This window comes from Oncorhynchus gorbuscha, linkage group LG02 (genome assembly GCF_021184085.1).
Source record: "Oncorhynchus gorbuscha isolate QuinsamMale2020 ecotype Even-year linkage group LG02, OgorEven_v1.0, whole genome shotgun sequence".
NCBI classification, from domain to species: domain Eukaryota; kingdom Metazoa; phylum Chordata; class Actinopteri; order Salmoniformes; family Salmonidae; genus Oncorhynchus; species Oncorhynchus gorbuscha.
The window spans coordinates 18013599-18127850 of NC_060174.1; the positions used below are offsets into that span (position 1 = coordinate 18013599).

A 114252-nucleotide genomic window follows, 5' to 3' on the forward strand; every position below is an offset into this window, starting at 1 on the left:
AAGCTGGTCGACCTGTGCAGTGGGAGTTACCTCTTCCATAGGTTCCTCACGTAGACCACTTTCCTGATCCAAAGTAGTTTCCGGTCCTTGGCTCAGAGGGGATGGTTGATGGCTGAAACATATAGTTGATCCATCAACTCTTTGAGCTCTGGTGGGCTTGCCCTTTGATGTCGGAACCTCGACCACATAGTCCTTAAGATAACCAGGTGCTTGCCTGGTTCTTCTGGTGCTGCTGGTGGTTGAGGATGAAGCCTTTGTTACTTTAGGCTTAGCTCCTGGATATTTCCTTTGTTCCAAGACCTTTCTCTCAGCTGCTCTCTCCTCCTCTCTTCCTCCTTCCAGTGGAGACAATTCTTCCCTCTCCGCCTCCATTTCCTTTTCACCTGTCTTTGGTTCAGTCATCATCCGGCTCAAAGGACCATTGAAAGATTAGTGGAATCTGTGTGGGTTGCTGGACAGGTAGGATGACTGACAGTGAAGGTGAACAGGTGGTCACGTGTCAGGTGACAGAGGAATGTATGAGACTGAGGCAGGAATTCCTTTAACCATAAAGTGGTATATTTACTGGTAGTCTGTGCTGCATCACAAAGGAAACAAATAACATGTATACAATCAAATTCATAATCAAAGATCAAATCATAGCAGTCATTATTAACAATTCACATTACACAATATGTTTGAAGCGTGCGCTCCAAGCCGCGCTCCGCGGTGATAACTATAAACAATAACTGAATGGCCCACTCTCCCGATCACCACAGATCATTCAGATGAAAGGTAAGAGTCGGTGGACTTACGTGGATTCATGGACGCACAGAACTTCTGGATCAGATGGATTTAGGGAAGAGAAAGCAGCGAGATCAGGCGATGGCAATTTCGTCCTTTTATAGAGTTGTGATCTGTAGGACATTTCCACCTGACCTAATTAAAGCGCCCCTGGCCCAGCTGAGTAAATGGCAATTAATTAAAGGAGTATTCCACCAACTCCATGGGCCTTTTCTACAATACCCCATAATGATCAAGTAAAAAAAGGTTTTAGAATTTTTTGCTAATTTATTAAAAATAAAAACAGATACCTTATTTACATAAGTCCTTCCAGAAGGACAACCATCTCTGCAGCACTCCACCAAATCAGGTCTTTATGGTAGTGGCCAGACGGAAGCCACTTCTCAGTAAAAGGCACTACAGCACACTTGGAATTTTCCAAAAGGTGCCTAAAGTCTCTGAAACCATGATTCTCTGGTCTGATGAAACCAAGATTGAACTATTTGGCCGGAAGAAACCTGGAACCATCCCTATGGTGAAGCATGGTAGTGGCAGCATCATGCTGTGGGGATGTTTTCCAGCAGCAGGGCCTGGGAGACTAGTCAGGATCAAGTGAAAGATTAACAAAGCATAGTACAGAGAGAACCTTGATGAAAACCTGTTCCAGAGTGCTCAGGACCTCAGACTAGTGTGAACGTTCACCTTCCAACAGGACAACGACCCTAAGCACACAGCCAAGCACACAGCCGCTGGAGTGGCTTCGGGACAAGTCTCTGAATGTCCTTGAGTGGCCCAGCCAGAGCCCGGATTTGAACCTGATCGAACATCTCTGGAGAGACCTGAAAATAGCTGTGCAGCGACACTTCCCATACAACCTGACAGAGCACCAGGCTCTGTATTTATCATCATTAGTCATTTAGGTCAACATTGGATCATTCAGAGATCCTCACTGAACTTCTGGAGAGAGTTTGCTGCACTGAAAGTAAAGGGGCTGAATAATTTTGCACGCCCAATTTTTCAGTTTTTGATTTGTTAAAAAAGTTTTAAATATCCAATAAATGTCGTTCCACTTCATGATTGTGTCCCACTTGTTGTTGATTATTCACAAAAAAATACAGTTTTATATCTTTATGTTTGAAGCCTGAAATGTGGCAAAAGGTCGCAAAGTTCAAGGGGGCCGAAAACTTTCGCAAGGCACTGTACATTTCACTAGAAAAAGGACTCTCGCTCTCTCCCTCAACAGCGGGTGTGTTTTGTTTTGTCATGAAGCAACAGAATTACTGTAAAATGTTTAGGGATTTTGGGAGCTAAGTAGGTGTCGGGAGGACTGATTCCATACTTTCTTGGCCTTGGTGGATGGAGAAAGATTTTAGCATTTTTTTGTAATGCTTTAGCATCATAATTGTCATTTCATATACCCATCCTGTTAAAAACACCAGTCAGCCATAGCCACTGTCAGTAGCTCAAACATAGTGTTTGCTTTGGACTTTCTTACTCCAGTAGGAACATCTGCTTCTCTCCCCTCTGGGCCTATCAACCTCCAGTAGGAGCATCTGCTTCTCTCCCCTCTGGGCCTATCAAACTCCAATAGGAACATCTGCTTCTCTCCCCTCTGGGCCTATTCAACGCCAGAATGAACATCTGCTTCTGTCCCCTCTGGGCCTATCCAATGCCACAATGAACATCTGCTTCTGTCCCCCCTGGGCCTCTCCAACTCCAGTAGGAACATCTGCTTCTCTCCCCTCTGGGCCTATCCAACGACAGAATGAACATCTGTTTCTCTCCCCTTTGGGCCTATCCAACTCCAGAAGGAACATCTTCTCTGTGCCCCCTGGGCCTATCCAATGCCAGAATGAACATCTGCTTCTGTCCCCCCTGGGCCTATCCAACTCCAGTAGGAACATCTGCTTCTCTCCCCTTTGGGCCTATCCAACTCCAGAAGGAACATCTTCTCTGTGCCCCCTGGGCCTATCCAATGCCAGAATGAACATCTGCTTCTGTCCCCCCTGGGCCTATCCAACTCCAGTAGGAACATCTGCTTCTCTCCCCTTTGGGCCTATCCAACTCCAGTAGGAACATCTGCTTCTCTAGCAGTAGTTCAGCTCTTGCCATGGCCCATCTGGGTGCCAAAGGAAGAAAACTCTGCTGCTCAGATGGAACACGTGTACACACACACACACACACACACACACACACACACACACACACACACACACACACACACACACACACACACACACACACACACACACACACACACACACACACACACACACACACACACACACACACACACACACACACACACACACACACACACACAGGTGATCTGACGAAACACCCCATTCGCTCTCATTGTTTATTATGGCCCATGGACTGATTTCAAGCTAAGGAATCATCTAACTAATGTTGTAATTTAGGTTAACTATTTAGAACTATTCAGTATCTAGCATGAATGCATTCAGTTCAAACAAGGTATTACTGTCTTCTCCAATTACTGTCTCCTGTATTTCATCAAGATCAAATATGTGCACAGTGATTCTAAAACACTCAATGGAGAGATCAACCAACGCTCTGCCTATTACCTCCTGAAACTTGCTAACCGTCTGTATGGGGAGAAGACTTTCAACTTACTCCCTGTGAGTATTTCTGAACTGTCTGTCATTTCAGATGGACTGAAAAAGTTCAACTAATTTGAAGGGAATCACGATTGTTACCGAATTGCCTGATGACAGCCCTGAGCTTGTTATAATCAAATACATCTACTTCTGTGATGTTATGGAGAGTGAGTTAGATTAACTTGGCTGTAACCTCTACTGTGGGAGTTCTAAGCTTCTACTCTGAAGTTCTACTATGCAGACCTGATGGCGGTGGACTTCTTGGGAGCTGCAGAGCAATGCCGGAAACAGATATCGCCTGGGTGGAGCAGCAGAAGGTAAGACCACACAGGGAAACCTGTGTAATGTATTTCTAAATGCTTTTCAGTAACTGTTATGAATGTTTATACTCTAACATTCACTGTGAAGCCACATTGGGAAATATGCAAGTAAGGTACCAGTGTAATATACTCCAACACTGGTAGAGTAAGTGTTAACAGAAACTAACATTGGATGTTAAAGGAAAGCAAAGAGTTAAACAGGATCAACACGAGTTCAAGTTGAATCAACTCGGGAATTTTGCACTCTGGAGTGAGACCATGTTATTTGAGGTAGTGTTACCATATGCAACTCTGTCGGAGTTGATTTTACACTGGTGTTTTTGCAGTGTAGAAACAATTAAAGGAATATTTTAAAATACATTATCATCAGTATTTAGAGGTGAAATTAAGAAGTGTTCATCTTTTTTTCCCCATTTTGGAGTGGTTCCACATTTGTTTTGTTTTTCCACAGATGAAAAGAAAGAGATTGTGAAACCAGAAGCTGTCCACAAAATGACCAGACTGGTTCTTGTGAATGCTCTCAACTTTAAACCAACTTTGTTACATGAAATCGAAAATGCTTGCACGTCACAACAGCTATTTAAAATCAATCATGTGAGTGAGTGTTTTCCCTTTGAGCAGCATTTGAAAAGAGAATTAAACATCTGAAATCATGCATATTAGCATTTTACATTTAAGACATTTAAGTCATTTAGCAGACGCTCTTATCCAGAGCGACTTACAAATTGGTGCATTCACCTTATGACATCCAGTGGAACAGTCACTTTACAATAGTGCATCTAAATCTTAAAGGGGGGGGGTGAGAGGGATTACTTATCCTATCCTAGGTATTCCTTAAAGAGGTGGGGTTTCAGGTGTCTCCGGAAGGTGGTGATTGACTCCGCTGTCCTGGCGTCGTGAGGGAGTTTGTTCCACCATTGGGGGGCCAGCTCAGCGAACAGTTTTGACTGGGCTGAGCGGGAGCTGTACTTCCTCAGTGGTAGGGAGGCGAGCAGGCCAGAGGTGGATGAACGCAGTGCCCTTGTTTGGGTGTAGGGCCTGATCAGAGCCTGGAGGTACTGAGGTGCCGTTCCCCTCACAGCTCCGTAGGCAAGCACCATGGTCTTGTAGCGGATGCGAGCTTCAACTGGAAGCCAGTGGAGAGAACGGAGGAGCGGGGTGACGTGAGAGAACTTGGGAAGGTTGAACACCAGACGGGCTGCGGCGTTCTGGATGAGTTGAAGGGGTTTAATGGCACAGGCAGGGAGCCCAGCCAACAGCGAGTTGCAGTAATCCAGACGGGAGATGACAAGTGCCTGGATTAGGACCTGCGCCGCTTCCTGTGTGAGGCAGGGTCGTACTCTGCGGATGTTGTAGAGCATGAACCTACAGGAACGGGCCACCGCCTTGATGTTGGTTGAGAACGACAGGGTGTTGTCCAGGATCACGCCAAGGTTCTTGGCGCTCTGGGAGGAGGACACAATGGAGTTGTCAACCGTGATGGCGAGATCATGGAACGGGCAGTCCTTCCCCGGGAGGAAGAGCAGCTCCGTCTTGCCGAGGTTCAGCTTGAGGTGGTGATCCGTCATCCACACTGATATGTCTGCCAGACATGCAGAGATGCGATTCGCCACCTGGTTGTCAGAAGGGGGAAAGGAGAAGATTAATTGTGTGTCGTCTGCATAGCAATGATAGGAGAGACCATGTGAGGTTATGACAGAGCCAAGTGACTTGGTGTATAGCGAGAATAGGAGAGGGCCAAGAACAGAGCCCTGGGGGACACCAGTGGTGAGAGCGCGTGGTGAGGAGACAGATTCTCGCCACGCCACCTGGTAGGAGCGGCCTGTCAGGTAGGACGCAATCCAAGCGTGGGCCGCGCCGGAAATGCCCAACTCGGAGAGGGTGGAGAGGAGGATCTGATGGTTCACAGTATCGAAGGCAGCCGATAGATCTAGAAGGATGAGAGCAGAGGAGAGAGAGTTAGCTTTAGCAGTGCGGAGCGCCTCCGTGATACAGAGGAGAGCAGTCTCAGTTGAATGACTAGTCTTGAAACCTGACTGATTTGGATCAAGAAGGTCATTCAGAGAGAGATAGCGGGAGAGCTTTGCAAGGACGGCACGTTCAAGAGTTTTGGAGAGAAAAGAAAGAAGGGATACTGGTCTGTAATTGTTGACATCGGAGGGATCGAGTGTAGGTTTTTTCAGAAGGGGTGCAACTCTCGCTCTCTTGAAGACGGAAGGGACGTAGCCAGCGGTCAGGGATGAGTTGATGAGCGAGGTGAGGTAAGGGAGAAGGTCTCCGGAAATGGTCTGGAGAAGGGAGGAGGGGATAGGGTCAAGCGGGCAGGTTGTTGGGCGGCCGGCCGTCACAAGACGCGAGATTTCATCTGGAGAGAGAGGGGAGAAAGAGGTCAGAGCACAGGGTAGGGCAGTGTGAGCAGAACCAGCGGTGTCGTTTGACTTAGCAAACGAGGATCGGATGTCGTCGACCTTCTTTTCAAAATGGTTGACGAAGTCATCTGCAGAGAGGGAGGAGGGGGGGGGGGAGGATGATTCAGGAGGGAGGAGAAGGTGGCAAAGAGCTTCCTAGGGTTAGAGGCAGATGCTTGGAATTTAGCGTGGTAGAAAGTGGCTTTAGCAGCAGAGACAGAGGAGGAAAATGTAGAGAGGAGGGAGTGAAAGGATGCCAGGTCCGCAGGGAGGCGAGTTTTCCTCCATTTCCGCTCGGCTGCCCGGAGCCCTGTTCTGTGAGCTCGCAATGAGTCATCGAGCCACGGAGCGGGAGGGGAGGACCGAGCCGGCCTGGAGGATAGGGGACATAGAGAGTCAAAGGATGCAGAGAGGGAGGAGAGGAGGGTTGAGGAGGCAGAATCAGGAGATAGGTTGGAGAAGGTTTGAGCGGAGGGAAGAGATGATAGGATGGAAGAGGAGAGAGTAGCGGGGGAGAGAGAGCGAAGGTTGGGACGGCGCGATACCATCCGAGTAGGGGCAGTGTGGGAGGTGTTGGATGAGAGTGAGAGGGAAAAGGATACAAGGTAGTGGTCGGAGACTTGGAGGGGAGTTGCAATGAGATTAGTGGAAGAACAGCATCTAGTAAAGATGAGGTTTCAAATTTACTGTATCATAACTGGTAACCCAACGAATTTCATCTCTCCTGTGGATTCAGAATGAAAGAAGACCAGTTGAGATGATGTGCGAGGTGTTAAATATATTTCCCTACAGCTATAACCCTGAGTATCAGCTAAAGATTTTAGCGCTCCCCTACTTGGGAGACGAGCATGTTTGTCCTACTGTCTGACAAGGCCACTGACCCCTCCTAAATGTACAGCACTTTCCAGTGAGCCTATATATACTGCCATAAACTTCCATCTAGAGTCCGGCTCATAACTGAACCACTACTGAACCTCCAAGTACAACCAAGTTACAGACTTTACACTGAAGGTATAGAGCCTTACAACATCTATAGCAGTCCCTCCGGATTTTGTTTTCTCCGGACAAAAATGCTTGATTTTGGGGGAGAATTTCTGAAATTCTGCAATACATTTTACAATGTTTTTTTAACATTAATTTCATATAAAGCAATACAAAGTAATCAAATCACATGTTATGTCACAAACACATGGTTATCAGATGTTAATGCGAGTGTAGTGAAATGCTTGTGCTTCTAGTTCTGACAGTGCAGTAATATCTAACAAGAAATCTAAAAATTCCCCAACGAGAATATGTACATGTAAGTATATGGATGAGCGATGGCTGAGAGGCATAGGCAAGGTGCAATAGATGGTATAAAATACAGTATATACATGTGATGAGTAATGTACGATGTGTAAACATTATTAAAGTGGCATTATTTAGAGTGCATTGTATAAAGTGACTAGTGATCAATTTATTAAAGTGGATTTGATTGGGTCTCAATGTAGGGATTGCTGTTTAGCAGTCTGATGGCCTTGAGATAGAAGCTGTTTTTCAGTCTCTCGGTCCCAGCTTTGATGCACCTGTACTGAACTCGCCTTCTGGATGGTAGCTGGGTGAACAGACGTTGGCTCGGGTGTTTGATGTTCTTGATGATCTTTTTGGCCTTCCTGTGATTTCGGGTGCTGTAGGTGTCATGGAGTGCAGGTAGTTTGCCCCCGGTGATGCGTTGTGCAGACAGCACCACCCTCTGGAGAGCCTTGCGGTTGAGGGCGGTGCAGTTGCCGTACCAGGCTGTGATACAGCCCGACAGGATGCTCTCGATTGTGCATTTGTAAAAATGTTTCAGGGTTTTGGGTGACAAGACACATTTCTTCAGCCTTCTGAGGTTGAAGAGGCGCTGTTGCGCTTTCTTCACCACACGGTCTGTGTGAGTGGACCATTTCAGTTTGTCTGTGGTGTGTACGCAGAGGAAATTAAAACTTTATACATTCTCCACTGCTGTCCCTTCAATGTGGATAGGGGGGTGCTCCCTCTGCTGTTTTCTGAAGTCATCTCCTTTGTTTTGCTGATGTTGAGTGAGATGTTGTTTTCCTGACACCACACTCAGAGTGCCCTCACCTCCTCCCTGAAGGCTGTCTCGTCGTTGTTGGTAATCAAGCCCACTACTGTTGTGTCATCTGCAAACTTGATGATTGAGTTGGAGTCGTGGGGAGGGGGGGGGCTGAGCACGCACCCTTGTGGGGCCTCAGTGTTGAGGGTTGGCGAAGTGGAGATGTTGTTTCCTACCTTCACCACCTGGGCGTGGCCCCTCAGAAAGTCCAGGACCCAATTGCACAGGGCGGGGTTGAGACCCAGGGCCTCCAGCTTGATGATGGACGCTCCCTAAAACACTTCTGTGAGCAGGCCTTTCTAATCGACCTGGCCCGGGTATCCTGGAAGGACATTGACCTCATCCCGTCAGTTGAGGATGCCTGGTCATTCTTTAAGATTAACTTCCTCACCATTTTAGATAAGCATGCTCCGTTCAAAAAATGCAGAACTAAGAACAGATACAGCCCTTGGTTCACTCCAGACCTGACTGCCCTCGACCAGCACAAAAACATCCTGTGGCGGACTGCAATAGCATCGAACAGTCCCCGCGATATGCAACTGTTCAGGGAAGTCAGGAACCAATACACGCAGTCAGTCAGGAAAGCTAAGGCCAGCTTCTTCAGGCAGAAGTTTACATCCTGTAGCTCCAACTCCAAAAGGTTCTGGGACACTGTGAAGTCCATGGAGAACAAGAGCACCTCCTCCCAGCTGGCCACTGCACTGAGGCTAGGGAACACGGTCACCACCGACAAATCCATGATTATCGAAAACTTCAACAAGCATTTCTCAACGGCTGGCCATGCCTTCCGCCTGGCTACTCCTACCTCGGCCAACAGCTCCGCCCCCCCCCCCCCCCCCCGCCCCCCCCCCCGCAGCTCCTCGCCCAAGCCTCTCCAGGTTCTCCTTTACCCAAATCCAGATAGCAGATGTTCTGAAAGAGCTGCAAAACCTGGACCCGTATAAATCAGCTGGGCTTGACAATCTGGACCCTCTATTTCTGAAACTATCCGCCGCCATTGTCGCAACCCCTAGTATACCAGCCTGTTCAACCTCTCTTTCATATCGTCTGAGATCCCCAAGGATTGGAAAGCTGCCGCAGTCATCCCCCTCTTCAAAGGGGGGAGACACCCTGGACCCAAACTGTTACAGACCTATATCCATTCTGCCCTGCCTATCTAAGGTCTTCGAAAGCCAAGTCAACAAACAGGTCACTGACCATCTCGAATCCCACCGTACCTTCTCCGCTATGCAATCTGGTTTCCGAGACGGTCACGGGTGCACCTCAGCCACACTCAAGGTACTAAACGACATCATAACCGCTATCGATAAAAGACAGTACTGTGCAGCCGTCTTCATCGACCTTGCCAAGGCTTTCGACTTTGTCAATCACCATATTCTTATCGGCAGACTCAGTAGCCTCGGTTTTTCGGATGACTGCCTTGCCTGGTTCACCAATTACTTTGCAGACAGAGTTCAGTGTGTCAAATCGGAGGGCATGCTGTCCCGTCCTCTGGCAGTCGCTATGGGGGTGCCACAGGGTTCAATTCTCGGGCAGACTCTTTTCTCTGTATATATCAATGATGTTGCTCTTGCTGCGGGCGATTCCCTGATCCACCTCTACGCAGACAACACCATTCTATATACTTTCGGCCCGTCATTGGACACTGTGCTGTCTAACCTCCAAACGAGCTTCAATGCCATACAACACTCCTTCCGTGGCCTCCAACTGCTCTTAAACGCTAGTAAAACCAAATGCATGCTTTTCAACCGATCGCTGCCTGCACCCGCATGCCCGACTAGCATCACCACACTGGATGGTTCCGACCTTGAATATGTGGACACCTATAAGTACCTAGGTGTCTGGCTAGACTGCAAACTCTCCTTCCAGTCCCATATCAAACATCTCCAATCTAAAATCAAATCAAGAGTCGGCTTTCTATTCCACAACAAAGCCTCCTTCACTCACGCTGCCAAGCTTACCCTAGTAAAACTGACTATCCTACCGATCCTCGACTTCGGCGATGTCATCTACAAAATTGCTTCCAACACTCTACTCAGCAAATTGGATGCAGTTTGTCACAGTGCCATCCGTTTTGTCACTAAAGCACCTTATACTACCCACCACTGCGACTTGTATGCTCTAGTCGGCTGGCCCTCGCTACATATTCGTCGCCAGACCCACTGGCTCCAGGTCATCTACAAGGCTATGCTAGGTAAAAGCTCCGCCTTATCCCAGTTCACTGGTCACGATGGCAACACCCATCCGTAGCACGCGCTCCAGCAGGTGTATCTCACTGATCATCCCTAAAGCCAACACCTCATTCGGCCGCCTTTCGTTCCAGTACTCTGCTGCCTGTGACTGGAACGAATTGCAAAAATCGCTGAAGTTGAAGACTTTATCTCCCTCACCAACTTCAAACATCAGCTATCTGAGCAGCTAACCGATCGCAGCAGCTGTACATAATCTATTGGTAAATAGCCCACCCATTTTCACCTACCTCATCCCCACAGTTTTTATTTATTTACTTTTCTGCTCTTTTGCACACCAACATCTCTACCTGTACATGATCATCTGATCATTTATCACTCCAGTGTTAATCTCCAATATTGTAATTATTCGCTACCTCCTCATGCCTTTTGCACACATTGTATATAGACTCCCCTTTTTTCTACTGTGTTATTGACTTGTTAATTGTTTACTCCATGTGTAACTCTGTGTTGTCTGTTCACACTGCTATGCTTTATCTTGGCCAGGTCGCAGTTGCAAATGAGAACTTGTTCTCAACTAGCCTACCTGGTTAAATAAAGGTGAAATAAAAAATAAAATAAAAATGATGAGCTTGGAGGGCACTATGGTGAGACTGAAAAACAGCTTCTATCTCAAGGCCATCAGACTGTTAAACAGCCACCACTAACACTGAGTGGCTGCTGCCAACACACTCTCATTGACACTGACCCAACTCCAGCCATTTTAATAATGGGAATTGATGGGAAATGATGTAAATATATCACTAGCCACTTTAAACAATGCTACCTTATATAATGTTACTTACCCTACATTATTCATCTCATATGCATATGTATATACTGTACTCTACATCATCGACTGCATCCTTATGTAACACATGTATCACTAGCCACTTTAACTATGCCACTTTGTTTACTTTGTCTACACACTCATCTCATATGTATATACTGTACTCGATACCATCTACTGTATGCTGCTCTGTACCATCACTCACTCATATATCCTTATGTACATGTTCCTTATCCCCTTACACTGTGTATAAGACAGTAGTTTTGGAATTGTTAGTTAGATTACTTGTTGGTTATCACTGCATTGTCGGAACTAGAAGCACAAGCATTTCGCTACACTCGCATTAACATCTGCTAACCATGTGTATGTGACAAATAAAATTTGATTTGATTTGATTTGATTTATGGTGTTGAATGCTGAGCTGTAGTCAAAGAACAGCATTCTTACATAGGTATTCCTTTTGTCCAGATGGGATAGGGTAGTGTGCAGTGTGATGGCGATTGCGTCGTATGTGGACTTGTTGGGGTGGTATGCAAACTGAAGTGGGTCTAGGGTGGCTGGTAAGATGGAGGTGATATGATCCTTGACTAGTCTCTCAAAGCACTTAATGATAACAGAAGTGAGTGCTACGGGGTGGTAGTCATTTAGTTTAGTTATATTTTCCTTCTTGGGTATAGGATCAATGGTAGCCATCTTGACGCATGTGGGGACAACAGACTGGGAAAGGGATTGATTGAATATTGTCCGTAAACACACCAGCCAACTGATCTACGCATGCTTTGAGGATGCGGTTAGGGATGCCGTCTGGGCCAGCAGCCTTGCGGGGGTTAACACGTTTAAACGTTAACACGTTTAAATGTTTTACTCATGTCAGCCACGAAGAAGGAGGGGGGTGGCCCAGTCCTTGTCTGTGGGCCGCAACTGTGGCACTGTGTTATCCTCAAAGCGGGGCAAAGAAGGTGTTTAGTTCGTCTGGAAGCGTGACGTCGGTGTCCGTGACGTGGCTGGATTTATTTTTGTAGTCCGGGATTTCCTGTAGACCCTGCCACAAACGTCTCGTGTCTGAGCCGTTGAATTGCGACTCCACCTTGTCCCTGTACTGGCTTCTTTGATTGCCTTGCGGAGGGAATAGCTACACTGTTTATATTCAGACATATTCCCAGACCTCTTTCATTGTTAAATGGGGTGGATCGCGCTTTCAATTTTGTGCGAATGCCGCCATCCATCCACGGTTTTTGGTTCGGGAAGGTTTTAATAGTCTCATTAGTTACAACATCTCCAATGCACTCCTTTATAAATGCACTCACCGAGTCAGCGTATAGGTCGATGTTGTTCTCTGAGGCTGACCAGAACATACTCCAGGTCGTGTGATCAAAACAATCTGGAAGCTTGGCTTCCGATTGTTCGGACCAGCGTTGAATGGTTCTCGTCACTGGTACATCCTGTTTGAGTTTCTGCCTAGAAGACGGAAGGAGCAAGATGGCTTCTTGGTCGGATTTGCTGATGGGAGGGCAGGGAAGAGCTTTGTAAGCATAGCGGAAGTTAGAGTAGCAGTGGTTGAGGGTATTGTGCAAGGGCGTAAAGCAAATCAATATGCTGGAAGAATTTAGGTAGACTTGTTCTCAAATTTGCTTTGTTAAAATCCCCAGCTACAATAAATGCAGCCTCAGGATGTATGGTTTCCAGTTTTCATATAGTCCAGTGAAGTTCCTTGATAGCAGTTGTCGTAGAAATATTGGTCCAATAATATCTCTCAGATACCAGAATTTGTGAAATCAAATAGACTTTATTACAAAGTAAAAGCCGAGCTGGTCCATGGATCAACTGTTTTTCCCAGCCTCTGCACACTCTTTTTATACAGTTCCATCCTTACATCACATACAGTCACTCCTCTCTATGTAAACTCTTTTTGGCTTCACGCCACTAATGTTTCCCACCTTCAGTTCTTTCTTTGAGGCCGACTTTTTCCCACCTCTACAAATCACTGAACCGATTATATTGGTGGCGCAACTGTTAATGTTTGATTAAAACAAGAATAGGGGCCCCTTCCAGGCTGTGTTAAGGTTTTCTTGTGTAGAAGGAGAGGAGGACCAAAATGCAGCACGGTAGTTGTCCATGGTTTTTTAATTAGAAAACTGAACATGAACACATAACCAAAACAACAAAGTGAAAACTCGAAAACAGTCCCGTGTGGCACAAACACTAACACAGGAAACAATCACCCACAAACCCCAACACCAAACAGGCTACCTAAATATGGTTCACAATCAGAGACAATGATTAACACCTGCCTCTGATTGAGAACCATATCAGGCCAAACACAGAAACAGACAAACTAGACACACAACATAGAATGCCCACTCAGATCACACCCTGACCAAACAAAACATAGAAACATACAAATCAAACTATGGTCAGGGTGTGACAGGCTGCAGTCACAAGTACATTCATTATATTGATTCTGACACTTCTTATCCAGGCATGCATCTGGATTAGAATGTGTGTCTATTCATTTTGTTTATTGGCTTTTCTTATGCTATACAGGTGTGGTTACAGGTTCCTTTAAAGTTTTTATTGATTCTGTTTTATTACATTAATATTTAACAATATGCTACTGAAAAATCACCATACCGTCTTGGTGTCTGCTTGAAGGGGAACGTACACAGCTGTGACTATAACTGACGAGAATTCTTTTGGTAGGTAAAATGGCCTGCACTTGATTGTAAGGAATTCTAGATCGGGTGAGCAGAAGGACTTGAGTTCCTGTATGTTGTTATGATTACACCATGTGTCGTTAATCATGAAGAATACACCACCGCCCTTCCTTTTCCCAGAGAGGTGTTTATCTCTATCAGCGTGATGCATGGAGAAGCCCGGTGGCTGAACCGATTCTGATAACATATCCCGAGAGAGCCATGTTTCCGTGAAACAGAATGTTACAATCTCTGATGTCTCTCTGGAAGGCAACCCTTGCTCGAATTTTGTATACCTTGTTGTCAAGAGACTGGACATTGGCTAGTAGTATACTCGGGAGTGGTGTGCGATGTGCATGTCTACGGAGCCTGGCCAGGTGGCCGGCTTAGTCTTCCCCTCCTGCGACGTCGTTGTTTTAGATCGCCTACTGGAATTAGCTCCATTGTACGGGGTGGTGGTCCACACAGAGAGTCCACTTCGGGAAAGTCGTATTCTTGGTCATAATGTTGGTATGTTGACATTGCTCTTATATCCAATAGTTCTTCCCGGGCTGTATGTAATAAGACTTAAGATTTCCTGGGGTAACAATGTAAGAAATAATTCATAAACTAAATACTGCATAATGTATTAATAACTTGAAGTGAGGCAACCATCTCTGTCAGTGACATGCTGATTTTTAGGACGATTTTAAGCAGAATACATGATACAAAAACAATTAGAAACATCTAAAGTGCTCAATATTGTTATTTTCCTGAACAAACAGCTCTGTCATAATCCACTCACACCTCTCCATCGGGCTTGGGGCTTGCTATCAACACGAGATGCACCTCCCATTCCCACTCACACTGATCAATCGCTTTCAATTTGAGGATAGATATTTATTTAGAATAAATTGACTTCAAAATACTTGCGATTGTGATATACTGAAAACGTAAAAATTGTCACGCCTTGGTCATTGTTTCTTGCGTTGTGTTTCGTGGGTGATTGTACCTGTCTTAGTGTTAGTCACCAGATAGGCTGTATTTTGTTTCACTTGTTTGTTGTTTTTGTATTTTCATTATTTCATGTACCGCTTTATCTTTATTAAAGGTCATGAGTAACCTACACGCTGCATTTCGGTCTGCCTCTCTTCTATCAGCAGACGAAGAACATTACTGTCATGTTTTGTCATATATTGTCTTGTCATTATGCTTTCCCTTCTGTTCGTTTCCCCCTGCTGGTCTTATTAGGTTCGTTCCCTCTTTCTATCCCTCTCTCTCCCCCTCCCTCTCTCACTCTCTCGCTCTCTCTTCTCTCTATCGTTCCGTTCCTGCTCCCAGCTGTTCCTATTCCCCTAATCATCATTTAGTCTTCCCACACCTGTTCCCGATCCTTTTCCCTGATTAGAGTCCCTATTTCTCTCCTTGTTTTCCGTTCCTGCCCTGTCGGATCCTCATCTATAATTCACCGTGCTGTGTCTATGTTTTGCCCTGTCGTGTCGTGTTTCCCTCAGATGCTGCGTGGTGAGCAGGTGTCTGAGTCTGCTAGGTTCAAGTGCCTTCCCGAGGCAACCTGCAGTTCTCGATCAAGTCTCCAGTCTGTTCTCGTCTTTACGAGTAGTATTATGCTTTTTGTTTTGTAAAGTTTCTTACTGGATTAAAAACTCTGTTTTCGCCAAGTCGCTTTTGGGTCCTCATTCACCTGCATGACAGAAGGATCCGACCAAGGAATGGACCCAGCGACTACAGACGCTCGTAACACTGCCGTCGAGATCCAAGGAGCCATGCTCGGCAGACACGAGCAGGAATTGTCTGCTGCTCGCCATGCCGTGGAGAACCTGGCCGCTCAGGTTTCCGACCTCTCTGGACAGTTCCAGAGTCTTTGTCTCGTGCCACCTGTTACTTCCTGGCCTGCCGAGCCTCCAGAACCTAGGGTTAATAACCCACCTTGCTACTCCGGGCAGCCCACTGAGTGCCGCTCCTTTCTCACCCAGTGTGAGATTGTGTTCTCTCTCAACCCAACACATACTCTAGAGAGAGAGCTCGGGTTGCTTACGTCATTTCACTCCTTACTGGCCGGGCCCGAGAGTGGGGCACAGCTATCTGGGAGGCAAGGGCTGATTGTTCTAACAATTACCAGAACTTTAAAGAGGAGATGATTCGGGTTTTTGACCGTTCAGTTTTTGGTGGGGAGGCTTCTAGGGCCCTGGCTTCCCTATGCCAAGGTGATCGATCCATAACGGATTACTCTATAGAGTTTCGTACTCTTGCTGCCTCTAGTGACTGGAACGAGCCGGCGCTGCTCGCTCGTTTTCTGGAGGGACTCCACACAGTGGTCAAAGATGAGATTCTCTCTCGGGAGGTTCCTTCCAGTGTGGACTCTTTGATTGCTCTCGCCATCCGCATAGAACGACGGGTAGATCTTCGTCACCAGGCTCGTGGAAGAGAGCTCGCATCAACGGTGTTTCCCTGCTCCGCATCGCAACCATCTCCCTCCTCTGGCTCTGAGACTGAGCCCATGCAGCTGGGAGGGATTCGCATCTCGACTAAGGAGAGGGAACGGAGAATCACCAACCGCCTCTGTCTCTATTGCGGTTCCGCTGGTCATTTTGTCATTTCATGTCCAGTTAAAGGCCAGAGCTCATCAGTAAGCGGAGGGCGACTGATAAGCGCTACTAGACGGTCCTCTCCGTCAAGTACCTGTACTACCTTGCCGGTCCATCTACGCTGGACCGGATCGGCAGCATCCTGCAGTGCATTAATAGACTCTGGGGCAGAGGGCTGTTTTATGGACGAAGCCTGGGCGCGGGAACATGACATTCCTCTCAGACAGTTAGGGGAGCCCACGGTCATGTTTGCCTTGGATGGTAGTCCTCTCCCCAGTATATTATATGAAACACTACCTTTAACCCTCACTGTATCTGGTAACCATAGTGAGACCATTTCTTTTTTTATTTTTTGTTCACCTTTTACACCTGTTGTTTTGGGTCATCCCTGGCTAGTGTGTCATAATCCTTCTTTTGATTGGTCTAGTGGTTCTGTCCTTTCCTGGAGCGTTTCTTGTCATGTGAAGTGTTTAATGTCTGCTATTTCTCCTGTTTGTTCTGTCCCCTCTTCTCAGGAGGAACCTGGTGATTTGACAGGAGTGCCGGAGGAATATCATGGTCTGCGCACGGTCTTCAGTCGGTCCAGAACCAACTCCCTTCCTCCTCACCGGTCGTATGATTGTTGTTCTGATCTCTTTAAGAAGCGTTTTGCATCCGCTCCTATCCTTGTTGCACCTGACGTCACTAAACAGTTTTTTGTTGAGGTTGATGCGTCGGGGGTGGGCGTGGGAGCCATTCTGTCCCAGCGCTCCGATACTGACGATGGGGTCCACCCTTGTGCGTATTTTTCTGCTTCTGCTCCTGGTCTTGCTGGGTCTCAGTCTGTTCCCTGCCATCGCATCTCTCCTGTTCTTGTTCCTGCCCTTGCTGTGTCTCAGTCTGTCCCTAGTTGTTACTCTCCTGGCCTGTTTGGTCCTGTTTGCTCTAAAGTTTTCAGTTCTCTACCCGTGTCTCATTTTTTTTTTAGAGTAGTACCCTAGTTTCCCTTTTTTTTTTTCGTTTTTTCGTTACGGTCCTGAGGAGAGGAGTTGGGTTCTTTCTCGGGACGTGCTGGACCGTTTGATCTATGATTTCCTCCGTTGCCGCCAGTGTTCCTCCTCGAGAGCGCCAGGAGGCGCTCGGTGAGTGGGGGGGTACTGTCATGTTTTGTCATATATTGTCTTGTCATTATGCTTTCCCTTCTGTTCGTTTCCCCCTGCTGGTCTTATTAGGTTCGTTCCCTCTTTCTATCCCTCTCTCTCCCCCTCCCTCTCTCACTCTCTCGCTCTCTCTTCTCTCTATCGTTCCGTTCCTGCTCCCAGCTGTTCCTATTCCCCTAATCATCATTTAGTCTTCCCACACCTGTTCCCGATCCTTTTCCCTGATTAGAGTCCCTATTTCTCTCCTTGTTTTCCGTTCCTGCCCTGTCGGATCCTCATCTATAATTCACCGTGCTGTGTCTATGTTTTGCCCTGTCGTGTCGTGTTTCCCTCAGATGCTGCGTGGTGAGCAGGTGTCTGAGTCTGCTAGGTTCAAGTGCCTTCCCGAGGCAACCTGCAGTTCTCGATCAAGTCTCCAGTCTGTTCTCGTCTTTACGAGTAGTATTATGCTTTTTGTTTTGTAAAGTTTCTTACTGGATTAAAAACTCTGTTTTCGCCAAGTCGCTTTTGGGTCCTCATTCACCTGCATGACAATTACAGAATCACCCACCACGATTCACAGACCGAGCAGCGTGTGAACTGGCAGGAGCTAAAGGAGGACGATATGGACGGCAGAAGCAGGGATTATACGACGTGGGAAGAAATCGACAGGTGGGCAGCCGACCCAGAGCGAGTTCAAGAGCCCGCCTGGGATTCCCTACAGCAATGCGAAGAGGGCTATACACGTATGGAATCGAGATGGAAAGCATTGCTATACAGAGCGAAAACTGAAGGTAACAGGGGAAAGCGCAGAGAGAGAGTGGCTGAGTCAGGAAACAGACCTGAGCCTACTCTCCCTGTTAATCGTGAAGAGCAGTTGCAATGGGAGAGAATGCATCATTTGGAGATTTGGACATGGGAGGAGGAATTAGACGGTCAAGGACCCTGGGAGCAGCCGGGAGAATATCGCCGTCCCAAGGAGGAAATAGAGGCAGCTAAAGCGGAGAGGCGTATGTATGAGGAGGCAGCATGGCGACGCGGTTGGAAACTGGAAAAACAGCCCAAAAAAAATATTGGGGGGGAGCTAGAAGGGAGAATAGTTATGCCAGGTAGGAAACCTGCGCATACTCCCTGTGCTCACCGTTGGGCTAGAGAGACCGGGCAGGCACCGTGTTAAGCTATGGAGCGCACGGTGTTTCCAGTGCGGGTGCAGAGCCAGCTGCGACTCATACCAGCCCTTCCTATTGGCCGGGCTAGAGTGGGCATCGAGCCAGGTAAGCTTGGGCAGGCTCGGTGCTCAAGAGCTCCAGTGCGCCTGCACGGTCCGGTCTATCCAGAGCCACCTCTACACACCAGTCCTCCGGTAGCAGCTCCCCGCACCAGGCTTCCTGTGCGTGTCCTCGCGCCAGTACCACCAGTTCCAGCACCACGCACCAGGCCTCCAGTGCGCCTCGCCTGTTCAGCGCAGCCAGTGCTTTTCTCCCCTCCTGCGCTGCCGGAGTCGCCCGCTTGTTTAGCGCAACCAGAGCTGTTCTCTTCTCCTGCGCTATCGGAGTCTCCCGCCTGTTCAGCTCAGCCAGAGCCTTTCTCCTCTCCTGCGCTGCCGGAGTCTCCTGTCTGTTCAGCGCCACCAGTGCTCCCAGTCTGCCCAGCGCCGCCAGTCAGCCCAGCGTCACCAGTCTGCCAGGATCCGCCAGAAGTGCCAGTCTACCAAGATCTTCTAGATCGGCCAGACAACCTTAATCATCCTGGTCCACCAGCCAGCCAGGATTTACCGGAGCCTACTACCTGCCTGAGCTTCCTCTCAGTACTGAGCTTCCTCTCAGTACTAGGCTCCCTCTCTGTACTGGGCTCCCTCTCAGTACCGAGCTTCCTCTCAGTACCGAGCTTCCTCTCAGTACCGAGCTTCCTCTCAGTACCGGGCTTCCCCTCAGTACCGGGCTTCCCCTCAGTACCGGGCTTCCCCTCAGTACCGGGCTTCCCCTCAGTACCGGGCTGCTTCAGTCCCGGGCTGCCCCTCTGTCCCGCGCTGCCCCTCTGTCCCGGGCTGCCCCGCTGTCCTGAGTTGCCCCTCTATCCTGAGTTGCCCCTCTATCCTGAGTTGCCCCTCTATCCTGAGTTGCCCCTCTGTCCCGAGCTGCCCCTCTGTCCCGAGCTGCCCCTCTGTCCCGAGCTGCCCCTCTGTCCCGAGCTGCCCCTCAGTTATGTGGGGATCAGGGTGAGGACTATTAGGCCATGGTCGGCAGAGAAGGTGGATTATCCTAGGACGCGAAGGGGAGGAACTAGGATATTTATGGAGTGGGGTCCACGTCCCGAGCCAGAACCGCCACCATGGACAGACGCCCACCCGGACCCTCCCTATGCTCTTGAGGTGCGTCCCGGAGTCCGCACCTTAGGGGGGGGGGGGGTTCTGTCACGCCTTGGTCATTGTATCTTGCATTGTGTTTCGTGGGTGATTGTACCTGTCTTAGTGTTAGTCACCAGATAGGCTGTATTTTGTTTCACTTGTTTGTTGTTTTTGTATTTTCATTATTTCATGTACCGCTTTATCTTTATTAAAGGTCATGAGTAACCTACACGCTGCATTTCGGTCTGCCTCTCTTCTAACAGCAGACGAAGAACATTACAAAAATAGAATATTGTGGTTGATATGTACATTTAAAACACTATTACAATTTCAAAAATATCCAGAAAGAGTGTGCTTTTGTGATCTGTATTAAGTTTTACAGAGCTTAAAATGGCAATGCTGACCAATTGCACTCAGTGCTTTGAGCAGCGTTCTCCATAGACAGACCGGGGAGAGAAGAGTGCCGACCACCCTACTAAAGCCAAGGTTAGCGGAGTAAAAGTTTGAGTAAAATGCCATACACCTTGATTCTTTCAGTGCTTGCTACAGTCTTTCCTGCTACCAATTCAGTCATGGTGATCTGCCGCTGTGTGGGAACTGTTCTGACATTGACCGCTGATTGGAAATTGTTTCGGACGGTCTTTAGCTGTTATTTTTGTTGGCAAATGAGATTGATTTCTGTTCATTGTACTGCCTGTCAGCCATCAACTTTGTTGACACATGGTTGGATTGGGCCATTTTTCAGTGCAGTAATTGGTCAACATTACGAACCTGCTTTTGATTGGACCCATTTATGCACTAAAAGTGTGGGGATTGGTCAAAATTGCAAGCTCTCGCATGATACTCTCTGATTGGTTGATTTTGCATTGACTTATGAGGTTGCAGAATCACAGAAGCCTGGAGGGACTGCTATAGAGTTTAACGGAAGTTTAAATGAAGTGTGTCAATATAATTGTAGCAGTTACAGCAATTAAACCTGTTCTGTTCTATTCTAAGTGGTCTCTTCCATCTTTGTGTCAAAGCTGGAAAGAGAGCTGACGCCAGAGAAAATCAAATCAGTGGACGGACAGGAGAAATATGGCCGACACCAAGGTCATCGTCAAACTTCTTAAGTTTAAAGTTGAGGAGGACTACCAACTGAGGAAGCATCTGACTCAACTGTGCATGACAGACGTGTTTGACCGGGACAAGGCAGACCTGTCTGGGATGAATGGAGACAAAAATCACTCTCTGTCCACTGTGATCCACAAGGTAGTTGTGGAGGTGAACGAGAAGGGAACTGAAGCTGCCGCATGTACAGTAGTATGGCCTCGATAAGGTGCGGAAGTTCTCATGAAGTAGTACACCTTTTTAGGATAACATCAGATACAACAAGACCAAGTCCACCCTCTTCGTAGGCAGGTTTGCCTCTCCTCAGTGAGGAGAACTAACTAACTAAGCACTTGCTGTATACTGCTTAATTTGGGATCACGCCATTTATTTCAAATTTCGCCTAAAATGACATACCCATATCTAACTGCCTGTAGCTCAGTTCCTGAAGCAAGGATATGGTATCATTTGAAAGAAAACACTTTGAAGTTTGTGGAAATGTGAGTTGAATGTAGGAGAATATAACACAATAGATCTGGTAGAAGAAAATACACTGAAAAAACCCACTTTTTTCTACGATCATCTTCGAAATGCAACAGAAAGGTCCCAGTTCTAGCCATCACTCTGGTTCTAATTCCGATGGTGTCCACAAGATGGCAGCAGTGTAAGTGCAACATTTCAGATGGATAACTTGATGAAACGGTTTTCTTGACTTGAAGGAGAGGCGGACCAAAATGCAGCGTGGTTTCTATTCATGGTTCTTTAATGAAGAAAACTATACATGAACAAGAAACGTGAAAACCTAAAACAGCTCTATCTGGTGCAAACACAGAAACAGGAACAATCACCCACAAACACACAGTGAAACCCAGGCAACCTAAGTATGATTCTCAATCAGAGACAGCTAATGACACCTGCCTCTGATTGAGAACCATACTAGGCTGAAACATAGAAATACCCAAATCATAGAACAACAAACAGTCTGCCCACCCCAACTCATGCCCTGACAATACTAAATAATGACAAAACAAAGGAAATAAAGGTCAGAACGTGACACTTGAAGTATAAGCAAACTACATTTAGTGTGAAGTCACCCAGGTACATTTGGGCAAGGAGACATTTGCATCCGTATCAAATTTTTCTGCAAGAATATCATCAAATCTGAATACTTGGACTTTGATTTAGCTTTTTCAGTATTAGTAGTCATATTATAAGTTCAACATTTGCAAAACAACCAGTTTTCATAACTTCATAACTCTCCATATTCTTGTAATATTTGTCCAAAAGGAAAAGGCATGCTGTCACACAAGGTTAGCAGCTGCATTATGCGACAGATACAGGGTTTCCGGATACTCCCGTAAAGCCTAGCTCATTGGCTATCTAGCTAGCTTTGCTCGACCCCGATTGGTGCTTATTTGACAAAGTTAGAGTTGATCAAGTGAAGAACGCCTGTGGCATCGGCGTGCCATGAAGGCGTTGCTCTCTGACCAAATTTGGTGTCCTATAAAATATACTACACCCCTAATGATATAGTGAAGTCTGGTTACGGATACATATGAATGTGATTTGACTGGTTGAAACAATGTTTAGGGTTGGATTTTCACAGATTCCTTTCTATGCAAATTGAACGAGTGGAAATACAAAATAGATTGTGCATGCTATATGGACCTTTTTTAGGATATGAAAAAAGGATTTTATCTAACAAAACGACACTGGAACCCTTTGGATGATAAATCAGAGTAATATTTAATAATGTAAGTTCACATTTCATCTTCAGAGGTGAATTGATCAAACCTATCGTGGTGAAAACAGTGTTGTTGTTAGGAGCTCTCCTCAAACAGTAGCATGGCATTTTTCGGCAGTAATAGCTATTGTAAATTGGACAGTGCAGTTACATTAACAATAATTTAAGCTTTCAGCCGATATAAGACACTTATATGTACCAACATTTGTTGTTTCTCTAAAATCTGTGATCGTGATAAGGAGCTGCATGATTTACAACTGTCCCGTTGACGGGACACCGATCCCTAAGAAGTTTTAAAGAACTTTTACATTAATAAATTCAGCATATTTCACAAACTTCAGTAAATGTCCTTACTAACAGGCTGAAATACCGTAATGTCAGACAGGTTAAACTCTAGTTGAAATAACGACGTCAATATAGACAACTTGAAATAACATACAAACAATGTACTCTAACACATTTACAAGCCATGGTTCTCAAAGTTTATGGAACCATAGTGTATCAAAGACACAGCAACATCCAACAATCACATTACACTGGCTTTACATCCATTCAAGAATCAACCCCGCTAGCTCCTAATAAGTAGAAGGATGGGAATGAATCTCTGTAACATCTTACATATGTGTGAATTGTCATTTTTTATTGTGTTGGCTAAAGCATTGTACAGCAAATAAAATGCACAAAATAAATAATACTTCTGGTGAGGAGCACCATAGCTTACGACAGACCTGGAGTGGAGTTCCTCTTTAAGGGCAATCTGCGTATGGAAATATAACACACATTTAATAGGTACATTTTTTAGGTATGGTGTGAATAAGGCAATGGTAAAGAAATGCATTCATTTCAGGGAAACTGAAAATGGGAATCCAATTTGAGGATATAAGAGAGGATAAGTTTCAATCTTTAGCCTCAAAATTGACCCCACCTTCAGCTGATTCCCAGAAGGACCTCCCAAAGTGGCTTCATTCAGATTGGTTGAGCAAACCATTGTAAAGAAATGCTTGTTAACCTCTGTGATGAGTGATGCTTTTGATATGAAAGTGTCCATCAAAGCCTGAGCTGGTTGTTTCAGGAACAGTGTGAAAATAGATGATGCTACTGTGTGGGAAGGTATGTTATTTTCGGTCACCCCAGGAGATCGCAGTGGCCAACATCCTCTCTGTAACAATAAGCCAATGTGGCACATTAATCCCCCAACAGTCAGAACAGTCCCCTCCCCCAACACTGTGGTTTATGGTTGAGAGGCTGCTTGCTCTGCCTTTCTACCTGACAAAAAACAAGAGTATGCTGACATTTCTCTCCCCACAGTTTCATTTACAAGAAGAGTAACTGAAACAGGTTTGAGGACATCTGCATGGAACAGTGTTAACAGTACAGCAAACCCACGTCTCCTTGGCTATACGCAGACGGATCAACCCTGGATAACCACCTGTTTGGACACTTTACACACTAACTCTCTCAGGGGGTTGTTGAGGTGATGGAGGCAAAGGAACACTGGTTCCTGCCAGGGTTTCTGGTTCTTGCTATGGTAATAGCTCAAGGTACTATTATATTTCTCTCTACTCAGCGGATTTCAGTGGCTCTTGGCTCAGCATCAGTTCTTTTCAGCTTATCTCTGTAGTGATACCCTTGTCATACTGCCAAAACCATAAGAGAACGCTAAAATGCATTTACTGTGATCAATGTGTGACATTGCGGAAGCTTTTGGTTAGCTTGTGACAGCGCTGCTACTGTAAATGATCTGTACAGAACTACAGATGAAATATGTGTAGAATTTATTTCACACTGATAGTTACAATTATATTTCTATCTCATTTTTGAAATACTCATTTGGGGATGCTTATGCAAAGTAACATCTAATGTGATATAATGATTAATAGCATATTCCACTCATAATATACAGTGCCCTCCATCATTTTTGGACAGTGAAGCATTTTTTCTTCTTTTGGGTCTTTACTTCAAAAGTTTGGATTTGAAATCAAACAATGACTGAGGTTAAAGTGCAGTCAGCCAGCTTTAATTTGAGGGTATTTTCATCCATATCGTGTGAACCGTTAAGAAATGACAGAACTTTTTGTACATAGTCTGACTCTACAAACCTGTTGGATGCATTTGCTGTTTGTTTTGGTTGTGTTTCAGATCATTTTTACCATTCATTTCTATTGAGGGTCTATGTCCAAAAAGTTCTGTAATTTCTAAACGGTTCACACAATATCAATCAAAATACCCTCAAATTAAAGCTGACAATCTGCACTTTAACCTCAGTCATTGTATAATTTCAAATACAAAGTGCTGAAATACAGACCCCAAAATAACAAAACATGCTTGACTGTCCCAATAATTACGGAAGGGATATTCAGTTTAACTCGACCCTCTTTGGATGAGAGCAAATAAGTTGAAGACATACTACTGAAAAGGACAGCAACTCATAATTTCTCTCTTCATTTAAACAGTATTTTTACATTTCTTAATAAAGGGACAACTAGTAAATATCGTTCTAGTCATCAATGCTACAAGAAAACTGAAAAAGCTACCACCTATACATGTGAATGGACGAAGTCTGGGTCTATGCAAAATGCCACCTATGAGCTTTTTTACAAGTAAGTTAGCTATGCATGTTTGTACACTTTCCATAAGTCACACAGACAGAGACCTCAAACTCAGCGTGTTATTAGTATGCCTCCATGAACCTGGCAGGATCCAGTTTGCTATTACAGTGCATTCGGAAATATTCAGACCCCTTGACTTTTTCCACATTTTGTTACGTTACAGCCTTATTCGAAAATGTATTAAATCATGTTTGTCCACACCAATCTACACACAATACCCTATGATGACAAAGTGATCTAAAAAAAAAAAAATGTTATCAAATTTATAAACATTTAAAACAGAAACCTTATTTACATAAGTAATTATGTCCTCCTCCCAGAGCGCTAAGAACCTTGGCGTGATCCTGGACAACACCCTGTCGTTCTCAACTAACATCAAGGCGGTGGCCCGTTCCTGTAGGTTCATGCTCTACAACATCCGCAGAGTACGACCCTGCCTCACACAGGAAGCGGCGCAGGTCCTAATCCAGGCACTTGTCATCTCCCGTCTGGATTACTGCAACTCGCTGTTGGCTGGGCTCCCTGCCTGTGCCATTAAACCCCTACAACTCATCCAGAACGCCGCAGCCCGTCTAGTGTTCAACCTTCCCAAGTTCTCTCACGTCACCCCGCTCCTCCGCTCTCTCCACTGGCTTCCAGTTGAAGCTCGCATCCGCTACAAGACCATGGTGCTTGCCTACGGAGCTGTGAGGGGAACGGCACCTCAGTACCTCCAGGCTCTGATCAGGCCCTACACCCAAATAAGGGCACTGCGTTCATCCACCTCTGGCCTGCTCGCCTCCCTACCACTGAGGAAGTACAGTTCCCGCTCAGCCCAGTCAAAACTGTTCGCTGCTCTGGCTCCCCAATGGTGGAACAAACTCCCTCACGACGCCAGGACAGCGGAGTCAATCACCACCTTCCGGAGACACCTGAAACCCCACCTCTTTAAGGAATACCTAGGATAGGATAAAGTAATCCTTCTCACCCCCCCCTTAAAATATTTAGATGCACTATTGTAAAGTGGCTGTTCCACTGGATGTCATAAGGTGAATGCACCAATTTGTAAGTCGCTCTGGATAAGAGCGTCTGCTAAATGACTTAAATGTAATGTAATGTAATTAAGACCCTTTGCTATGAGACTTGAAATTGAGCTCAGGTGCATCCTGTTTTCATTGATCATCCTTGAGATGTTTCTACAACTTGGAGTCCACCTATGGTAAACCTGTCTATATAAAGGTCCCACAGTTGATAGTGCATGTCAGAGCAAAAACCAAGCCATGAGGTCGAAGGAATTCTCCATACAGGATTTTGTGGCCTCCATCATTATTAAATGGAAGAAGTTTGGAACCACCAAGAATCTTCCTAGAGCTGGCCGCCCGGCAAAACTGAATATTTGGGGAGAAGAGTCTTAGTCAGGGAGTTGACCAAGAACCCAATGGTCAATCGAACAGAGCTCCAGAGTTCCTCTGTGGAGATGGGAACCTTCCAGAAGAACAACTCTGCAGCACTCTACTAATCAGGCCTTTATGGTAGAGTGGCCAGGCTGAAGCCACTTCTCAGTAAAAGGCACATGACTGCTTACTTGGAGTATGCCAAAAGGCACCTAAAGGTCTCTCAGACCATGAGAAACAAGATTCTCTGGTCTGATGAAACCAAGAATGAACTCTTTGACCTGAATGCAAAGTGTCAAGTCTGGAGGAAACATAGCACCATCCCCATGGTGAAGCATGTTGGTGGCAGCATCATGCTGTGGGGATGTTTTTCAGCGGCAGGGACTGGGAGACTAGTTAGGATTGAGGAAAAGATTAACGGAGAGATCCTTGATGAAAACCTGCTCATGACCTCAGACTAGGGTGAAGGTTCACCTTCCAACAGGACAACAACCCTAAGCATACAGCTAAGACAACGTAGGAGTGGCTTTGGGACAAGTCTCTGAATGTCCTTGAGTGGCCCAGCCAGAGCCAGGACTTGAACATCTCTAGAGATACCTGAACATAGCTGTGAAGCGACACTCTCCATCCAACCTGACAGAGTTTGAGAGTATCTGCAGTGAAGAATGGGATAAACTCCCTAAATACAGTTGTGCCAAGCTTGTAGCATCATACCCAAGAAGATTTGATGCTGTAATCGCTGCCAAAGGTGCTCCAACAAAGTAGTGATATTTTTGTTTTTTATTTATACATTTCTAAAAACCTGTTTTTGCTTTGTCATTATGGGGTGTTGTGCATAGATTGATGAAATATAACAATTTAATCCATTTTAGAATAAGGCTGAAGTGTAACAACGTGGAAAAGGTCTAGGGGTCTGAATACTTTCCGAATGCACTGTATGTCAGAGACCTCTGACTTAGTTACTTCATGCTATAACAAGTGTTGTGAAATGTGAGTGTGTGTGCACGTTATGTGGACTGGTAGATAAAGCAAGGCTGACAGTGTGAAGACAGTTAATCCTCAAGCACAAAGCACAATAAACTGTAGTATATCCCCAATCAATAAACTATTCATCCTTTTCTGTTTCTGAAATGCATATATTCTTATTTGACCCTGCTGGTCATCTATGAATGTTTGAACATCTTGGCCATGTACTGTTATAATCTCCACCCAGCACAGCCAGAAGAGGACTGGCCACTCCTCAGAGCCTGGTTTCTTCCTAGGTTCCTGCCATTCTAGGGATTTTTTCCTACCTACCGTGCTTCTACATCTGCATTGCTTGCTGTTTGGGGTTTTAGGCCAGGTTTCTGTATAGCACTTTGAAATCGGCTAATGTAAAAAAAGGCTTTATTAATATATTTGATTGATTTGATATCTGTTTAGTGTGTGTGTACCAAATGTTGCTGTCATCCTTAATGTTTTCAGGCGCTCCAATTCTACGGAAAATAAAAAATCATTGGGCAAAAATCAGCAGAGCTATATCTTTGTGAATGACGATAAAGTGCTCGAAAAAGTGCCCGTGGATCTATGGGTGGTTGCTTATATGGGCAACTGGAGCTGCCAGTCACTCAGTATCTCTGTTCGACTGAATGAAAGTGGTAAAAAAAAACTTTTTTTATTCACAAGATTCTGTTTTTCTATGTAAAATACAGGCTAAGTAATACAAAATGCAGACAGTCAAAACATTAAACTCAAAACACATCTTCCAGATAGCCTTGGGTGCCTGATTGACTTTCCTACCCGCCATGTCTTTCCAGTAGGCCTATGTGATCTGTCCTGTTTCATCTGGTCCTTTTAATTGCACTATTGATTGATGCCCTTGATTTTATGATTTGATGTACTGCACTAGATTCTATGTAGGCCCACTTTTAATGTAAGATGTCATTAAGTGTCCTGAAAGGCATCTTCCAAATAAAAAGTACTATTATTATTAAGAATCCACAAAGGACTTCACATGAATAACCATGGTATGATTTTCATCCCAAGAGTCATATTGTAATCCTTGTTAAGATATATAACGTTTTGTTATTTCCCTGCAGTTAAGTATGAAGCGCCCCAAAATATGTCTATGTCAAGATCCTCAAGTAATCTTACCCTCAGCTGGGTTAACAAGGAAGGTAATAAAGGCCATGCACCAAAGTGAACATTTTCCAAGATTCAAGAGTTTATAAGATATCAGATGAGATGTGTTACATTTCAAGTAACACCAGAGAAAAGAGGCTGTGAGTCAAATAAAAATGTAGTTGTAAAAAATAAATAATAATTCTTAAAGGACACGTTTGTCACAGAAGTGAAAAATCACATGCCAGAAGATGTTGTATTAGAGGTCAAGTTCAGAAGATTAGAGAAAACCTCCGGGATATGGGTAAGATCTCTTCTTTTCCTTGCAACAATGCTTCCATTCATTGTTTTCTTATTTTCTGATGATTAGTATTTTTGCCTTAATTCATTTTACATTTTCTCTGTTGGTCTAGAACACAACTGAAACAGAAGTCAAACAAGGTGAACTACTTTAAGTTTCACTAAGCTCTTTTGAGAAATAAGCAGCCCTTTCTGGCATATCCGAAATGCAGTAGAGCGACAACGCATTGTAATGTTCGTTTGGGTCTGAATCAAATTCAGCCTGAGTGTTCGAAACAGTGCAAAACTATCACTAGAGTGAGACTGTAAACCTGTGTTTGTCTGTACAGCCATGGTCACTATGGAGAATCTCCAGAACCAATACATGTACCAACTGCAGGTCAGACAAAAGTCCAAGCATGTCAAACGTCCCCTGTGGAGCGACTGGACTCCAATCTTGGACGTTCCCACTGGTGAGCAATGGATATTTCACTGTAACACTCGCTGCAGCCGCCTACAGTCCAACTCATCAGGTTTAAGTGCAATACTATTTGAAATCAGTCAATTCTGTTCTTACATATATAGATAGGCCTACTATAGTAGATGATGATTAGAAATAATGTCCGGTTCTTCAATTCATGAATTTCATTTTAATCTTCTATATTGTCTGAATTTTGAATTGACTGACTCTGCCCCAAGATAGAGACATTTTCCTGGCTTACCATTTCTGGTTGTAACTGTAATTTTGTTGCAGAAATCCAAAATCCCACAGAGGTTAAGTGGACAGTGGAGGATTTTAACAATGGTACCCGACTCCTCAATCTGACTTGGGGTGTAAGTTACAGAAAGTTACACAGCGTTGAAAATTAAACAACATTCTAGAACCTGCTGATTACGATTAGGCTCAAATTGTGTTTTAAACAGCTGCATAACTTAATTTGTACCCGTGTCTTCCAGACACCACCTTATCCAGTCTCTGTGGGACAGGTGAATTACAACCTCTCTCTCCATATTTGGCCTTGCCAACTAAAGCGAAAGAACCACACCAATATCACTACCACTGAGTTGAGTGTTTATGTGACTTACTCTGCTGTCAGTGGTTACATTTTTGCCTTTAATAAGGTGGGAAAGTCATCGCAGACACATATCCTTGTCCCAGCAAAACATCTTACATATCCCAGGAAGTGTAAGTATGTGTGTGTGTGTGTGTGTGTGTGTGTGTGTGTGTGTGTGTGTGTGTGTGTGTGTGTGTGTGTGTGTGTGTGTGTGTGTGTGTGTGTGTGTGTGTGTGTGTGTGTGTGTGTGTGTGTGTGTGTGTGTGTGTGTGTGTGTGTGTGTGTGTGTGTGTGTGTGTGTGTGTGTGTGTGTGTGTTCTTTGCTTAATTTATTTCTACACAATGATGTTCATTCCTTAAATCAACATTTTGTTATTTCATTTCCAATCAGCTTGGCCTGATGACAAACTCATCCCACACAATTATACCCCTCGCCTTAAAAATTCCTGTCTGGAATGGTACAAGCTAACAGACGGAGAAACACAACCAGCCAAAGTGAATATATCAAAAATTATGAATGGAACAGTGGAGGAAACACTCAAATCTATCAGACAAAGTAAGGGGGAACATCACGAAAAGTCTATATTTCTTAAGAATAAGAAATGTCTGTGTTCGTCTTACTGTGATAGACCAAGATATACAGTATCTCTCTTGAACTGAAGATAATGTCTGGTTTTGATTTTTAGAGATGGACGACTATGTACGTTACTTTTACCTCATTCACAAACAAACTGATGGAAAGCCACAAACAACAGAAATGCGTCTCATGTACAAAAAAGAGGGTGGTAAGCAAAGTTCATATAAAAAAAAATCTGACTGTCACAGCAATGCTAGATGATGTAGATCTTTACTACAAAATACTGTATACAGTATTTAACAGGAATATCTTTTTTCAGCAGCTAGTAAGGCACCTGAGAATTTCACTGTTAATGTAGTAACCAACTCTGCAGTGCTGCATTGGAAACCTATACCTGTGCAAGACCAGCAAGGCTTCCTTACACACTACGAAGTCTGCTACACAAGAAGCCAAAATAATGGGGCCCACATTGAAATAAAAAGTAAAGTTATCCTCCTAACTAGATGAGTTAATGCTCTGTGGTGAACATGTGTAATTGTGTAATTAATTAATTAAAATAGTATTTACAGCACCAGTCAAAAGTTTGGACATATCTACTCATTCAAGGTTCTCTTTATTTTTACTATTTTCTACATTGTAGAATAATAGTGAAAGACATCAAAACTATGAAATAACACACATGGAATCATGTAGTAAACAAAAGTTAAACAATTAAAAATATATGTTGTATTTTAGATTATGTAAATTAGCCACCCTGTGTCTTGACAGTTTTGCACTCTCTTGGCATTCTCTCAACCAGCTTCACTTGGAATGCTTTTCCAACGCTCTTGAAGGAGTTCCCACATATACTGAGCAATTGTTGACTGCTTTTCCTTCACTCTGTGGTCCAACTCATCCCAAACCATCTCAATTGGGTTGAGGTTTGGTGATTGTGGAGGCCAGGTCATCTGATGCAGAACTCCATCACTCTCCTTCTTTGTCAAACAACTCTTACACAGCTTGTAGGTGTGTTGGGTCATTGTCCTGTTGAAAAATAAATGATAGTCCCACTAAGTGTAAATCAGATGGGATGGCGTATCGCTGCAGACTGCTGTGGTAGCCATGCTGGTTAAGTGTGCCTTGAATTATAAATACATCACTGACAGTGTCACCAGCAAAGCACCCCCACACCATCACACCTCCTCCTCCATGCTTCACGGTGGGAACCACACATGCGGAGGTCCGTTCACCTACTCTGCGTCTCACAAAGACACGACGGTTGGAAGCAAAAATCTCAAATTTAGATTCATCAGACCAAAGGACAGATTTCCACCGGTCTAATGTCTATGGCTCGTGTTCCTTGGCCCAAGCAAGTCCCTTCTTCTTCTTATTGGTGTCCTTTAAAAGTGGTTTATTTGCAACAATTCAACCATGAAGGCCTGATTCACACAGTCTCCTCTGAACAGTTGATGTTGAGATGTGTCTGCTACTTGAACTCTGTGAAACATTTATTTGGGCTGCAATCTGAGGTGCAGTTAACTCTAATGAACTTATCCTCTGCAGCAGAGGTAACTCTGGGTCTTCCTTTCCTGTGACGGTCCTCATGAGAGCCAGTTTCATCATAGCGCATGTTGGTTTTTGCGACTGCACTTGAAGAAACGTTCAAACTTCTTGACATTTTCCTAATTGACTCACCTTCATGTCTTAAAATAATGATGGACTGTCATGTATCTTTTCTTATTTGACCTGTTCTTGTCATAATATAGATTTGGTCTTTTACTAAATAGGGCTATCTTCTGTATACCAACACTACTTTGTCACAACACAACTGATTGTCTCAAACGCATAAAGAAAGAAAGAAAGTCCACAAATTAACTTTTAACAAGGCACACCTGTTAATTGAAATGCATTTGTGCGGACTACCTCATGAAGCTGGTTGAAAGAATGCCAAGAGTGTGCAAAGCTGTCATCAAAGCAAAGGGTGGCTCCTTTGAATAATCTCAAATATAAAATATATTTTGATTTGTATAACACTTTTGGTTACTACATGATTCCATATGTGTTATTTCATAGTTGATGTCTTCACTATTATTCTACAATGTAGAAAATAGTAAAAAAAATAAAAACCCTTGAATGTGTAGGTGTGTCCAAACTTTTGACTTATAAATATTAATATCACATTTCTGTCTCTTATCAGAGTGTCACAACATTTCAGCATCAAAAACAGAGTACCTTATTCAAAACCTGACACCTGAGTCCGAATACAATATCTATCTTGCTGGAGCAACAGCTGCAGGCTCAGGACGAAATATATCTATCCATATCTTGACAAAGCCTCAACACAAGTCCATTACTGGTATGAATCAAGAAGATAGGAATTATTTTTAATGGCACAGACTATACTAGACCAGAGAACAATCAAACCATTCAAACTATTTTGAAATAGAGAGTACATACATTCCTGTTATGATTATATTTTATTTCAGTCGTGATTTTTACTATTCAAATGATTGACATGTGGATGCTGCCTGAATTATGTGTTCATACAGATTCAAGATGCTTAACACTAACAACTCACCAACATAAAATAATAAAATGATCTTCTTTATCTTCTCCAATAAGGCTGGAAGATAACTGGCAAAATTGTTTTAATTGCAATATTAATAACAATATGCTTATTTATCATCAAGAGGTGAGCTGATATATATATATTTTTACAACACATCTTCAGGACTAGCAAGAAAACCTGGTCTACCCGGGATGAATATTTTTCATTTTATAAAAACATCAACAAGATTTCACACATAATACTAAACAGCATCTTTACCTTTATTCTAATTCTCAGACATAAAAGCAAGATCTTCCCACCAATACCACGTCCTATGGTCGCAGAGTCCAAGAACTATCGAGCGACTACTCAGGTAAGATCCAATTAACAATTTACATATGTAGGATTGTGTTCTTACTTTTCTGTGCAGAACTCCACATTTTCCATAAATATAAAAAAGGTTGGACTGTGCTAGTGTCAGAATATATGCATCACATTATTGATACAAAACATCATTTAAAGTAGACACTTATCACATGACATGCTCTGTTCTTTTACATAAAATCTAAAATGATAGAGTAATGCTATAGCCACGATTGATGCAAAAGGTAGTGCAATGACTCGAGCCCTGTCAGACTGTAACCATAAAAGGTAGGGTTAGTGACTACAGCCATAGAGGTGCTTATGTCTATGTGAATTGGTGGGAGGAAAGCACCTGCTGAGCAAACAAAACACAATCTGAGGAGAAACTGCCTTCTGCACTCAGTCGCCACAAACTTTCCATGCATTCAACAAACAATATTGCACCACAAAATGTATTTAACAGCTGGTATAGAAACGAATGTGAATGAGGTAAACTTTCTTACATTTAAATAATGCCTAACTGGTGAGTTATACTTGTAAAGCGTAACTAACTTGAACCTTTGTCCAAGGCATGTACTGATACTGTTATCATTGAGACATTTGCCTGACTGTTCGAGTCCCTTCGAACCTGTGTAGCCAGAGTTCTGGTGAACTTGGGGCATCTCAAGTCAGGATTTGGTCTTGAATTGGAATGACTTGGTCTCAACAGGACATGTATGAGATTAAGGAAGAGGTGCATGAGCTGCAGCTACATGACAAGAGCAGCCAAGATCCCAACCCTGAGGAAGCCACTCTCCTGGAGGTGTGTGAAGACGAGAACGAGAAGAGCCTTGGAGACTCCAGCACACCAGATGGAGTCAGTGACCCACTGACCTCTGATTTTAAGGGCCAGGTGTTAAGTTTAGAAACCGCCGATCCAAACCAAGGAGAGATTGACTGTGAAGTCACCATGCTGATGTATAGGAACGGTCTGGTCTTTGATATGAAGGCAGACTCCACCGAGGATGTCGGGACGCCACTGTAGACATCACTGGCGGTAGCACTTACTTAAAGACTGTAATTAAAATGCATTATGGTGCATTATAAGACTTGTCATAACTTAAGCATGCAAGACCCCCTTAACATGGTGTATTGTAGTTTCCTATTGATCCTGAGTAAATAACAGCCATTTTGAGTCAGTTGAGAAACATGACATAATATAATTACGCAATAAGGCCCGAGGGGATGTGGTATATGGCCAATACCATGGCTAAGAGCTGTTCTTAGGCATAACACAGCACCCTTAGCCATGGTACATTGGCCATATACCATAAATGTCATGTTTTGTCATTAATTATCATGTCTTGTCCCTGTGCTTCCCCTTCTATTCGTTTCCCTCTGCTGGTCTTATTAGGTTCTTTCCCTCTTTCTATCCCTCTCTCTCCCCCTCCCTCTCTCACTCTCTCGCTCTCTCTTCTCTCTATCGTTCCGTTACTGCTCCCAGCTGTTCCTATTCCCCTAATCATCATTTAGTCTTCCCACACCTGTTCCCGATCCTTTTCCCTGATTAGAGTCCCTATTTCTCTCCTTGTTTTCCGTACCTGCCCTGTCGGATCCTCATCTATAATTCACCGTGCTGTGTCTATGTTTTGCCCTGTCGTGTCGTGTTTCCCTCAGATGCTGCGTGGTGAGCAGGTGTCTGAGTCTGCTAGGTTCAAGTGCCTTCCCGAGGCAACCTGCAGTTCTCGATCAAGTCTCCAGTCTGTTCTCGTCTTTACGAGTAGTATTATGCTTTTTGTTTTGTAAAGTTTATTACTGGATTAAATACTCTGTTTTCGCCAAGTCGCTTTTGGGTCCTCATTCACCTGCATGACAATAAACCCCTGAGGTGCCTTATTGCTATTATAAACTGGTTACTAAGATAATTAGAACAGTAAACAAGTAATTATGTGTCATACCTGTGGTTTTCAGCCAATCAGCATTCAGGGCTCGAACGACCAGGTTTAACACATTATAAAAGGTTCATACATGTTCATAACAACTTAAAAATAATTATATCTACAGACTTTAAGCAAAGTGTTACCAATACTGCTAGGGCCTGTGACAGTGGCCTGGCTGGGCCGTTTAGCACTTTGCCTGTTCAAATGACCAGGCTAATTCATTGACAGATTATTACTGTAGATATAAATAGTTTGCATTGACGTGAGCGGCTTGAAAAAGTATTTTTGTATATTATTTTATGTTATAGATGTACCTTGTTAGCAATAAGGACTGTGTTGATTTGTGTTGTCTTCTACAATGTAGAAATGCCTTGGAATAGTACTGAATAATAATTACTTTTATCATTATAATGTTATATTTAAAGGCCTTCTATAGTGAGTAAAAGTAAACCTTCTAAAGTGAGCAAGTAAAAATCATACAGGGGTAGTAGACAACAAGTGAAACTGAAGTGTGAACTTCCCTTGTTAGAACTTTTACTCAGTAGGCCAGACAGGAAGTGGTGAGACACAGAACACTGGCCTAAAACCAACCTCTGTATGTACATTACCAGGGTGACAATATTGCTGACTCATTCATGTTTATGGTTGTTAGTGTTTCATCTCAACCTACTTAGGCAATGGAAAATAAAATGTTTCTGATGACGGTGTTCACCTTCCAAAAAAAATATTTGTATTTTCTTTAAGGCGTGAATTCGGAATTCAGAAAATGACATGTGTCTCAGAATGAATAGGTGTCTTAAAAGAACATCCAAATAGCATATTTAATCTTGTAGACCTGTGTATTTAACAACACATCAGATGAAGATGATAGTGTGTATATACACACACTATCTATTGTGGGACAGATTCTGGTCAGATTTGGGTTACTATTGTGAACCACAAACATGGTACATTGAATCATAATGGGATCTAACCACAATGTTCACAGAAGTTAAAGCAAAAAGCATCACAATCATTAATGTTATGACAACGCGTAATATATTTGAACTACTGGTATATTCATTGCCACTAAAGGGACCCATAGTATTAACAAATTGCAAACTTGAACCACAATCAGATCAGAAATTATTTTGAAATAAATGTTTACTGGGTATTGATTGTGGATGTCTGGATGTGTTCAGATGGACATAGTTGTGTGGTGAACAAAATGTAACAAAATTCTGTTAATTCACTTTTTTCAGGCTTGATAGCAACCTGTCCACATACACAGTGCCTATCAAGTTAAAGTTTATTTTGTCACATGTACAGTAGTGAAATGCACAACTTGCACGCCCTACCCAACAGTGCAGTATTCAATACAAAAAAGGACAGGATAGGTAATAATCAAATATATAAAAACCACGAGAAAAAAGAGAGGAAGCCATATACAGGGTCAGTGTGCAGGGATACTGGAGTATTGAGGTAGATGTAAATATGTAGGCAGCCATTAGGAGAAAGTGACTGGTAACAGCATTAATAATAATAACAATAGTAAACAGCATAGCAGCAGCATAAGTGGTGAGTGGGTGCCTGCGTGGTGGTGAGAGTGTCTATGTAAGTGTGAGTGTGTGGGTGAATGTGTCTACGTGAGTGTGTGGGCGAGTGTCTATGTAAGTGTGAGTGTGTGGGTAAGTGTCTATGTAAGTGTGTCTACATGAGTGTGTGGGCGAGTGTCTATGTAAGTGTGTCTACATGAGTGTGTGGGCGAGTGTCTATGTAAGTGTGAGTGTGTGGGTAAGTGTCTATGTAAGTGTGTCTACATGAGTGTGTGGGCGAGTGTCTATGTAAGTGTGAGTGTGTGGGTAAGTGTCTATGTAAGTGTGTCTACATGAGTGTGTGGGCGAGTGTCTATGTAAGTATGTCTACATGAGTGTGTGGGCGAGTGTCTATGTAAGTGTGAATGTGTGGGTGAGTGTGTCTACGTGAGTGAGTGTGTGGGTAAGTGTCTATGTAAGTATGTCTACATGAGTGTGTGGGCGAGTGTCTATGTAAGTGTGAGTGTGTGGGTGAATGTGTCTACGTGAGTGTGTGGTTGAGTGTCTATGTAAGTGTGAGTGTGTGGGTAAGTGTCTATGTAAGTGTGTCTACATGAGTGTGTGGGCGAGTGTCTATGTAAGTGTGTCTACATGAGTGTGTGGGCGAGTGTCTATGTAAGTGTGTCTACATGAGTGTGTGGGCGAGTGTCTATGTAAGTGTGAGTGTGTGGGTAAGTGTCTATGTAAGTGTGTCTACATGAGTGTGTGGGTGAGTGTCTATGTAAGTGTGAGTGTGTGGGTAAGTGTCTATGTAAGTGTGTCTACATGAGTGTGTGGGCGAGTGTCTATGTAAGTGTGAGTGTGTGGGTAAGTGTCTATGTAAGTGTGTCTACATGAGTGTGTGGGCGAGTGTCTATGTAAGTATGTCTACATGAGTGTGTGGGCGAGTGTCTATGTAAGTGTGAATGTGTGGGTGAGTGTGTCTACGTGAGTGAGTGTGTGGGTAAGTGTCTATGCAAGTATGTCTACATGAGTGTGTGGGCGAGTGTCTATGTAAGTGTGAGTGTGTGGGTGAATGTGTCTACGTGAGTGTGTGGGTGAGTGTCTATGTAAGTGTGAGTGTGTGGGTAAGTGTCTATGTAAGTGTGTCTACATGAGTGTGTGGGCGAGTGTCTATGTAAGTGTGTCTACATGAGTGTGTGGGCAAGTGTCTATGTAAGTGTGAGTGTGTGGGTGAGTGTGTCTACGTGAGTATGTGGGTGAGTGTCTATGTAAGTGTGAGTGTGTGGGTGAGTGTGTCTACGTGTGGGTGAGTGTCAGTGTAAGAGTAATAGGTGGATGGATATAAATGTAAACAGGGCTGAAAAGTGACTGGTAGCAGGAATATATAAATACTTATGGTAAAATACCTATGGTATATACTGTATACATGTAAACAGGTGTAATAGTGACCAGTAGCAGGATAAATAGATAGATACTAATGGTCATGGCAATCAATAGTCAATGAACAGCAGTGTAGTGCCAGTAATAAGTCTAATCAATAATCATTTAGTGTTATGACCAGGGGATAGAAACCGTTTGGGTGTCTGTTGGTCTGAGCTTTGATGCACTGGTACAGCCTGCCGGACAGGAGCATGGAGAACAGTCCATGCCTCAGTGGGCTGGAGTCTTTGGCAATTTTTCTGGTCTTTCTCAGACACCCCCTAGCATGTACGTGCTGGATGGCTGTGAGCCCACCCCCTGTGTGACCATCCCCACCACCCTCTGTAGGGCTTTTCGGTTGAAGGCAGTGCAGTTGCCATACCAGACAGATGGTGCAGCTGTAAAAGTTCCTAAGGATCTTAGGGGCCCTGCCAAATCGTTTCAGCCTCCTGAGGGAGAAGGGACACTGCCGTATCATACTAGAATATAAATGTGACAAAGAAAAGAGCCATGTCAGAAGAATGTAACCATTGTCACATCTGCTCCTGCAACGCCCTCTACTGCTCATCCTGTGTCTCCTTGACCTGCCACCACTCCCCCAGTCCCCCTTTCTCTCTCTCTCTCTCTCTCTCTCTCTCTGTGTGTGTGATTGTGTGTGCTGGAGTCAGAGCAGATCCCCACCAGCTGCAACCTGTTCCATAATCAAGACCTCTACAAATACTCAGCACCTGCCACTTCCACACTGCCAGATCGTAATCTCTGCTCAGTCAGTCTACGCTTCTAGCCATTTCTTACTATTCCGATCCTGTTGGGCCTGTTTTCCTTGCCTGACGCTATTTTCCTCTCCGCTACAGTTCCGCCCGCTCTGACTCTGGTCCCTGTCTCCAGTCCCACGTCTCGTCATCCTGCTACTCTGTCCTGGATTCCCCACTCTACTACTCCATTGGATTCCCCTCCGGACCTGCTTACCCTGTTTCAACCCCTCTCGCTTCAGCCTCCGCACCTGGTTTCCAGAAACCCGCCCGAGCTTCCCCTGACCTGCACTCCATCTCCCCTGTGTTTCAATAAATACCTTGGTTACTTCATCCTAGTCTCCTCATCTGAGTCTGCCCTTGAGTTCCACTCTGCGTAACAATCATGTATCATGTGTAGATATTTTAGACAGTGTCAGAATACATGAATACAAAGACTAAACTATTTCACAGAATATTTGCAATGACTGTTCATATGATACCTAATTACAATTTTTCTAATGTACCAGAGTTTGAACACAGAGGACAGGCCTATACACTTGTCAAAATGTATATTCTGTCAAAGCCTTATTTCTTAATGATTTCATCACAATGATCCATCTCATTCAACGATATAGAAAGACAATCTGTTTGCGGAGTGGGCATTCTGAGCCTGTACGATGTCTACCATCAATCACAAAATGAACCAGCATGGAGTTGGAGATCCCAAAAACCATCTGACTTAAGCAACTGGTGAGAACAAGTTATTTGAACAAATGTATTATCATTAATGTTGAAACACATTAAATAATCTTCCCTACTCCCAGGTGGCGCAGTGGTTAAGGGTGCTGTACTGCAGCGCCAGCTGTGCCACCAGACTCTGGATTCGCGCCCAGGCTCTGTCGTAACCGGCCGCGACCGGGAGGTCCGTGGGGCGATGCACAATTGGCCTAGCATCGTCCGGGTTATGGAGGGCTTGGCCGGTAGGGATATCCTTGTCTTATCGCGCACCAGCGACTTCTGTGGCGCGCAGTGCGTGCTAACCAAGGTTGCATTTACATTTTTACATTTACATTTAAGTCATTTAGCAGACGCTCTTATCCAGAGCGACTTACAAATTGGTGCATTCACCTTATGACATCCAGTGGAACAGTCACTTTACAATAGTGCATCTAAATCTTAAAGGGGGGTGAGAGGGATTACTTATCCTATCCTAGGTATTCCTTAAAGAGGTGGGGTTTCAGGTGTCTCCGGAAGGTGGTGATTGACTCCGCTGTCCTGGCGTCGTGAGGGAGTTTGTTCCACCATTGGGGGCCAGAGCAGCGAACAGTTTTGACTGGGCTGAGCGGGAGCTGTACTTCCTCAGTGGTAGGGAGGCGAGCAGGCCAGAGGTGGATGAACGCAGTGCCCTTGTTTGGGTGTAGGGCCTGATCAGAGCCTGGAGGTACTGAGGTGCCGTTCCCCTCACAGCTCCGTAGGCAAGCACCATGGTCTTGTAGCGGATGCGAGCTTCAACTGGAAGCCAGTGGAGAGAACGGAGGAGCGGGGTGACGTGAGAGAACTTGGGAAGGTTGAACACCAGACGGGCTGCGGCGTTCTGGATGAGTTGAAGGGGTTTAATGGCACAGGCAGGGAGCCCAGCCAACAGCGAGTTGCAGTAATCCAGACGGGAGATGACAAGTGCCTGGATTAGGACCTGCGCCGCTTCCTGTGTGAGACAGGGTCGTACTCTGCGGATGTTGTAGAGCATGAACCTACAGGAACGGGCCACTGCCTTGATGTTGGTTGAGAACGACAGGGTGTTGTCCAGGATCACGCCAAGGTTCTTAGCGCCCTGGGAGGAGGACACAATGGAGTTGTCAACCGTGATGGCGAGATCATGGAACGGGCAGTCCTTCCTCGGGAGGAAGAGCAGCTCCGTCTTGCCGAGGTTCAGCTTGAGGTGGTGATCCGTCATCCACACTGATATGTCTGCCAGACATGCAGAGATGCGATTCGCCACCTGGTCATCAGAAGGGGGAAAGGAGAAGATTAGTTGTGTGTCGTCTGCATAGCAATGATAGGAGAGACCATGTGAGGTTATGACAGAGCCAAGTGACTTGGTGTATATGTAAGAGAATAGGAGAGGGCCTAGAACAGAGCCCTGGGGGACACCAGTGGTGAGAGCGCGTGGTGAGGAGACATATTCTCGCCACGCCACCTGGTAGGAGCGACCTGTCAGGTAGGACGCAATCCAAGCGTGGGCCGCGCTGGAGATGCCCAACTCGGAGAAGGTGGAGAGGAGGATCTGATGGTTCACAGTATCGAAGGCAGCCGATAGATCTAGAAGGATGAGAGCAGAGGAGAGAGAGTTAGCTTTAGCAGTGCGGAGCGCCTCCGTGATACAGAGGAGAGCAGTCTCAGTTGAATGACTAGTCTTGAAACCTGACTGATTTGGATCAAGAAGGTCATTCAGAGAGAGATAGCGGGAGAGCTGGCCAAGGACGGCACGTTCAAGAGTTTTGGAGAGAAAAGAAAGAAGGGATACTGGTCTGTAATTGTTGACATCGGAGGGATCGAGTGTAGGTTTTTTCAGAAGGGGTGCAACTCTCGCTCTCTTGAAGACGGAAGGGACGTAGCCAGCGGTCAGGGATGAGTTGATGAGCGAGGTGAGGTAAGGGAGAAGGTCTCCGGAAATGGTCTGGAGAAGAGAGGAGGGGATAGGGTCAAGCGGGCAGGTTGTTGGGCGGCCGGCCGTCACAAGACGCGAGATTTCATCTGGAGAGAGAGGGGAGAAAGAGGTCAGAGCACAGGGTAGGGCAGTGTGAGCAGAACCAGCGGTGTCGTTTGACTTAGCAAACGAGGATCGGATGTCGTCAACCTTCTTTTCAAAATGGTTGACGAAGTCATCTGCAGAGAGGGAGGAGGGGGGTCAGGAGGGAGGAGAAGGTGGCAAAGAGCTTCCTAGGGTTAGAGGCAGATGCTTGGAATTTAGCGTGGTAGAAAGTGGCTTTAGCAGCAGAGACAGAGGAGGAAAATGTAGAGAGGAGGGAGTGAAAGGATGCCAGGTCCGCAGGGAGGCGAGTTTTCCTCCATTTCCGCTCGGCTGCCCGGAGCCCTGTTCTGTGAGCTCGCAATGAGTCATCGAGCCACGGAGCGGGAGGGGAGGACCGAGCCGGCCTGGAGGATAGGGGACATAGAGAGTCAAAGGATGCAGAGAGGGAGGAGAGGAGGGTTGAGGAGGCAGAATCAGGAGATAGGTTGGAGAAGGTTTGAGCGGAGGGAAGAGATGATAGGATGGAAGAGGAGAGAGTAGCGGGGGAGAGAGAGCGAAGGTTGGGACGGCGCGATACCATCCGAGTAGGGGCAGTGTGGGAGGTGTTGGATGAGAGCGAGAGGGAAAAGGATACAAGGTAGTGGTCGGAGACTTGGAGGGGAGTTGCAATGAGGTTAGTGGAAGAACAGCATCTAGTAAAGATGAGGTCGAGCGTATTGCCTGCCTTGTGAGTAGGGGGGAAGGTGAGAGGGTGAGGTCAAAAGAGGAGAGGAGTGGAAAGAAGGAGGCAGAGAGGAAAGAGTCAAAGGTAGACGTGGGGAGGTTAAAGTCGCCCAGAACTGTGAGAGGTGAGCCGTCCTCAGGAAAGGAGCTTATCAAGGCATCAAGCTCATTGATGAACTCTCCGAGGGAACCTGGAGGGCGATAAATGATAAGGATGTTAAGCTTGAAAGGGCTGGTAACTGTGACAGCATGGAATTCAAAGGAGGCGATAGACAGATGGGTAAGGGGAGAAAGAGAGAATGACCACTTGGGAGAGATGAGGATCCCGGTGCCACCACCCCGCTGACCAGAAGCTCTCGGGGTGTGCGAGAACACGTGGGCGGACGAAGAGAGAGCAGTAGGAGTAGCAGTGTTGTCTGTGGTGATCCATGTTTCCGTCAGTGCCAAGAAGTCGAGGGACTGGAGGGAGGCATAGGCTGAGATGAACTCTGCCTTGTTGACCGCAGATTGGCAGTTCCAGAGGCTACCGGAGACCTGGAACTCCACGTGGGTCGTGCGCGCTGGGACCACCAGATTAGGGTGGCCGCGGCCACGCGGTGTGGAGCGTTTGTATGGTCTGTGCAGAGAGGAGAGAACAGGGATAAACAGACACATAGTTGACAGGCTACAGAAGAGGCTACGCTAATGCAAAGGAGATTGGAATGACAAGTGGACTACACGTCTCGAATGTTCAGAAAGTTAAGCTACGTAGCAAGAATCTTATTGACTAAAATGATTAAAATGATACAGTACTGCTGAAGTAGGCTAGCTGGCAGTGGGTGCGTTGTTGACACTACACTAATCAAGTCGTTCCGTTGAGTGTAATAGTTTCTGCAGTGCTGCTATTCGGGGGTTGCCAGGTGCACGGTGTTTTCCTCCAATACATTTGTGCGGCTGGCTTCCGGGTTTGGATGCACGCTGTGTTAAGAAGCAGTGCGGCTTGGTTGGGTTGTGTATCGGAGGACGCATGACTTTCAACCTTCGTCTCTCCTGAGCCCGTACGGGAGGTGTATCGATGAGACAAGATACTAACAATTGGATACCACGAAAAAGGGGTAATTAAAACATTTTTTTAAATAAAAATCTTCTCTATGGTTTTGTCTCTAAGTATTTTGTTTTTTTAACATAGGGCCTGCAGAAATAGTTTTAGAGACACTCATCTTTGGTCAAGGTGCGAAAGAAAGGTGAGGGAGGGGTGATTGAGAAGTGGGAGTGAGGCCTAGGCTACATTGAAACAACAAGAAATGATATGATGCCTACTGTTTTACCTCAACAACTTGGCCTACAACTGCTGCCCATGGGTGGTGCATTCACTTCATGAAAATCATAATTGGGTTTCATACTACATTTCTACCTGATAAACATCAGGAGACCCTATTGATGTATCACTATTGGCATTAGTGATAGTAGGCTTAAGCTGCAATAGGCTGATATTATTACGGTTTTTTTTCAATCATTTCACACTGGGCGCACACTAGTTGAATCAATTTGTTTCCATATAATTTCAATACATTTACGTTGAAACAATGTGGAGTAGACGTTGAAATGACGTCTTTGCCCAGTGGGTTTGGTGCAATTTAGTATGTTGTACATTTCACAACTCTAAGCATGAAAATCTAAACAAATCATCAAAATGGCTAATTTCAAAACTCTAAGCAAATTTTCAATTGAGTACAGCAAATAAATTCACTAAGTCATTGGTTCACTTGTCCACTGCACCAAATCACTACCAATGTGTATACATATTCACTAAGTATCTGCTTTTCAAAATGCAATATTCACTTTACATTTGATATGATTTTCTTGTCATTTGTTAACAATAAGATTAACTATAATTTAATCAAACTGCTCAAAACTGATAACTACTGAACCAAAATTATGTAGTGCTTAGTTAACGTATATAGTTTGATAACTGCTGAACACTGTACATTTCTATATTTTTACCTCAAATGTATCAATTTGACATCAATTTATGTTGGAAGGTAAACCAAACTTGGCTGTAAATAATACATCATCTCTCTCCGTCAGCCAGTGCTCTTCAAGAGTCACTGTAACACTCGCTGCAGCCGCCTACAGTCCAACTCATCAGGTTTAAGTGCAATACTATTTGAAATCAGTCAATTCTGTTCTTACATATATACTGTAGATAGGCCTACTATAGTAGATGATGATTGGAAATAATGTCTGGTTCTTCAATTCATGAATTTCATTTTAATCTTCTATATTGTCTGAATTTTGAATTGACTGACTCTGCCCCAAGATAGAGACATTTTCCTGGCTTACCATTTCTGGTTGTAACTGTAATTTTGTTGCAGAAATCCAAAATCCCACAGAGGTTAAGTGGACAGTGGAGGATTTTAACAATGGTACCCGACTCCTCAATCTGACTTGGGGTGTAAGTTACAGAAAGTTACACAGCGTTGAAAATTAAACAACATTCTAGAACCTGCTGATTACGATTAGGCTCAAATTGTGTTTTAAACAGCTGCATAACTTAATTTGTACCCGTGTCTTCCAGACACCACCTTATCCAGTCTCTGTGGGACAGGTGAATTACAACCTCTCTCTCCATATTTGGCCTTGCCAACTAAAGCGAAAGAACCACACCAATATCACTACCACTGAGTTGAGTGTTTATGTGACTTACTCTGCTGTCAGTGGTTACATTTTTGCCTTTAATAAGGTGGGAAAGTCATCGCAGACACATATCCTTGTCCCAGCAAAACATCTTACATATCCCAGGAAGTATAAGTGTGTGTGTGTGTGTGTGTGTGTGTGTGTGTGTGTGTGTGTGTGTGTGTGTGTGTGTGTGTGTGTGTGTGTGTGTGTGTGTGTGTGTGTGTGTGTGTGTGTGTGTGTGTGTGTGTGTGTGTGTGTGTGTGTGTGTGTGTGTGTGTGTGTGTGTGTGTGTGTTCTTTGCTTAATTTATTTCTACACAATGATGTTCATTCCTTAAATCAACATTTTGTTATTTCATTTCCAATCAGCTTGGCCTGATGACAAACTCATCCCACACAATTATACCCCTCGCCTTAAAAATTCCTGTCTGGAATGGTACAAGCTAACAGACGGAGAAACACAACCAGCCAAAGTGAATATATCAAAAATTATGAATAGAACAGTGGAGGAAACACTCAAATCTATCAGACAAAGTAAGGGGGAACTTCACGAAAAGTATATATTTCTTAAGAATAAGAAATGTCTGTGTTCGTCTTACTGTGATAGACCAAGATATACAATATCTCTCTTGAACTGAAGATAATGTCTGGTTTTGATTTTTAGAGATGGACGTCTATGTACGTTACTTTTACCTCGTTCACAAACAAACTGATGGAAAGCCACAAACAACAGAAATGCATCTCATGTACATGTCATCTCTCTCCGTCAGCCAGTGCTCTTCAAGAGTCGCTAAGGCTGTGTATACACAGGGCAGCCAAATTCAGATTTAAAAAAAAAACTAATTGGTCATTTGACCAATCAGCTCTATTCACATACAATTTTTTTTTAGCGCTGATCTGTTTGGTCAAAAAACGAATTAGTGAAATAAAGGTCAGAAATGTGCAACCATTTTGTAATTGTATTGTAGTGTACAATGCACTGCTGAAATACCTATCCCACTTACCTGAATTTCATTGATACACTAAGCAGAGAGACGGCGATACAGTATCAGTTGACAAGTCACGTAAAAAAAAGTGATCTTGTACAATGTTGCATGGGGCTGAAATGGCATTCAACACATGCTACGTTTTTACAGTTGCCAACTGCTTTACAATACTCCAATGTCTGAGGATTTGTCCTAAGTATTTACTGTATAAGGATAATTCAAATGTAAGACTGACATTTTTCTCAACATGCGCACAACCTGCCATTGGATACAAATTATACAACATTGTGCATGTGTAACGGATGTGAAACGGCTAGCTTAGTTAGCGGTGTGCGCTAAATAGTGTTTCAATCGGTTACGTCACTTGCTCTGAGACCTTGAAGTAGTAGTTCCCCTTGCTCTGCAAGGGCCGCGGTTTTTGTGGAGCGATGGGTAACGATGCTTCAAGGGTGACTGTTGTCGATGTGTGCAGAGGGTCCCTGGTTCACGCCCGGGTATGGGCGAGGGGACGGTTTAAAATTATACTGTTACACATGTCAAGTTATAGTCCAAAACTATGGAAAAATATATTTACTCTCCTATTTATTATATTCATCACTCCGAAAACAACAGTTTTGAAATGTGTATCTTGTATTTTTATATTGGATTACATGGTAGTGAAAATGACTAAATTGTGAGTCTATCATTATCTGATGTATTGGTGACAAAACAAAATGTTGTCATGGTATTTCACAGAAAACTGATTTTGCATGATTGACTCAGCGGTGAAAAATGTGTGAACCCTCAATGAATGCACAAGCAAAGGTTCTGAACATAATATAGTGGATATTACAACTGTTTAGAGTTTTGTACTTAGAGTTGACAAAATACACCAGTTATGTGAAAGATGTCCCAAAGTGATTGAAATGACCGGTATTGTAATCTCAGCGCATCCTAGCGGTGAACAGAAGCAGCGCATGGGCTCAGCACAAACCCGACAAACTGAAGTCGTACACAGCGCACGACAGGACATTTCCATCTGGTGCAGAGGTCAACATCTTTCAGCACGGGGGAAGGCACCATATGTTGTTCAATAGTTAGAGGTCGATAGGATTGATTGATGAGTTTATTTTGTCATGAACGGGGCAGTAATGCCTTTGACCCACTGCTACATTTACGAATAATTCCCTTTGCATACAGCACGGTGCTAGAAGATGGCGGAGTCAGATGGTGGGGATTTCGCCTCGAATCGTCCACAGAACAGGTGAGGATGGCAATGTAGTGGGGAAATCTATATGGGAAAACTGTATTTTGACCAAAGGGCAGCTAGGGATACGGAATGAATTAGATAAATATGAGGCATTCGCTTGGATCATCAGGACATTGAATACACTGGTCATTTTTTTTGCATTAATATTCACATCGTTGCAGATGGATTAATTCACTGTACATTGTATCCATTGTAGTCTACAATGGAAGGCTGTAAATGTTTCCAATGACAAGGTATCGAGTAAGAAGGAATGTTAGGAATATGTTTGTCAATCTCTCGTAACATTTACATTCATAGTTAAAGTTTAATCTAGCAGGTGCAACGGCGCAACACGGTGCATAGTCCCTTACTTTCGAGAACCAATACATTAACTGTCTCAAGGGTTCTCAGCACCCTTTAACGTTACCAATGGGACCATGTGAACTACAATCCAGACGCTTTGTTATAACGTTTAGAAACGTCAAGATTCATAGATTGCGAGACGGTTTTCGAAACATATATCGAACTTACTCTTATGAAAAAGAGTGCTGTCTGAGTACAGTATAACACCAGTATTCTGCAAATACTTAATTCCAAAATAACACCGTTTTTTTGGAAGCAGTAATTTTGCAGTGTAACCACAGTCTAATGCAGTTATTGCACTTCTACTGCAGTTTCAAAACTGCAATCTTTTTTTGTAAAGGTATCTTTCATATCAATGAGAAATAATCTTTCAAATAAAAAAATACACACCTACTGTAGCAGGTCAGATCCATACTGCTGTGTGTCTCCAGCTGACTAACTACATTTCTGCAACACTTCCTCTCCAGTTATGCTGACCAGACCGCTAAACACGCACATGTTTATTTTTGTCCATCCACACCACACACAATCAGGACACCCAGGTTGAAATGTCAAAACAAAGTCTGAACCAACTATATTAATTTGGGGACAGGTCAAAAAGCATTAAACATTTGGCAATTTAGCTAGCTAGTTTGCTGTTGCTAACTAATTTGTCCTGGGATATAAACATTGGGTTGTTATTTTACCTGAAATGCACAAGGTCCTCTACTCTGACAATTAATCCATAGATAAAAGGTTCAAACAAGTTTGTTTCTAGTAATCTCTCCTCCTTCAGGCCTCTTCTTTGGACTTTAAATGGCGGTTTGCAATCAACTATAAGGTGCATTACCACAACCGACTGGAGTGTGGACTTCAGTTAATCTTTCAATCACCCACGAGGGTATATGCTCCTAAAAACAATGAGATGGGAGAGTCGGGACTTCCAGTGAGTTCTATTTTAGCGCCTGGCTACGCAGATGCTTGTGATCAGTGTGGGTGCAATGATTGAATAACATGTATGTGTACATTTATTTTGCAGCGCAGGTGACGTGGGCGGTGTTTTCAGCATGTTACACACAGGTGTTCCAGCAGGCTAGATAGCTAATTAGCACAGGTTGTCGCCTCTGTCTTCCGTAAAACAAGCACTGTAACATGGAGATATGGCCGTGTGGGAACACTAACCCTATAAAGGTGTGTAGAAATGTAACCTTTTGTTTTTTCAAAATGAATTCTCACTGATATGAAAGACTACTTATGTTTCCAAAACCGTAGCGCAAGCGATGCATGTTAACGTTCAGAACAAGCATCGGGGCTCTTAAAACTCCCCCAGCCAAAAGATACCTTCATGGATAGATGCTAATGGTAGCTGGCATCTATGAATGGGCTACATACTAGTCCCTATCTTGTCAGCATCAAATAAGCATATTTTATGGCTAGGCTTATTGAATTTAATCCACTCCATTTTGATGATACATCTTAAAAATACATTGGAAACATCTTACAAATATATGTAAACAACTTTTCAGTGGTGGCTTTGATCCATGGAGACGGTCAAATCTAGTGACATTAAAGTGGCGTGACAGTGGTGAACAATTAAAGATGTTCTTCCGTGTTTAAGGGATATCATCATTATCAGAGGTTGTGCGCTCTGAATAGAAAATAAAGCTTTTTTCCCCATGAAGCAGCTGAATAGGGGTAGCCTAGTGGTTAGAGCATTGGACTAGTAACCAAAAGGTTGCAAGTTCAAATCGCCGAGCTGACAAGGTACAAAATCTGTCGTTCTGCCCCTGAACAGGCAGTTAACCCACTGTTCCTAGGCCATCATTGAAAATAAGAATTTGTAAGAAATAAATAAGAATTTGTTCTTAACTGACTTGCCTGGTTAAATAAAGGTTAAAAAATAATAATAATTCAAGAGAAAATAGTTGGGAGGAGGGTAATGATGCAGCTGCTGGGAAAAACAAATGGAAAAAGTGCAGGAGAGCAAGAGCTCATTATTGTCACTAATGCTACAACAACATCAGTAAACTCTGACAAGCATCCTAGAAGCTTAAAGGTAGACTCAGCGATATGGCATAGATGCAAAAAGTAAACAGCATAGTGGATCAATTTCTGCAACAACTAAGAGCGTTGAAGCGCGGCGAGGCTCAACTTCTCCATTGTTTTGGTGCCCTGGCTACCATGCTGTGAACAGCGTGAAGTGAACCAGTGCACATACGCAGATGCTTTGTGTGACTGTGTGAGAGCAAAGTCTTGTATCTTGCTCATCTCAATATCGGCGGTGCTGCTCGTGGCAATGTAATTTCGCTGAGTCTAACTTACATTTTTTCTAAAATATCCTATTCTGATACACTGACAGTGATGGGCCTTTTCTCTTGCAGTATGGCTAACAAGAATAGCTCCCTGCGTTGCACGTTCTCAGCCCCAAGCCATAGCGCCACTCTCCTACAGGGCTTGTCGGTCCTGCGAGCCCAGGGGCAGCTCCTGGATGTGGTGCTGGCCATCAATGAGGAGCGCTTCCAGGTTCACAAGGCAGTGCTGGCCTCCTGCAGTGACTACTTCAGGTGAGACTGACGCTGTCTCTCCGACATGGCTTCTGCTCTTCATCTCCTTTCCTCTGCACTGATTTGAGACAACTGGACACTGGATGTATTTTTTTGACTGTAGAGATGCACTGACCTGGAAAGAGAGACCCAGGTCAAGTCAGATATACAAATCAAATCATCATACAGATGTAGAGGTGAAGGGAAGAGTGTTGAGAGGCTGTGTTGGTAAATTAGTCTTTGGTGTGAAATAATTGATACATCAAAAGCTTAGTCAGATGAGGTATGGTAGAGAGAAAACTGAGTAATTGTTGTAGTATGTGGAACTGATAGGTTGGGATATAATAACATTACAGGTGTATAATGTGAATATGTAACTTGTTTCAGGAAACTAGGCGTATGCCGCGTGTCACTACTTCACAGGAGCGTCATTTGAACGTAAACTTCATTTAAAAAAAATCTAATTGTGTTTTTTGGCAGAAATGCCTTCTTGAACATGTGAACTTTCATTGTACCTTAATAACAAACTTGTATGCCATCTGTAAATACGAATAAAATTAAGTTAGGAGCCTAGTTAGTTTAGCCATGGAAAAAGACAGCAACCTAATCGCTAGCCAAGATTGGTTGAGATGATGAGTGGGCTGGACATGCCAAGAGAAGAGTTCTGATTGGTCTGCCATGTAGCGGGCTTCTGTCTATATCATGAGCTGGTCAGTATGTGTAGGTAATCCTTTCTAGTACAGCTTTTAATTTTTTTTTTTTTTTTTTTTAAGATATCTCGTAGTAGAGCTGCATAAGTGTTGCTCTCCACTTTCTGGAGGACCAAGTTTTGAAATCAGTGGAATTAAGAGTAGGATAGCTAAGGAGATGGAAAAAAATCTGGCATTTGATTGCAAATATGGAGATGGAGAAAAATCTGGCATTTGATTGCAAATATGCAGACGGAGTTCAAAAGAGAACACACAGAAGGCTGTCTCCGGATTACATCTTCAAACTAAGGGCAACTATGGCATCTATGACAGAGAGGGAGAAGCGTCCATCCATGTATACTGATATAGATATAGATGCACTATTGTAAAGTGACTGTTCCACTGGATGTCATAAGGTGAATGCACCAATTTGTAAGTCGCTCTGGATAAGAGCGTCTGCTAAATGACTTAAATGTAAATGTATATTTTCAGATATTACATGTTTCTAATTTTGTCAAAGTTTTAATTTCAAGTTAGTGTTCTGTTAGCTAGCTGGCTAGCTAGCGTTACATCTATGATCTGTGTAGTAATATTATTCATATCTCAGAGCCATTTGCATTGCTAGTTATAGCCTAGTGTTAGTTAGCTAGCTAACATTGAACCTGGTTGGTCAGCTACCTGCAGATTCATGCAGGGTTTAGTAACGTTATGAGTTGGGATTATGGTTCATTGTTTAGCTATGCAAGTAACCATTTAAATAGTGTTCATGATGTCACTGTGACAACTGTCAATAGACGTAGCTGGTAAATTCACTTTATCTACTCCGATTTCCATGCAGTCTCGTCTGAGTGTGCCACAGCGCATAATAACTGACAAATTTACGAAAGCTCAACACCCGTTGAATATGGCCTGTGTCAGTAAACGTTAGCAAAAAAAAAGCGTAACTAAATCGTTGCCAGCAGCATAGTTGCAGTCACCAACGCTCTGGATAACATAAAAACAGCCAAACCAGCTCTGCTAGGGCGAGTAAAATGGTCAGTGAGCTGTTCTCTCATTTGTGTCTGGAAGTAGCTAGCCAACGTTAGCCCGTTAGCTTGGGTGCTTGACTGCTGTTGTTAGGCCAGAACGCTCGGATCAACCATACTCCTCGGCCAGAGCGTCCAGTGTGCACTCTGAACGTTCCGAGAGCGAAACGCTCTGAATTTACGAAAGGACAATCTGACAATGCTCTGAGTTTACGAACGCCCAGAGCACACTCTGGTGCTCCAGATAAAATTTACGAACCCACTCGTAGTATAAACCAGCCTATAGTCTTTTAATCTTTGGTTGTTTAGTACATGTTCACACACTATCCACATGTGAGGCTGACGCTGAATGGGTGTAGACAAAGAAGAGCTCTCCAGTAGGTACCAAAACATTTTCTCAAAAGTGAGGTTACAAGTTTATCAACTTCCAAAGCAGAATTACTTTCCCATTGTTCATCAACTATAGTGTATGATTTACACTTTTCTAGCTGTGAGTCTCTTCTTTTATCCAATTTAAAAATATATATTTAAAAAAACAATTAAAAATGTTGCTACGTAAGATCGAGCCAGTCGGTCACATATGTTTAAATTTATAATCTGATGTTCTCATCCTGATGTTACATGGCAAGTAGAGGAGTTGTTGTTCATTGTCTAATTTACATAGGATGAATGTTGTTTTGAATGGGAGGAAATCAATAAAACAAGTTTAACATAATGACAGTTATTTAAATTACTTTCTCACTTGCCTTACAGAGCCATGTTCACTGGAGGCATGAGGGAGTCAAACCAGGAAACCATTGAGCTGAAGGGCTTGTCTGCCCGTGGCCTGAAACACATAATTGACTTTGCCTACAGCGCAGAGGTCACGCTTGACCTGGACTGCATTCAAGACGTACTGGGAGCAGCAGTCTTTCTACAGATGGTCCCAGTCGTTGACCTCTGCGAAGAATTCCTCAAGTCAGCTATGAGCGTAGAGACCTGCCTGAACATCGGCCAGATGGCCACCACCTTCAACCTGACCTCCCTCAAGGAGTCTGTGGACACCTTCACCTTCCGCCACTTCCTGCAGATTGCAGAGGAGGAAGACTTCCTGCACATCCCCATGGAGCGCCTGGTCTTCTTCCTACAGAGCAACAAGCTGAAGAACTGCAGCGAGATTGACCTATTCCACGCTGCCATCCGCTGGCTGCAGCACGATGAGGCCCGCCGAGCCGGTGTAAACGAGGTCCTCTGCCACGTGCGATTCCCCCTCATGCCCTCCTCGGAGCTGGTGGACAGCGTGCAGACGGTGGACATCATGGTGGAGGACGTGTTGTGCAGGCAGTACCTCCTGGAGGCCTTCAACTACCAGATCCTCCCATTCCGTCAGCACAAGATGCAGTCCCCGCGGACCGTGATCCGCTCCGACGTGGTTTCGCTAATTACCTTTGGCGGGACACCCTACACTGACAACGATCGCACTGTGAGCAGTAAGGTGTTCTATCTCCCAGACATTGCAGCGCGTCAGTTCAAGGAACTAACGGAGATGGAGACAGGATCCAGCCACGCCTGTGTATCAGTGCTGGACAACTTTGTGTACGTAGTCGGCGGGCAGCACCTGCAATACCGCAGCGGTGAAGGGGCAGTGGACATCTGCTTCCGTTACGACCCACACCTGAGCAAATGGCTGCGTATCCAGCCAATGCAGGAGGGGCGTATTCAGTTCCACCTCAACGCTCTTCAAGGACAACTCTACGCCACTGGGGGGCGCAACCGATCTGGAAGTCTGTCGTCCGTAGAGTGCTACTGTCCTAAGAAAAACGAGTGGACCTACGTGGAACCACTAAAACGCAGAATCTGGGGCCATGCAGGAACTCCCTGTGGCGACAAGCTCTACATCTCAGGGGGTTACGGTGTCTCAGTGGATGATAAGAAAACCCTGCACTGTTACGACCCCACGTCTGACCAATGGGATTTCAAATCGCCTATGAACGAGCCCAGAGTGCTTCATGCTATGATCAGTGCCAAAGACCGTGTTTACTGCCTGGGCGGTCGCATGGACCATGTGGATCGCTGCTTTGACGTCCTGGCAGTTGAGTATTATATTCCAGAGAATGACCAGTGGACCACTGTTAGCCCCATGCGAACAGGGCAATCTGAGGCAGGCTGCTGCTTGTTGGATAACAAGATCTATATCGTTGGAGGGTACAATTGGCATCTAAATAATGTCACAAGCATTGTACAAGTGTACAACACAGAGACTGATGAATGGGAGAGGGATTTGCACTTTCCTGAGTCTTTTGCAGGAATTGCGTGTACGCCGATCATCCTTCCACAAACCACCACGCAACGGTAATCCCTCCGCCCAAAGAGACTGACAATTTGATTCCATGCATTCTTACTGTTGAGCTGTCAAATTAATACAAACATGGCACATTACATAAACTATTGAAATATTAGTGGTAATTTTGATGTGATGTGGGTGGGTGTGTGTGTTTGAGGGAATAAGTGGAAATAGGAATACTATTTTGCTATAATATACAGTGTATTACTTCATTTTCCATCCTATGGTTGAGGTCCATGTGCTGCATTGTAATGAGCAGTTTTAATGGAAAACAAGTGTTAGCTTTCCGGTACAAACTCGCTTTTAGGGTATTTTAAGCAATACTTAAAACACTACCCACAGTCAAAACCTATTAGCTGATTTGCAGGATAGTTTTTAAATTTGTGCCATGCATCAAGGAAGCATGTTTTGATTATTTAATTGAGTATATTCATTTAAATAATAAAAGAAAATGTAAAAAATATTTTTTTTACAACATATTGGATGACATATTTGACTGTTTAGGACCATTTGAGAACTAGTGATAGACTTAAGAAGACTCTCCTAATGTTTTATGTTTATTTTCAGAACATCGGTTTTTGCTGTGTATGGTGATGTGCTCATTAGGCTGTTCAATTGACTGGAGATGTTTACACAGTCATCATAATGAAATGTGTATTCCAAACTGACAAGCTAATATGTCTCTTATGGCACCGTAATCATTTTTTTCAACTCCTTTGTGTAAGTGTGTGAGAACATCTGTGTTTAGTGCTCCTTTGGTAGGTATTAGGTAGGCTTCCTGAATATTCTGAAGTCTCTTATACTGTGTATAATCAATATACTGTAGATCAGAATGAAGTGCTTTTGTCTTGTCCATCTGCAGTGTTTAGTTGTGGGGGAAACTGGTCAAGTGGTCAGATATATTTTGGTGCCATGTTCTTTCTCCAAGCTCCTACATAAAAGGACAGCATCAGTATGAGCACTATGGTAATTAATTTTACCTAGACAAGCATACAGCTTTCACTTATCCAGTCCTGACAGAACTGTGATTCTCAAAGAGCTGGTCGCAAGGGGCTGAACTTCACGTAAGGGTCAAAGTAAAGGCATAGATGGAAAGAACAGCACAGCACACAAGCAGTGATATGTGATTATTTTCCCTAGTGTATTTCTTATTTTAGTACAGTGCAGATGGTAGCATTTTTGTTTTATGAGGAGTATTGTATGCAAAACTAATGTGGCTTTTACTGATTTTAGACTGTTGGTAATGCTGAGACGAGCTGAATTTTATTTGGAAGCACAACATGGCACGCGTTAAAATGTTTGGTTCTGAAAATGTCACCTGTTTGCCTTAGGGACAGGGTTTTTGTGATGTTTTGTCTGTCCAACTCGGAAGCACATAGTTATCTATTAAGTGCATTATAAGTGGAATTCACTGTAATCCAATGAGAATGTAGACTTTTCTGTATCCAAATGTATAACTTTTAATTAAAGGTGTTACGTGAACTGAAAAAGGTATTCAAGTGTTGTCTCAATGGTGGAATGCATCATTTTATAAAGACTTACAAAATGTTAATGGATTGGCAGATTAATGTAAATTGAAGACCAGTTAATCCTTATACCCAATCATAGTTCAGTTTTTATTTTCGATCAGTGAAACTGAAATAGAAGGCCACACAATGTTTCATCTTATGAGTTTTTATACAGTACTGTAATACAGATGTGAAATGAAGATTGTGCAAATATTTTGTGATTGGTAATCGGTATAATTGTCATTTCGGTAGATGTTTTACAGAACATTCATTTGAATAAGGTATAGAGAGAACCCCTTGCTCCAGAGCTTCATGTTTTAAAAGTATGTCAGATGATTTACAGGAGACGAAGATTAAAGCGTCTGCTAAATGGCATATATTATTATTATTATTATTAATAATTCATGTATGGATTATATGGAGGTGCTACTTGACCAAACACTGCATTTATACATACACTGCAAAATACTGTGCAACTCCATTGTTAAATGTCACAAAGGTCATGACCGAAAGACATGAATCCCAATATTGACTTTCCTGTCAATTATAGGTGTACTGTATCTGGGTAACTGATACATTTGGTGTATTTCAGTTCAGCTCTGTACATCATGACCTTGATACAGTTCCAAGGATGTGATCTATCCACTACAGTTATATAAACTTTGGTAGAGCAATATCTTGCTTTTTACAAAAAAAATACAGTGCCAGTCAAAATTTGACACATCTACACAATCCAGGGTTTTTTTGTACTCTTTTCTACATTATAGAATAATAGTGAAAACATCAAAACTATGAAATAACCCATCTAATCATGTAACCAAGAATGTGTTGAACAAATTAAAATATATTTTCTATTTGAGATTCTTCAAAGTAGCCACCCTTTGCCTTGACAGCTTTGCATTCTCTCAACCAGCTTCATGAGGTAGTCACCTGGAATGCATTTCAATGAACAGATGTGCCTTGATAATTTGTGGAATTTCTTTCTTCATGCATTTGTGACAATGCAGGGGTGGTATACAGAATATAGCCCTATTTGATAAAATACCAGGTCCATATTATGACAAGAACAGATCAAATAAGCAAAGAGAAATAACAGTCCATTATTACTTTAAAACATGAAGGTCAGTCAATCCGGAAAATGTTAAGAACTTTGAATGTCTAAGTATACTGTGCTGCTCCAGACAGGTGGGTTATCCTCTGGTGATCCAGTACCTTGTTCAGTACCCAGGTCATTGTGGTGTTCAGATGTTAAGTTTATTTTAATTAACCTTAACTTCAAGAAATAGATTGTTTTCCTTTTATCAACCTTTCCTATGAAAAATCGGATATCACAGTTTTTGCTCGGTACTGAAATGCTCTATCTTAAACTTGACTGATGTCGTGCTGACATGTACATCGTTTTTGAGTGGACTATCCCTTTAAACAAATGTCATTGAGATTTTAGAGCACGTAATACAAATCAAATAGGCCTACACAAGTTCATTCCTGATTTAATTATGTGACAATGCTCATTTGTATTCCACGAAATGCAATAGAAACATGTAGCGCGTAATGACGACAAAACCATCGTATCCAAGCGTTGTGCGTAAGGTCCCATTGAGAAGAAGAGCAGAAGATGGCGAGTTCAAACAATCCACGTAAATTTAGCGAGAAAATCGCTTTACATAATCAGAAACAGGCCGAAGAGACTGCGGCTTTTGAAGAGGTGATGAAAGACCTAAACATTACTAGAGCTGCACGGGTAAGTGCCTTGTTTTGTTTATTAATTCTGCTGCTAGGCTAGCTAGCTACTGCTGTACTGTCAGTAACCTAAGGTTAGCTAGCTAACGTTAACTGCAGCACGTTTTTATTAGAAGTTGTTTTTAGCCAGCTGGTAGTGGCAAACATAAGTGGTCGATTGACTGCCCTCGCAATTAAAACTAAATATTTGTATTCTGATAACCATCATTGATTGGGGCGTTACTTTGCCAGCATTTATAATTTGTTAACCGCAACCATCCCGTGAGCTGTCTTTGATGTTTGCTATGGTAGGCACCCAGGCAAGCTCAGGTAAAACTAGCTAGGTTATTGCTAGCAAGCACCTGGTCATATTCGTATTCCCATACATCAAAAGATTCCGTGTAGTAAGTTAGAGATTTAACCGCTAGAAATTGCAATGAAGACTGAACATGTTTACCAGTTCGACTCAAACTGGTGCGTTTGACACTGACTAACGTTTTAATTGTTTACCTGTAAACTAAAGCGTCACTTGCTATACATACAACGTTAACGGTAATGTTGACTAGCCATTTTGACAATTCACAATTCAGTTTTGCACGCCATGCAATGGGTTTGCATATTTACAAAGTACCAAACCATCTTCGACAGCACCAATAATCCCGCAGCATTTACGTGTATATGCATGCTGAGGTTTGACAGATTTGAAACTTCGAAGCCTTGACGGCAGAGATGGAGAACATGGGATTTACTTCCTTGTCTTGAAGATGTTCATTATGTGTAATGCAAAGTTGGTTACTGTCAATAATCAGTCTGGTTTGTATCAAATGTTCATGTTAGCCTGTTTATTCATCCCCATCAAATCAGGCCTTTGTTTAATCCATCCTTCATGCAATTCATTATTAAAGCAATTGGTGAAATAAATCATTAAGTAATTATTGAAAGGAGTATGGTGGTGAACCTACCAGTTGTAAATATAATAAAGGAATGGTTTAGGAGAACAGGATAGATTTATGTTGTGGTTTAAACAAGTCAAATAAACAATGTTTGACAAATCTAGCGACATCTTCTTTCCTTATGAGATTGACACAGCTTCCAGCTATTAAGCCTAGGCCTACTGACTTTGTCCACTTGACTTGGGACATAGTACTGACTTTGCACAAACTTGATACCGAATTGATTAAGATATAAACAATTTGCGGCTCGTGTTAGCCTATTGCCCACCAAGTGCCTTTGGAGAGTTCCTCAATGAGCTTGACACATTGATAACCTTTTCCACTCAGCCCCTATCCAGATGGTTATTCGCAGCTGCAGTCTTCATGTGTGCTCTCTCTCCCACTACTCTTTCCCCTTCTAAATCCTGCTCCCTCCTATCTCCTGACTTTTTGCCTCTTCGACCCTACTACCATCCCTCTCCTTTGACTCTCACTGTCCCCTTTCCTCACAGCTCTGTGGCTGAGTGACTCATTGCGTGCTAACAGGGCTTCGGGTAGCTGAGCGGAAATGGAAGAAAACAAAACTTCTGGAGGACCTAACATCCTTCCACTCCCTGCTCTCGATCTTATCTTCCTCTCTATCCACTGCTAAAGCTGCTTTTTATCACTAAATTTCAAGCTTCTGCCTCCAAACCTGTGAAATTCTTCTCCACTCTCTACCTCCTTTAATCCTCCTCCCTCTCTGCGATTTCTTTGTCAACACCTTTGAAAAAAAGGTGATGAAGTCCGCTCCTCTCACTAGTGATGTCGGGCCACCCCACAACCTGCCCACTTGACTCCCTTCTCCAGACCAACTCTGGAGACCTTCTCCCATTCCTCACTTCTCTCATCAGCTGACCACTGACTGCATCCCCTAAGACTTCAAGATGGCTAGAGTCGCTCCCCTCAAGAAACCAACACTCAACCCCTCTGTGAAACTATAGACCAGTATCCCTAAGTTATTGTCTTTCCAAAATACTTGAGTATGCTGTCTATGACCTCTCTCGTCTCTCTCTCTCTCTCTCTCTCTCTCTCTCTCTCTCTCTCTCTCTCTCGTTATCTCGCTCAGAACAATCTACTTGACCCAAACCAGTCAGGCTTCAAGGCGGCTCACTCACCTGAGACTGCTCTCCTCTGTGTCAGAGGCTCTCCGTTCTTCCAAAGCTGACTCATCTGTTCTCATTTTCCTAGATATATCCACTGCCTTGGACACACTGAACCATCAGATCCTCCAGTCCTCCCTCTCACGGTTGGGCGTCTCGGGCTCTGCACACTCCTGGATTGCATCCTACCTGGCAGGTCGCTCCTACGAGGTAGTGTGGAGAGGATCTGTGTCTGCACCACATGTTTTCATTACTGGTGTCCCCCAGGGCTCGGTTCTAGGTCCTGCTCTTTTCGCTTTACACCAAGTCACTCGGCTCTGTGATATCCTCACATGGTCTTTCCTGTCATTGCTATGCAGAAGACACTCCACTATTCTTCTTCCTCCTTTGAGGGGATGTCAGCCAACCACCTCAAGCTCAACCTCAACAAAACAGAGCTGGTCTTCCTCCCTGGAAAGGTCTGTCCGCTCCAAGACCTCTATCACGGGTTGACAACTCCACGGTGACCCTCTCCCAGAGTGCAAAGAACCTTGGTGTAACCCTAGACAACAACCTGCCATTCTCTGCAAACATCAAAGCAGTGACTTGCTCCTGCGGTTTCATGCTCAACAACATCAGTAAAGTATGACCTTACCTCACACGGCGCAGTTCCTAATCCAGACACATTTAATCTCCTGTCTAGACTACTTCAACTCTTTGTTGGCTGGGCTCCCTGCTTGTCATCAAATCCCTGCAATTTATCCAGAATGCCGCAGCCCCCCTGGTGTTCAACCTCCCCATGTCTCCCCGCTCGTCCGCACACTCCACTGGCTTCCCGTCGAAGTTCAAAGCATCTTCAAGACCCTGGTGCTTGCCTACGGAGCAGCACTCTGTTCCGCCACCTCTGGTCTCTTGGCCCCCTCTTGAACCCAATGGTGGAACAAGCTTCCCCCAAAAGTTAGGACAGTGGAGTCCTGCCCATATTTTGACATCTGAAACCCTACCTCTTTTTGAAGAGTATCTTCAAAAGGAGCATGCTCACAGTTACCAAATACTTTCAGTATTGGTCTTACATCAGTTAGATATTGAGCTTAAAACTGCACACATAGATATATACAAATGGTATCCCTGAGTTCATCTGACTCTGGGGATGTAGATAAAGTGATTCATTGCCAAAATCCTGAAATTTCCCTTTAAATTAAGACACTGCAGCACTGGCGCGGTTTAAGAAATGCGTTGTACTCAATTGTCCCATTATCCCAAATGTTATACCGAGAAGATTTAATGACTGCTAGTTTTTCCGAAAACTGACCTTTTCGTCCTCATGCTAGGTAGCAGATGCCACAGCAGCCAATTTGGAATTCATCCCTGGATTGAGGTATGTATTCTGAGCCAAATCTTGCGCTGGTTCCGCGGTGTCTTAATTTAAGCAAACGGTCTGTCTGACCCTCTAGTGCAGCTTTAAGCAAGAATAAGGTGTTGGATCTGCTGGCTAACCTATGTCTTATCTCATTTGTCATTTACATTTTTTTTTTTAGATGTGGTCCATTCTATCTTTAGCACTGTAACTTGTATATCAACTGTTTTGGAATGTGATTTTTTTTCATATAGTTTAATCATTCATTCATGCTTTCATGCAATTTTACTTTGCACAGTTGCAGTTACAGAAGACCCAGTATTTGCAACTAGGGCAGAATCGTGGACAGTACTATGGAGGCTCACTGCCCAATGTCAATCAGATTGGAAATAGCAACATTGACCTGCCTTTTCAGGTGAGCTCTCAGCTTCTCTATCAGATGGTTTCAAAAAAATATATATATATTTTTGTTTAATGATGCAAATCAGTCTCACCTGAGGGAAATTTAGTCTTTGATTGCTTCCATGATGGGCTGTTTTACCCTCGCGTTACCTTGAATTGGATTCCTGTTAACATTACAAGAGACTTTAGTATTTTACCATTTTGAAGACTTGTCCTGGTGTATCGATACACTGAATTTTCTGGGACCAACCATCTCAGAAGGAAGCTAACATTGAGAATCAGACACCCTCTCCCCATCTTGAATTAATGAAGCAGTTTTTATCTCCATATCAAATTATTTCTGGCTAACAATTTAAGTACCTTACTCTGATTGTTTTAAATGACTGTCTGGGAGTGGTCTGAGTGTGTGTGTGGGGGGGAGGAGAAGAGAGGTTTGGAACTCTCTTATTGTTCTATTAATAAATTAACAAATTTAACACCTGGTGATGTCACCAGGCAGGCCAAAACTCCATCCTACCAAAACAGGCAGAGATTGCAGGTGTTCTTTTTAAAATGGCATTATCAGAATTTTCCCTTTTTCACTTTTTTTTTTTTTCAACATCATAGTGTAGAAATGTACTGGAAAAATATATATTAACGCAACATGTAAAGCGAGCCGAAATAAAAGATCCCAGAAATGTTCCATATCACAAAAAGCTTTTTTCACAAAAGTTTTTTTGCACAAATTTGTTTACATCACTGTTAGTGAGCCAAGAAAATGCATCCACCTGATGGGTGTGGAATTTAAAGAAGCTGATTAAACAGCATGATCATTACACAGGTGCACCTTGTGCTGGGGACGATTAAAGGCCACTCTAAAATGTGCAGTTTTGTCACACAATGCCACATATGTCTCAAGTTTTGAGGGATATCCAGCAACTTTGCACAGCCATTGAAGAGGAGTGGGACAACATTCCACAGGTCACAATCAACAGCCTGATCAACTGTATGTGAAGGAGATGTTGCGCTGCAGGAGGCAAATGGTCACACCAGATACTGACCGGTTGTCTGATCAGCGCCCTTTAAAAAAAAAAGTGACCAACAGATCCATATGTATTCCCATTCATGTGAGCGGCAGCGTAGCCTAGTTGTTAGAGCGTTGGACTAGTAACCGGAAGGTTGCGAGTTCAAACCCCCGAGCTGACAAGGTACAAATCTGTCGTTCTGCCCCTGAACAGGCAGTTAACCCACTGTTCCCAGGCCGTCATTGAAAATAAGAATATGTTCTTAACTGACTTGCCTGGTTAAATAAAGGTAAAATTAAAAATTCAAATATATTAATGACTAATTAATTTAAATGGACGGATTTCCTTGTATGATCTGTAACTTTTGAAATGGTTGCGTTTTTATAGAGTATTTTTATTTAACGGGATAATCACGTTTTAAACTACACTGGCCTTTAAAAAGACACAAGTAGCTTTGCTTTCTATATCATGGCATTCCATTTTTGAAATATGTTTGTTAACTTGAGAATGTGTTTGAGGGCCCATAGCGTGACCCATTTTTAAATGAATACATTTGCACCATTTTTAAATGAATACATTTGCACCATATTATACAAAGACATTTGAAATTGTATTATTTTTTTGTATGCATGTTTCAAAAGACAAATGTTTCTCATATGGTTGATTTTTGCATTTCCTGTCCAGAATTCCACCTTGGACAGCAGTCGGTCGACCAGGCATCACGGACTGGTAGACCGCGTTTACCGCGATCGGAACCGAATCATCTCCCCGAACCGCCGGCCCCTCTCTGTGGACAAACATGGCCGCCAGATATCCTTCTTCGGCACTCAGCCAAAGATGATCTATTATATTGACAAGATAGTTGTGACTGCACTAACAATGGAAATGCATGTCCTCAAAGATGTAAAGCAATATCAGGTGGGACCATTCTAGCCAATGAAAGGGCAGATATGCACATGAACAACAGGCAGAACTCCAATATAAAGTTGTTTTTTTCTTTTTCCAAAGTTGCCAAAATTCCACATCAGTTCATTCGTAACAACCTAACCATTACAAAACTCCTATTTGATCCAATAAGCCTTACTTAGCAAATTAGCAATTTGATTTAAAAAAACAAACAAATTGACACTTTGAACTTTTTGGAGTAAACCCTCTCGCTTCGCCTCTTCCTCTCTGACTCTGCTCAGGTGGGACCAAGTATAAAAACAGCGTGTTGTCATTGTTAGAAAATTCTTAGGTAGACTTTGCACTTTAGTCAATGAATACTGACAGTTAACTTGACTATTCAAATATAGATTTACATAAGATTTATATTTCACAGCTATTTTTATATGTATTTGTTTGTGTCCTTAACTGAGATTCACATTGACAGCTGCCCCTATGGCTCAGTGTACCTCTCACCCCCACCGGATACCAGTTGGAGGAGGTAGGCCATTAACGACGACTTCATATTCGGAAAAACTAGGGTTGGGAGCAATTTCATCTACATTCAGGAAAAGCACAGGATATGCAATGGCTATGTACAGTGGGGCAAAAAAGTATTTAGTCAGCCACCAATTGTGCAGGTTCTCTCACTTAAAAAGATGAGGCCTGTCATTTTCATCATAGGTACATTTCAACTATGACAGACAAAATGAGGGGAAAAAATCTTGAAAATCACATTGTAGGATTAAAAAATATATATATATTTGCAAATTATGGTGGAAAATAAGCATTTATCACCTACAAACAAGCAAGATTTCTGGCTCTCACAGACCTGTAACTTCTTCTTTAAGAGGCTCCTCTGTCCTCTACTCGTTACCTGTAATGGCACCTGTTTGAACTTGTTATCAGTATAAAAGACACCTGTCCACAACCTCAAACAGTCACACTCCAAACTCCACTATGGCCAAAACCAAAGAGCTGTCAAAGGACACCAGAAACAAAATTGTAGACCTGCACCAGGCTGGGAAGACTGAATCTGCAATAGGTAAGCAGCTTGGTTTGAAGAAATCAACTGTGGGAGCAATTATTAGGAAATGGAAGACCTACAAGACCACTGATAATCTCCCTCGATCTCACCCCGTGGGGTCAAAATGATCACAAGAACGGTGAGCAAAAATCCCAGAACCACACGGGGGGACCTAGTGAATGACCTGCAGAGAGCTGGGACAAAAATAACAAAGCCTACCATCAGTAACACACTACGCCGCCAGGGACTCAAATCCTGCAGTGCCAGATGTGTCCCCCTGCTTAAGCCAGCACATGTCCAGGCCCATCTGAAGTTTGCTAGAGAGCATTTGAATGATCCAGAAGAAGATTGGGAGAATGTCAGATGAAACCAAAATATAACTTTTTGGTAAAAACTCAACTTGTCGTGTTTGGAGGACAAAGAATGCTGAATTGCATACAAAGAACACCATACCTACTGTGAAGCATGTGGGTGGAAACATCCTGCTTTGGGGCTGTTTTTCTGCAAAGGGACCAGGACGACTGATCCGTGTAAAGGAAAGAATGAATGGGGCCATGTATCATGAGATTTTGAGTGAAAACCTCCTTCCATCAGGGCATTGAAGATGAAACGTGGCTGGGTCTTTCAGCATGACTATGATCCCAAACACACCGCCCGGGCAACGAAGGAGTGGCTTCGTAAGAAGCATTTCAAGGTCCTGGAGTGTGTGAGAACCTTGTGAAAACTTACAGAAAATGTTTGACTTCTGTCATTGCCAACAAAGGGTATATAACATTTCCAACTTAATTTGCAAATAAATTCATTAAAAATCCTACAATGTGATTTTCTGGATGTTTTTTTTTTCCTCATTTTGTCTGTCATAGTTAAATTACAGGCCTCATCTTTTTAAGTGTGAGAACTTGCACAATTGGTGGCTGACTAAATACTTTTTTGCCCCCACTGTATATATTTGTTTAATTGCATGCTTAATTTAACAACTTCAATTGATTTGACCCAGTCTGAAAAATAACATGGCACATATGTGGTTGGGGAATAGGGGCCACAGAGATTTTGTTGATCTTTCTCTTCATTCTAATGCCACAGGACGAACTCCGACTCAGCCCTACACCAGAGTGCCATGAATCCTGTGCCCCAGGACTCATTTACAGGGGGTTCACAAGAGCTCCAGCCTAAACAAGGTAATGGAGGATCCAGGTTACATGGACACAGAACAGCTTCTATTTATTCAGGCCTGTACCACTTTATTTATGCATGAATCCACTAGTGATGCACCGAAATGACATTTTTGGCTGATACCGATATTTTCCTTGACAAAAAAACAATACTGATATTTTAAATTTTAGTGGCCTTGTAAGCATTCTAGTACTTGTTAAAACACACACACATGGACGCAGCGGTCAAAGGCACTGCATCTGTGCAAGAGGCGTCACTACAGTCTGGTTTGAATCCAGGCTGTATCACATCCTGCCGTGATTGGGAGTCTAATAAGGCACCGCACAATTGGCCCAGCGTCGTCCGGGGTAGACCGTCATTGTAAATAAGAGTTTATTCTTAACTGATTTGCGTAGTTAAATAAAAGGTTACACACCACACTGACCAAAAAGTTATTTTGTTGCCATTTACATATGTCCCCATTACCAGTAAAACATAATCAAAACCTATTTCTTTCACTTACTTGCTGTGCTGTTTCATTGTATATTTGTTCAGTAGTTTCATTCTCAACCAGGATTTCTATGGAACTCTGTTTGGGTCTTTGCATGTCAAATATACTATTTAACACTTTTATTTGAGGTGTCATAAGTTTGTTGACCGATCAGGACCTAAATACTGCATGCCACAATAATTTAACGCCTTTATTAATTTTACACATTGATTACACGATCACTCGTATTTCATATGTCATAACAATTCATCGATATTTATGCTTTGATGCTGGTAAAAAATATATATATACATACATACATACATACATACATACATACATACATACATACATACATACATACATACATACATACATACATACATACATACATACATACATACATACATACATACATACATACATACATACATACATACATACATACATACATACATACATACATACATGTGACCTATGTGAAGCTAGCCACAATAGTGGACTGGGGGGGGGGGGGGATTATAGACCTCCAAGTCCGGTTCACCCTTGGGAGCAATTTCCAAACGCCTGAAGGTACCATGTTCATCTGTACGAATAATAGTATGCAAGTATAAACACCATGGGACCACACAGCCATCATACCGCTCAGGAAGGAGACACGTTCTGTCTCCTAGAGATTAATGTACTTTGGTGCGAAAAGTGAGCAGGACAACAGCAAAGGACCTTGTGAAGATGCTGGAGGAAACGGGTACAAAATACCTATATCCACAGTAAAGCAAGTCCTATATCGACATAACCGAAAAGGCCGCTCAGCAAGGAAGAAGCCACTGCTCTAAAACCGGCATAAAAAAGCCTGACTGGTTTGCACATGGAGACAAAGATTGTACTTTTTGGAGCAATGTCCTCTGGTCTGATGAAAGAAATTTAACTGTTTGGCCATAATGACCATTATGTTTGTAGGAAAAAGGGTGATGCTTGCAAGCTGAAGAACACCATCCCAACCGTGAAGCACGGGGGTGGCAGCATCATGTTGTGGGGGTGCTTTGCTGCAGGCGGGACTGGTGCACTTCACAAAATGGATGGCTTCATGAGGATGGACAATTTGTGGATATATTGAAGCAACATCTCAAGACATCAGTCAAAACTTGGTTGCAAATGAGTCTTCCAAATGGACAATGACCCCAAGCATACTTCCAAGGTTGTGGCAAAATGGCTTAAGGACAACAAAGTCAAGGTATTGGAGTGGCCATCACAAAGCCCTGACTTCAATCCTATAGAAAATGTGTGGGCAGAACTGAAAAAGCGTGCGCGAGTAAGGAGGCCTACAAACGTGACTCGGTTACCCCAGCTCTGTCAGGAGGAATGGGCCAAAATTCACTCAACTTATTGTGGGAAGCTACCCAAAACGTTTGACCCAAGTTAAACAATTTTTAAAGGCAGTGCTACCAAATACAATCAATTAGTATGTAAACTTCTGACCCACTGGGAATGTGTTGAAAGAAATAAAAGCTGTAATTAATCATTCTCTCTACTTTTATTCTGACATTTCCCATTCTTAAAATAGTGGTGATCCTAACTGACTGATAGGATATTTTTTACTTGGATTTAATGTCGGGAATTGTGAAAGGTTTTAATTTATTTGGCTACGGTTTATGTAAACTTCTGACTTCAACTGTATCATGCATCCCTAGAATCCACATGTCCTCATAAAAGGGTAAGCCACAGTCTTCTCGATCATGTATTACATGAGTGGGTTGGGTTCCAATCAGGGATGGAAATTGATCCTAGTTATTATGGTTATTTAAAAAATGTATATAAAGTACCCCCCCCCCCCTGCGTCCTCCGAAACATGACCTGCCAAACCACGCTTCTTAACACCCGCATGCTTAACCCGGAAGCCAGCTGTGCCAGAGGAAACACCGTTCAACTGGCGACCAGAGTCAGCTTGCAGGCACCAGGCCCACCACAAGGAGTCACTAGAGCACGATGAGCCAAGTAATGCCCTAACCCGGACGACGCTGGGGCGGCAGGGTAGCCTAGTGGTTAGAGCGTTGGACTAGTAACCAGAAGGTTGCAAGTTCAAACCCCCAAGCTGACAAGGTACAAATCTGTCGTTCTGCCCCTGAACAGGCAGTTAACCCACTGTTCCTAGGCTGTCATTGAAAATAAGAATTTGTTCTTAACTGACTTGCCTAGTTAAAAAAATATATAATTTTGAACCACCCTATGCGACTACCGGTAATGACACGCTGTGCCCAACTGCCTTAGACCGCTGCGCCCTGACTATTATTTTTTAGACCGGGCTATTAGAAAATGTGCCCATCTAGCCCGCCAGCTGGTAACATGTTGTCTTCAAATATCGCATGGCATAGATTTCGGACCCTGGCTAGAAAAATTCTTAACTTCCATCCCAGGTTCCACTAGCTAACAGGTTTTGTCCATGTTGGAGCAAATATTCTCTTTGTGTCACTATCACCTTGTGTACAACCAACCACTGCTTTCTGATGAGGGAAATGTTGGTGTAGTATTTTGATTTGTAATTGATTTTACTCAAGAATGCATGGAAAACGGATCAACAATATTGTGGTGACACACATTTGTGTGGTGTTCTGAAAACGGGAAGCATCTAGCTACCTGCCATTGAGCTGTGCCTGATGTTTTAAGTGTCTAAAAACCATTAAGCAGCTTAATTTCACTACAGGAAAAGTACTACTTTGAAAATATTGCAATGTGGGTTGATTTGCCTTCAATTGTTGGTCATTACCTGGTTTTTCACCATTCAGTGCTGCTGCTTACAGTTCCTGGGACTGAAGAGTCTGAATCACTCGCAGACAAGGATACACAGTGGGGTAACAAAAAGGTAGTGGAGCGAACATGAAGCCTGGTTGTTATATCTGTGCTTGCTCACAATTTTTATTTTTTATATTTTTTTATGCTGAGTGTGCTTTGCCTTTTAGAATGACTCAAGACCCAAGTCTTGTGAAGTCCCCGGGATCAAGTGAGTACTTACTGCACATCCTATCATTCATAAATCTAAATATGGTACACTGTAGAAAGGTGCTGTGAGAGAAATCACTATCCAGGCCATGCTTAGAATTAATTATGTTCAAAGATTACTCTGTGAAGGCGGCAGGGTATCCTAGTGGTTAGAGCGTTGGACTAGTAACCGAAAGGTTGCAAGTTCGAATCCCCGAGCCGACAAGGTACAAATCTGTCGGCAGTTAACCCACTGAACAGGCAGTTAACCCACTGTTCCTAGGCCGTCATTGAAAATAAGAATTTGTTCTTAACTGACTTGCCTAGTAAAATTAAAATAAATAAAAAAGTGTGTCTGTCTGAGAGGACCTATGACACCAGAACTGACATTTCCACACAAGGCATAGAAAAATGTCATAATTCATGAAAACAAGCTAAAATCATTCAGAATGGATTACCTTAGGTCATGTTCTTTCTCCCCTCTAGTATATTTCCATCACCTGATCAGGAAGTGAACACGTCATTGATCCCGGCCACGCTCAACACAGGAGGCTCCCTGCCCGATCTGACCAACATCCAGTTCCCTCCACCGCTGCCCACTCCGCTGGACCTGGGCGAAACGTTGGTGTTTCCTTCCCTTAGCACCTCCAACAGCACGGGCAACCTGACAACCAACCTCACCCTCCTAGGCATCAGTGCTGCCAGCCACGGTAAGCCATTGATGGCAAAATGAACGTGGCACATTTTGTGTGTGTAATATATACTATATATACTACTATATGCATTCAAAAGTTTGGGGTCACTTAAATGTCCTTGTTTTTGAATGAAAAGCAAAACAAATATTTGTCCATTTTAAAATAACATCAAATTGATCAGAGATACATTGTTAATGTTGTAAATGACTATTGTGGTTGGAAATTGATGATTTTTATGGATTATCTACATAGGTGTACAGAGGCCCATTATCAGCAACCATCTCTCCTGTGTTCCAATGGCACGTTGTGTTAGCTAATTCAAGTTTTTTTTTTAAGGCTAATTGATCATTAGAATCATTTTGCAATTGTTAGCACAGCTGAAAACTTGTGCTGATTAAAGAAGCAATAAAACTGACTTTCTTTAGACTATTTGAGTATCTGGAGCATCAGCTTCATTAAATAGTACTGTAAAATACCAGTCTCAACGTCAACTGTGAAGAGGCGACTCCAGGATGTTCCTCTGTCCAGTGTCTGTGTTCTTTTGCCCATCTTAATCTTTCCTTTTTATTTGCCAGTCTGAGATGTATGGCTTTTTTTTGCAATTGTTCTTTGCAACTCTGCCTAGAAGGCCAGCATCCCGGAGTCGCCTCTTCACTGTTGACATTGAGACTGGTGTTTTGCAAGTACTATTTAATGAAGCTGCCAGTTGAGGACTTGAGGTGTCTTTTTCAAACTAGACACGCTAATGTACTTGTCCTCTTGCACAGTTGTGCACCGGTGCCTCCCACTCTTTCTAATCTGGTGAGTGCCAGTTTGCACTCTTCTGTGAAGGGAGCAGTACAGAGTATTGTACGAGATCTTCAGTTTCTTGGCAATTTCTCGCATGGAATAGCCTTCATTTTTCAGAACTAGAATAGACTGACGAGTTTTAGAGGAAAGAGCTTTGTTTCTGTCCATTTAGAGCCTTTAATCGAACCCACGAATATTCCATTAAATCAACCGTTTCCAGCTACAATAGTCATTACAACATTAACAATGTGTACGCTGTATTTCTGATCAATTTGATATAATTTTAATGGACAAAACATGTGCTCTTCTTTCAAAAAACAAGGACATTTCTAAGTGACCCCAAACATGAATTGTAGTGTATATATAAATATTATTTATTTATTTGAAATTCTGATAATGTAACCAAGGATAATCTCTACATGTTTTTAATTAAAACGCAAGTTCTGTATCAAAGTTAATTTTGTGATCCACTGTTTTACTGGTGGTTTATGTACGAAACCTTCCTGAACTCCATGCAGCACCATTTCTACCATTTGAGCAAGGAAACCATTTTTTTTGGACATAACATCCAAAAATCTAACTTTGGCAATAGTCTACATGCAGAATAACCTGTTAACGTACACCATGCAGATATTATAATGGTAATCATGTGACACAACTATATTGTCTTTGTAAGGTGTTTCCCATTACCCTGCAAAATATTGCATCAAACTGCCTACAGACACTGGAGCTCCTTGAACATCTTGGCTAGACTGTTTCCCACCCCCTGTATCTGGAAAAAGATGCTGTTGAAATAACATGCACAGATAGCTGGCAGGAATATGGATGGCTCCACTTATTTATTTATGGCTCCTTGAGGATCTTTAGTTAAAATGCAGACTAGATTCTGAGGTAGTAGGTGAACCTGTTCACTACTGCAAACATTTCACAGAATGATTATGCGTCAAGTTTCACTAGAAACGCCATTTGTCAAGCTACTGAAAGCTAGATGGGTCGATGGATAGGTACTTTATTACTTAGTGATTGGTACTTACTTAGGGATTGGCATATGAGTGGATGCATGCATATAAACATATACAGCACACATCACTAGAAAATCTGTGTACAATGTAGTTGTGAAAAACCCCTGGCAATGTTACATTGCACAGCAATGCCCAGAATGAGTTTTGCTGTATTTCAGAGAAGAGCCACTGATGCCTGTCCTGTTGTCTTGGCAGGGATCCCAACCACCGCTCAGCCTACCGTGACGGCCCAGCGCAGGCAGTCCACCCTGGTCCCCCTAACCCTAAACGCCAACCCACAGCAGTCACCGCAGCAGCTCTCCCCCACCCTATCGCCCCCTCTCAACATCCAGGTGAGAGGCTTTTTCTACGGTCGCATTCAGCAGTGATATTATTGAACTTTAACAGAGGTTGTAAACAAGTCATTTTTAACATAGAGATATCACTTTCAGTAAATCTCTTAACTAAAATGGGATTTTACCCTGATGTTTTTAAAGGGCCAAAAGCATGATGTAACATTTTGATTAATTAGATTGTTTAATCAACAAGGTAAATTCTGAGAGAGAAAGGTGCTGGAGTTTGCTAAACGGCTATGCAGACAAATGTATTTTCTCGACACAAACTTCAAAAGGAGAACTGGTAGTAGTGTTTTCAATTTATACTGAACTAAAAATTAACATTACATGTAAATTATTTAAGCCCTAATCTATGAATTTCACATGACTGGGAATACAGATATGCATCTGTTGGTCAAACATACCTTTTGACCATCATAGATCAGAAAAGTACCCGTGTCCACCACTTGCATCATGCAGCGCGACACATCTCCTTCACATAGAATTGATCAGGTAGTTGATTATGGCCTGTTTAATATAGTCCCACTCCTATTCAATGGCTGTGTGAAGTTGGTGGGAACTGCAACACACTGCCTCCCAAACATGGTCAATGGGTGACATGTCGTCTGGTGAATATGCAAGTCTTGGAAGAACTGGGACATTTTCTGCCTCCAGGAATTGTGTACAGATCCTTGCGACATGGGGATGTGCATTATCATGCTGAAACATAAGTTGATGGCAGCGGATGAATGGCATGACAATGGGCCTCAGGATCTCATCATGGTATCTCTGTGCATTTAAATTGCCATTGATGAAATGCAATTGTGTTCGTTGTCCATAGCTTTTGCCTGCCCATACCATAACCCCACTGCTTCCATGGGGCACTCTGTTCAACATGTTGCCATCAGCAAATCACTCGCCCACACAACGCCATACAGGACATGTGGACTGCGATTTGTAAGGCTGGTTAGACGTACTGCCAAATTCTCTAAAATGAATTTGGAGGCAGCTTATGGTAGAGAAATTAACATTTCAATTCTCTGGCAACTGCTCTGGTGGACATTCCTGCAGTCAGCATGCCAATTGTACTCTCCCTCAACTTGAGAGATCTGTGGTTTTGTGTTGTGTGGCACATTTTAGTGGCCTTTCATTTTCCCCAGCAGAAGGTGCACCTGTGTCAGGATCATGCTGTTTAATCATCTTCTTGATATGCCACACCTCGCAGGTGGATGGATTATCTTGGCAAAGAAGAAATGCTCACTAACAGGGATGTAAACATTTCAGTGAAATAAGATTTTTGTGAACTTTAATTTCAGCTCATGAAACATAGTACCAACACTTTACATGTTGCGTTCATATTTTTGTTCAGTGTATATAATAATGATTTGGTGGGTGATTTTATATTTGCCCTATTTCAAAACGCATGTGTGAATTGAAAATGTGTTTTGCACATCTACTTTTCCTAAGACACCCTTCAGAGAGTTGGGTCTGCCTTTCACCTTGTTGGCTCGGGGATTTGAACTAGCAACCTTTTGGTTACTGAACCAACGCTCTAACTGCTATTCTACCTGCTGCCCTATATACATGGCTAAATCCCTATGTGAGATGAGCAAATGATGCCTACCAGGTGTAGTTTGGCCTTGTTTCCTGGAATGACTCAGCTAGCTAAGAGGTCGACCGATTATGGATTATGGTTTTTCAACGCCGATACCGGTTATTGGAGGACAAAAAAAAGCCGATGCAGATTTTTTTTTAAATGTAGTTGAAATAATGACAATTACAACAATACTGAATGAACACTTATTTTAACTTAATATAATACATCAATAAAATCAATTTAGCCTCAAATAAATAATGAAACATGTTCAATTTGGTTTAAATAATGCAAAAACAAAGTGTTGGAGAAGAAAGTAAAAGTGCAAAATGTGCCATGTAAAAAAAGCTAACATAAGTTCCTTGCGCAGAACATGAGAACATATGAAAGCTGGTGGTTCCTTTTAACATGAGACTTCAATATTCCAAGGTAAGAGGTTTTAGGTTGTAGTTAATATAGTATTTCTAGGACTTTTTCTCTCTCTACCATTTGTATTTCCTATACCTTTGACTATTGGATGTTCTTATAGGCACTTTAGTATTGTCAGTGTAACAGTATAGCTTCCGTCCCTCTCCTCGCTCCTCCCTGGGCTCGAACCAGGAACACAACGACAACAGCCACCCTTGAAGCAGCGTTACCCATGCAAGTCTCAGAGCGAGTGACGTTTGAAACGCTATTAGCGCGCACCCTGCTAACTAGCTAGCCATTTCACACCGGTTACACTAGCCTCATCTCGGGAGTTGATAGGCTTGAAGTCATAAACGGCGCAATGCTTGACGCACAAGAGCTGCTGGCAAAACGCACGAAAGTGCTGTTTGAATGAATGCTTACGAGCCTGCTGCTGCCTACCACCACTCAGTCAGTATGCTTGTATGCTCAGTCAGATTATATGCAACGCAGGACACGCTAGATAAACTAGTAATATCATCAACCATGTGTCATTAACGAGTGATTATGATGGATTGTTTTTATAAGACAAGTTTAATGCTAGCTAGCAACTTACCTTGGCTTACTGCATTTGAGTAAGAGGCAGTCTCCTTGTGGAGTGCAATGAGAGGCAGGTGGTTATAGCGTTGGACTAGTTAACTGTAAGGTTGCAAGATTGGATCCCCCGTGCTAACAAGGTGAAAATATGTCATTCTGCCCCTGAACGAGGCAGTTAATCCACCGTTCCTAGGCCATCATTGAAAATAAGAATGTGGTTTTAACTGACTTGCCTAGTCAAATAAAGATCAAATAAAGGTGTATAAAAAAAAATTGGTTTCCAAAAATACTGATTTCCAATTGTTATGAAAACTTGTAATAGGCCCTAATTAATCGGCCATTACGATTAGTCGGTCGACCACTACTCCAGAGTAATTTGGAGCTTTCAATTGCTCGAGGAAGGCATAACATCCCAAACAATGCTCAGTGTGCGATGCTTTAAAATATGAAACGATAACCTTTCTCTGCCCATAGCACCAGTATCTAATGTTTGTTTTGTCTATGAACTGAGAATCTTTCTATAACGTATTAAAGCCTTTGCGTCGCTGGGTGAAAACAAGATATTTAGCTACTCTTGTAGTATATTGAAATGGATGTGCAGTAAAAGGTGATTCATTCATTTTTATCAGTCTTCATCTTGGTGCTATATTCTAGATATAGGTAATGTATAGTTTTCCACTTTGTTTTTTATAGTACACTTGGGAAGATGATGCTAACATTTAGGCATTTTAAGTATTATTTGAGCCAACATCAGTTTTGGCAGTGTTACGTTTGCCAGCAAAGAGCAGTGCAATAGGTAACTAATTGGATGTAATGTAATTGTTTCACCTCAGTTACCCAAGTTAGTTGGCAAGCTTTCTTAAATTATTTACAGTTTTAAAGTTACCAAACGTTCTTATGTTATTTTGCTAGCTACTGTAACCCTGTTATAAGTGTTGAATTCCTCGTTTTCAGGTTAAGTTCAAGCTTTTTTCTCTTCCTGTATCGTTAACAGGCAATGGCGATGGACGCCTTGACTCTGGAGCAGCAGCTATCCCAGTACGCCTTCTTTAGCCAGCTGACAGCGCAGTCCCAGGCCCAAGTGCTCAACGACCTGCAGCAGCAAGCCCTGCCCCAGGGCATCAGGCTAATTACCCTGGCCACCACCACTGCCTCCACAGCCACCCAGTCCTCCCCAGTCAGCCAGATCGCGACGACTGTCAACATCAACTCGGTGAGTCGCACGCTCTGTAGACCAATGACACGGTGGAAAACTGAGCTGACAAGATCCAAGAAAAAGCCAGTGTTGTAGTCCTGGTTTTGATGAGACTTACCATGGACTTTTTGTATGGTGCTCTACACGGTGAAACACTTTTGTTTGTGACATTGGAGGTGGGATTGTTGCTAAGTGTAAGTAGATTAGCCTTTTCCACAAGAGTATGGGAGGTGACATTACCAGTAGTAATTCTCATGATTTTTGAGACTGCTGTTTCAGTCAGAACAATTGTCTAGATCAGTGGATCCCAAACTTTTTTTATAGTCCTGTACCCGTTCAAACATTCAACCTACAGCTGCGTACTCCCTCTAGCACCAGGGTCTGCACACTCTCAAATGTTATTTTTTTGCTATCATTGTAAGCCTGCAACACGCACACTATACAATACATTTATTAAACAAAGAATGAGTTAGTTTTTGTCACAACCTGGCTTGTGGGAAGTGACAAAGAGCTCTTATAGGACCAGGGCACAAATCAATTATTATTATATTTGCTCTTTATTTAATGTCTTACATATAAAAACTTATTTGTTCAACAAGGATTTTAAATAACTCACCACAGGTTAATGAGAAGGGTGTGCTTGAAAGGATGCACATAACTCTGCAATGGTGGGTTGTATTGGAGAGATTCTCAGTCTTAAATAATTTTCCACACAGTTTGTGCCTGTATTTAGTTTTCATGCTAGTGAGGGCCGAGAATCCACTCTCACATAGGTACGTGGTTGCAAAGGGCATCAGTGTCTTAACAGCACGATTTGCCAAGTCAGGATGCTCTGAGCTCAGCCCAATCCAGAAATCTGGCAGTGGCTTCTGATTTTAAATTACATTTTTACAGAATGCAATTTCGATGAGGCTCTCTTGTTGACTTGGACTGGAGGCAGGGCATGAAAGGGATAACTAATTCAGTTTTTTGTGTCATCCGTTTTGGGAAAATACCTGCGTAAATGCTTACCCAAGTCACTCAGGTGCTTCGCTATATCACATTTGACATTTTCTGTAAGCTTGTTCATTTTCCCACAAATCAAACAATGATGGAAAGAACTGTGTGTTGTCCTTGTTAATCCAGACAGAAAAGAGCTCCAACTTCTTAATCATAGCCTCAGTTTTGTCCCGCACATTGAATATAGTTGCGGAGAGTCCCTGTAATCCTAGATTCTGATTATTCGGACGAGAAAAAACATCACCCAGATAGGTCAGTCGTGTGAGAAACTCGTCATCATGCAAGCGGTCAGACTAGTGAAAATTATGGTCAGTAAAGAGCTTTAAGTTTGTTTATCAATAAAAAAACATGTTAATACTTTGCCCCCTGATAAGCAGTGCACTTCTGCATGTTGTAAAAGCGTTACATGGTCACTGCCCATATCATTGCATAATGCAGAAAATACATGAGGTTCAGGGGCCTTGCTTTTTCACTGTTGTGTCCAAAACATCTTTCAAGCTGTCAGGCATTCCCTTGGCAGCAAGACCCTCGGTGGAAGCTGCAGTGTACACAAGTGTCGGGAGCAACTACTTGCACACGCGTTACCACTCCACTGTGTCTCCCTGTCATGGCTTTAGTGCCATCAGTCCAGATACAAACACATCTTGACCACAAGTCCATTTGATGTCACAAAGCGGTCCAGTACTCTAAAAATATCCTCTCCTGTTATTCTGGTTTGCAGAAGAGGATGTCTTCCTTAATCAACCCCTCCATGTAGTGAATCTGTTATTCAGTGTGTTTGCATGGGCTAATAGCAGTAAGCCCAAATATTTATTTGATTTTATTACTTTTTTTATACTTCAAGGTGTTTTCATACATTCAAAAATACTTCTCTAGTAATAAGAGTAGGAAAGCGGTCATGCGTTTGGACAATTAATACATTGCAGTAAATAAAAGCTTGTCAATCTTGTCCAGTCTACACAAACCGGTGTGCGCCATGACCAATCATATCTACAGTAGCCCTATATGCAAATAGGCCATTGCCATACTAGCCTCTGCAATTCACTTTGAATGCTAGAAAAATTAGAAAGCCGTCGCAAAAGCCACAATACACCTGAATGGTTTCCTGTAAATACCACTGGTCTCGTCTTACTTTCTGGGAACTTTACAGCTCTCCCTCAGTTGCCTACTGTATACACATCAGCTACAACAACAACCACTTCAACACATGTTAGGGACAGTTTGGTCCAACTCAAGGTATCATTAAAAAATGCACTCCGAAAGGTAAAAAATATTTCTCACACCACACTTCCCTTGTACTGTAAAATAAATTAAACACCCTACCCCCTCATATAGATTAACTCCAAAATAATATTTACGACCACAAATAACTAACTGTAGCGACCCTGTGGATATAGACTTTGCCAATTCAACCAACATGCTCTTGTGGCACAGTTGATGCCACGAAGATTTGAAACGACCCTGTCTTTCAAAGATAATTTGTGAAAATCTAAATTGCACAGATCTTCATTGTAAAAAGATTTAAACACTGTTTCCCATGCTTGTTCAATGAACCATAAACAATTAATGAACATGCACCTGTGTAAATGTCGTTAAGACACTAACAGCTTACAGACAGTAGGCAATTTAAGTCAGTTATAAAAACTTAGGACACTAAAGAGGCCTTTCAACTGACTCTGGAAATCAGCAAAAGAATGATGCCCAGGGTCCCTGCTCATCTGCATGAATGTGCCTTAGGCATGCTGCAAGGTAGCATGAGGACTGCAGATGTGGCCAGGGCAATAAATTGCAATGTCCGTACTGCGAGACGCCTAAGACCGGACGGACAGCTGATCGTCCTGGCAGTGGCAGACCACGTGTAACAACACCTGCACAGGATCAGTACATCCGAACATCACACCTGCGGGACAGGTACAGGATGGAAACAACTGCCCGAGTTACACCAGGAATGCACAATCCCTCCAGTGCTCAGACTGTCCACAATAGGCTGAGAGGCTGGACTGAGGGTTTGTAGGCCTGTTGTAAGGCAGGTCCTCATCAGACATCACCGGCAACAACGTCACCTATGGGTACAAACCCACTGTCGCTGGACCAGACTGGCACAAAGTGCTCGTCTCACCAGGGGTGATGGTTGGATTCGCGTTTATCGTTGAAGTAATGAGCGTTACACCGATGCTTGTACTCTGCAGTGGGATCAATTTGGAGATGGAGGGTCCGTCATGGTCGTGGTCGGTGTGTCACAGCGTCATCGGACTGAGCTTGTCATTACAGGCAATCTCAACGCTGTGCGTTACAGGGAAGACATCCTCCATGTGGTACCCTTCCTGCAGGCTCATCCTCATTCTCCAGCATGACAATGCCACCAGCCATACTGCTCGTTCTGTACGTGATTTCCTGCAAGACAGGAATGTCAGTGTTCTGCAGCGAAGAGCCCGGATCTCAATCCCATTAAGCACGCCTGGGACCTATTGGATCGGTGGGAGAGGGCTAGGGCCATTCCCCCCCCCCAGAAATGTCCGGGAACTTGCAGGTGCCTTGGTACCGCACTCTTCCACCATCTCACAGCAATAATTGGCACATCTGGTGCAGTCCATGAGGAGGAGATGCACTGTAGTACTGAGTATCTGGTGGGGCCACCAGCTGCATTGACTTTAAGTTTTGATTTTGACGACACATTCCATGTCTGTGGAACTTGTTCAGTTTGTCTTTTGTTGAGTCTTATGTTCATAAATATTTACACATGTTAAGTTTGCTGATAAATAAATGCAGTGGACAGTGAGAGGACATTTCTTTTTTTTGCTGAGTTTATACATGCAACAACTTTTCCAGCAACATGTTTCTGTGCCAATGCACCACACAACCAATCAAACAAAGCATACTGCCTCTGGGCACTTAAATATCATGGTTGGTGTTTTCAACACCAGAATATATCGACTCAATCTCGACAAACAGAAAATACGTCCCTCCCTACAGTAACTTGTAGTCCTACCTAGTATTGAAGGCTTGACACATGCATGAGAGCATCAGCTGTTCCGTACGGCTGTGTTATCACGCTCTCCGTAGCCAATGTGAGTAAGACCTTTTAAACAGGTCAGCATTCACAAGGCCGCAGGGCTAGACTGATTGCTGGGACATGTACTCCAAGCATGCGCTGACCAACTCGGCCAGCAGCATACCACACTTCATACCACTGCTGGCTTGCTTCTGAAGCTAAGCAGGGTTGGTCCTGGTCAGTACCTGGATGGGAGACCAGATGCTGCTGGAAGTGGTGTTGGAGGGCCAGTAGGAGGCACACTTTCCTCTGGTCTAAAAAATATCCCAATGCCCTAGGGCAGTGATTGGGGACACTGCCCTGTGTAGGGTGCTGTCCTTCAGATGGGATGTGAAACGGGTGTCCTGACTCTCTGAGGTCATTACAGATCCCATGGCACTTATCGTAAGAGTAGGGGTGTTAACCCTGGTGTCCTGGCTAATTTCCCAATCTGGCCCTCAAACCATTAATGATCACCTAATAATCCCCAGTTTAAAATTGGCTCATTCATCCCTCTCCCCTGTAACTATTCCCCAGGTCCCGTTGCTGTAAATGAGAATGTGTTCCTTACCTGGTAAAATAAATAAAACTCAAGTGTCTCTCCCTGACGAGTCTGTAATACCAACATGTTTTAAGCAGACCAGCATAGTCCTTGTGCTTAAGGACACAAAGGTAACCTGTTTAAATGACTACTGACCTGTAGCACTCACGTCTGTAGCCATGAAGTGCTTTGAAAGGCTTGTCATGGCTCACATCAACACCATTATCCCAGAAACCCTAGACCCACTCCAATTTGCATACCGCACCAACAGATCCACAGATGACGGAATCTCTCTTGCACTCAACACTGCCCTTTCCCACCTGGGCAAAAGGAACACCTATGTGAGAATGCTGTTCATTGACTACAGCTCAGCGTTCAACACCATAGTGCCCACAAAGCTCATCACTGATCTAAGGACCCTGGGACTAAACACCTCCCTCTGCAACTGGATCCTGAACTTCCTGATGGGCCGCCCCCAGGTGGTAAGGGTAGGTTACAACTAGAGGTTGCCCAATTTTATGAATTTTTTTTCAACGCCGATACCGATTTTATTGGAGGACCAAAAAACCAGATACCGATTTTTAATTGTTTTGTTTTTTTCATTAAAAAACGATTTGTTAATTTTTATTTATTGCAATAATGACAATGACAACAATACTGAATTAACCTTGTTATTTTAACTTAATATAATAAATAAAATCTATTTAGTCTCAAATAAATAATGAAACATGTTCAATTTGGCTTAAATAATGTAAAAACAGTGTTGGAGAAGAAAGTAAAAGTTAACCTAGTAATATCAACCATGTGTAGTTAACTAGTTATTATGTGAGGTTTTTATACGATAAGTTTAATGCTAGCTAGCAACTTACCGTGGCTCCTTGCACACACAAGGTCCTTTTGATGCTGCACTCATGTAACAGGTGGTGAGCCTGCCACGCAGTTTCCTCGTGGATTTTAATGTAATTGGCCAAAATCGGCACCCAAAAAGGCAGTTTACCGATTGTTATGAAAACTTGTAATCAGCCATGCCTGATTAATCGGTCAACCTCTAATAACAACATGTCTGCCACGCTGATCCTCAACACGGGAGCCCCTCAGGGATGTATGCTCTTGTACTCCCTGTCAGTTTCACAATTCCTGACATTTAATCCTAGTAAAAATCCCTTGTTTTAGGTCAGTTAGGATCACCACTTTAAGAATGTGAAATGTCAGAATAATAGTAGTGATTTTATTTCAGCTTTCATTTCTTTTATCACATTCCCAGTGGGTCAGAAGTTTACGTACACTCAATTAGTATTTGGTAGCATTGCCTTTAAATTGTTTAACTTGGGTCAAATGTTTTGAGTCGCTTCCCACTATGTTGGGTGAATTTTGGCCCATTCCTCCTGACAGAGCTGGGGTAAACGAATCAGGTTTGTAGGCCTCCTTACTCACGCACGCGTTTTCAGTTCTGCCCACACATTTTCTATAGGATTGAAGTCCGGGCTTTGTTATGGCCACTCCAATACCTTGACTTTGTTGTCCTTAAGCCATTTTGCCACAACTTTGGAAGTATGCTTGGGGTCATTGTCCATTTGGAAGACTCATTTGCAACCAAGTTTTAACTTCCTGACTGACTTGAGATTTTGCTTCAATATATCCACATTATTTTCCATCCTCATGATGCCGTCTATTTTGTGAAGTCCACCAGTCCCTCTTGCAGCAAAGCACCCCTACAACATGATGCTAGCACCCCCGTGCTTCACGATTGGGATGGTGTTCTTCGGCTTTCTAGCCTCCCCCTTTTTCCTCCAACCATAACGATGGTCATTATGGCCAAACAGTTAAATTTCTTTCATCAGACCAGAGGACATTGCTCCAAAAAGTATGATCTTTGTCCCCATGTGCAGTTGCAAACCGTAGTCCATTGACCTCATCCCGTCAGTTGAGGATGCCTGGTCATTCTTTAAAAGTAACTTCCTCACCATTTTAGATAAGCATGCTCCGTTCAAAAAATGCAGAACCAAGAACAGATACAGCCCTTGGTTCACTCCAGACCTGACTGCCCTCGACCAGCACAAAAACATCCTGTGGCGGACTGCAATAGCATCGAATAGCCCCCGTGATATGCAACTGTTCAGGGAAGTCAGGAACCAATACACGCAGTCAGTCAGGAAAGCTAAGGCCAGCTTCTTCAGGCAGAAGTTTGCATCCTGTAGCTCCAACTCCAAAAAGTTCTGGGACACTGAAGTCCATGGAGAACAAGAGCACCTCCTCCCAGCTGCCCACTGCACTGAGGCTAGGTAACACGGTCTCCACCGATAAATCCATGATTATCGAAAACTTCAATAAGCACTTCTCAACGGCTGGCCATGCCTTCCGCCTGGCTACTCCAACCTCGGCCAACAGCTCTGCCCCCCTCCCCCCGCAGCTCCTCGCCCAAGCCTCTCCAGGTTCTCCTTTACCCAAATCCAGATAGCAGATGTTCTGAAAGAGCTGCAAAACCTGGACCCGTACAAATCAGCTGGGCTTGACAATCTGGACCCTCTATTTCTGAAACTATCTGCCGCCCATTGTCGCAGCCCCTATTACCAGCCTGTTCAACCTCTCTTTCATATCGTCTGAGATCCCCAAGGATTGGAAAGCTGCCGCAGTCATCCCCCTCTTCAAAGGAGGAGACACCCTGGACCCAAACTGTTACAGACCTATATCCATCCTGCCCTGCCTATCTAAGGTCTTCGAAAGCCAAGTCAACAAACAGGTCACTGACCATCTCGAATCCCACCGTACCTTCTCCGCTGTGCAATCTGGTTTCCGAGCCGGTCACGGGTGCACCTCAGCTACTCTCAAGGTACTAAACGATATCATACCCGCCATCGATAAAAGACAGTACTGTGCAGCCGTCTTCATCGACCTCGCCATGGCTTTCGACTCTGTCAATCACCATATTCTTATTGGCAGACTCGATAGCCTCGGTTTTTCGGATGACTGCCTTGCCTGGTTCACCAATTACTTTGCAGACAGAGTTCAGTGTGTCAAATCGGAGGGCATGCTGTCCGGTCCTCTGGCAGTCTCTATGGGGGTGCCACAGGGTTCAATTCTCGGGCCGACTCTTTTCTCTGTATATATCAATGATGTTGCTCTTGCTGCGGGCGATTCCCTGATCCACCTCTATGCAGACGACACCATTCTATATACTTTTGGCCCGTCATTGGACACTGTGCTATCTAACCCCCAAACGAGCTTCAATGCCATACAGCACTCCTTCCGTGGCCTCCAACTGCTCTTAAACGCGAGTAAAACCAAATGCATGCTTTTCAACCGATCGCTGCCTGCACCCGCATGCCCGACTAGCATCACCACCCTGGATGGTTCCGACCTTGAATATGTGGACACCTATAAGTACCTAGGTGTCTGGCTAGACTGCAAACTCTCCTTCCAGACTCACATCAAACATCTCCAATCGAAAATCAAATCAAGAGTCGGCTTTCTATTCCGCAACAAAGCCTCCTTCACTCACGCCGCCAAGCTTACCCTAGTAAAACTGACTATCCTACCGATCCTCGACTTTGGCGATGTCATCTACAAAATGGCTTCCAACACTACTCAGCAAACTGGATGCAGTTTATCACAGTGCCATCCGTTTTGTCACTAAAGCACCTTATACCACCCACCACTGCGACTTGTATGCTCTAGTCGGCTGGCCCTCACTACATATTCGTCGCCAGACCCACTGGCTCCAGGTCATCTACAAGTCCATGCTAGGTAAAGCTCCGCCTTATCTCAGTTCACTGGTCACGATGGCAACACCCATCCGTAGCACGCGCTCCAGCAGGTGTATCTCACTGATCATCCCTAAAGCCAACACCTCATTTGGCAGCCTTTCGTTCCAGTACTCTGCTGCCTGTGACTGGAACGAACTGCAAAAATCGCTGAAGTTGGAGACTTTTATCTCCCTCACCAACTTCAAACATCAGCTATCCGAGCAGCTAACCAATCAATGCAGCTGTACATAGTCTATTGGTAAATAGCCCACCCATTTTCACCTACCTCATCCCCATACTGTTTTTATACTGTTTTTTATTTATTTACTTTTCTGCTCTTTTGCACACAAATATCTCTACCTGTACATGACCATCTGATCATTTATCACCAGTGTTAATCTGCAAAATTGTATTATTCGCCTACCTCCTCATGCCTTTTGCACACATTGTATATAGACTGCCCATTTTTTTCTACTGTGTTATTGACTTGTTAATTGTTTACTCCATGTGTAACTCTGTGTTGTCTGTTCACACTGCTATGCTTTATTTTGGCCAGGTCGCAGTTGCAAATGAGAACTTGTTCTCAACTAGCCTACCTGGTTAAATAAAGGTGAAATAAATTAAAAAATACATTTTAAAAAAAGTCTGGCTTTGTTATGGCGGTTTTGGAGTAGTGGCTTCTTCCTTGCTGAGCGACCTTTCAGGTTATGTTGATATAGGACTTTAACTGTTGATATAGATACTTTTGGATCTGTTTCCTCCAGCATCTTCACAAGTTCCTTTGCTGCTGTTCTGAGATTGATTTGCACTTTTCGCACCAAGGTACGTTCAACTCTAGGAGACAGAACGCGTCTCCTTCCTGAGCGGTATGACGGCCTCGTGGTGTTTACATGGTGTTTACACTTGCGTACTATTGTTTGTATAGATGAACGTGGTACCTTCAGGTGTTTGGAAATTTTTCCCAAGGATGAACCAGGCTTGTGGAGGTCTACAGATTATTATTATTTATTTTTTTCTGAGGTCTTGGCAGATTTTCCCGTGATGTCAAGCAGAGAGGCACTGAGTTTGAAGGTAGGCCTTGAAATACATCCACAGGTACACTTCCAATTGACTCAAGTGATGTCAATTAGCCTATTAGAATAGCCATGACATCATTTTTTTGAATTTTCCAAGCTGTTTAAAGGCACAGTCAACTTCTGACCCACTGGAATTGTGATACAGTGAAACAATCTCTGTAAACAATTGTTGGAAAATTACTTGTCATGCACAAAGTAGATGTCTTAACTGACTTAACAAAACTATAGTTTTTTTAACAAGACATTTGTGGATTGGATGAAACGCTTTGGTTGGAGTCATTAACTAGTTTATGTAATCTTCCGACTTTAGCCTCGCTACTGTTATTTTACTGCTGCTCTTTAATTATTGTTTACTTTTATTTTCAATTTTTTACTTCTACAATTTTTTTTACTTAACCCATTTTTCTTAACTTCTTAAAGCATTATTGGGTGAGGGCTCTTAAGTAAGCATTTCACCTGTTGTATTCTGCGCATATGACAAATAAATCAAATTGGATTTGACTGTCTTCGAATGTCATTCTACTTTTTGGTCTTATGTAACAGATGTTTCTTTCTGTTCGTTAAATGTCCGCTTGACAGTTTGAAAGCTTTTTATTTGACAGTTAAAAAAAAGACCCATTACATTTATTTTTATTTATCACTGGGATTGCACAATAGTTGGCCTTATTTCCATTCTAGTCACTTTTTTCTTTTACATAAATACATATACAATTACATACTGTTGCTACAGACACAGAGATGCTTGACCTCCAAATGAGTGTGAGGGAGTTCTTACATCCTTGTTTTGGCTGGGCTGTAGCTTCAAGTATTCTGTTGATGCTTGGTGCTGCTGGTGAACCATTATGTTGGGGCGGCAGGTTGCCTAGTGGTTAGAGCATTGGACCAGTAACCGGAAGGTTGTATGATTGAATCCCTGAGCTGACAAGGTAAAACTCTGCCCCTGAACAAAGCAGTTAACCATTAACTGTTCCCTGGTAGGCCGTCATTGTAAATACAAATTTGTTCTTAACTTGACTTGCCTAGTTACATTTTTTTTATTATTAAATAAATAGTGCACAACTTTTGCGGTTAGATTCCCATGTACTAAATAAGAATACAAGTTAAATGGGTTTCCATCTCATTTTCAACTCTAGACGAACTGATGGTTTTACCACAAAATGTTGCGTAGGTATAGTGAATGTGCCCATTCTGGTATTTGCACGTGTGCTCCAGCCAACAGCTCGCAGATACAATGCAGTTAAAGCCAGCTAGATAATTTGTCTAACAGCAGCCAAGCATCATTGTCACATAAGACCCTCAGTATTTATTGAAAGGAGCATCAAGCTCATCACCTTGCACTTTCACCACCCAGTGAAGTTCATCATATTTCATCTGTAGCCTAATAAACTGCATGCTTTCTCATGTCTTGACCTTTTTTATCCGACATGAACTTTACTCGCATGAAATGGTTGAATGGAATTATATTTTGAACGGATGTGCGCATGTATACATGTAGCCTAATCAGATGAACATTGTGATTGGTTGTGTTTATGCCACATATAACTTAAAAAGTGAAATGGTAAATATTTAGGGTATATTGAAGTGTTAGGTGCATGAGGAATAGGGGCTCAGATTGGAGGCAGTGCACTCCTTAAGCTTTCCTGAATAACTGGGCTAGCCAGGAGCATGTGGGGCCACATTATTATAGTACGTCTTGGGAGAGTGAGGATCTGCAACAGGACATTTCCATATCAGAAGTAAAGATACAGCCAGATTGGCCTGCTGCTTGTGCCTTTTTAGACCTTGTTAAACAGTTGAGTAAACCCACAACTCATCCAAATGGAATGAAACATTAAAATCAGAGTGCTTCTGCGCTGTAATTCAAATGAATTTTCACTGCAGCCTTGAGTAGAATTTTGTACTATTGAAAACAATAATTAAATTGTGTGTAGCCTGTCAGCCTACTCATCCAGACTATGACATTAAATTCTCCCAGCAGCTAGCTAGCTACAAGGCTCTGCTTTTTTTAGCTTGCTAAATGAATACATATTAGTTAAGCTAGCCTATTAGCCACGTTATGACATGATCATTGCCTTGTCGAGTTTGATGGGTTTGAGATTCCCAGACTTTTTGTATTTTCGTCCAGAATTATGAGTGAGTGCCAACTGAGTGGCAAGCAGCAAATAATGTAGCTTGCCAGCTGTGATTTACAACCGAACAGCAATATTTAGTGGACTACCAAGCAATGTATTGGGGCATTAATCTATTCTGCCAACAATGTCAGACTATAAGCAATGGAGTTTTGACTCAAATAGAGCCTATTTTTAAAACCTTTTATGAAGTTGGTGAATTTGATATTTTGGGCTGATAATGTTTTTTTCCTTACAGTATCTGCCAAGTAGCTAAAAATGGTGTCAGTTGCACTTTAAGAGCTGTACAGTCTCTTTACTCAAGTTTTCTGTTGGATTGCGTTTCCTGCTTGTCAATACCTTGACTGTTTAATACCCAGTGAAATTCTAGCTCCTAAAAGTTTGGTTCATTGGTCCCCTTCAGCAGTGGCTGTTTTGTTGGGGAGTGAACTGGTCTGTGATTTAGATGGTGTAAGAGCCCACCTTAGAGCACTCAGAAAGGGCCCAAGAGTCTGTGTCTAGGATTATGGAACTCTGCACCGGTTAACACTCTTCCCTCCAACAGTACCGCAATCAGACTGGCTCTCCGGCCAATCAGTCTCCAACCTCCCCAGTCTCCAATCAAGGCTTCTCCCCTGGCGGCTCGCCTCAAGTAAGGGCGAAACCACCAAGACGCTTTGTTGGGGAGGGTTTTTTGCAAAAAATTGGCTGTAATTGGTCTAGCTGCTGCTCATCCCAGCCTCTCACTCCCCTCCATGGTGTCAGCAATCACATCCCCATCTCCTCTCCTCCAGACCACTGCTCGCTGTCTGCTTATCATATTGGCTCAGGTCTTTGAGTGTTGTCGCATAGCAGCTTTTTGTGTTTTTGCTTGAACCCAATATACACGGAGTGCGCAAAACATTAAGAACACCTTCCTAATATTGAGTTACACCACCCACCTCTACAAGGTGTCAAGCATTCCATGGGGATTCTGGCCCATGTTTACTCCTATGCTTCCCACGGTTGTCAAGTTGGCTGGATGTCCTTTGGGTGGTGGACCATTCTTGATACACATGGAAACTATTGAGTGTGAAAAATCCAGCAATGTTGCCGGTCTTGACACAAACTGGTGCGCCTGGCACCTTCTACCATACCCTGTTCAAAGGCACTTCAATATTTTGTCTTGCCCATTCTCCCTTTTTGAATGGCACATACACTATCCGTGTCTCAATATTCTCAAGGCTTAAAAATCCTTCTACTTTGTTATGAAGTGGATTTAACAAGTGACACCAATAAGGGATCGTGGCTTTCACCTGAATGCACCTGGTCAGTCTAATTTACGGAAAGAGCAGGTATCCTTCATGTTTTGTACACTCAGTGCATGTCCTGTGTATTTGCAGCACCTACATAGAACCTTAATTCTGATTATTTTTTGTTAGTTCAACACGTTGATAGCAGCTTTGGTTGTTTCCTGTTTTACGTGGCCTTGTTTCCAGCATATTTTACAAAAAAGTGCCAGAGGTTTGGGAAATAGGTTTGACCTCTTTCTAGTTCTGTTCCTCTGAAAGTGTCTGATTCCATGTACTGTAACTAGCTGTAAAAATGTAATCTTCCACCAACTTATTGTGCTGTTTTTTTATCTTCTATTGTGTTACTGAATGCCAAAGTTTGTTTTATATTGGCCAACTTTGACAATCAATACATCCTTAAAGTGGATAAATCACAAAATGTGTCAAATGGTAAATATTACTGGACCTAGTCAGTTTTGAAGGCATGAAACAGCAGTGGGGTTGCGAGTAGAAACTACAGAAGCCAAATAACCTCACCCCACAGGAAGCCAAGTTAGCTACTGTAGCTAGCCAAAGTCATTTGCATTTATTTGCTGTCGTTAGTGCTACAGCATTGTTTTGCTAGCTTACAATATCATACCTCTAAAAATGACAAGATGGCGATTGTGACATTTCTATATTCTAAATGAAGGCCTATTGCGCCATATTTGTATAATGTTAGGGTTCACATCTTACTGATGAAACATTTATGTGGATGTGGCTCTTGTTAATCATGCTGTGTCTATGGTAATTTTGGGCCTGAATAGGCATTATGAAGTGTTGTGAGATGTTGGTGTTTGTGCCATCATGAACAGCCATTTACCTAACAGTAATTGAATGGCTTGTGAATTGCCTCATGCCTTTTGTGATGTCTCATGACTGTAATGTTCCCTTATATCCCTCAGATACCCAAGAAAAGGCTTTACCCATTGTCTGTAAGTCTATTAGTTTTCATAACCCTTTTTTTGTTGTTTTACTTTAATCAGATGTCCAATGTCTCTTTCAGCACATTCCAGTGGTGGGCAGTATATTTGGGGATTCTTTCTACGACCAGCAGCTAGCATCAAGGCAGACCAATGCTCTCTCCCATCAGGTGACTTAACCCACACCAAACTAGGCCATGGATTTCACAGCCACTACATCCCCACATATTACAACTTGTGCCTGATCTGTGTTTTATTCCCTAACTTGACCTATTACATGTTTTGTTTTTTTCACTTGCTTAGCTCGAACAGTTCAATATGATTGAGAACCCGATCAGCTCCAATAGCCTGTACAGCCAGTGCTCCACCCTCAACTACACACAAGCAGCTATGATGGGCCTCACAGGGAGCAGTCTGCAGACGTTGGGCTACGGTAGCCATGGCAACATCCCAAACATCATCCTCACAGGTACCGAGCAGCAGCTGAGTCTATTAGAGAGCCTGTCATGTAATTCAACTTAGTCGGGCACTGTACACACCTATTAAAGTTATTTGTTCATCCTGGCTTGATTAGTCAATTGTTTTATGAAGTTTGGCCAGTATGAGTAAAACGTGTTTTGTAAGATTAATTGTATTTAGTTTCTTGTTACAGATCATTTGGGGTGAAGACTGTTACTTGAAGTAATACTGTTAATTAACTAGCAGCTGCTTTGATTTAACGAATGTCAAATGTTTCCCTAATTGTTGCGTTTTAGTGACAGGCGAGTCTCCACCCAGCCTCTCTAAGGAGTTAACCAACTCACTGGCCGGCGTCGGAGATGTCAGCTTCGACGCGGACTCTCCGTTCCCATTGGACGAGCTGAAGATCGACCCCCTCACCCTGGACGGACTGCACATGCTCAATGACCCCGACATGGTTCTGGCCGACACTGCCACTGAGGACACGTTCAGGATGGATAGGCTGTAATACAGAATGCTGTCAGTGGCCAACGACAAAAAAGAACCCTAGGAAGAAAGGGAAACCAGGCATGGCCATTCAGCTATTCAACCTCGCACTCACCCTCAAGTCCTTTGAAATGATGAGCCACCAAAACCCATTGTGGAGAAGGACATGCAATGGCTTGTTAAGGTCAGGAATGGAATTGTTGTAATTTCCAATGAGATTGTTGGTTGGTCAGTGCTTTGCTAGCTTGCTGCGTTAACTATCTCTAATTTCTTACCATATATCCCACAGTGTCACACTTGATAAAAGATTGTATATCTCCTTTTTATTTTGTTTTTTACTTTTCTACAAATCTACATGCATTTAAAAAGCGAAAAGCCACTAGGAAGGTGAGCTGCACCATGCCTATTATCATTCCTTACCAACCATATAAGCTTTATACTTCACACTCAAAGCTTTATTTTTATTGACAACCAAATGTTAATGTTTGCATTATGCGTATGATGGATTTTTATTTATTGAAATATTTATTACTTCAGTTGAATGTTTCAAAATGTGTTTGAGTTTGAAACCAATGTCTCTGCTCTAACTGTATTGTGCAAACTGCACTGATTATGGATCTATTAATTTAAGTTACATATTTATGTATTGAGCTGCTCTGTTAAACTTAAGGAGTACAAATCCTCCCCATGTTTGCTCTTACGGTTGCCAGTTGCAACGACATCTCACTAGATATAATCAGATAAGGCCTCTTAAAATATAGGATAGGATCTGCAATTGTGTTTTCATCACTTACATGGGCCCGCAATCGTTGGGTTTCATCTTGTGCCAATGCTGTTTTTAAATGTATCTTAACTAATGAAAAACATATTCAACAGATGCTTATAAGCTTAAGCAAATGTGACAATGGAAACATGGAAAATGCAAATACCCAAACTAGATGGCCATAATTCTCCTTTGCATGTAAATCCAGATTGAATGCCTCCTGAAAATCTGAAGGATACAAACTCCTTAGAAACCTGTTGAACTTGTCACTGTGAGATCACCTGATTTTGCCTTACATATTGAGTATTGTACTGTTTTTAAGCGTAACTAATGTGACAGTGTATTTTCTTAACTTCTAACATTTTCTTGTATTTGAGAGGAATTTTAAATCCTAGTCAGTGACAATATTTGTGGTTATGTAGTGTAAAGTCTGACAAATCACTGTACTGTATTTTGTACTGGTACACTTTCTAAATGAGTTATAGGTGTTTTGTAAAAAAAAAAATTAAAAAAGGAAATGTTGATTTCAAATTTGTGATGGAGAGTGCAAATATGGGGAGGCTTTCTTCTCCTTAAAGGGAAACTTACAAACGCAAATACAATTATTTTGGTAGACAATTGTTATGATAAAAAACAATGTTACTTAGAATTCATATTTGGTTCTTCCCTCCAGATTAGGGGCTGGTAGAAAATTATTTGAACCATTCCATTTTATGCTCCTAGCAAAATGAGTCCCAAAACACATGTAGAACTTTGCAAAAGAGGTTCAAATGGGCAGAGCTTTCGTCTATATGCTAACTTGTAGAGCTGAAATACTTTAACTTTTTATTTTACTCTATCTTTCCCTCTGTTTCATATTCTGACATTTCCGTTTTGAAAACTAATATAGCGAGCTGGAAGTAAGTGAAGAGCAACTTGGCTAAATTGGATGTTTCCTTATATTGGCTGAGAATGTGTCAACCATTTAGTGTCAAGTGTCAACCATTTATAAAGAACACAATATTACATTTTTTTGTTTTTCTCAACATTTGACATTTTTATACTGTAGCTATGTTTGATCATGTTTCTACTGTACTGTGTGTATATACAGAAAATGTTAATGTTACTTTTTAACTAAATCCCAATGTGGGAAGAGACATAGTTCCCCAACTATGAGTTAATGATAAGTACAAATATATATTTGAGAAAGAGTATTTGATTCTTACGCAAATCGGAAATGAGAAATCATACCATTGTATCACTAGAATATGTAGAAATGAATCGGTTGTATAAAAAACTGTTTGAGCCAAACTGCAATACTCCAGTATGCTACTTTCTACAGTGCCATCCAGATTAATTCGCTGCAAAATATTTTTTTCATTTTTGTTTGTCTGAACATTTTCCAAAATGTGCATTCTGATATCCTGTACATAGGCTATAGCTGAAACAAAATGACCGCATGACAAAAATGGAAGTGACCCTCAGAAAAAGGCCTTCAAATCAAGTGTTTGGTCACACATATTTAGCAGATGTTATTGCGGGTGTAGCGAAATGCTCGTTTTCTATACAGTTTTGATTTAAATTGCGCTCTACAATGTAGTAAAAACAGAAAACACCACATCAAAAATGATGCATGTGTCAGTTGTTCCTAATGATTCATGTAAATGGTTACTTTTCAGATGACTGTGTTGCCTCCATTTATGCATAATGCTGGCGCATTGCTGAAATAAGAATGTATTTGTTTAAGGTCTTGGAATTTCTGTTTCAACAAATGACATAAGCCAAAAGCATTTTTCTTGAATATCTCTTACTACCATCCATTTGTTGTTCAATTGAATTGGAAATTCACATTGCGTTCTCCTCAAATAATCAAATCAAAACGATGGATGTGGATAAAAGCCAAATATTTGATGTGATTTATAGCATGCATGTTGTAATTAGTTTGCAACTTTTTGTCTTCAAATGACCACCCAAATTACTGGGCTACAAGTGTGAACTGAAAGGGAAAAATGATGGAATCAGATGTTGTGCATCTTTTCCATTTTAAGACAGAGGCCCACACTGAATAGCTGGAGCTACAGAACATTAGGCTTGCGCCATGGACTCCACTTGACATTAGACCACAATATAACATCTTTGGACAAATTTAGATTTTGGAGTGAACTGTCATTTTACTAGCCTGGCAAGAGTGGAGAAAAAACAGTTTCACTAGCTACTTAAATATGCTGCTTACAGTAGCGGTCAAACTTGGCACTGTTTACGATCTTTAAAAAATAAGTTAATTGTAAAAACTGTTGGTTTAAGTGTATTTGTTTGATTTACATCTGCACATGACCAAGAGAGAAGTTAAAAATCTCAATTTCATTAAGTCCAAAAATTGATGGACTGAATTATTCAAATGAATTTGGTTGGAGGCAAGTGATTTCTCTTTTACTGTGTAATTGTTCACCTATGGTAAGTTGCAGGTGCCTACAGGGTAAAAGAAAATAGCCATTCAAACCATTTTGAAAAGAGAACATTCTGCTCCATTGCACTCAATTGTAAAGTGCCTATATATTTGACTGTACTCTCTTTGCAGTAAAACTTGACTGTCAAGAGAGCTTACTGTCAGTTGCATGACATGACAGATGTTTATAAGTAGTCCCTATTGCTGATACGGGTTTATTGAAAATGATTCAGCACTATCATGTTGACTTCAGCAGTATGCGTATGAACTATGGCTAGCTAGCTATCATAAATTGAGGCATGTTTTGAAATCAATTCTAAACACATCAGTTACTGTGACTGCATACAGTAAGACATATTCTATGTAAGGTTTAACAAACATGTTTGTATTGTATGTGTTCGTTCTTATTCTGTTGCTTTCTCACTTTAGTTATGGTCACCTGCCTTGTGAACAGTGACTGTTCTGTCAATGCTGACTGTTTTACCCCAAATTTGAAGAAAGCGTATATTCTTTTCTCTTTGTAAAGCCGGTCATTTTAAATGTGACTTGGAAGCATATTCCTTATTTTGGGATGCAAAACCAGAAAGGGCTTATTCCAATGCAGCTTGTTTTCCCATCGTGTTAAAAAAAAGAAATAGCACTCAATATATTGTCGCTCAATATACCATACTGCTCTGCATATGCATGGGAAGTGGAAATCTAATAAGGTGATGTGGACTCCTGTGTTGACAGTAGTTATTGAAATCAACTGGGAGGGTAGGGTAGCCTAGTGGTTAGAGCGTTGGACTAGTAACCGGAAGGTTGTGAGTTCAAACCCCCGAGCTGACATGGTACGAATCTGTCGTTCTGCCCCTGAACAGGCAGTTAACCCACTGTTCCCAGGCCGTCATTGAAAATAAGAATGTGTTCTTAACTGACTTGCCTGGTTAAATAAAGGTTAAAAAAAAATTTTTATCTTGATTCTCACTAAGTATACTGTCACTGCCTGAGGACCTGTCACCACAATTTCCCTCAACTAATAAGGTAAACATTGAGCAATTGCAAAGGAACTTAATCTCAAGTGAATGAAGAATTTGGTTTTGTTACCCATACTTTAAATGCATTAGTATGAATCCATATAATTGCCTCTAGGACAGTTGATGTTGGAAAAACTAAAATTACACTTTTGGATAGTATTTTCAGTTAGTAATGTAAAGAAAAACTCTTCTTGGTCAGCTTTAAGTGGGTATCACATATTTAACCATTGTCCTGTAAATCATATTCAGAGATGTATTTCTTTGTTGCTATGTGAAACTACGTATGTGGCCCATTTGTAAGATGAAACTTGAATGTGGATGGCACATTTTTCCTGTACATAGTCTCAATATCAAATAAAACTAATTTTCACCAAGGTTTACTAAATGTGTGACATTTGAACTATATATATATTGTCCTTATTCTGTTATTTCTATTTTGTAAACTATATTTCTGTGTGTTTTTTTTTAATTGAATACCTGTGCATGTTCGTGATTTCAGTTCCTAACTTTTTATCAGCATTCAAAGCAGTTGCTCAAGGCGTCACAGTTTCAGTCTAGTTAGTAGTAGGATGACTTTCCATCACAGTTTCAGTCTAGTTAGTAGTAGGATGACTTTCCATCACAGTTTCAGTCTAGTTAGTAGAAGGATGACTTTCCATCACAGTTTTAGTCTAGTTAGTAGTAGGATGACTTTTCATCACAGTTTCAGTCTAGTTAGTAGTAGGATGACTTTCCAACACCGTTCCAGTCTAGTTAGTAGTAGGACTTTTCATCACAGTTTCTTTCCAGTTAGTAGTAGGACTTTACATCAGTTTCGGGCTAGTTAGTAGAACATTTCATCACAGTTTCGGTCTAGTTAGTAGTAGTATAACTTCACTGTTTTGACTTAAAAGTAAGTCTTATAGTATATATTCAGCATATGTTAAAGCAAAATAAAGATGTGTAGTTAAACATTTATTTCTAGGGCACTCAACAGTAATAATTGATCACATGTAATCTAATGCATATCAAATGTTTTTATTTTTATAGGGTCCCTTCACAATGTAACACATTTACTGGCAACACCCTGATTATTAAACAAAAATACATTTTCACATTTATATATTGGTGACAGAGTAATGGTAGACAGAAAAGTCCCCTGAGAACTGGAATTATTGGGGAGCGAATGTAAGACTGGAAAATCCTCTGTCATTGCTGGTGGTGATCAATATGTCAGCCGCCATTTTGCTGAGTGAAATCTCACTGGGTAGGTGTGAAATGGCACCCTATTCCCTATATAGTCTGTAGTCAAAAGTAGTACACTATATAGGAGATTGGGTGCCATTTAAGAAGCAACACTGTACTGTTCATCTGGGAGATGTGTTCCGGAATGTTGTAGATGTAGTCTTCTCAGTCTTCATTTGGGCAGATGTGCGTGCCCTGTTAGAACTGCAGCTGGACCTGTTGGGCTTGGTATGTATCGAAGTCCCCAGGGATTGTATCTAAAGGGAGAGGGCGAGATAAGTAATATGGAATCTGTGCATGGAAATAGGCCAACCTACTGTAAATGAGTCATACTGTAAGTTAGTTGGTGTCTGTAGTACGTCCAAATGTCTTTACAATACCACACAACCAACAGACCAATATAATTAAAGGGGCATTCTGCAGTTGCTGCATCCATTTGTTTTCATAAATTAAGGATATGTACCCATTGATTCTTGAAGAATATAACTTAGAACTTAAGCTTAGTTCAACTATCGTACTGCATCAGAAACCAAAATATAAGCCTGTTTTACTCTGTTTATAAACAAAGTAAATGTAAACATACTATATAGCCTCAAACCATGTTTGAAACTATAATGTTGATATCATGGATATCAGTCCATGCATCCATAGCAGTGTATATGAATTTGGAGTGGTTATATTCCTCTAGTCCCATCCCTCAGCTGTTAACCGAAAAAGGGGTGGGGAAAACACTTCATTGTTTCAACTGCTGATTGCCTCAAATGTATTTCTCTCTAAAACCTCAAACTAGTCGTATGTGTGCCAAGAGGTAATTTAGATGGAGTCTATATAAATGCGGCCACAGTATCACTTCATGCTAATGTGAAGGCATAGAAGCAGGCACAAAATATAGGTAAATGCAGTTCCCCTTTAGCCAGAGACCAGTTTCATCCATTTCTCAATACAGGAATTATATTATCGGGATGCTGCAAGGCAATCATTCTGTAATTGATTCCCTAAGGTCCTCATTCTCCTCTACTTCCTGCTTGTTAAAAGGGTATTCTAAAGGGGGGGGGGGGTCAGCATTAGTGTGCTGCTCACCATTGCAGCGGTAGCGTAGGTTAGCCCAGATGATGTTCTCCTGAGAGAAGCAAAAGACGCCCAGTCTGCCTCCTCTCATGGTGGTGTCTATGATGATGCCTGTGTCTGCCACTAGCTGAGGACCCTCATAGAAACGCACCCTGAACATGGCACACACAAACACATAGGGAGACCAGTGAGGAACACAAAAATATGACAAAGGCTGCGTTTACACAGGCAGACCAATTATCTTCCCAATAATTCTGCAAAGATCAGAATTAGGCTGTCTGTGTAAATGCAGCCAAAATATGACCATCTCGAACCAGAATAGTTACAGCACCAGTCAAAAGTTTAGAGACACCTACTGATTTAAGGGTTTTTCATAATTTTTACTATTTTCTACAATGTAGAAAAATAGTGAAGAGCTCAAAACTATGAAATAACACGTATGGAATCAAATCAAATCAAATTTTATTTGTCACATACACATGGTAAGAAGATGTTAATGCGAGTGTAGCGAAATGCTTGTGCTTCTAGTTCCGACAATGCAGTAATAACCAACAAGTAATCTAACTAACAATTCCAAAACTACTGTCTTATACAGTGTAAGGGGATAAAGAATACGTACATAAAGATATATGAATGAGTGATGGTACAGAGCAGCATAGGCTCTACAGTAGATGGTATCGAGCACAGTATATACATATGAGATGAGTATGTAAACAAAGTGGCATAGTTAAAGTGGCTAGTGATACATGTATTACATAAGGATGCAGTAGATGATATAGAGTACAGTATATACGTATGCATATGACATTAATAATGTAGGGTATGTAACATTATATTAGGTAGCATTGTTTAAGGTGGCTAGTGATATATTTTACATCATTTCCCATCAATTCCCATTATTAAAGTGGCTGGAGTTGAGTCAGTGTCAGTGTGTTGGCAGCAGCCACTCAATGTTAGTGGTGGCTGTTTAACAGTCTGATGGCCTTGAGATAGAAGCTGTTTTTCAGTCTCGGTCCCAGCTTTGATGCACCTGTACTGACCTCGCCTTCTGGATGATAGCGGGTTGAACAGGCAGTGGCTCGGGTGGTTGTTGCCCTTGATGATCTTTATGGCCTTCCAGTAACATCGGGTGGTGTAGGTGTCCTGGAGGGCAGGTAGTTTGCCCCCGGTGATCCGTTGTGCAGACCTCACTACACTCTGGAGAGCCTTACGGTTGTGGGCGGAGCAGTTGCCGTACCAGGCGGTGATACAGCCCGCCAGGATGCTCTCGATTGTGCATCTGTAGAAGTTTGTGAGTGCTTTGGTGACAAGCCAAATTTCTTCAGCCTCCTGAGGTTGAAGAGGCGCTGCTGCGCCTCACGATGCTGTCTGTGTTTACGGACATATTCAATCAATCCCTATACCAGTCTGCTGTTCCCACATGCTTCAAGAGGGCCACCATTGTTCCTGTTCCCAAGAAAGCTAAGGTGACTGAGCTAAACAACTACCGCCCCGTAGCACTCACTTCCGTCATCATGAAGTGCTTTGAGAGACTAGTCAAGGACCATATCACCTCCACCCTACCTGACACCCTAGACCCACTCCAATTTGCTTACCGCCCAAATAGGTCCACAGACGATGCAATCTCAACCACACTGCACACTGCCCTAACCCACCTGGACAAGAGGAATACCTATGTGAGAATGCTGTTCATCGACTACAGCTCGGCATTCAACACCATAGTACCCTCCAAGCTCGTCACCAAGCTCGAGACCCTGGGTCTCGACCCCGCCCTGTGCAACTGGGTACTGGACTTCCTGACGGGCCGCCCCCAGGTGGTGAGGGTAGGCAACGACATCTCCTCCCCGCTGATCCTCAACACAGGGGCCCCACAAGGGTGCGTTCTGAGCCCTCTCCTGTACTCCCTGTTCACCCACGACTGCGTGGCCACGCACGCCTCCAACTCAATCATCAAGTTTGCGGACGACACAACAGTGGTAGGCTTGATTACCAACAACGACGAGACGGCCTACAGGGAGGAGGTGAGGGCCTTCGGAGTGTGGTGTCAGGAAAATAACCTCACACTCAACGTCAAACAAAACTAAGGAGATGATTGTGGACTTCAGGAAACAGCCGAGGGAACACCCCCCTATCCACATCGATGGAACAGTAGTGGAGAGGGTAGCAAGTTTTAAGTTCCTCGGCATACACATCACAGACAAACTGAATTGGTCCACTCACACTGACAGCGTCGTGAAGAAGGCGCAGCAGCGCCTCTTCAACCTCAGGAGGCTGAAGAAATTCGGCTTGTCACCAAAAGCACTCACAAACTTCTACAGATGCACAATCGAGAGCATCCTGGCGGGCTGTATCACCGCCTGGTACGGCAACTGCTCCGCCCTCAACCGTAAGGCTCTCCAGAGGGTAGTGAGGTCTGCACAACGCATCACCGGGGGCAAACTACCTGCCCTCCAGGACACCTACACCACCCGATGTTACAGGAAGGCCATAAAGATCATCAAGGACATCAACCACCCGAACCACTGCCTGTTCACCCCGCTATCATCCAGAAGGTGAGGTCAGTACAGGTGCATCAAAACTGGGACCGAGGGACTGAAAAACAGCTTCTATCTCAAGGCCATCAGACTGTTAAACAGCCACCACTAACATTGAGTGGCTGCTGCCAACACACTGTCATTGACACTGACCCAACTCCAGCTACTTTAATAATGGGAATTGATGGGAAATGATGTAAATATATCACTAGCCACTTTAAACAATGCTACCTTGAATAATGTAGGGTAAGTAACATTATATATCTCATATGCATATGTATATACTGTACTCTACATCATCGACTGCATCCTTATGTAATACATGTATCACTAGCCACTTTAACTATGCCACTTTGTTTACTTTGTCTACACACTCATCTCATATGTATATACTGTACTCGATACCATCTACTGTATGCTGCTCTGTACCATCACTCATTCATATATCCTTATGTACATATTCCTTATCCCCTTACACTGTGTATAAGACAGTAGTTCTGAAATTGTTAGTTAGATTACTTGTTGGTTATCACAGCATTGTCGGAACTAGAAGCACAAGCATTTCGCTACACTCGCATTAACATCTGCTAACCATGTGTATGTGACAAATAAAATTTGATTTGATTTGAATTCAGTTTGTCTGTGACGTGTATGCCGAGGAACTTAAAACTTGCTACCCTCTCCACTACTGTTCCATCGATGTGGATAGGGGGGTGTTCCCTCTGCTGTTTCCTGAAGTCCACAATCATCTCCTTAGTTTTATATATATATATGCGTCGCGGAAGTTAGAGTAACAATGATCCAATGTTTTTCCACCCCTGGTTGCGCAATCGATATGCTGATAAAAATTTAGGGAGTCTTGTTTTCAGATTAGCCTTGTTAAAATCCCCAGCTACAATGAATGCAGCCTCCGGATAAATGGATTCCAGTTTGCAAAGAGTCAAATAAAGTTCGTTCAGAGCCATCGATGTGTCTGCTTGGGGGGGAACATATACGGCTGTGATTATAATCGAAGAGAATTCTCTTGGTAGATAATGCGGTCGACATTTGATTGTGAGGAATCAGGTGAACAGAAGGATTTGAGTTCCTGTATGTTTCTTTGATCACACCATGTCTCGTTAGCCATAAGGCATACGCTGCCCCTCTTCTTACCAGAAAGATGTTTGTTTCTGTCGGCGCGATGCATGGAGAAACCCGCTGGCTGCACCGCCTCCGATAGAGTCTCTCCAGTGAGCCATGTTTCCGTGAAGCAAAGAACGTTACAGTCTCTGATGTCCCTCTGGAATGCTACCCTTGCTCGGATTTCATCAACCTTGTTGTCAAGAGACTGGACATTGGCGAGAAGAATGCTAGGGAGTGGTGCACGATGTGTCCGTCTCCGGAGTCTGACCAGAAGACCGCCTCGTTTCCCTCTTTTACGGAGTTGTTTTTTTGGGTCGCCGCATGGGATCCATTCCGTTGTCCTGGTTGAAAGGCAGAACACAGGATCCGCGTCGCGAAAATCATATTCTTGGTCGTACTGATGGTGAGTTGACGCTGATCTTATATTCAGTAGTTCTTCTCGACTGTATGTAATGAAACCTAAGATGACCTGGGGTACTAATGTAAGAAATAACACGTAAATTATTTTTTTTAAACTGCATAGTTTCCTAGGTGCGCGAAGCGAGGCGGCCAGCTCTGTCGGCGCCGGAATCATGTAGTAACCAAGAGTGTTAAACAAATCAAAATATATTTTATGTTCTTCAAAGAAGCCACCATTTGCACACTCTGGCCATTCTTTCAACCACCTTCATGAATTAGTCACCTGGAATGCATTTCAATTAACAGATGTGCCTTGTTAAAAGGCAATTTGTGGAATTTCTTTCCTTCTTAATATTTTTATTTCTCTGTTATTTTACCAGGTAAGTTGACTGAGAACACGTTCTCATGTACAGCAACGACCTGGGGAATAGTTACAGGGGAGAGATGAATGAGCCAATTGTAAACTGGGGATTATTAGGTGACCATGATGGTTTAAGGGCCAGATTGGGAATTTAGCCAGGACACCAGGGTTAACACCCCTACTCTTACAATAAGTGCCATGGGATCTTTAATGACCTCAGAGAGTCAAGACACCCGTTTCATCCCTTCCAAAAGGCAGCGTCCCCAATCACTGCCCTGGGGCATTGGGATATTTTTTAGACCAGAGGAAAGAGTGCCTCCTACTGGCCCTCCAACACCACTTCCAGCAGCATCTGGTCTCCCATCCAGGGCTTGCTTCAGAAGCAAGCCAGCAGTGGTATGCAGGGTGGTATGCTGCTGGCAAATGCATTTGAGCCAATCAGTTGTGACAAGGTAGGGCTGGTATACAGAAGATAGCCCTATTTGGTAAAATACCAAGTCCATATTATGGCAAGAACAGGTCAAATAAGCAAAGAGAAAAAAACAGTCCCTCATTATTTTAAGAAATGAAGGTCAGTCAATGCGGAAAAGTTCAAGAACTTTGAACATTTCTTCAAGTGCAGTTGCAAAAACCATCAAGCGTTATGATGAAATTGGCTCTCATGAGGACCTCCACAGGAAAGGAAGACCCAGAGTTACCTCTGCTGCAGTGGATAAGTTCATTAGAGTTAACTGCACCTCAGATTGCAGCCTAAATAAATATTTAATGGAGTTCAAGTAGCAGACACATCTCAACATGAACCATTCAGAGGAGACTGCATGAATCAGGCCTTTATGGTTGAATTGCTGCAAAGAAACCACTACTAAAGGACACCAATAAGAACAAGAGACTTGCTTGGGCCAAGAAAAACACAAGCAATGAACATTAGACGGGTGGAAATCTATCCTTTGGTCTGATGAGACCAAATTTGAGATTTTTGGTTCAAACCGTTGTGTCTTTCTGAGACGCAGAGTAAGTGAACGGATGTTCTCCGCATGTGTGGTTCCCACCGTGAAGCATGGAGGAGGAGGTGTGATGGTGTGGGGGTGCTTTGCTGTTGACACTGTCAGTGATTAATTTAGAATTCAAGGCACACTTAACCAGCATGGCTACCACAGTATTCTGCAGCGATAGGCCATCACATCTGGTTTGCACTTAGTGGGACTATTATGTGCTTTTCAACAGGACCCAAAACACACCTCCAGGCTGTGTAAGGGCTATTTGACCAAGAAGGAGAGTGATGGAGTGCTGAATCAGATGACCTGGCCTCCACAATCAGCCAACCTCAACCCAATTGAGATGGTTTGGGATGAGTTGGAGTGCAGAGTGAAGGAAAAGCAGCCAACAAGTGCTCAGCATATTTGGGAACTCCTTCAAGACTGTTGGAAAATAATTCCTCATGAAGCTAGTTGAGAGAATGCCAAGAGTGTGAAAAGCTGTCATCAAGGCAAAGCGTGGCTACTTTGAAGAATCTCAAATATAAAATATATTTTAATTTGTTTAACACTTTTTTGGTTACTACATTTCAATTTTATTATTTGACCTTTTTTTATAAAGGTTTTTCTCATTGAGATAACATCTTTTTCTAAGAGAGACCTGGTCCAATAGCAGCAGGGGGAACAATGTTTCAGACAAAACAACTTACATACACTAACACAACATTAAACAAAACTATAAACACAGATACAGTACAACAACTACATTAGAGACAATTACACTCTTCTATGATATAAACATCGAACAAGTGTTTAAACTTCACCAACGAGACTAGATCATCAAATTTTAAAATGTTCTGGAGAGAATTCCAGGACTACGGAGCTAAGTAACTAAAACTATTTCTACCATGACCTGTTCTAATTTTTGGTACTGTTCGAAGCAAATGCGGATGGGACTGTAATTGATATTTATTTACCGACCTGACTAAAAAAGAAAAGAACAATAATTTGTGTAAATTCCTTCGTAAACCAAGGGTTCTCTCTGCCCTTACTCCTGATTTTATTTTCAGGGGCCTATTGCATACATCCTGGAATGTGTTGTGGAAGTAAGAAAAGGCTAGTTCAACATAAGGGATTAATTCCATTCCATTCAATGCTATATACATCATGTGAAAAACTTTGAATGTCAAACTGCTTCCAGTTTCTTTTCGTAATGACACGTGGAGATTTCTTAGGAATTTTGCCATCTCTCACACAGGCAATAGCACAGTGATCACTTGTCATTTGCAAAAATACCAGAAGCATTAAAACGATGAGGAGTATTGGTTAAGATCAAATAAATCAAAGAGGATATTTCATATTCAACCTAGTTACACTGTTGACAATCTGAGTGAGATTATAGGTATTGCATAGAATTTTGAGTTGATGTTAGCCAGTCCTGAATCAGATCACCCATCAGGACAAACTCAGAATTGACATTCTGTGATAACAATTTGAAAATACAATCCAGAGAGCCAACAGTAGCAGATGGAAGTCTAGAACAACAAGATAGAACAATATTTAAAGATGCACCAAGGTTTAGGTTGAAAGACAGATATTCAAATTGCTTAGGTTTAGTAACAGAAATCAGAAAACCACAGGGAACTTGTCTTTTACGTATACAGCAACATCAACACCCATAGATTTACCATCTGTACAAAAAACATTGAAACCGTTTATGCCAATATTTTTGTCTGTAATAGATTTTTTAAGCCAGGTTTCAGAAAGCATAAATACATCAGGGTCGCAGTTTTTATCCATACATCCACCAAATCAAACTTCGGCAGAAGACTTCTTACATTCATATGCAAAAACTTCAGGCCACTCTGACTACTTAATTCGACAGGGGTAAGAATGTCAGGACCTGGGTTAGACAATTTCCAGACAATAGAAGCAGCAAGATAATGGCAAGTCTAGATCGAGGGTTGCAACATTTGGATTTACAGACAGCACTTGAACGACTGGTACTGTATGTTAGAACTGGAAGATGTTTCCTATTGTGGTAAAGAATACCATTTGGATAATATGATAAGAGAAAACATGCATGAAAATAATTTTGTGTTGTTCAAGTTCAACAGTCTGTGTTCTTATAAAATGTTGTCAGTTCAATCAGTTGTACACGTAAAGCCACAAATTAAAATTGAGTGTATTATCAAAGGACAAGGTCATGTCATAAATGTCAAACTGCGCCAAAGGCCATCAAACACCTATGACTTGTGTCTAACAGCAGCCTACTACCTGATGTATCCATCTTGGGGCCTGTGTTGCAAGAACCAGCGGTAGGAGGTCTTGTCCTTCCAGCCCACGTTGCGGGCATCTTTCCACAGCAGGTTCACCTGGTCATTGGTGTCTCCGGTGTGCCACAGGGAGTTACGTAGATTTTCCCCTGGTCCCGTGTTGGACTTTACAGCCTAGTTGTCAACACAATTGCATAGGCACCAATGTTACATAACTGTGGATCTCTTCCAATGTATCAATCTGGGCAGGTGTTTTAATAGTTCAGCTCAAGGGGGAAGAAACTGGAAAATGTATCTATTCTCCATTGAGCTGGTTTTTAGTCTAGGAGTAGACTTAATCTTGGTCTAAGAAACTGGCCCTATGGGTATTCCCTACAAAGGGCGAGTTGTGTGTAGGTCAGACTATTGACCGAGTTGTGGTGTGGTGGCATGAATTTGTATATGAACTTGACTTTTACTACGACTGGATATATAGTATGTGCGTATAGTATTTTGTTTTACCTTCAGTTGTATCCCTGGTTCTGCCACAGCTCTGAACGGATTGGCCTGCCAGTAGATCTGCTCAACTTGTTTCCACATCACTACGTAGAAGGAGGAAGAGTCCTGGTAGCCAAAGATGAAGCCTGCATAGTCGTCGTCTGTTACCGTATTCACATGGAACGTCCCTTCGAAGTCAACGCCGTTGAAAGCCGTGTAACCTTGAGAGTATGGCGTGAGTTTGGGTCAGGGTGTGTTTCTAAAGGTACATAAATTGGTTTATTGAATGAATCCAACGTGAGACACAGTGTGATTGCTGTTCTTACCAACAGCCAGTCCAGGGTCACTGTTCATAGTTTGGACGATCTCTCTACCCTGTGGAAAGAGAATCAGGTAAAATGATGGAACTTAAGCAGTTAACATGTCTCCTGGCAATTATTTGTATATACTGTAAGACCCTTTGACTTAGATTAGATTTAATGCATGCATCAATACCTGATCGAGCACCACCCAGTTAGGATCTATCTGTGCGTCTCCCTCCGGGTCCAGCACCACTGTCTGGTAGGCCCTGAAGTCTGTGAGAGTAACCTCAGCGTTCTCCGGGCACACATCGATGCTGTCGATGATGGTGTCGTTGTCAAAGTCGTTCTCGCACGCATTCCCAACCCCATCACCTGTAACAAGAAAATCGAAAGAAATGTGTGACTTTGAAGACACAGGATAACATTAATATCAAAATGACACGGATATATTGAAGAACTGTTTTGAAACTGGGCTGAAAAATGGCTAGACTCACCGTCAGAGTCCTCCTGCAGAGGGTTGGGAATGAGGCGACAGTTGTCCGGTCCCGGGGGCAGAAGGTCAGGAATACCATCATTGTCATCGTCGTTGTCACACTCGTCCCCCAGGCCATCCTTGTCCGTGTCCAGCTGGGCGCTGTTGATGACCGCAGGGCAGTTGTCCTGAGAGTCCTGGTGACCGTCACCATCACTGAGAATAGTAGAGAAAAAAACACAAGGAGACCAATACAGAGATTTGGCTGGGGTAGGATTCAGCATTGGAGACCATTTTACAGTTCTCACTGTTGTGGGTTTATGAAAGTTTAAGTGTTGATCCAAAGTCATTACATAACATATAAAATAATATTTGGAAGGTCATTTTTAATAATGGAGTACCAATAGATTGGATCCACACGCACAGGCCTACAACGGTTAAAGGCAGGGAGGTGGAAAGAAAGCTAGTTAGTAACACTACTATACCTGTCCTTATTGGTGTCACAAGGGTCTCCGATCAAGTCGTTGTCCATATCCAACTGTGGAAACATAAATATCATTCAAACAAACCAAAGTTGGTTGTGCTGCTACGTACAACATGTTGTAATGACTAGAATGTGTACAAGTACAGCCAATACGAAACCAGACCTGGTCAGGGTTGGGAACATAAGGGCAACTGTCACAGGCATCTCCGACTTTGTCCCCATCTCGATCCTTCTGGTCAGTATTGGGAACCCTTTTGCAGTTGTCCAGGTTATTGGGGATTCCTGTAGTAGGGAAGATTAGCTTTGTCATATGTCAATTGACATGTATTACAGCAATAGCAGAATTAGTCTTGTCACGGTCAAATACTGTCTATGTATACTGACCGTCGCCATCAATGTCTTCGTCACATTCGTCACCCAGTCTATCAACATCAGTGTCTTTCTGGTCGTTGTTTTTGATCATACGGCAGTTGTCACAGGCGTCTCCAAAGTCGTCTTCGTCCACGTTTCTTTGGTTGACGTTTGGTACCAGCACACAGTTGTCCTACCATAGAGGCATCAGAGTCTTATCAGAGCCTGTCTTTACACTAAGATACAAAATAGGGTGTAAATACTTGTAGTAAGCATGAGCGAGAGAGAGACCAGTAACCTGTGTATTTAAGATTCCATCCCCATCTGCATCCTCATCGCAGGCGTCTCCTATACCATCCTTGTCTGCGTCCTCTTGGCCAGAGTTGGGTACCGTTTGACAGTTATCCTATATAAAGCACATGACTGTGACTTAATTTTTCTGCTTTAGATTTTTCTGTCTGTTTGAAATAGTATAGACACAGTTCTCCTTTGTCTTTTCAAGGTGATAATAGTGTATTACCTTGGCACAGTTCCTCTCGGCACATTCCTGTTTCTCATCAGGGAAGCCATCAATGTCAATATCAGATCCGCAGAAGTAGCCATTGCCAGCCCATCCCACCCCACACTGTGAATCAGGATAAAGACAGAGTTATGGACTGTACATGAAATGTCAATTAACATTCAATTCCATTTCAGCAGAATCGATAGAGGGCAATCTGCATCCAACAGAATGCTATAGACAACATGTATTAAAAGGAGCAGTATACATTTAGGTTGTATTCATATTGATCCATTGCAACATAATCGTATCCCATTACCTGACACTCTATTTTCCCATCTCGTTGGACAATACACTCTCCGCTGGCATGGCAGGGGTTGGGCTGGCCATTACCACATGCTCTCTCAGGCTTACAGCCCTTGCGCTGATCCCCAACATAGCCTGCCTTACAGAGGCCACACCTAAATGAGCCCTGACAACAACAAACACCGCCACCACATTGTAAACTTAGTTCCTCAAGACCTCAGAGGAAAGACCTCTGGATTTTCAAATATACACTATTGAGTGGCATTGATTGGTTATTATTTATACTTACAGGTGTGTTTACACAATTGGAATTTTCCACACAACCTCCATTCTTGGGTCCTTCGCACTCATTGATGTCCTTGCAGACCTGAGTAGAATTCAAATACAAAAAAAGAAAGCCATAATGCATATGTCTTCAAACAAAACCTTACACGTTGCCAATGCCAAGCTCATAAGCTTTTTGCTTGAGCCAAAATGCCTACCTGTTTGTTTTTAGTGGCGTAGGAGAGGCTTATTCCCTGCACCTGAGGGCCAGTGTAGCCAGTTGGACAGGGGCCACAGCGGAAACCTGGGGACGTGTTTATGCAGCGCACACCCATGTGGCAAGGCTTCACCACACACTACACAGGAGCAGAGGAGAGAGAGTGTATTAATATGTTCGAAATGTGACTCTTCAATAGATATTAGAATTTACCATTGAGATATCATGAAATCAGACACTTTAACAGTTGATTTAAAACCAACGTACACAATAACTTGTGCAATACACAATAACACATACTATGAGTACATGATCGTGTTTCAATTTAGGCCCACTACAGAATACTAGGTGAATTTGTTTTTTGGGGGGAGGTGGGGGTGTTTGCTCAAGTGTCCTACCTCGTCCACATCCATGCATCGGGTACTGTTGCCCACCATGCCCTCAGGGCAGGGGCCACACTTGATGCCGCCAGCCGTTTCAATGCACTTTACCCCCGGGGGGCAGGGGTTAGGGTCACAGGAGGGGCGAGAAGGACCTTGCATGCCTGGGGGGGGGTGATAAGTCATCCATCAGCCAAGTAGACCACCTGAATTAATGTTCTGAATTGTAGCGCTCTCCCATACAATGTCTCCATCTACTGGAGGCAATGAAACTTAATTGGCTCATTCATCCCCCCTCCTCTCCCCTGTAACTATTTCCCAGGTAGTTGCTGTGTCACGTAGAGTAGGCCAGAAGGCTAAACTGGATAACCTAACCTCTATCAAAATAAAAAGATGGCGGAACCGCAAAAGTCCTTCTGTGCAAAGGTGTTTATTTACAAGTGATTCCGGAACAAAAGAACAACAGTACTGCCATCAACGTCTACCTTATGGGACAGCTTAAAAACAATGCTGCCCCATCCACAGCTCAATCCAAAACAAAAACCTCCATGACTGAAAGAGAGGCTCCTTTTGTAGGGCTAGCCCCTCCCCTCAGAACAATTAACCCTAATTAATTAATCAATTAACAAAACAAACCTACATTTTCCATGAACTACACATACTAAAGGATATACATTGCAACACGGTTTTAAACAATATCACAACATAACATTTACAACATTACATCACTACTGACAATATCTTTCAATATGCCCATATGCATTACTGAGCCATTTGGGACAGGCACTATAAAGCCAACCCAATTCCCTTAGCTCGGGTCCTTTTCCAGCATACCCGGAAGCTACAGAGATGGAGAGAGAGGAACAGAACAAACAAACAATGCGCTCATCCACAACATTGATAAGTACAATAATACTTATTGTATCTCTCAAATATGAACACTGACAGGTGTGAAATGCATGCACCAAGACAGAAGTTAATTTGTGTGTCGACCCACATTGTTAACTTATCTTATAATGGCGCAGGGAGGAGTGAAGAATATGTGTGTGCATTAAAGAACCAAATGCTGCCCGCGGCCAGTGACGGACTTCTCCGTCACATGCTGTAAATGAGAATTTGTTCTGTCGACTTATCTGGTAAAAATAAATAAAATAAAAAACATGGCATTTTCTAGTTGTTTACATTTTCCATTGAATATTAATATGTTGATTTATGTACTGTATATATTCAAAAGTACATGAAAGCCAATAATATGATAAATGTACCATATTTACATATAATAGAGATAGCAATCATGCTGTTGATATATTGGTGAAATGTTCTATGTGGAATGTATACATAATTATATATTAAATATGTACTTATTAATGTATGTACTGTATTCAAAATACAGTAACTGTTTTATGGGCCTGAAGGAGCTCTAGCCTGCTACACCACAGTATTTACTGCCATCCAACTGGCATATCTATTTCTGCTGGCTGGCCTAGGCTACTCACCACAGGCTTCACACTCCATCACTGTGTTCTTCAGGAACACAATCTCTTGGATCTGAATGGAGGTACAAATACACTATTAGTTCACATTAAACTGTATGGGACCATGTACTGGACCTGAAATCCTCACAGAGAGTTGCCCTGTACGTCCAAAAGGTGGCTTTACCTGTTGTTTCAGCAGTTCTTTGATCTCAGCCAGAGCTTGATTTGTTCCCTTGATCTGATTGATGATTTCTCCATCTGAAAATTAAATATTTCATAATACTGTATTAGCGACACATTGGCAATGGACAGAACATACTTCCTGTTCCAGTATACTACGTTTCAACCAAAGTCAAAGGACGAGTCAGTTGATAGTAAGAATAGACATTTTAGGTGAATGGGGTGTTATCATCATAGGATGCCAAGATCAACTCAAACTAATGTCAACCCCACCGAAGTCCTCCTCATGTTGCAACAGAATGTTCGTCACATCACAAAGCTCTTGCTCGTACACTTTAAAAAAATAAAAGTGCTATCTAGAACCTAAAAGGGTTCTTCGGCTGTTCCCATAGGAGAACCATTTGAATAATGCTTTTTTGGTTTAAGGTAGAACCCTTTTGGGTTCCATATAGAATAATTTTTACAGAGGGTTCTACATGGAACCTAGAAGGGTTCTACCTGGAACCAAAAAGGGTTATCCTGTGGGGACAGCTGAAGAAACCTTTCAGAAACCTTTTTTTCTACCTCATTCCTCTTCTTGTGACATTGTTTTGGAAGCACATCTGTGTTGGCCTCAAGTCATCAGTGAGCAATGAGTTGGGGATGAACTATGCAGATGTCCTTCTATAAAACAACATAATCCACTTCCCCATTCATCATCTTTACTACCTGAGTGGGCTCTCTGCCTCTGCGCTACTATCCCCCTGCCACAAGAGCTGGCATTCCAAGACTATCCGTTGGCCTGAATTACATGCATACTCAAACACAGAGACTTACATGTCGTGGGGTTTGTGCCAAATGCTTTTTCCTACTGCTGCAAAACCAATTTGTCTCAAATTTGGATCGATAAAGGAATTCATTGAATTTTTCACACTAATTTCAATGTGAAAGATATCGAATAGGAGCTTGGAAAGAACAGAGCAGATACTATACTGGAGTCTGGTTAAGTTTCACAGTTGTTGGCAAGAATCATGGCAAGGTCACTCACTTTAAGGCTTAATTAATTATGGACTCCTGTGGATGTTAGATTTACAGGGCATGAGGTCTGGGCCTTACCCAGGAAGAAGTGTCCCAGATGAATAGGATGCTGGGATAACCTGGTATGTGGGGACTGTTGTGCTGCTCCAATAGGAACATACTAGATATATTATTTGACCTAGGACAACTCCTTAGGGATCTGTGTTGTGTCAACATCTCTTGAGCATGGAGGAGGGGAAGTGTGGTCTTCACATTAGGAGCTGAAATGTTTTCTGTATGAATTCCTAGCAAACAGGCTCCAGAAATAATGGTGTGAACACTACGATGACACTACCAGTGTGATTTGACAAGTTGCTCAACAGCATAAGCTGCTGAATGAATCAGCCCATTGGCCATGAAGATGATAGGACTTAACAATTCAGATGTGTAAATGAATGCTGAATATGAATGCTGAAAATAAGGAATATGCTTAATAAAAACAGTGACATTCAATTGGGATGATTATCATATAAACGTAGCATTTTAGACAAATATAATTTTATGTGACATTGACAAGACATTTATTTTACATTTATCACAGGCTCCCAAAATAATTTGATCTGTAAAGGTGGTAACACTTTATAATAACTTCCAAGAAGTTAGCATTAATAAACTATTTATATACTATTAATAATAACTCATGTATAGAAATAATTATTTGTAAACATTTATAAACATGTATAAGCATTTATAAGCACTACAATTCGTAATCATTTATACAATTTATAATCATTAATTTATAAATGCCTTATTCATGACACTGTTATTATAAGGTGTTACCAGACTTTCAAATCTCTCCAACATTTTTGACCTACAAGTATATATTAAGTTCTCACTAAAGATACTAAAGTGATTATAGACATACCTCTCTGACCAGCTACTAGCTCACTGCTCACACTGAGAGAAATCACCAACACCAGGATCCACAGCATGTTCTTATTTTCCCTTAAGACTTCTCTACGGCAACTGACAAGTAAAGGTATGTGAAGTCTGGAGCCACTGTGTGAAGTCTGGTGTGGTTCAACCAGGTTATCCAAATTCTGCCCCGTCTTCAAGTAGGACCAGGGAAGGCTCCTGCAGCAGGGTTTGGAGAGTCAGAGAGAGTGGGATCTGTCTCCTCTCCTGCCTGTCTTTTTATACATCTCTCCTAGAGTGACATCACCTCCGCCCAGGAAGTCCTCTGGAACCCTTCACTTTGGAATGTCCACGTAACACAGAAGCCCACTGGCCCAAAATCATGGTGCTTTCGGACAGAGTCCTCTCAACTTTGATTAAATGTAGACAAGATCCCACGAATACCAATGGGGAAATTGCTACCTAAATATGATCCCCAATCAGAGACAACAATAAACAGCTGCCTCTGATTGGGAACCATATCAGGCCACCATAGAAATACAAAAACACCTAGATGACCCACCAGTCACTATCACGCCCCAACAAACATAGAGAATAAACAGATTTCTATGGTCAGGGCATAACAGTACCCCCCCCCCCCTCCCCCAAAGGTGCGGACTCCGACCGCAAAACCTGACTCAATAGGGGAGGGTCCGGGTGGGCATCTATGATGGATGACACAGGGCGTCGGGGGCGGCTCCGGTGAAGGGGCGCATCGCTGGAAGCTCTGGACCATGGGTCATCGCTGGAGGCACCGGACCGTCGCCGGAGGAACCGGACCGCGGATCGTCGACTTAAGCTCCGGCCTGGGAACTGTCGCCGGAAGCTCCGGCCTGGGAACTGTCGCCGGAATCTCCGGACTGGGAACTGTCGCCGGAAGCTCTGGACTGGGAACTGTCGCCGGAAGCTCCGGCCTGGGAACTGTCGCCGGAAGCTCGGGCCTGGGAACTGTCGCCGGAAGCTCCGAACTGGGAACTGTCGCCGGAAGCTCCGGCCTGGGAACTGTCGCCGGAATCTCCGGACTGGGAACTGTCGCCGGAAGCTCTGGCCTGGGAACTGTCGCCGGAAGCTCTGGACTGTGGAGGCGCACTGGAGGCCTGATGCGTGGGACCGGTACCGGTCATCACAACACGTTTTGCCTGCTAGTAAGCCTAGTCAGTTTAGCAGCTAAGTTATCAGCTCATCAAATAAAGCATTAAGAGAGAAACCAATAAGCAGCACAAACTGAAACTAACCATGTCTTAAGTCTTCAATCCTCTATTAAGGTATAATGAATTTGAATGATTACTATTTTTTCTGATCAGGTTGTCTATTGGGTACACCTCTTGGACATCACAACTTCTGTCAAAATAAAATTGGGACCCAGATCAACTCCAGTATTTGCTTGAACCATGATTTACAACTGATTGCATGGGAAGCATGGATTTGTGTTATATGTTTTGTTTGCCAGTGATGGAACCAACAGATGTTGGTTGCATTCCAGTGCAGGCACCCCTGAGGCTTTCTGATGCATGCACCTTGACTGGCTTTCATCACATCCAGTACATTTATCCTAGCTCCCTCCTAAACCCTCTACAATAGAGAAGCTTCCTCCTGGTCCCTCGCTGGAAAAACAAATCAAGAAGCCCTGATTTCTGTCTTCACTACTACCTTGAATGCTTCAATAGTGATCTCAGAAGGGAAACAAAACTACACTACATTTGACTGTGTCTTTGCCCCTCTCTACAAACAGTTATCAGTCAGAGGGTAAAGAAAAAGGGAAGGCATGGGGTTGGCTTCAAGGTATCTCTTTCCAAAGATGTTGATGTTTCATTAGGATTTTTGGACATGGACTCAAAGTTTGGCAGGAAACAAGGTGATGCATGACTTGTTCCCTTAGAAGTCTCCTTTGATGATCCAAGTCCAACTCTGGAAAAACATTAATACCTTTCCCTAGTTGTGCATTTAAACTTTTAGCCAGGCTGACGAAACTGAGAGTACAATGAATCTTTCAAGGTGTCCTCAACTCTCTGTGCTGACTTTTGGTTTCACTTGAAAAAGAGCATTGTTTTCTGTATGTGAGATGGGACTGAGGTGCATACAAAAGAAGCTATAATTTGTATGAAGAGGGAAAATAAAGGGAATGCTTGTTCTTGGTCAGTGATCTCTTCTGCTGTTGTGGGGTATGTAAGTGTCAGGGGTCAGAGGTTGTGACCTTCTGTAAAGTTTATCAGTGATGGTTCATTAGCCGTACTACAAAGGACAGGAAGTGAGACAAGTGCAAACAAACACAGACATAGCTTAAGGTTTCAACACTATTTTGAGTTCAGTATGAC

General features: G+C 42.8%; 4 protein-coding genes across 10 annotated transcripts; 3 read left to right on the forward strand and 1 right to left on the reverse strand.

Moving 5' to 3' along the window:
- The first annotated feature begins 24080 nt into the window (after positions 1-24080).
- Positions 24081-35083, forward strand: LOC123991465 (interleukin-6 receptor subunit beta-like). 2 transcript variants are annotated; one of them, XM_046293087.1, is made up of 16 exons: positions 24081-24338; positions 25274-25397; positions 28244-28416; positions 28858-28935; positions 29107-29183; positions 29293-29320; positions 29509-29631; positions 29913-29992; positions 30116-30344; positions 30605-30769; positions 30900-30998; positions 31110-31271; positions 32967-33125; positions 33392-33461; positions 33615-33690; positions 34390-35083. In XM_046293087.1, the coding sequence occupies exons 1-16, from the start codon at positions 24275-24277 to the stop codon at positions 34702-34704; spliced, it is 2022 nt and encodes a 673-aa protein (XP_046149043.1). In that variant the 5' UTR covers positions 24081-24274; the 3' UTR covers positions 34705-35083. The 2 variants fall into 2 exon arrangements, with proteins under 2 accessions (XP_046149043.1, XP_046149048.1); XM_046293092.1 differs by having other exon boundaries at positions 31113-31271.
- A 12255-nt stretch (positions 35084-47338) lies between these two features.
- klhl26 (kelch-like family member 26) lies at positions 47339-56024 on the forward strand. Of its 4 annotated transcripts, none has more exons than XM_046303094.1 (4): positions 47340-47630; positions 48997-49148; positions 50339-50521; positions 52968-56024. In XM_046303094.1, the coding sequence occupies exons 3-4, from the start codon at positions 50340-50342 to the stop codon at positions 54547-54549; spliced, it is 1764 nt and encodes a 587-aa protein (XP_046159050.1). In that variant the 5' UTR covers positions 47340-47630; positions 48997-49148; position 50339; the 3' UTR covers positions 54550-56024. The 4 variants fall into 4 exon arrangements, with proteins under 4 accessions (XP_046159068.1, XP_046159050.1, XP_046159042.1 ...); XM_046303103.1 differs by lacking the exon at positions 47340-47630 and adding an exon at positions 48685-48903; XM_046303086.1 differs by lacking the exon at positions 48997-49148 and having other exon boundaries at positions 47341-47630.
- Positions 56025-57588: 1564 nt separating this feature from the next.
- Positions 57589-95002, forward strand: LOC123998153 (CREB-regulated transcription coactivator 1-like). 2 transcript variants are annotated; one of them, XM_046303126.1, is made up of 14 exons: positions 57589-57786; positions 61473-61589; positions 63265-63390; positions 63945-64006; positions 65615-65709; positions 68957-69033; positions 69131-69171; positions 69636-69859; positions 71851-71987; positions 75542-75760; positions 87806-87892; positions 89557-89643; positions 89777-89942; positions 90229-95002. In XM_046303126.1, exons 1-14 carry the CDS (start codon positions 57661-57663, stop codon positions 90438-90440), a joined length of 1776 nt encoding a protein of 591 aa, XP_046159082.1. In that variant the 5' UTR covers positions 57589-57660; the 3' UTR covers positions 90441-95002. The 2 variants fall into 2 exon arrangements, with proteins under 2 accessions (XP_046159082.1, XP_046159091.1); XM_046303135.1 differs by lacking the exon at positions 87806-87892 and having other exon boundaries at positions 57596-57786.
- Positions 95003-95620: 618 nt separating this feature from the next.
- On the reverse strand, positions 95621-112191 carry LOC123998162 (cartilage oligomeric matrix protein). Of its 2 annotated transcripts, XR_006832227.1 has the most exons (20): positions 111909-112191; positions 109992-110065; positions 109829-109880; positions 108351-108496; positions 107954-108091; positions 107761-107838; positions 107485-107637; positions 107187-107291; positions 106965-107072; positions 106700-106859; positions 106479-106597; positions 106317-106369; positions 105854-106047; positions 105553-105731; positions 105384-105432; positions 105082-105278; positions 104582-104754; positions 96927-97066; positions 95959-96103; positions 95621-95887 (listed from the first exon to the last, which is right to left on the reverse strand). XR_006832227.1 is itself a non-coding variant. In XM_046303150.1 (19 exons), the coding sequence occupies exons 1-19, from the start codon at positions 111973-111975 to the stop codon at positions 96045-96047; spliced, it is 2244 nt and encodes a 747-aa protein (XP_046159106.1). In that variant the 5' UTR covers positions 111976-112191; the 3' UTR covers positions 95621-96044. The 2 variants fall into 2 exon arrangements, 1 of the variants encoding a protein (XP_046159106.1); XM_046303150.1 differs by having other exon boundaries at positions 95621-96103.
- Positions 112192-114252: the final 2061 nt, after the last annotated feature.

What these genes read in the sequence shown, in the direction of transcription:
- LOC123991465 (XM_046293087.1), top strand. Translation starts at nt 24,275, where the DNA reads ATGGAGGCAAAGGAACACTGGTTCCTGCCAGGGTTTCTGGTTCTTGCT. An exon ending in GGCCCACATTGAAATAAAAA is followed by an intron (nt 31,272 to 32,966) that starts GTAAAGTTATCC and finishes GTCTCTTATCAG; the next exon opens with AGTGTCACAACATTTCAGCA. An exon ending in ACTATCGAGCGACTACTCAG is followed by an intron (nt 33,691 to 34,389) that starts GTAAGATCCAAT and finishes TGGTCTCAACAG; the next exon opens with GACATGTATGAGATTAAGGA.
- LOC123998153 (XM_046303126.1), top strand. Translation starts at nt 57,661, where the DNA reads ATGGCGAGTTCAAACAATCCACGTAAATTTAGCGAGAAAATCGCTTTA. An exon ending in CCGGATACCAGTTGGAGGAG is followed by an intron (nt 64,007 to 65,614) that starts GTAGGCCATTAA and finishes CTAATGCCACAG; the next exon opens with GACGAACTCCGACTCAGCCC. An exon ending in CGCCCCCTCTCAACATCCAG is followed by an intron (nt 71,988 to 75,541) that starts GTGAGAGGCTTT and finishes TATCGTTAACAG; the next exon opens with GCAATGGCGATGGACGCCTT.
- klhl26 (XM_046303086.1), top strand. Translation starts at nt 47,581, where the DNA reads ATGGCGGAGTCAGATGGTGGGGATTTCGCCTCGAATCGTCCACAGAAC. An exon ending in TCGAATCGTCCACAGAACAG is followed by an intron (nt 47,631 to 50,338) that starts GTGAGGATGGCA and finishes TTTCTCTTGCAG; the next exon opens with TATGGCTAACAAGAATAGCT. An exon ending in TCCTGCAGTGACTACTTCAG is followed by an intron (nt 50,522 to 52,967) that starts GTGAGACTGACG and finishes CTTGCCTTACAG; the next exon opens with AGCCATGTTCACTGGAGGCA.
- LOC123998162 (XM_046303150.1), bottom strand. Translation starts at nt 111,975, where the DNA reads ATGCTGTGGATCCTGGTGTTGGTGATTTCTCTCAGTGTGAGCAGTGAG. An exon ending in ACTGGGTGGTGCTCGATCAG is followed by an intron (nt 105,433 to 105,552) that starts GTATTGATGCAT and finishes CTCTTTCCACAG; the next exon opens with GGTAGAGAGATCGTCCAAAC. An exon ending in CCCCAAGATGGATACATCAG is followed by an intron (nt 97,067 to 104,581) that starts GTAGTAGGCTGC and finishes TGCCATGTTCAG; the next exon opens with GGTGCGTTTCTATGAGGGTC.